The following is a 142031-nucleotide window of genomic DNA, read 5'->3' on the forward strand; positions in this document are numbered from 1 at the left end:
AAGCATTATATCCAAAAAAAAAAAACATCAGTGCTCTAGAGTTAAGTTATTTTAGTTAACATTAAATGGGAAGTATCAGGGCAGAATAATTATCGGATACTCTCCTGATACGTATCGGATAATTATTTTTTAAAAAAATAAAATTTAATCTTCGGATACTCTCCTGATACGTATTGGGAAGTATCAGACAAATATTGGTGCATGATATGCAGGGGATACGGTATATCATCCATTTTAAAGTATCGGGGCTTTACATGTGTGTATGTGTTTATCCGCTACACTCATACTCTGATTAATACTCATACTCTGTGTGTATCTCTATGTCAAATTTGAAACATTCAGTAGACTTGTACAATGTTATTCTCGTTTAGCGAGTTAACTCGCGATTCCAACAAAGTAGTCTCGGCTAAGATTTTGATATTCTAAAAAGAGCCCAAATTTGCATTGACTTAAATTTGCAACCTAAACCCGTGGAATTGTACGATTTCATGATTTAACTCCAATTTTCATAACTTTGCCATGATTTATTTGAAAATCTCAAAATTTCACGATCTTTCATAAAAAAATAGCTCTATTTAATATTTTATAACCTAGGTTAAATAAGTTTTTCGTCCGTATAAATTATCAACTTTCATTTTTCATCCTGTTTTACGTTCCTATAAAGATTTTTCAGCATGCAATTTTAGTCCCTTCTAAATTAATTTTGTTTAATCATTCTCAAACTTTTAAACTTTAAATGAATTTTTCGCATATATGTTTACCACAAATAGAAAAAAAACACAAATTTTCGTTTCTACGTCCGAATTTTTATTATTTTAATCTTGAACGTTTGACGCTTAAAAAAAATTTATATTTAGCTCATCCCATCCCATGTTAAAAAGTTTTAATTCTTTCGAGAACAATTTTCATAAGAACGAAAAAAATTTAATACTATAATCCATTAAATTGACGTTGTGGTAGTGGTCAAATAAAATGTGAAAGGATTCATGTTTTGTCTGTATCAATGATGGTTACATTCCATTATATGATTGACATCTTTTAGATGATTGTTTTTTGTGGTTGGATTGATGTTTTTTAGGTGTTTGTTCATATTTGTTTTGGCTTCGATATTAGGTTTTTATCTTGAGACATGTAATTGCATTTCATATCGTTGGTAGTTTCATCGATGTATTTCTTTGATTTATAAAAATAAAAACCTGCATGTGATCTTTGTGAAACTTTATTTAAGAGAATATAATGAGATTATAAGATAAGTTTGAGTTTTATTATTGGTGATATTTCATATTTAGGGGTATGCGTAATAAAAGACCAAGCTTCTTGAAGTGTTTAGTTGGAAGCTTAGATAATTAATTAGTAACTAGCGAAAAGAAACAGAAAGCAAGTACACCCTGATAGTAAGTACTTAGGAGGTGACATAACTAATATTGAGTAAAATATGTTGAAATCGAGAGGTAACTAGTTAGTAATTAAGGAAACACGACTTCATGACTTAAGTTAACCCAATAACTCCATTTTCTTCCCTTGGTAAGGTAGACACTCATAGAGAGAGAGAGAGAGAGAGAGAGAGAGAGAGAGAGAGAGAGAGAGAGAGAGAGAGAGAGAGAGAGAGAGAGAGAGAGAGAGAGAGAGAGAGAGAGAGAGAGAGAGAGAGAGAGAGAGAGAGAGAGAGAGAGAGAGAGAGAGAGAGAGAGAGAGAGAGAGAGAGAGAGAGAGAGAGAGAGAGAGAGAGCTATGTACTTCTAAGATTCATATATTAGAGAACCTTCAAGAACACTGGCCATCATACCTTTGAAAAATCTAGGAACTCTACCCGAAGTTTATGTTTCAATTACCCATGAGTGAGATAAACCCCACACATAAGGATCATGGTGTGATCAGTATGTACAACTCAACAAACGGAGGGATAGACCTTAATGAACCGAGATAGTATAGACCCCGCACGTAATGATCACCGTGCGATCAGCAGATGCAGCTTGACAACTGATTAGGTCATCACTTCCACGAACTCATCACTTAAATAGCTCTTACGTGAATTAAATCGAATAAGACTTGACTGTTACGTAAATTCAACAAATGAATGAAGGGGATTCAAAGAATCCTAACGGCTGCTAACATTTCTGCAACCAAAACAGGTAATTTGCTCTGTTGCAAACAGATAAAAATTGCAATATCTCAACCTTCAACTCTTTTATTTATTTTATTGTTAAAAAAATAGGTAACACAAATTGTTTGGACGAAACGACAATCGATACTCTATTTATCACTTTATTACTTGGTAAACGATTTGGTACACTTGCCTAATTTGACCATCAGATGCAAATAATGGTTAATTAAGATCAAAATTGGTTATATTGTGATAATTTTGTTCAAGACAACGAAATCACTTGAGTGCAGATTTGTCTTTGGGATTAAATAAACAAAAGAATGAAATCAAGGTTTAGCGGTGCATGGATCAGGGGATGGATAATCATTGTAGTTCATAAGTTTGGACATATAATAGGTGGAGGATTTCTTCGTTGCTACTTTTGGTTCTCTTCAACATTTTTTCTCAGATGAGTTTATGATACCATTGGTGCATTACATTGATAAAGTGGATTTGTAAGCCATGGGTGTTCAACAATATAGCAATAGACAGTCTTAATGTGATTGAATTTGAAACTAGTACATTTGCATTGGCAGATATGTTATTGGATATGAGAATACACGTGCGTAATAACCCCTTTGATGATGAGTTGGATAACCCATAATTGGTCTTTGTGGTCTTGCTACTAGGTTAGAGGTTTGCCCTTCAGCATCGTCATATGTTTGTCTGCAAAGTATTTTTGTAAGGCGAGACTTTCAACACACGAATTTGTCCAACTGCTTTAGGGGCCTTTCTTACCATATGTACTTATCCAAAATGAAGAATAGTCTAATTAAAATGGAGGTTAATCATGACAAAAGCACCACATTGAGAACTTAAAGGAATGTAAGGTACATGTTATATATGATTCGACTAAGCCTCTGAAGGTACCACCATTACAAATATCAGTTGGTTTTGTGTAACGACACCTGCTTGTCTTGGTTCCATTAAACTCCTTGAATTGTATAAGTGGAAAAAAATCACCAAAACTGGCTCGCTTGGTCGCAAACTTCATGGCACATTGTACCTTATTGCGAACCATGAGTTCAATAGTGTCACTGAGATTTTGTGAGACATGACACATAACGTCATGTATCTCCATGTTGATTTCATGTCTGACAAAAGACGTTGTCATAACCATTGATGCTTCAGGTGGATCAATCAACACATCATAAGTTAATTATGATGGATCCAGAGGGGTTGATATAAGTTCGTTAGGTTTATGTTGATCCAACCTCTTTCATGCTAATGATGATCATGGATCCATGATGACGAGACTTTATCAAAACGTAAGTGTATACATCAAATGTAGTCATGATTTAGCAAATAGAATTTTTGAGTGGGTTTGACCATAATATCTCATTGAACGTGTCAGATTTGTTGTTGAACTTGAAAATTAACCAGGCATCAACTAATAGCTCTTAATGACGATTCTCATTTCTTCTAATGATTACGCTAATGAATTTACACTATCCGAGTTACTTAACTACTCCAAGGAGTGCAAAAGTTTGATTGATTGAATGCACTTGTATAAAAAGTTTAGAAATTTAATATTCTTAGACAAACACTAGTCTTACTAGCCAAAACAACGTGACCTACAAAATTTAGCCTTCTGGACTATTTACACAGGTAATGTACGAATCCTCTTATGGTTGGGGATATGCGGCACCTTAAATTTTGCTTGATATTCTCAGCTCCGTGACATTTCTTGTTTCCCTTACCCACACAAGTGTTTAGCTTCATCATAAGGTGGCCATGTGCTCTTAGTTTCTATAATTAATGGTGCTAAATACATGCAACACGAGTAAAATGTCCATTTGTGAGGTTCCATCGAGTCTCAACTATTCTATCACCACCATGACCTTTGTGGTCTCAATAGAATTGAGAAAGAATTGAATAACTCGTATTTAACTCTATTTGCATTCATCTAGCTTTCGATCAACTTAAGATAGTTAGTCTAACCCTAAAAAACGCATGTCTGCCGATCCCAGCTAACATATTATTTATTTACTTATTTTTTGTGTAAAAATTGTAAATAATTATTTTAGATAGTAATTAAAAAAAAAGTTGGTGAAGTAAAAAAAAATGATTTTAGACAAATATGAAGCATTTTAAGTGGTAGGGTTTGATTAATGTTTCACTCTTTCTCTATCTCTCTATAAACCCTTGCCGCCGTGGGAGCTAGCTAACCAGGGTTTACTGTTCGATTTCCATTTCCATTTCCGATCATGGAAGGAATCGAAATGGAGCAACCAACATTCAACAACGAATCCAACGATGATATATGCAATTCAATCCTCTCTCGTTTCTCAAAATCCACCGCCGTTAGCCACCAACACCTCTGCACCGTCATCGGCGCAATGTCACAGGAACTCAAAGACCACAACCTCCCTTCTACCCCAGTCGCATACTTCGGCGCAACGTGCTCCTCCCTTAACCGCATCGTTCCGGAACCTAATCCACCTGACCACGTCATCGACTCGCTTGTCACGATTCTCTCGATTGTTATCGTTAAAGTGCCCATGGCTGTGTTGAAGAAGGAGAGAGAGTCTTTGTCCGAGCTTATTGTGAAAGTTATTCATTCTCAGTCGTCGAAGAATTCGGAGAGTGTCGTTGTTGATGCATTGAAGTGTGCTTCGCATCTGTTGATTCATAGGGATAGTGTTCATTGGTCTGATGTGTCGACTTTGTTCAATCTTTTGTTAGGATTTCTTACTGATTCACGACCCAAGGTAACCATTTGTGAATTTAAAACTTCGTTTTTCTATTGATTTATCTGCGTCACTTTAGAAGTAATTTAATTGTGATTAAATTCAAATGTTTGTAATAATTTGATGGTTACCATTGATTGGAGCCATATGGATGCAAAATTTGCGATAACTTTAGTGCATATACTATATTCTATATTATATGATATTGTTGTAATTGATATCATCATTTTTTAAAGACTGTCTTACTTAGTTGATACTATCCTAATACAAGTTGTACATTGCCTTTGGTTTGGTTTGGTTTGATCCTGCGTAGTGTTCAATCTTCCACTACAGTCATTTTGCTTACAGTTTTTTTCGATGAAAAGGCTCTAGTTTACAATTGTTGTTTATAAGGAAGATGATTTATAATTTGTGTCTTTTTTCCCCCTTTTCATCTCTAACATTCAAATATAGAGCAATAAACACTTTGTTCATGTAATAGTTGGGATTGGGACATGTTTCACCATTTTAATTTGCTGAGCTTGTGTGTGTATTGTGTAGAAATTTTAAATTTTAAATGTTGTGGACTTTTGGGGTAAGGGGATGTAGCATGGTTACATGAATTTTGATTTGTTTTCTAAATTCTGGTATATACTTGAGTGGTGTGTGCTGACTAGTTCTTGCAACAGGTAAGAAGGCAATCCCATCTGGGCCTCCGTGATGTCTTGATAAATTTTCAAAAGTCTTCGCTATTAGCATCTGCAAGTGAAGGTGTCAAAAACCTACTTGAAAGGTTTTTACTGCTTGCCGGTGGAGCAAATGCAAATGCTGGTGAAGGAACTAAGGGAGCCCAACAGGTTTTGTATGTTCTCGATGCCTTGAAAGAATGCCTTCCTTTGTTGTCACTAAAAGACAAGAACAGCATTCTCAAACACTTCAAAACTCTATTGAATCTGCGTCAACCCCTAGTCACTAGGCGCATAATGGATGCTTTGAATTTTATCTGTCTTAACTCAACATCAGAAGTTTCCTCTGAAGCACTACTTGAGGTGTTGAGCACATTATCGTCTCTTTCTACCTCATCAAATGAGATTTCTGGAGATGGTATGACATTTACTGCTCGCTTGCTTGATGCTGGAATGAAGAAAGTTTTTTCCCTGAACAGGCAAATGTGTGTAATTAAGCTTCCCAGTGTCTTCAGTGATCTCAAAGGTATCATGAGTTTCAATTGTGTTTGTGCATATATTTACCTGTTTTTTATTTGGCAACTATTGAAGTATATTTTTTTACTTTTGACTGTGCAGATATTTTGGCATCTGAACATGAAGAGGCCATATTCGCAGCCACAGATGCACTCAAAAGCATGATCAATTATTGCGTTGATGAGAGTTTGATTAAACAGGGAGTGGATCAGATAACTCTGGATGAATCAAGGAGATCAGGACCAACCATTATTGAGAAAATTTGTGCAACTATTGAGAGCTTACTTGATTATCACTATGCTGCTGCCTGGGACAGAGTTTTTGATGTTGTTTCCGCAATGTTTCACAAATTAGGTATTTTGATTGCTGTTAAGTCTTGTTTATGTTTCTTGCATTGGCTTATAATTTATATAGATTGTTGGTTGTTCATTCGTTAGTTTGATTTATTGTAGTAGTTTGAATAATAATGTATACAACTGTTGTTATACTTCTCCCGTTTTCTCTGTTAGATTTTTTCTTACATAATGTATACGATTGTTGTTGTACTTCTCCCGGTTTTTCTGTTAGATTTTTCCTTACAATTTCACATAATTTCATTCCTCAAATAATACAGTGTAAAATTCCTGTTACTTATTTTTGAGATTACTGCTATATTCAACGCAGGAAGTGACTCTCCTTACTTTATGAGAGGTATACTCAAAAACTTGGAAGATATGCAGAAGCTGCCTGATGAAGATTTTCCCTTTAGGAAACAGGTCTAACTATCTTTTCTATGTTGCATTTTTTTGTTGCCAAACCACACAAATACGAAACTCAATCTTATAAAATGAGCTTCGATATGTTCTTTACCAGAACAACCATATGTCCCAATTATATGAACAGTATTTAATATGTCTGACCTGTAAAAAAGTTTAATGTCTTTTGAATTATTATATTTATGATATTGATGATTTGAAAAGCAAATAGGTGTTTTGTAGCAACCCGGTTAGTTATTCTGTGACAAATCCTAGTTTATCATATCATACGTATTAAAGTGGGCATTCAATGTTGTTGATGATGATGTATGCATGTTTATTATATTATTATTATTATGTGATTTGTCTATAACAAAATATAGTATTGAATTTCTATTGATTCATGGAAATTTGAGTGGTTTCCTGGTATTTTTTTTTAGCCAGTATCATAATTAAGTTGGTTTTTGTTAGAGGATCTGGGAATTTGTCTGATCTTTAAATTTTTTTTATGTACAACAAATTACTGATGTGAAGTACTACTATATTCTATGTCGTGCAGCTTCATACATGCCTTGGATCAGCTCTTGTTGCAATGGGACCTGAAACTTTCTTATCCTTTATACCATTGAATTTGGAAGCTGAAGATTTATCTGTCTCAAATATATGGCTTTTTCCAATTCTAAAACAGTATATTGTTGGTGCACGTCTAAAATATTTTGCCGAGGAAATTTTGCCTATGATTGGACGTATTAGGGAGAAGGCTCAAAAGGTATTGGACATTGTTTTTTGAGATGCAGCGTTTTTTTCTCTCCATGGTATTCATTTCCTACTCTGTACACTTTGCAGCTTGAGAAGCAGGGACTGACGGTGTCATCAAGGAATGCAGACGCACTTGCTTACTCTTTGTGGTCTTTACTGCCTTCATTTTGTAACTATCCTTCAGACACAGCTAAAAGCTTCAAGGATCTAGAGAGACATTTACGTAGTACACTAAAAGAAGAACCTGATATTCGTGGAATAATATGCACTAGTTTGCAGCTTCTGGTTAGACAAAACAAGAACATAAAGGACTCAAATGATAAAGATGATATTGGGCAAGATATGGCCAAAGAGCAAGTCTTGGTTAATTACTCGCAACAGGTTGCAACAGAAAATTTGAGGGCACTGGAGATTTCTGCCAAGAACTTGTTGAAAGATCTGTCAGACGTGTTCCTGAAATCTACAAAAGATGACGGTGGTTGTTTGCAGGTACTATTTCTTCAATGCACTATAGTTGAGCCAAATGTATGGCATTGCATCCCTTGTACTTGAAATTGTGCATGCATGTTGGCATAACATAAAACTGGAGTTTGCAGTTCTGTTTGTCACTTTTTTTTTTTTTTTCCTGTTGTGCTTGTACGTACTATGCAATTATTTAATTATCCAGTGCCCATGTTTCAGCTTTTATTACAGTTTTTGCCACGTATCATCATCAGTTTCATTCATGGTATTTTAATTGGCTGAGGATGTGCCGATCACTGTATTTTACCAACAATGATTCAGGGTATATATGTAATATCAAAGAAATAATTCTCACCAGTTGCCAGCATTTTGTGCTTTGGAGTTTAGACAATATTTTGCATTTATATGTCATCGTCCAAGCTCACTTTGCTTCTAGTAAATAAGTTGATGTCAAGATTGAAGTAAACATATGACAAGGGTATGTAGTGATTATGTGGGCTTGTAGAGCTTATTGATCCGTATTGCTCATTAGTTGTCCATGAGTAGATGTCTAGAGCAAAAAGCTCTAGAAGTCTTCTACCATGTCCTTCAATTATGAATATAGAAATAGAAGTTATATATGGCATAACAAGACAACTACAGCTGACATATCTTCATTATTCTGATAATGATTTTTAGAAATGTTAATAAAAAGTAACCATTTTTTAATTTCATTCCTCACGCTGAAAGATTGCTGCATCGTTTTCATGAACAGATGAAGTACTCTATTTTTCTTGGTTTCTTGATATATAGGAAGCTTACAGTGATGATTTTGCTTCATTTTCAGGGCACAGTTAGTGACATTGCTTCTATAGCAGAAAAGAAAGTCGTACAAAACTTATTTAAGAAGAAGATGTCAGACCTCTTAAAATGTACTCAAAATGCCAACAGAATAGATGGTTCAGACAGCTCTATGCAGATTGATGCATCAAGTGATGTGTCTCAATCAGTTCTCAGGTGTTGATTATTTTCTATTTCTCTCAATTGTGTCTGATACTGGAATTATCTTATTTGATTTTTTGGTGTCAGTATTATTTAATAGAATTTCTTTTCATCCCAGGGCGCGGCTTCTTGATTTCGCAGTTTCATTGTTGCCTGGATTAGATACAAAAGATATTGATTTATTATTTCAAGTATTAAAGCCAGCATTGCAGGTTTGTCGGAGATATATAATGCTCCTTGCAAGGAATTTCTGAAATTTTGTTTTCAAATAGAAAAGTTAAGATGGTTATTGCGATCGTTATTTGCAGGATGTTGGTGTCATGCAGAAGAAGGCATACAAAGTTCTCTCGATCATACTCAGGGTATTTGTCTTATTTCCTACTATTTGATTTTTCTTACTAATGCAGAAGTTTCAAATTATTTTAATATTTTGGTTAAAATGTTCAATCACGGGTGTTGTCATGGTTATGCTTCTTCTATTTGTTTTTATTTATTAGTTTATTCTTCTGCGCTACTTCCATGTTAGAAAAACATTTCTGCTTACTTTTTTCTCGTTGGATTACTCTTGACAGAGCTCGGATAGTTTTGTTTCATCGAAGCTTGAGGTTCTGCTTGGGCTTATGGTTGAAATTCTTCCTTGCCATTCTTCTGCCAAACGCCATAGACTTGATTGCCTTTACTTTTTGATACTCCATGTCATGAAGTCCGAGGCAGTCAAAGTTGAGTTCCTTTACTTCTTAACAGTCCAAGACTCGAAATCCAAGGTATCCAAAATTGGGTTATTGCATCCATTTTTGTCCCCTTAATGCACACTTTTGTTGTGGTGTATTTGATATGTTCTAAATATTGTCTTGTCTCATATTATACTTGTACTATTAGCATGAATAATCTGAACTTATGTACTGCCGACAGGATGATTCGATGGCCTGGCCAGAAGTTTTCCTCACTGAGATAATACTGGCTCTTAAAGAGGTAATGCAGTGTTAATTGTGGAAACTTAGTTATGCAGTTTTATTTGTCCCTCTCCCTCATAGCATTTATTTTAATAAATGAATCAGTGTATTTCTTTTGACTCTGCTCGGTTTTTTCTGGCATCAGTATACTCGTATATTTCTTGGGTATCCAGTATCCACACATTTTTTAGGTTTGGGGGTGAGTTCTAGGTTGTGAGCCTTCATGAGCCTAACCGGGAACTTCCTGGTCTCTCCACTCCTTGTTGGAAGTAGTGGTGAGCTGTTGCACATACAATAGCACACTGGGTAATTCAAATAGGCAACCATGTTCACACATTATGAACCTGTTTTTGTTGCTGCCATGTGTAAGACACTAAGATGAATAACATAACTGTTGCGTGCTACTGGTAACATCCAAAATGATGGTATTCAAGGAGTAAATAAACTCGGGCACTTATGATTCTGTAACGACCATCAAGCGGGTGTTCTCTACATATCATGCCGACCCGTACTCTTCTGAGGTTCCAGCAAGCACATATTACTTCAATCACCAAGCACATATCCCCGAGTAAAAGTGATATATCTTTATAGTCGATAAAAATGCATTACTTTCATTCAACTTTGCTCTGTAATTGTTTTAAGTTTTTAAGTAATAGGATGGGATGGCCATTATTGTGTTTGCTCTGGCAATAAAATAAACAGTCACTGATTGTTTTCTATTTGATTTTAGTTATTATGCGGGTATAATGTTCAGAAAGGAATCAAATGATGTTTGTACCAATGTACCTGACATCACTTTTTGCCCATCTAAATTAACTTCACAAGCTTCCAGAGGTGCTGAATTTTGAAGTTATTTTTACAGGCTAATAAGAAAACCAGGAACAGGGCTTATGACATTCTGGTCGAAATCGCCCATGCATTTGGAGACGAGGAGAGAGGTGGGAACAGAAATAACCTCTTTCAATTTTTTATCAAGGTAAATTTACAGTTTAATGTCCGTGCTTTTTCATCTTTATTTTACATATGTACACTTTGCCTTAACCATACCAACAGTAATTTGATTTTGTGCTGTTTTTTGAGCTTAGGTTGCGCGCGGCCTTGTTGGAAAAACTCCACATATGATAAGTGCAACCGTCAAAGGTTTAGCTCGCTTGGCCTATGAATTCTCTGACCTTGCTTTAACTGCTTTCGATTTGCTTCCATCTACTTTTGTCCTGCTCGAAAAAAAGAATAGAGAGATAACCAAGGTTTGTTTCATTTTCTATTTTGTTGGTTAAATGCATTGCTTACTGAAGTAACATTTCCTTGAGCTATTAATTAAATATTTGTTTTCTCCCCGTAGGCCAATCTTGGTTTATTAAAGGTTTTAGTAGCCAAATCACAAGCAGAAGGATTGCAAATGCATCTGAAGAGCGTGGTTGAGTGTTTGTTTCAGTGGCAAGATGAAGCCAAAAATCATTTTAAAGCAAAGGTTTCTGTTTTTGTTATGTGATCATTTTTTAAAGGGAAATAATCATGTGATTTCATTGATTTGTTGAAGATTGTTGTTGTTTTGGAATTCAACCTATTTATTCATATTTTAAATGAGCTGAGATTCAAATTCTTTTCAGGTCAAACTTCTTTTGGGAATGCTCATCTCGAAGTGTGGATTGGAGGCTGTTAAAGCTGTCCTGCCTGAAGAACATATGAAACTTCTTACCAACATACGCAAGGTTAGTTGAACAATATTTTGATGATTCTTTTATGTGAAAGTCTTCACGTAATTTTCAATCCATTGTAAAACAGATCAAGGAGCGGAAAGAGAGGAACCGAGGTGCTAAGTCTGAAGAAACTAGGTCTCAGGTTTCAAAGGCAACTACATCCAGGTATTGATCCTGTATTTATTTGCTTTATTCAAAATGAAGAGAACTGGTTTTAATTACATAACCCTCTGCGAGATTTTGAATTTATCCACTTACATGTAGTGGCTTTCAAATTTATATGCTAATTTCTTGTATATATTGAAGTTTAGTGAACTTCTACGGTTAAAAGTTATCAATATCGATGAAAGAATGGTTTTTAAGTTTGATTCACCGCTAATCTTTTTAAGATATGCACAGCACAGCCATGTTAACATTACATGCTTGTTGTGGCCAAAAATTGACACACTTTTTCTTCTGAATTTTGCAAGTGACAGAACATATATTAGTCCTATGGTTAGGGTTAGAACATATATCATGCACTTCTAAAGCCTTAGTCATTCTGTTTTATTTAATATTGTGCTATAATGAATTTGGAAGCTGTATCTTGAGTTGCATTTGGACAATGTGATGTCTTTTCCAGGAAAAGTAGATGGAACCATACTGATATTTTTTCGGAGTTTGATGGAGACAGCAAAGGTAGTGATGCAGAATACCTGAACGGCAAGACAATTTCTAGAGGGGGTAAATCTTCCACACATCTCAAATCAGCAGCATCTTCATTCAGGTAAGCTTTTAATTTGTCTGTTCATCTCATGAATTTTGCTGTGACACTATGTTATTATTGTAATATACGCGAAGTCTTCATTCTTGGATTTACGTCTGCTTTCTATCTTTTTTTTTTTGGTATTGCATAAATTGGCAGTGGTCCTTGATTAGTAATAATCGATCCTGTGATGAGTTATCCAGAACCTACAATAGCATAAAGTGTACTGTAAATCAATTTCAAGTAACATTGTTGTTACTTGTTCCATCTAGGTCCAAGATGAGACTAAAAAACAATATTCCAGAACCTACAATAGCATAAAGTGTCCTGAAAATCAATTTCAACTAACATTGTTGTTACTTGTGCCATGTAGGTCCAAGATGAGACTAAAAAACAATATTCCTGAGCACTTGTCTGACGAATCAGATGACGAGCCACTTGATTTGCTTGATCGGCAGAAAGTAAGGTCTGCTCTTAGATCTGAGAATCTCAAAAGGAAGTCAAGGTCAGACGATGATGAGATGGAGGTAGATTCTGAAGGACGTTTGATTATCCGGGAGGAAGGGGAACAGACGGAGGAAAAACCAGCCGATTCAGAATATGATGCTAGGAGTGAGCCTGATAGTCATTTGTCTGCAAGGTCCGGAACTAAAGCCCAAAAGCGGAGAAGAACAGCAGAGCCTGGTAGGGCTGGTAGGGCTTACACTGGAAAGGAATATGCTAGCAAAAAAGCTGGAGGAGATATTAAGAGGAAGGATAAGCTTGAACCTTATGCATATTGGCCACTTGATCGGAAAATGATGAGTCGTCGACCACAACATCGGGCTGCTGCAAAAAAAGGTATGGCTACTGTGGTAAATATGACAAAAAGGCTTGAAGGCAAGAGTGCGTCTGGCGTGCTTTCTATGAAGAGTATGAAACTAAAAAGAACTCAAAAGAAAGGCAGCAAGCAATAGAAAATGTAGCAGCAGATTGATAGAGCCATGGTTTGCTGTAATTTAGTGTGTATTTATTTGATGATAAAAGAAAGCAGGTTTTTGGGTTTCAGTTTTCTTATACGGTATACACAAGAGGACTTGTGTTAAAATTTTGAATTAGATGCACCCGGCTTCAAGAGTGCTTATTGTCATAATTGTATTTTTTTTCAAAAAAACGAAATATTGTTTAAATTGTACTGTCCAAAACTTTGTATTCTATCTTTGTTTTTTGTGATAAAACTAAAGCAAATTAATATTGAACATTATTTTTGTAAAATATCTACGTGGCCGAGTTTTTCAATAGTAGTTAGCTATCCCTACTCGAGTCGATAAAAATTGATTTAGTTTGTAACTCAACTTGAGTTTGGCACTAACATATTTTTTTTTTTTTGCTTAAATTCGACTCAATACAATTTTTATTTGTTAGTTTGAAACCCGTAATTCATATGCCAAAATTTAGATACCTGACCTTTTTTTTTTTTTGTTTTTTATGGTGTGCAAGATTCGAACCTTGGACTTTGCATATATTTTGCATTGTTTATAGAATCTTATAAATTATTTAATGTAAAATTATTTTTATTTTAATTTGTAATAAATAGATCTTAATTTTAAAAAAATATGAAATTTAATTTGAAACCGGTGACTAGTCAATTTTTTTTTTTTGGTGGTGTTTGGGATTCGAACTCCGGACCTTTCTTTCTCCTTCGTTCATCGAGGAGGGGTGGTTTTAGGTCATTTTTTGACTTAGAATCATCCCTCTGCATCTTTTTCCCCTTTTCTTTCAATCTAAATGAGTGGTTTTCACATCTATCAAGTTTTTCCTTTTGTGTTTTTTGTGATTTCGTCGTTCAAGTGCGGCGTTGTGTTGCTCATCGTCTTGTGCAACGTTTGATTTCCCGTTTTATCGCGGTGTTTGTTCAGTTCCTATTGAAAGATCTACATCATTCAATTACAAATTCAACCAATGATTTGGACGTCAACGTTGCAGATTCGAAAGCATGGGTATTTCGGTGACTTAAGTTTTATCATATTATTTATAGGCATTTTGCCGCTGTATGCTATTAACTTGGGTGCTGTAAGTTTGTTCGCGATTCACCCTTTACGTTTTTAACGGTGTTTGTATTTGATGTACTCTATCGATTTGAATGGATGAATATCGTTTTGTTTTTGTCAAAAAAAAAAGAGCTAAACTCACGGGGGCCGGTGACTAGTCAATTAATTATGTTGAAGTTGACTTGAGTAAATAAAGTTTTCATTTTCAAAATAAAAATCCGGTTTGACGTTATAAAATCATCAATTTGTATCTCGACAAAAATTTAGTTTTTATTGTTGGAAAATAAATAATTTGTAAGAGCATCACACTAGTCTTATAAATAATTGCTAGAGGAGGAAATAAAACTCCATTATTTTGAAATTTGCTAATCATTATGTAAGAAAATAATTCTCAAATAATTTTTTAGAATTTGCAAGAGGTTTTTAAATAAGACAGAGGTATTGTATTACACAATAATATAGATACAATTTTTAAATCTAAAAAGAAATGGAAGTTTCCATAGATACATACAAATAACCAAATAAGAATCAACAACGACGACGATGATATCCACTCACGAGGTTACACAATCTAGTCTTCAATTACCATCGTCAAAAGTAGCCACCATCAAATTGTCATGAGTGGAAATCAATCTGATAGGTTTGTTGTACCAAAGATCTGACTCATGGCGGGAGACAGATTGTCAAATGGAGCAAGCCATCCTTAAGGGTAAAATGTAATATTGATGCATCTTTTTCATCCCTTCACAACACATTGGGGATTGTTGTTTGTATTATGAATGAATGAGGAGTTTTTGTTTTGGATAAAACAAAATGGCTTCCCCTATTTGTGATGTATATGTTGGAGAAGCTCTTGGCTTACCTTCAACTCTTGGGTGCATAAATTGAATTTGGTGTCGGTTAATTGAGTTAGATTTCAAGAGGGTGGTATGATATTACCAAATTTGGTCCTATCATATCCCATTGTAAATCTATCCGTCAGCTAGTTTTCAGATATCGGCGGATAGATCATATTGTATTGAATATATTTTAAGTAATGAAATGTTTCTTTCAACAAAAAAGTAATGAAATGTTATAATCCTTTTTGCTTAAAAGAAAAGAAAGAAAGCCGGGGCAAATAATATACGACATCACTTGATTAAAAAAATTAACACAAGTGGTCGTGTATAAATACACTAAGTTACAGCAAACCATGGCTCTATCAATCTGCTACATTTTCTTTTGCCTGCTGCCTTTCTTTTGAGTTTTTTTTTGTTTCATACTCTTCATAGAAAGCATGCCAGAGGCACTCTTGCCTTCAAGCCTTTTTGTCATATTTACCACAGTTGCCATACCTTTTTTTGCCGCAGCCCGTTGCTGTGGCCGACGACTCATCATTTTCCGATCAAGTGGCCAATAAGCATAAGGTTCAAGCTTATCCTTCCTCTTAATATCTCCACCAGCTTTTCTGCTAGCATATTCCTTCCCAGTGTAAGCCCTACCAGCCTTACCAGGCTCTGCTGTTCTTCTCCGCTTCTGGGCTTTAGTTCCAAACCTTGCAGACAAATGACTATCAGGCTCACTCCTAGCATCATATTCTGAATCGGCTGGTTTTTTCTTCGTTTGTTCCCCTTCTTCCTCACGGATAATCAAACGTCCTTCAGAATCTACCTCCATCTCATCATCGTCTGACCTTGACTTCCTTTTGAGATTCTCAGATCTAAGAGCAGACCTTACTTTCTGCCGATCAAGCAAATCAAGTGGCTCGTCATCTGATTCGTCAGACAAGTGCTCAGGAATATTGTTTTTTAGTATCATCTTGGACCTAGATGGAACAAGCAATGACATTGTTAGTTGAAATTGATTTTCTCGACACTTTATTCTATAGTAGGTTCTGGATGACTTATCAAGGACCACTGCCAATTTATGCAATACAAAAATAAAAAGATAGGAAGCAGACATAAATCCAAGAATAATGACTCCATTTATATTAACAATGATTACAGAGTGTACCAACAAAATTCATGTGATGAATAGACAGATTAAAACCTAAAGCTTTACCCAAATGAAGATGCTGCTGATTTGAGATGCGTGGAAGATTTGCCCCCTCTAAAAATTGCCTTGCCGTTCAGGTATTCTGTATCACTACCGGCACTGTCTCCATCAAAATCTGAAAAAATATCCATATGGTTCCTTCTACTTTGCCTGAAAAAGATATCACATTGTTCCAATGCATCTCAAGATACAACTTTAGAATTCAATATAGCACACATATTAACTACAAAAGAATGATGAAGGCTTTAGAAGTGCATGGTTTTAAAAATACAAGACTAACCATAGAACTAATATATGTCCTGTCACTTTCAAAATTTAGAAGAAAAAAATGACAATTTTTGGGGACAAGTACCAAGCACGTCACTCTAACATGGCTGTGCATGTCTTACAACAAAGCTTAGTGGTGAACCAAACTTAAAAACCATTTTAGCATAGCTATTTATTACTTTTAACGGTAGAAGGTCACTAAACCTAATTATACACAAGAAATTAGCATATATTTGAATTGAAAGGCCACTACATCTAAGTGCAAGAGGATAAATATTCAAAACCTCAAAGGGTTATGTGATTGAACAGTTTCTCTTCATTTTGAATAAAGCAAATAGATACAAGATCATTACCTGGATGTAGTTGCTTTTGAAACATGAGACCTACTTTCTTCAGATTTAGCACCTCGGTTCCTCTCTTTCCGTTCCTTGATCTGTTTTACAAATGGATCGACAATTACACGAAGATTTGAACATAAAACAAAATATGCATTTGGTCCTTGCTAAAAAAAAAAAAATTGATTTATACCCTTGAAAGTTTCATTTTTTTTAAAAAAGTTCTTGATGTGTTTTTTTAATCAAAAAATGCCGATGTGGTCAATTTTTGCTGACGTGGCACATGTAATGTTGCTGAGCTGACCAATTTGTGCAGATGTGGCCCTGATGACAAAAATATGACATGCTAACTTGTAATTTTTTTCATGCTCGTTAGAACTCTTCAACTCATACCAAGAATCTTAATCATTCTTTATCTCTAATCCAGAAATTAAAAAACCATCTATCTCTGAGATTGTAATAGTATGCATCTTCCTTCATTTACCTTACCATTAGACACACATCACTCCACTATTATTTTGTATGATGAGATGGCAACAAAAATTCATTGGTGAAAACTACGAATCAGAAGAGGATTTTAAAAGTTTGCAGAAAATGCATGTAACAACAAGAGAGAAGGTCCAGGCAGCACAGCACCACACTTGATGAGAGTAAAGACACCACAAACTTGAGGGTACCTTCCTGATTTCAGTAAAAACATCACCCACCCGCTTCCTCCTTGTTAATTCCTCCCCCACACGCATCACAGCCTCCATTGTGCTATCCTCATTCCTCGCTATGATACGTGTGCACTCTCTTTAACCTTCACCCCCCCCCCCAACAGAACATCACACAGCGCCATCGCCGGCCTGATCTTTGCCCTCATCACAACAACTAGTGGTCAGGAACTATGATTCCGAGGACAGAGATTCTGACATGCGATAGAGACCGCACAGCGACATTTTGGAGGTCATAGGGTTCAAACTCAGACGAAGGAGAAAAACTAATCTAACAACTAATTACTAATATTTGCCATTAAAAAAAAATCCACAAAAGGCTCTCATTTATTCATTTTTGGGGTTCTAGGAGATCAAAGAATGTATGGATGAAGAAGACTGGGTTAGGTTTTGGAAATGAACAACAAAATGTAGCAATAAATTTGGGTTATTGCAAAACCAACATAGATCTGATATAAAAAATAAGTTCACCAATGAGTTGGTTTCAGACTATACGAATGTTAGTGAGATGTTGAGGGGTGGGAGGCGAATTTAGGAGCTGTTGTTGGTGATGTGAATAGAATGTTGTGCAGGGTTCTGGGTCTAGCTGAAGAAGGTTAAGTTTTTTTTTTTTTGCTTTTTGGGCTTGAAGCTCAACAATGTTCATGAAGATTCAGATTTCTAGTTGATGAACCCCTAAATTACTTTTTTACAAATTTGTGTTGATGTTTTTATTATTTGTATTAAAGAAGCTGATTGGGAACGGAAGTGAAACATCAAACCCATAGAATTTGTTCTCTTTCAAGTGCCCATCTGGATTTTGATTAATTCGTTCTCTTTCTTCTCCCTTTCAATGTTTTGATGATGGTATGTGATAGCAAGGTGAAATTTAAATTTTAAAATATGATTTTGACTAATTCGATTGACAATGGTAGTGATTTAGATCTGGAAATTTGTGGGGGTGAATAAGGAGACACTTGGGGTTGAAGATGAAGACTGATGGACTTTTTATCTTTAATTCATATACTGATTAATTAAATATATTAAAAGAATAATTAAAGGTAATTATTATTTTAATAATAAATAATGCCCAGTCAGCAATACTTACACAGTCAGCATGTGCCGCATAAGTTTAAATTGGCCAAATCAGCTAAAATTTCACCTTAAGGACTTTCTTAATTATTTTTGAAAATTACAGGATATAAATCACATGTTTTTTGCAAGAACCAAAACTCGCAATATTTGCAAGGTCTAAATGCATATTTTAGCCTAAAAGAATTATCAAAATGATTCAACAAACCTTGTGTATGTTAGACAGAAGTTTCATATGGTCTTCAGGCAGAACAGCTTTAACGGCATCCAATCCACACTTCGTGATAAGCATTCCCAAAAGAAGTTTGACCTGAAAAGAATTTGGTTCTCACTCGTTCAAAATAAGAATGAATAGCTTGAATTCCAAAACAACAGTCATCCTCAACAAATCAATGAAATCACATTGATTCTTTTTCTTTAAGAAACGATCACATAAGAAAACAAAAACCTTTGCTTTAAAATGATTTTTGGCATCATCTTGCCACTTAAACAAACACTCAACCACGCTCCTCAGATGCTTTTGCAATCCTTCTGCTTGTGATTTGGCTACTAAAACCTTTAATAAACCAAGATTGGCCTGCAGGGAGAAGACAGATATTTAATTAAGGGCTCAAGGAAATGTTACTTCAGTAAGCAATGCATTTAACCAGCAAAATAGAAAATGAAACAAACCTTGGTAATCTCTCTATTCTTTTTTTCCAGCAGGACATATGTGGATGGAAGCAAATCAAAAGCAGTTAAAACAAGATCAGAGAACTCATAAGCCAAGCGAGCTAAACCTTTGATTGTTGCACTTATCATATGTGGAGTTTTCCCAACAAGGCCGCGAGCAACCTTAGCTCACAAAACAACACAAATTCAAATTACGGTTGGTATGGGTAATGCACAGATAGTACATTTTTCTACCAATAAGAGCACAAGATGATATCAAGTGGAACCAAATAAAATAGAAGATGTAAAAAGCATAAATTAAACTGAAAATTTACCGTGATAAAAAATTGATAGAGGTTATTTCTGTCCCCACCTCTCTCCTCGTCTCCGAGTGCATGGGCAATTTCGACCAGAATTTCATAAGCCCTGTTCCTGGTTTTCTTATTAGCCTGTAAAGATAACCTCAAAATTTAGCCCCTCTAGAAGCTTGTGAAGTTAATTTAGATGGGCAAAAGTAATGTATATGATTAACATCTCTTGATTCCTTTCTGAACATTATATCCACATAATGACTAAAATCACAAAGAAAACAATCACAGACTGCTTATTTTATTGCCAGAGCAAACACAATAGTGGCCATCCTATCCTATTAAAAACTTAATACAGAGTGAAGTTGAGTGAAAATAATGCATTTTTATTGACTATAAAGATATATTACTTTTACTCAAAAGTGATATGTGCCTGGTGATTGTCCGTCATATGTGCATGCTGGAATCTTAGAAGACTATGGGCCAGCTTGATATGTAGAGAACACCCGTCTGATGGTCACTATGAAATCATAGGTGCCCGAGTTTATTTACTCCTTAAATACCACAATTTTGGATGTTGCCAGTAGCATGCAACAGTTATGTTATGCAACAAAAATAGGTTCATAGTGTGAACATGGTTGCCTAGTTGCCTTACCCAGTGTGCTATCGTATGTGCAACAACCACTACTTAAAACAATAAATGGACATATCAGGAAATTCCCAGTTAGGATCAGGAAGGCTCGCAACATAGAACCCACCTCCACACCTAAACATGTGTGGAAATTGGATACCCAAGAAATGTACTGACGCCAGATAAAACCGAGCAGAGCCAAAAGAAATATACTGATTCAGTTATTTTAAGAAATGCGACATTGGAAAGGGCAAATAAAACTGCATAACTAAAAATTTCCATAATTAACACTGCATTACCTCCTTAAGAGCCAGTATTATCTCAGTGACGAAAACTTCTGGCCAGGCCATCGCCATTGACTCATCCTGTCGGCAGTACACAAGTTCAGATTTTTTATGATATACTATAATATGAGACAAATATGGATGCAGTATCCCAACTTTGGATACCTTTGATTTTAATAAGTAAAAGAACTCGTCTTTGAATGCCTCTGACTTCAAGACATGGACTATCAAGAAGTAAAGGCAATCAAGTCTATGGCGTTTGGCAGAAGAATGGCAAGGAAGAATTTCAACCATAAGCCCAAGCAGAACTTCAAGCTTCAATGAAACAAAACTGTCCGAGCTCTGTCAAGAATGATCCAACGAGAAAACAGTAAGCAGAAATGTTTTTCTAACATGGAAATAGCTCAGAAGGATAAACCAATAAATAAAAACCAATGCAAGATAATTTGAAACTTCTGTGTTAATCTGAAAAATCAAATAATATGAAATAGACAAATACCTTGAGCATGATCAAAAGAACTTTGTATGCCTTCTTCTGCATGACACCAACATCCTGCAAATAATAATCACAATAACCATCTTAGCATTTCTATTTGAAAAATAAGTTTCCGAAATTCCTTGCAAGGAGCGCTATATATCTTGGACAAACCTGCAATGCTGGCTTTATTACTTGAAATAATAAATCAATATCTTTCGCATCTAATCCAGGCAATAATGAAGCTGCGAAATCAAGAAGCCGCGCCCTGGGATGAAAAGAAATTCATTAAATATTACCGACACCCAACAAGCACATAATAGTAAGATGCAGACTGGACTAAAACCTATTTCCAATTTCACAAAAAATAATTGAAAAATCAATTAGACACAATTGAGAGAAATAGAAGATAACCAACACCTGAGAACTGATTGAGACACATCATTTGATGTATCAATCTGCATAGAGCTTTCTGAATCGTCTACTTTGTTGGCATTTTGAGTGCATTTTAAGAGATCCGACATTTTCTTCTTAAATAAGTTCTGTACAACTTTTTTTTCTGCTATAGAAGCAATATCACCAATTGTACCCTGTAAATGAAGCAAAGTCATCATTATAAACTTCTTGTACAAATCAAATGTAACAAATAAGGAGAAATTTAATTCTCAGCTGTCAGGTAATCAAGAAACCAAGAAAAAAATAGACTACTTCATCTGTTCATGAAAAACATTATCAGAATGATGAAGATCTGTTGGTTGTAGTTCTGTTATGCCATATATAAGTATAAATTCTATTTCTATATTGACAATTGAAGGACCTGGTTGAACACTTCTAGAGCTTTTTGCTCAAGATTTCTACTCATAGATAACTAAGGAGCAATACAAACCAATAAGCTCAACAAGCCCACATAATCACTGTTCGAGTTTTTAAACTAAAGATGGATATTTCTTTAGAGAGAGGGGGGTGTATATTGTCATATATTTACTTCAATTTTAACATTAACTTATTTACTAGGAGCGAAGTGAGCTCGGACAACGACATACAAATGCAAAATATCGTATAACTCCAAAACCCAAAATGCTGGCAACTGGTGAGAATTATTTTGTTGACATCACACATATATGAAAGCTGAAACGTGCACACTGGATGATTAAAGAATTGCATAGCACATATGAATGCAACAGAAAAAGAAAAGTGACATAAACAGAAATGCAAACTCTAGTTTTATGTTATACTAACATGCATGCACATATAGAAGACACAATTCATATATTTGGCTCAACTATGGTGCATACTGCAATGAAGAAAAAGTACCTGCAAACAACCACCGTCATCTTTTGTAGATTTCAGGAACGCGTCTGACAGATCTTTCAACAAATTATTGGCAGATATCTCCAGTGCCCTCAAATTTTTTGTTGCAACCTGTTGCGAGTAATTATACAAGACTTGTTGTTTGTCCATATCTTGCCTACTATCATCCTTATCATTTGAATCCTTAATGTTCTTGTTTTGTCTAATCAGAAGCTGCAAACTAGTGCATATTATTCCACGAATATTAGGTTCTTCTTTTAGTTTACTACGTAAATGTTTTTCTAGATCCTTGAAACTTTTAGCTGTGTCTGAAGGATAGTTACAAAATGAAGGCAGCAAAGACCACAAAGAGTAAACAAGTGTGTCTGCTTTCATCAGTTCTTGCTTCTCAAGCTGCAAAATGCACAACGTAGGAAATGAATACCATGAAGAAAAATAACACTGTATCTAAAAAAAAATATGTCCAATACCTTTTGAGCCTTCTCCCTTGCACGTTCAATCATAGGCAAAATTTCCTCTGTAAAATATTTTAGACGTGCACCAACAATATACTGTTTTAGAATTGGAAAAAGCCATTTATTTGAGACAGATAAATCTTCAGCTTCCAAATTTAATGTTATAAGGGACAAAAAAGTTTCGGGTCCCATTGCAACAAGAGCTGACCCAAGGCATGCATGAAGCTGCACGGCATAGAATATAGCAGTACTTCACGTCAGTAATTTGTAGCACATAAAAAAAAATTAAAGATCAAAAAGATTTCCAGATCCTCTAACAAAAATCAACATAATTATGATACTGGCTAAATAACAAGGTTGTTACAGAACGCCTATTGGCTTTTGAAATCATGAATACCATAATATAATACAATTCAAAAGACATTCAACTCTGTTACAGGTCAGCCCATATGAGAAACTGTTCAAAATAGGGGCATATGGTCCTGCTGGGAAAGAACATATCAAAACTCATTTTATAAGATTGAGTTTCATATTTGTGTAGTTTGGCAAAAAAAAAAAATGCAACATTGAAAAGATAGTGACCTGTTTCCTAAAGGGAAAATTTTCATCAGGCAGCTGCTGCATATCTTCCATGTTTTTGAGTATACCTCTCATAAAGTAAGGAGAGTTACTTCCTGCATTAATTATAGCAATAATCTAAAAAATAAGTAACAGGAATTGTGTAATGAAATTATAGGAATTTGTACACAAATATTTAAGAGAAAAAACAGGAGAAGTATAACAACAGTTGTACGCATTATTATTAGTCAACAACAACAACCAGCCTTATCCCACTAAGTGGGGTCGGCTACATGGATCAAATTACGCCATTATGTTATATCATAAACCATGTTTGGATTTAACTCATTAATCTCTAAATCTTTCCTAATAGTTTCTCTTATAGTTTTTGTAGGTCTTCCTCTACCTCTTGTGATATGACTATCCTCCATCTTCTCTACTCTCCTTACTATAGAATCTACAGGTCTTCTCTCTACATATCCAAACCACCTAAGCCTATTTTCCACCATCTTTTTTACTATAGGTGTTACCCAACTCACTCTCGAATGTTGTCGTTTCTAATATCTAATCTTAGCTGTCTATTCTTACCACGCATCTAACGCAACATCCTCATCTTCGCTATGCTTTGCTTTATTCTTGTGTTTGTTTTTACCCGCCCAACACTTCCATACAACAACGCTGATCTGACAATTGTCCGATAGAATTTTCCCTTCAACTTGAGTGGTCCTTTCGTATCGCATAAAAACACCCGAGGCTCGTATCCATTTCAACCACCTAGATTGAATATGATGATTTACAACTTGAGTGGTAACTTGGGGTATGATATGATCTCCAACTTTAACCTCTAAGCTAGAACATTTTTTTAATGGCCCTCTAAGGTAGAACTACTTTGCCTTTTGCTGAAATTACATTCCATATACTCTGTCTTGTTTCCACTTAAATAGAAGCCATACGCTTCCAAGACTTGTCTCCGACGTCCCATTCAATTTCTCCTTCGACTCTCCACGCATGACTACATCATCTACAAAAAACATACACCTAGGTGCTAACTCTTGGTTGTGATATGTAAGTGCATCAAACCCCTCCTATTGTTATGAGAAAATCTTCTGTAACCCCATTCTGCATCCTCAAACTAGTCAAAGCTCCCGCGTACGTATCCTTTATAGCTCTAATATAAGCAATTCTAACCCCTTTCTTCTCTATGGCTTTCCACAAAATCTCTCTAGACACTCTATCATACGCTTTTCCAAATCAATGAAAACTAAGTGCACATCTTTTTTATCAGTCTGATATCTCCATCACATGTCGAAGTAAGTAGATTGCTTCCATAGTCGACCTTCAAGGCATAAATCCAAATTGATTATTGGTAACTCGAATCTTTTTCTTAGTCTCCGCTCAATCACCTTTTCCCATAACTTCATGGTATGACTCATAAGGTTAATTTCCCTATAATTTGCACAATTTTGTATATCGCCTTGTTCTAATAGATCAGAATTAAAGTGTTTCTTCTCCACTCATCCAACATTTTCTTTGTCCTCGTAATTTCGTTAAAAAGTTTGGTTGGCCACACAATTCCCCTACCTCCAAGAGTTTTCCACCCTTCAATAGGTCTGGTCCAACTGCCTTGCCATTACTCATCCTTTTCAATGCTTCTTTTACCACATGTTCTTGAATCCGATGATAGTAGTTATAGTTTCGATCCTCCTCTCTGATGTCTAGCATGTTAGAGTATGGTAAAATCTCATATCCTTCATTAAATAAGTTATGGAAATATTTCTTCCATCTATACTTTATACTCTTTCCTGAACCAAAACATTACCTCCTTCATCTTTAATACACTTCACTTGATCCAAGTCTCTTGTTTTTCTTTCTCATCCCTTAGCAAGCTTATATATAGATTTTTCTCCCTCCTTGGTGCCTAAAGATTGGTATAATCTGTCAAAAGCTTTTGAGTTTTTGCTTCGCTCACCGGCTTCTTGCTTTCTTTCTTAGCTATCTTGTATTTTTCCCAAGTTTCGGAATTTTTACACCTAGACCAATCTTTAAAACATTCCCTTTTGATTCAAACTTAACTCTGAACACTATCATTCCTTTTTGTATAGATTATTAGTCAAATACAATAAATCAAACTAACAAATGACTCAACCAGCAAATTATATAAATTATAAGTCAATACAATAAACAGAAACAAGACTTGACAACAATCAAAATACCTAATTTGTGAAACATAGAGGAAACAACTTCAAATACTCTGTCCCAGGCAGCAGCGTAGTGATAATCAAGTAGGCTCTCAACAGTTACACATATTTTCTCGATAATGGTTGGTCCTGACATCCTTGATTCATCCAGAGTTATCTGATCCACTCCCTGTTTAATCAAACTTTCATCAATGCAACAGTTGATCATGCTCTTGAGTGCCTCTGTGGCTGCAAGTATGGCCTCTTCATGTTCAGATGCCAAAATATCTGCACATTTAAAAGTAAGTACACATATTTCCGTAGTTGCCAAAACAGGTAACTAACTATATGCGCAAACACAATTGAAATTCATGATACCTTTGAGGTCATTAAAGACACTAGGAAGCTTAACTACACACATTTGCCTGTTTAGGGAAAAAACTCTCTTCATTCCAGCATCAAGCAAGCGAGCAATAAATGTCATACCATCTCCAGAGATCTCAGTTGATGAGGCAGAAAGAGATGATAATGTGCATAACACCTCAAGTAGTGCTTCAGGGGAAACTTCCGATGTTGGGTTAAGACTGAGAAAATTTAAACCATCCATTATGCGCCTTGTGACTAGGGGTTGACCCATATTTAAAAGAGTTTTGAAGTGGTTAAGAATGTTGGTCTTGTATTTTAGAGACAAGAAAGGAAGGCATTCTTTCAAGGCATCAAGAATATACAAAACTAGTTGGGCTCCCTTAGTTCCATCACCATCATTTGCATTTGCTCCCTTAGTTCCATCATCATCATTTGCATTTGCTCCACCGGCCAGCAGTAGAAAACTTTCAAGTAGGTTTTTGACCCCTTCACTTGCAGATGCTAATAGCGAAGAATTTTGAAAATTTATCAAGACATTGCGGAGACACAAATGAGATTGCCTTCTTACCTGTTGGAAGAGAACCAGTCTATTAAACTAACCAAAAGTCATGTAACCTTGCTACAGCTGCCCCTTGCCCCCACAGTTCACAATAGTAATAATTTTTACACAATATAATAATACACGAACACACAAGCTTGGCAAATTAAAAAAGTGCAACATGTCCCACTCCCAACTATTACAACCCGTCTTGTGCTCTAACTCGGCGGAATGTTTGAAATGAAAAGGGCAAATAAGACAAATCCTAGACCATCTCGTTTTAAATAACAATTATATATGTCAGAGCTTTTTCATCAAAAAAATTGTAACCAACCGACCATGATGGTTGAAGCTGAAGATTGTATACTAGACCGGACCAAACAAAAACAAAAGCAGTGTAAAACTTGTGTTAGGATAGCATCACCTAAGTTTGATAGTCTTACAAAAATAAAGACATCAATCTAATAATATCCTATAAACTGTAGTATATGCACTAAAGTAATTATCAATATTGCATCTCTATTTCAGGATTTGGATGTTCTAAAGTGAGAAAATCAAGTTGTTATTCAAACAAGCTCATGAGTCATGATCTGTTATGATGTACCTACAATGCCCACCATTGATTTGTTGATTAACAGCTAATATTATTTATAGTACACTCTAAAGTGAGTTGCTCACTTTAGAGGAGCCTGATCCCCAGTTTCACATCTGTTTAGCTCCCGATAGTAACCATCAGATTATTAAACGTTTGACTTTAATCATAACTACTTCTAAAGTGACAAATATCATTGTGATTTGTTGACAATGCAAAGCTTTTTACAGCGAGAGTATAACAAGTTAAACTTCAAACTTAGTTTACAAGTAAAACCCTATCAGATAGAAAATTTGAAATTCACGAATTGTTACCTTCAGTCTCGAATCAGTAAGAAAACCTAACAAGAAATTGAACAATGTTGATACATCAGACCAATGAACACTATCCCTATGAATCAACAAATGTGAAACACACTTCAATCCATGAACAACAGCGCTCTCTGAACTGGACGGCAACATAACAACTTTTGTAACAAGCTCCGATAGAAACTCTCGCTTCTCCTTCAACACAGCAACGGGAACTTTAAACATAACAATCGAGAGAAATGTTAAAAGTGCGTCCATGAGGTGGATAGGTGGATTAGGTTCCGATGCAGTGCGGTCCAGGGAGGAGCATGTGGCACAGAAGTATGCGACAGGTGAAGAAGAGAGGTTGTGATCTTTGAGTTCCTGTGACATTGCGCCGATGACGGCACAGAGGTGTTGGTGGTTTACAGCGGTGGAGTTTGAGAAACGAGAGAGAATTGAATTGCATATATCATCGTTGGATTCGTTGTTGAATGTTGATTCCTCCATCTCGATTCCTTCCATGATCGGAGATAGAAATCAAACGGTAAACCCTGGCTAGCTTCCACGGCGGCAAGGGTTTAAGCTGTCGCTATGCTGAGCGAGGGAGAATTCTTTCAAAGTTAGGATTGCTAAAGAAAAATAGTAAAATACCCCTGCTATGCAAAGTTGCGTAGAATCGCAATAATAATTTTTTATATATATATTATTTTTCCTCAAAAATTATATTTATATAAAAAATTTACACCCATAATATTATGAAATCTTTTAAAATATATTGGATAAAATTTATCGATATTAACATAAAGACGAACACGTTTTTTTAAGGAGAAAAATGGGCATGTTATGAACTACGAACGATGTTTTTATGAAAAATTTGATTTTGATTAAAAAAAAGTAAAGATAATTAAATGTTTATGAATTTTAAATTATAACAAATCCAACAAATCATATTTATCCTTTTCTATTAATAAATTTTTTTATTTTTATGCAAAACACAGTATAAATATTTTCACCGCACTCGTTATGAATTTTACGCGCTTATATCTTTGGAACCAGATTTTTATCTATTGATATGAGAAAGTCGATGTAATAATATTTTTGTTATTCTATATGCAAATTAGTGAGATTAAAATAAAAATAAACAATTTTTCCTATATATATACTAGTATAAGTGATGTGAATAATTTTTTTTTAACCGATAGGTGTAACACCCTAATTTTCGACGGTAATTTTATATAATAATAATCATAGTTTTAACGAAAAAGGATGTCACACACATTTATTCATCTTTCACATGATAAAATAATAGAGAATCAGATACAACAGCAGAAGATACTTCATAAAATTTCACAATTACAAATGTCTTGTCTTTAACATTATTTAGGAAAAATAGCTTAAAACATCATAGTGCTTAAATTAACTTTATAATTTAAGGACATTCAACGCTTAACCGAACCCCAGTGTTACAGATCAGAGCACGTATATATTCGACTACTTAATATCCCAAATAATAGCTACGGTGGTATGTCCCACATCGCCACCTTCTAAGCATCTCGCAAATCTAAAGCTCCTCGTCCTGAATATATGTACCCCAAGGGTACCGACACCAAAATACACAAACAACAACAACAAAAAAGGGTGAGAATTCACATCATAACATATATTGGGATACATGAATAATAAAGTAGATAATTATATCTTCATCGGTCCTTCGTCTCATCATCATCAATCATTCATCATAATATTCACACAATTCATTTCATAAACATCATTAACACATACATCTTATGCACACCTTTAACACACATATCATATTCAGTTATTCACATCATTAGCACATACCACAGTTCACCTAAAATGACCTATATGCAACATACTTCATCCCTAGACCTACATGCATGCCGGTACCGGATCCTATCGTCATAATAATGTAAGTCAGAGGTGTGTTACTGAACTTACATCCGTCATTCGTCATTATGCAGTATGATATGATGCATGTGGACCCACTAAAACATCATTTAGAAGACACATAAACAACACATCATCTTTACGTCATAGTTACTCGTCATATTGCTTGTTATTAGAAAACAAGTACGTCATTCGTCATACATCATTCGTCTTTTATAATCATAACATCATTTTACATCATCATCTTACGTCATTAGCAACTCATCATTATTTTACACCATATATTCGTCTACTTATGTCTAACTCATAATTTTGTCATATTCACATCATATCTAAATCTTACACCCACCATTAGTTTAATTTTCATTCTCTGCATCTTTTACTCCTGGTGGCACACTTCATCCTTCATCTTATTCGTTCATTTAACCCACCTATCCTTCTCCTCGTTTATATGCACCTCATCAACTCTTCAACATTACCGCTTATATTAACTCTTATTCCCTACAACCTAACAGCCTTCCTAAGCTCATTATTATTTAAGGCTATTATGTTTAACCTCATCAATTACCCATAATCATCTACTCTATTATTCCCTCCTATCATCGTATTTTCACTTCTTTAACCCATTCATATCTTGTACCTTACTTCATACTTTGCCACGTCATTAACGTCATTTATTACCTTATTCCTTTACCATCATGTCTCTTTAATTTACCTTAGTTCTTACTCTTCATATAGTCTCATCGTTGCATCTATCCTTTACTCTAATTTACTACTATTTTCATCTTCATTAGTTCTTGAATTACCCTCTCACAACTCTCTCTACTTCACTTCTAAGTCCTTCATCGTTTCACTACCTAATCTCTTTTGATTTTTGAGATAATCAATCCTAATGACACTTAAGCATACTCTCTCATTTGGTTTAATAGTTTACGACTCTTACCTTTATATTGGGAATTCATTTGTCATTGACGACTACCACAACTATCCTTCTGTATTCTCCCGTATAATAGTCATGTCTCCCTCTCACCCAATTATGTTTAAGGCTCATCAAATATTTTCTATCACTACAATCATCGAATAACCCATATCCTTACTTTAGTTCTCCTCTAATACTTTTGATACTCGTATTGTTTTAAATTCATTATGTCTTATGAATCTACTCTCATAACCTGTATTTAAACTCCTCTCATTTAAGTTTATTGATTTGGGGCCTTACTATACATCTTAAGAACCCTTTGGAGGCATAAAAGTAGGTCAAAAATCAGTTTAAGTCCATACTGAATCGTGGCACGTTGAGTTCCAATCGTGGCACGTTTCTGACAGCTTAAAAATGTTTTTCGTTCTTGGAAAGATTGTGGCATGATTGGGCAGTTTTCAGAACCCAGAAAACAACGTTTTTGCCCTCGAATTTACTCCTAACTTGGCTAGAAATCTTTGTTTTTTACCTCGTTTGATCCTAAATTGATAGGAGACATTACCTAGGGTTACCCTATCATCTAAACATTAACTTTTACATTATCTCACCGGATTACCTACTCTTTTCGAGATCAAAATCTTCAATTTATAAACCCTAAATTAATCTCATAAATTCCATTCGTTCAACAACATCATTGCCTTTATGCAGCACCATAATTTCATCATAAATCGCATCACAATAACACCTCATACTAAATAAACTATCATAGATTAAACACCCTAAGGTGGTAGGAATCTCCCCCTTACCTCGAATCTTCGAAGTCACAGCTTTCCGGCTCTCTTCTTCGAAACTAGGATTTTCTCCTCCTCTTCTCTCTTCTTCTCTTGCTTCTACGTTTCAGCAAAAGTGGTAACCTTGATTGTTAATTCTTTATTTATATATGAGCTAACCTCATAATATTATTCCTGTCATTCTATTTTATATTATTTTTTACTTCTTCCTCCCCCACTTAATTAAAACTTCTATTCTACACCTCCCGCCTCTATATTACTTTATTTATTTTTCCCTTTCATCATAATAATCCTCATAGCACGTCATTAATCATCATATTTCTATTTCTTCATAGCTAACATAATATTCTAGCATCATAACACCATTATTATAAATAAAAAAATCAAGAATTCTTCTAATTAACTTCATTAAATCATTACATGTAATTTTTGGGGTGTTACAATAGGCATATATGTTGTTTTAGGGTTAGGTAAACTTCTCGGTTGTACACAAGGCGAGAATGGCTAGACCGAAACCCGATCCTAACTTAGGTAGCCCAATTATTTAGACTCGAACCCGATCATAAACTTGATTGAATTCGATGAGATACGAGTGCAATAAAAACAAGATGATACAAGGACACAATCGAGTTGATCCATTCCACCTTAACTAAAATCAATTTAACTTATATCGCGTTCATGTTACGACATTCCACGTTAACTAAAATCACAAACTACGATTTACATTCAAAATGAAAGCTCCAATTTTAAAGTATTAAACAATAAAACTCACTGCTCAATATATGACGTATATAACAACGTGATAATATTAATTACTGAAAAAGCTATTTTACTAGATAAAACATATAAATGAATTAAAAATACAAAAAGGTTATAATAATAATTTAATAATAATAACATAATATAAAATAATATCGTATTTCAATCAATTTGGGACAGGATGGGTAACATAGATTCATCACTTCTTCTATTGTGTCTCATCTATTGTTCGTGTTTTTTGTCTCTGTTTTTTTCTTTGATCGAATCGAATCACACCCAACCCAAATTTTATGGGTTGAGATGGGTTAAAGGTTCAGGTCTGGTTTTGTACATCACTACTTCTCTTTACTGATTGATGGTTAGACAAATGCAAATATAGTTGAATACAAGTTATTTGTATCTTTCTTATAAATTGAGTTTTGCAAAGGTTGTGGAGGTGATGGAATCAATTGAGACTTAGTGGAGCGATAATTGGGCATTATACACGTGTTCAGTATTGTTGGCATCACTAACCAAAGAAACTAAGAGCATGGAACCACTTTATGAGAGTCACACACATGGATAAGGGAACAAGAGAAACGTCAAGAAGCTCGAAAGATCAAGTTAAATGTGGGTTGCCACATATCCCCACCAACACGAGGATTCGTGCATTACCGCATAAATAGCCAAGAAGGCTGAATTCTATGGGTTGCGTTGTTTTGGTCAATAGGACTGGTGCTTGCGTATAAATACTAGACCTGTAGATTTTCTCAACTCGCAAACAACCAAACAAGCTTTTATGCATTTTATCATTTTTCTTTACTTTACACTTTTATGCATTTCTTAGTCTAGTAGCCTAAAAACATCCAAAAAAATTGAACATAACACTCTTTAGAGTAGCTAAGGAACTCGTGGTTCAGGGACAAAGTTCATTCTCAAGTATGGGTTGCTTGAAGAAAATTTAACGATTGCTAAGAGTTGTTATCTAATACATGGGCTAACTTTAAAGTTCAACGGCAAATTTGACACATCCGATGAGACTTTACAACCATACAATTTGAAAAAATCAATTTGTCGGATTACAACTACATTTGGTGAATGTACTTGCATTATAGTAAAGTCTCAGAAACATGGATATACCATTAAGATCGTACAAGTCATCATTTATCTAATAAACCTATATTAACCTCCCACATTGTATCCATCACCATTAGCTTATGGAGATATGTCAAATGATCCACCTGAAGCACCAATGACTATGATAATGTCTTTTATCAAACATAAAATTGACATTGACATACATGACATCATATATCAAATCTCATAACAACTCGTTGCTATTGTTGAAACCATTGTCACAGCGAGGTTCAACAAGTCGGGGAGTTAAGGCCAATCGAGTCAATTCTAATAAGTATTTTTACCACGATTAGCCTTCGGGGTATTAAATTTAATCACGCTAATCACACCAACAAAAGTATCATATCCTATCAAGTGATATTACTTCTTAATTTTTATCTTGTTCAAATTCTTTCTCTTCTTTGTTGTCATCATCCAAAGGAATTCGAAGGAGTTCATTTGATTATTTTTTGGTTTACACTCTCTTTCAATATTCACGATGTCTCGAAACCAAAATTGTCTATCCAAATAAAGCATCTTCCCATGTCTCAACTTCTTCTTTTGACTTTTTGGATGGATCATAACATGAAATGTGGCGAGTGAATGATATGTAGTACAAGAGTTGCTTGATATAAAGACATGTCTAGAACAACAATTAAGTGCCACAACTAAAGCGACAGTAAAATATCGCTGGCTTGAGTAAACGATAGTTAACTATTCGTCGGAGATATTTTAGTCGGTTTAAGGTTTACAAGAGCAAATGGTGGGTGCTTAAAAGCAATTTTCTATTAGTAAATAAGCTAAAGTGACCTTTTTTTTTTTTTTTTTTTGAGGGAAAGCTAAAGTGACCTTGTTGCATATAAAATTAAGATTTAGCGAATTATTAAAAGAATAATATAAAAGGGTGTTTGAATGTGTTTAGATATACCATAGACAAAAATCTCTCGGTGCGGAAGAGAGAGAGAGAGAGAGTGAGAGAAGGACAAGGAGGAGAAGAAGAAGGAAGAAGAAGATAGAATAGCGATGGAGCAGGAAGAGCACGAAGTCTACGGTGCTGACATTCCCGATGAAGAGGTTGACATGGATGCCGACATAGATGCTGAACATCAAGAAGGCGATGAAGAACTCGCATCCAATCACACCACCAAGGTTAGGGTTAGGTTTATCGAATTAGGGTTAGGGTTTCTCTATCTACGTATTCTTTTTAACATGAATCGATTTTGCAGGAATTGGAGGATATGAAGAAGAGGCTGAAAGAGATCGAGGAAGAAGCTAGCGCCCTTCGCGAAATGCAAGCTAAGGTTGAGAAAGAGATGGGCGCTGTTCAAGGTTTCATTCTTATTATGCTTTTCAATTTTCGAAGATTTGATAAATTTTCGTTGATTGATTCATTGTCTGTTTAATTCAGATCTGTTTATCCTTTGGCTCAATTATTGATTTTTTAAGCTTTTTGATTTTTTGATATTAGATCCTGCTGGGTCTTCTGTGTCTCAAGCTGAAAAGGAGGAAGTGGATGCTAGATCTATCTATGTCGGTAATGTGAGTTTCGCATACCTTTGATTTTATTTATGATTAATTCAGATTTTAGTTTATGTTGTTACTCTGTTTTATATGTTTTATATCTGAAGTATGTTATGTGCAAGTGCTCAAGTAGAACGTTTAGGCGTATGATGTTTTTGCTTATATATGATTTTTGTTACTCAATTCTGCAATCTTTTTGGCGGTTTCCGGGTTTTTGGCGCATCGTTGTTGCTTACAGTTTGAATTTTAGGCTAAGAATTTAATGTTTGGATTATTGGGATGGGATGTAAATCGAAATAATAAATGTTGATTTATTTTTTATTTTGGATGGAAGTCAGTCGCATTGCACGTGATCGACTGCACGTGAAAGCGACAAAGATCATTAACATGTTTCTGAAAAGTTGGACCCTTTTCTAGAGCATTCAACGTCGACAAGCAGTTTTAGTTTTCAAACAATAAATGTCGATTTTGTTTTTTTGGGGGACGTCAGGCGCACTGCACGTGATTGACTAATATGGGACATATGCACCTGATAGTTGAAAACAACGATCCTGAACATGTTCACAAAACGTTAGCCCCTCTATTAGAACGTTTGGCCCCAACAGACAGTTTTAGTTTTGAAGTCAAAAGAGATTGATTGAACCAAAAAACCCTGGTATGGTAGGTACCTATGGCTAGTTATATAAAGATAAGCACCTATAAAGTAGTTTGGAATCGGTCAAAACAGCCTGTTTCACTTTTCATTAATTTTATTTTTTGAGTGTGGGGAATGGTTGAGATGGGAAAGAGGTTGTATGGTCTGGTTTACAAAGTAGTCAATGAGCCTTCCATTTTTTTATTTATTTTTATCATTAAAAAGAGAGCATTTAATGTGTGTTGTACATGTAGCCAGTTGGTTTGGTTTGGAGCGGGTTTGGGTAATTTAGTAATTGAACATGGTTTTGTCGAAGGTCAAAACTCTTTGTTCAAATATTTCCTGATATCATCATGTCCTTTAAAGGTGTTTTAGTTTCCCTAGCATTAGTTTGTTTTCCTCTTGGAAGGGACATGCTATCAGGGTGATCTTCAAAGCTGCCGAATTAAGTGTTGTTAAATAGCAGTATAGTGGCACTATAGCACTATTGCATAGCGGAATATGAACTAATCACTATTGTTCTGTAATACGCAATATGATATAGAAGATTATGAAACAGCGGCTATAGCTGTGCTACAGCATTGTTGCGTTGCGGAATTTGTACAAACCGCTATATTCTGCGATCTGTAATTGACAACACATTCCATTTGTTCACATATATATATAACCCAAAATGGACTTCGGTTTCAATTTGGAAAGCCATTAAAACTAACAATAACCATTTGGTTGATTACCTGAATGTTATCCTGAAAACATGTCTGACTTAATTTCAGATCCATATAATGCAAATTTTCTAAAATACGTAAGAAACCAAATTTTTACATCTTTATAATGCTGCAAAACCGATCATTCGTAAATGTTATGGTAAACTTCTCTTAACTGGACTGCTTGTATCTTTCATCAGCCCTGTACAGCATGGTAATGCTTTTAAGCACTTAAATTTCATGGGAGTATAGTAAAATAGTTAAAGGAGGAGAGAGACCAAAGAAAACTTTAGGCCGAACCATCAAGATAGATCTAAAATTATATGGCCTATCTGTATTTATTGTCCATGGCAGAATATGGTGTTGTGTGATCCATGTAGTCGGTTTCACCTTGCGGGAAAAAGCTTTGGTAGTTGTAATCTTTGTCTTCTTGTCTCTTGCATCACTTAAAAACCACAAAAGTATTTGATGTGTGTTCATCTGGCGACTCACACACATGTCCAATGCATTTTTTTAGTCATTTTATGCGTAATTTTCCATGTCATTTAAATCTTAAAAAACTTCAACCGAGTGTTAATTCATCAAACTGGTTTCTAAATTATGAATCAGGTTGACTATGCATGCACACCTGAAGAAGTCCAACAGCATTTTCAGTCCTGTGGTACTGTGAACAGAGTCACAATATTGACAGACAAATTTGGTCAACCGAAAGGATTTGCTTATGTAGAATTTGTTGAAGCTGATGCTGTTCAGAATGCTCTCATTTTAAATGAAACTGAATTGCATGGCCGACAGCTGAAGGTAATTTTATCTGATTATATGTGTAAATTCAACTAATCACTCCATGTTTCCATTTGGTTTTAATGGTTTTTCCTTCAGGTGTCTGCAAAACGTACTAATGTTCCTGGATTGAAGCAGTACGGAAGAAGACCTGCTGGTTTCCGCGGTAGGAGGCCTTTCATGCCTGCACCATTCTTTCCACCATATGCTTACGGGTAAGCTATCATTAGAAACTGAATAAAATAAAATATTTACCCAGAATTCATTGTTGCTTTTGTTTCTCTATGACATCCAATGTGTAAATTTTGACATTTAAAGAGTAAATATGTATACTTTTTGTTTAAATGGTGGTTCACATCGCGACTGTGATATTAAAATAAAACTAGTGGATGGATTTGCTTTTGTGATAGTAATACATCTGATGATAGGTAACCACATAAGCGTGCTTGTTAATGTAGCGAACCTCATGTTCTGTATACTTTCCTTTAGACTTTTACCATGATGACCATCTAACAGCACACCAGACTGTTCAAATTGTTTTTCTCCTTATGGATATACACACTCCCTTGCACATCCACACATAAACGTAATAAGAAAATGATTAGGATTTCTTGGAAGCTTCAAGACCACAAGTCCTTGCAAGTTTACTTTTATGGGCAGGGTAATACAGATATTGAAAATTACACTTATGTTTGTATAACCAAAAACTACATAGGGATGCATGCTATGCCAATGAGTATATATACAGTTTTGGTATAATTGCCTGCAGCAACAACACTAACTGAATGGTATATAATTAAAATGGATGGATGGCAACTCTTAATTTGTATTTTGTAAATTTCATTTTTCTATAAAATCTTGTGTGCCTGCTATCACGGCAGATTGTGGTCCATGCATTTAGGGTGGTTTTGGAAGATTTTATACGTGTTTATGACATTTGTGCAAGTGTTTGAAAGAGCTTAAAAAATAACTTGTATTGTTCTCAGAACTTGTTTTTTAGCTTATTCTGATATAAGAATAGTTTATTGAAAGTTACAAACACACTCATGACAGGCTTATACATAGTTTATTCTCATTTTATATTTATTTTATATTTCGAAACAACTTGTACGGACGGTTTAAATGATAAGCTTTTATTCAATCAAGTATTTATTGTTCGTTCATTCTCTGTAAGAAAACTCTATCATCTAATTTGACATTGCCACATCATTAAATGTGGTAATAGCTAAATGAAAAAGTAATAGTTTCTTAAATGATTTTCATTTTATGATTTGGTGGTGTTAAAAATTGACTGTGACTGGATCAACAGTAGGTTTTGGTTCCTCCTAATTGTCATTCTTTCTCTATACGATAAGATGTTAATATTTCTTCACAATTTGTTTTTTTAATATTAAATTGAGATGATAAAATGTTTTTATTTATTCACAGCCTATGCTTTATGTTTAATTATTAAAAAAATAATTTTTCCATGCAGAAGGGTTCCGAGATATAGAAGACCCACCCGATACCGGCCATACTAGTTCTTATTCTCAACTTAATAGGCGGTTACATCTTTATTATAAAGGACAGATCACTATTAGTTTGTGCCATTATAATAATGTTTATTTGATGGAGCAAGAACATGAAGCTTCTTTTTACACAGGAAGTTAAATGCCCTTAACTGTTAAGGATGTACATGTACTATATCGACAAAGTAGGTTGATCGCCTCATTTTCCCCGAGTCCTTGAGGTTTACCTGTGCAATAGCGGAGGCAACTATGCAGGGAAAATTCTCAATAGTTTACTAAGTTTATCGGTTTGAACTACTAGATTAAACTATTCAGTTCAATGTTGGTTTTGTTGTCTTTTTATTTTCAGAAATTTATATGAATTTCGGTGATCGAATTGGTTATGTGCTGTCGGAATCAATTTTTAAAGTTAGTTTGAAGTAGGTTTACTGTGGCTTATATTAATGTTACTGTCTCGAAAATATAGGTCAAAGAGACAAAGAGTTGATTATGTTTCTTGATATCGTGGCGGCCCTCATCTCACACACTTGGGATGGGAATGTATTCTTTCTATTGGCAAGAAAAAAGAGGCTTTATTTTATTAGACCCATAACAATAAAAGAGGCTTTATTTTATTAGAAAGAAAAAAGATTGCAAGGTTTGAATGGTGGGGACTAGTCTAATGAAGAAATATGAGATATTTTCAATGTAGAGAATCAATCCGCGCAATACTGGAAACATACCATTATATGGTTGAACTATGCTTTTTAAAGATTTTAAAGTTAAAAAATGACCGCAAGTTTGATGAACTATGCTTTTTGAAGTTAATAAATACTTCATAGAAAAATAGTGTTGTGAGAACCACCAGAGCTATCAAGCATTTGGAGTTAATTTTTGTGAAACATTGATTTTGACTAGGAATTAGGATTGCCTTCACTGCCATTGCTCCAAAGAAATGCAATTATGAGCAACATTGAGTTACGAATTTGTTTGATAGGGGTTTGATGAACTTCAGCAATAATATGTATTTGGAAATTTCATTTACCTGTATTTTTTTTTTCCTCTTCTGTGATATGTCAGCTCGATTGGCTATATATTTGATAGCATCGATATTTTCTTTGACATTATGAATAGATCCTACCATAGGGTTGAATGACCTTATTAGGAGAAACGATACTTAAATCAAGACTCCTTGGTAGTAAAACCAAGATTCTCACTTGAATCTCTATGATTGAAGTCTAAAACAGGATTATATCACAAAGCTAAAATATGGTTTTGGTCCTTGCAAATATGTCTCGTTTTGGTTTTAGTCCCTGCAATTTTTTTTGTTGTTTTTGGTCCTTACAAATATGCCTCGTTTTGGTTTTGGACCCTGACCCCACTTTTGTGATGATTTGCACACGTGGCATGACTGAACCCATTTATTAGAAAAATAGTTCCTGTAAAATCTTTGGATTTTTAAAAAGGTCCCTGCAAAATATTTTACTTTTGAAAATATTCTCTAAGGACTATTTTCAAAAACAAAATATTTTGTAAGGACCAAAAACAAAATTTTTTTTTACAGCGACTAAAATCAAAACGAAAAATGTAGTGACCAAAACCATATTTTTATCCATATCACAATATTCGTTTATTTTATTGACACGGTGTTGTATAATGTAACATTGCCTTTCCTTTTCTCACTAGTTTGTTGCAACTTAACAAACTTTTCTTTCACTTTGAAAACTTCTCAAACATGTTGCTTGTTTGTCTTGATAAGCACTAGTAGATCAAGTCTTAGACTTTGAACATAAGTGGTCTGCTAACAATTAGCGCCTCTCTGATCCATTAAATTGTGTTTATTTGGTTCCTACCATGCCTCTTAGTTTGAACTTGAAGACAACTTCTTTTACACTATTTGATAGAGGTAACAACACTCTCTTTTCAACATTTTAATACCCACTCTTTTGTTGGGTATTAATGTGGGTCCTACAATTTAAAAATAGGATCCACATAAAGCGGTGATGTTTACATTGATTTCATTCAATAAAAGAGCGAGTGTTGGAGAGAACGTTAAAAAAATAGTGTTGCTAACACTAGCCTATTTGATATGGGTGAAATTAGGAAAAGAGAAGTTGAAGAGAAAAGGCTCTCGTTTGGTCTAGTAGAGAAATAGAAGAGTGATAACTTTTGGGTGGGTCCCACTGAAATATCAATCTTTCCGCTTATGCGAAGAAGATCGACGGAGACGGTGCAACTCATATGATGATTGAATTACGAATGGCTGACAATGTTATTAAGTTCAATGAGTTCAACGACAAGGAACTAAAAATCGTTGGACATCACATTTTGTGTGTGGAACTAATCACGGTTTCACTTTTTCATATGGACAACGTCAATAGTAGATAAATATTCTTGTAAAAAAAAAAAACTGTAATAAGTATTCGAAAAAAGTATTTGGAATCCTAAATATAATATAATATAAAATAAAACATATTGTCTGAGGCTAACAATCATACATTTATTTTTTCTTTTAAAAGAATCTTAAACGTAGCACATCTAAATGGCTTGATTAGGTTATGGCCATTGTTTTTGGGAGTTCAGTTTGGTTTAGAACCAAGCAAAACACTCAACTCCAAGTACAGGGGAAGTAAACAAAACAGAAAGTGCAAAGAAGATATTCCACTCTATCTTGACTCATACTTACAAGAGGAATGATGATAATCTAATCTAATCAAGCAATATTTGATCTAGGCAAAGTGGGCATGAAGTTTCACCATTGACAAGCATTCTAAGACCAGATTTAAGCTCTGGTATCCCTTCCTCCAAAACAGCACTCACAGCAAAGATAGGAACACCCTGGACCCTTCTCCTTAACTCTTCATACACTTCCTCAGCACCTTCCTCATCAATCTTATTTGCGACTATCAAGGATGGCCGATTGGATAAACCCTCCAGATGGTACTCAAGCTCTAGAACCAAGTCTTTCAGTTGTTCCCACGGTGAAATTCCTTTTCTTCCCGGTAAAGCAGCAGCCACGTCTACCACATAAGCCAGAACCTTTGTGCGTTCTATGTGGCGCAGAAATGCATGACCAAGTCCACGATTTTGGTGTGCGCCCTTTATAAGTCCAGGAATATCAGCCACAATTATCGACATATCATCATAGTTCAAATTCCCTAAATTCGGCCTAAGGGTAGTGAAGGCATAGTGACCAACAGCAGGCTTAGCTCTCGATATAGCTCCAAGTAACGTGCTTTTACCAGCATTAGGCATTCCCACAAAACTAACATCAGCAATGCACTTCAGTTCTAATATAAGAACAGACTCAGAACCAGGTAAACCTGTACTTAAGGAAGAGTTAACACTGTCAGTGTCCTGAAGATTGGTTACGTGTTGACCTGCCCCTGCCTTCGTAGTCGGAGGCTTCCTAGGATCTTTTTGAATAGACACATTACCGAGACCACCTTCTCCTCCACGAGCAACAATAATCTGTTGACCTTCTTCTGTTAATTCAGCAACATTACTAAGGATCTCTGGTTTCCCTTCTATATCCTCTGAACCAAGTTCGGAAGTTTCATTAGATGATGAAAGTTGAGAAAGTACATCTGCTGATGCAACACATGTAGATTTTACAGACTTCTCAACATTTGCTTCAGTAGCTTGGGATGAAGAGCAGCCAGTAGGATGTATTGCATTGACTTTTTCCTGCATTGTAACGTTGGAAGTAGAACCATCGCGAGGGTCGGAATGATCATCTACAAGTACACCAGGAACATCCCAAGGGTCTAAATCTGCCGAGGATTGAACTTTTTTGACTATAGAAGGAATATCACCACTAACAAGATGAAGTACAGTGCCAATCGGTACACGAACAACCTATTAAAGCAAGTTAGTTTGGATAAGGTCAATTTTGTTTTGAAAACACAACCAAATAGAAGAAAATAAAAATATGAAACAATTTTTAAAGGTGAAAGAACAAGTAAAGATCAATAACCTTATCGGCACCCCTGGTTCCTATCTTATTTTTTGATGATCCATGTCCTCCATTACCTGCTATCTACCATGCACCATTAGTGTCACTGACATGAAAAATCTCATAATTTTTTGACATAATTTTTTTTGGTAAAATATATAAGTGCATACTAGATGACGCTGCAGACCACTGAAATCCCAAACTCTACGAGAGCATTCCAGAATTACATCACCACCTACCCCACCACTGCCACCTACATTAAGCAAGCACATTGCTATCAGCTCTACAACACTCCATCTAAATTTCTTAACATCAACTGGATGATGGTATTCACAAATCAATAGCATGTTTCTGATTGCTGAATAATTAAATCCGTATATATAGGTTTGTATCGACTTAGTCCTCCACATTACTAACAATTCCAAATGTATCCTGAAATTGCAAAATGTTAATAAAGTTTGTTCCTATGCATAGATTGTTATCAAACATATCTCTTATACTATCCACTTAATTTTAAATTCATTCCTGATATTACCAACTTAATGTCATTGTCATTATAGCTATTGTAAATATTAACGAGGGGATGAACCTTACTGACATTTTTCAATATAACGATCATTTTGAATTATTGATAATGTGAGAGACTAAGCTAATAGAGTCCTATAATTTCAAAGACCAAATTGGTTATTTACTCAATTAAGCATATGTCAAATTATTATTTTTTGAATGACAAATGTTAATAGTTAGATTAGATTAATATTTACTCCTTTGTCCGGGTTTGAACCCAAGAACTCCAACTTCTTATCCCTTAGTTCAAACCAGCTGAGCTACCTGATCCCCCGCATATGTCAAATCTAGTAGATAAAACATAATAAAAAAAGAAGAAGAAAATGCACCATCAGCTATGCTCTTTCTATCATGTCGACTGCGGCGAGAGCTGGTGCAACCATGACCACCATCTCCTGCTTTTGCAAATATTTTAACTTTGTCAATCATTCTTCTCTCCTAGAAACAAAAACCTCAATGCAGTGAGTACTTACAAACAGAAAAGAAATAAATCACAAAATGTCATTTTTTTTTCATGGTGGTAGAAAATGAGTTGGATTGGAGATAAACCTGCAAAGGGGCCAGCTTAGATTTGCTGTGAGGAGAATTTGAATAACAAGAATAAAATACAGTAGACCATCTCGATACACAAGTTCGAGTAAAAACTTTTACTTGTCGAACATATCTTGCTTCAAACACCAACATTTTTGTCTATGTTTGTTATCAATAATCTGTCAATAAATTTGTAACTTGTTGCTTCACACCTTCAAAATGAACTGAACAAAGAAGAAAAAAGATTAATGTTAGATCAAAGCAAAGCAAAAAATAGAAAGAAAAAAAAAGAAACTTTATTTATAGGACTTCTCATTGGGGAATTTTGTCGAGCAGGTGTTATGCATAGCCAAATTTTAAGGGTTTTGCGTTTTTATGAATATTTTGAATAGTTAATTTTGGTACATTTTTTGTTTAAGAGACAGAATGGATGATAGTAAATGAATGAGTGTCACAATGAAGCTATTTTGAACAAACAAAATATAAGGAATGGAAACTAAAAAATGCGAGCAGAGAAAGAAGCAACAGAAGAAAACTCACGAATGTGTGATGGATTGGATTCGAATTGGTTAGTGCCGCTGAAACCAATTCTTAAGAGTAGATTTATGCTGTTTCCTTTCACTTTGATGCAGTGAATTGATTTGGTTTTGTTATCAACTTTTTTTTTTTTAGAAGTGTAATCAAGCCAACCTAAGCAAATATATTTAGCTTAGTTTGGTTCGGTTCAGTTGATCGATTTATCGAAAAATACAGTTAAAAAAAAAATATTTTTTGCTCAAAAGCATAAAAATTATTAAAGAAAATAAACAATGATGGATGTGTCAAAGTACAAATGAAATACAAAATATAATCTTAACAAACACGAATAATGTTGTTTGTTTGTTGTTTTGGTGCGAGGGTGTAAGTAAAATGTTGACTTTGAACCAAGTCAAAGTGAGTTTGATAAGTTAAGTTAACCTATCGATTCATCGGTTAATTGATTTAAAAATTGAAAACCAAGATTGAAAAAAATCTAAATTGAACAAGAAAAGATTAGCTAACTTTCAATTTGGTTTATTTGATTTTTCCGTTCCATCGTATTTGTCTTACAATTACACATCAAGATATAACAACATATGTTAGATTTGTTTTTGGCCATACTTGAAGAAAGTAGCATAGAGTACATTTTTGTATATATAGATAAAAAAAAAAAAAAGATTCTACATGACCATGTTGAACCAAAGTACATTTTTGTGCAAACAGATAAAAATATGTTTCTAAATGACCAAACAATCTCACAATGTAAACGATGTTGAGTCATACTGTACTTGTTGCCATGATTTTAGTTGCACCGATCGTACCTACATTATATTTGATGGAGATGGTAATGAGACATGGTTAAGAAAACTTGAAGTGTTTCCCCTAATTGATAAAACTCAATTACTTCTATCACTAAAGTTAGTCGAACTTTTTACTATACAAAGTTTTACCTACCATGAAAGGAAATTGGTCACACGAATATGCAATAGACAAAAATTGCTTACAACATACATAGGGGGAAAAATGTCTGAAAACTCGTTTCAACTAACGCAATAAATTTGTTTTTTTAAAGGAATAAATTAGTTTATTGAACACAAAAGTTAAATTAAATGAATGACATTTTTAATATACTATCATCAAATAGGATGAAAATAGTTAATTTTTGTTTGAATTTCAATCCAACTTAGATGAATCAAATTTTGTCTGTATTTTATTATGAAGAGATAATATATATTATTAGAAATACAATTAGCTCTTTTGGTAATCCATGCCTAAACAAATTTGCATTTTTCAACTTTCTTATTTTAGCATACAGTTATAATACTGTACATCCTCATTCTTCAGTGTCTGCGGCACGGTCTGACATTTCTAGCTGGAACTTGAAGCATTGTATATTAGAGAAAAGTACTTCAATTTTAATTATGGTGATTCTCGACGGAATGAAAGGAATTCAGCTGTAGCTATCAACAATCACATACACATCTCATGTTGTGAACAATCCCCATTCTGATAGGTTTATTCGTTTGGTTTTCATTGTCCTAGTTAGTTCAATTTTCAGGAACACGGGTCTTTTGTAGTCTCTAGTTTTCATATGTATCCAGATGTTTGTGGCAACAATGTTGCTTTGCTTGATCAATGAAGCCAAAATAATTTTGTTTTGTTAAAGAATAGTATTTTTTAACAAAAACCCAAAAAAATCATTTTGAAAATAACTGGACCCTGTTATTATTATTACACGAAGAAGCAGGATCCTGCAGGCAATTGCAAAATGCATCTTCATCCTTAGGAAATGATGTTGGTAGAGGATGGTCAGGAATGACACCAACCTACATGCAAATGCAAGGTTTTAAAAGGGGAAGCCGATTATTATTATTTTTTTTAAAAAAAAAAAAAACTGGAAATAGAAGAGCAGACCTTGTCAATATCTGTGTGCGCAGGTGTCTCGTAGCGAGCAACTGTAACAACTAGTCCTGAGCCATCTGAGAGCTCAAATACTGATTGGATCTTCCTGCAAGATGTGCAGCTCATATTAGGAAAATAATATAAAAATTTGTTTCTTTGAATTGAACCAAACCAAAAGTAATTTACCCTTTTCCAAATGTTGGCTCTCCGTACACTATGGCCCGCTTGTTATCTTTCAATGCACCCGCTAATATTTCGCTGGCACTTGCAGTTCCCTTGTTTACCTGATTAGGCTCAAGATATTTAATTACTCATTTTTACCATATACAATTGACAAATTGGAACTCTGAAGGACAGAATTATATTAGCAGTGAATGAACAAGATGTTTAATTACTCATTTTTACCAAATACAATTGCATACATTCAACCATGAATTAGATGAGAAAATATGTTATCTACAGTACCGCAATGGGATCACAGGAAAAGAGTCAATAGAACTCTTAAACACCCCATACCCAATAACTGCTTACTATCCCCAAATATCCACCCAATACAGAGTTTACGATTCTCTTGAAACCCGTACGAACTGCCCTAACCCAATACAGGTATCCCTCATTGCGTGCATGTCCTGCAAATCCTATTTTTGTGAAACCAACTAGGACATGAAGAAAACAATAATTTATAATAGAGAATCATTGTAACTGTATTATGCGTTTGAGCCAGGCACGATATATGACACCAATGCAATGAGAGGAGAAAGCAAAATAAGAAAATTACCAGCACAGCAAGGGGTTCAGAAGTTGCTAGAGCACCACTTCCATCTGTATCAAGTATATCTCGAACACCACGACTATCACAAATATACACAATCACACCTTTGTCCAACCTAATTGATAGTATCTGTTAGAACTTGAAGCTGGACAAAAGATGAATAATTTAAAAACAAGAAAAAAATAAGGTATGACTGGAGGAGTTCATTTTCGGCTGTTATTGTAAGAATTCTTAACAACCCAATTTGCCAATGCAATCTATTTCAAAATGGTAAAAGGTGTTTCTGATTGTATGGTTATAGAACACTTGTGATCCATAAAAGGTAAGAATACTGGTGTGGTACCATGCTGCAGAAATTAAATAATTGTAACCTGAATGGTAAGATAAAACATTTACTTGAATTTCATGCCCACAAGCCAAAATTGATATACAATGGATGTAAAAAATGTCAATAGCTGAAAGCCATATCTTACCAAAGCTTGGCAATCTCAATTCCTTCTGGGAAAAGACCACCACTGCAACAAATATAAGCTTCAGAAAGCTAGTGATTGAAAGTATATAGAGGCAAATGTTGATTGCTAAATCACCTATTATCTCTGAGGTCCAAAACAAATGCATTTACATTATTACTCCTGAACGTATTGATTGCTTCTCTGATAGCACCTGCAAGGATGACGGATTATGGTAATGTGACAAACAAGTATCAAGAATTTCAACATAATAAGTCATGCTTAATTTAAATCGTCAGTGAAGTAGATTTTTTTTTATATTTGTCAGATTCAAGTTAAAACTCCAACTAATGACTGAATTTAATACCACGAGGTTCATAAAAAAAAAGTATCACCACAACCCTAGTCATCGTCGATACATACTATTCACCCAAAAAAAGGCATGAATACATACATTTTTCGCTGAAAAGTAAAATGTAATATTGGTCAGTCCAGCGAAATAAATAAGACAGCTGCAAGAGTATCAACCCAAATGCCCATTTGCAGTAAGCAGGTTCCTAAATATAAAGAGAAACAATCCCAACAAGGCAGGGATTCATGCATAGTGCGCTCAATACTTAGTGTGGATGTATTTGGTATGTCTAACTTCAGTCTTTCAAGTAAATGGCATACAAATGTAAAAACATTCATGAATGTTTCTATAAAATTTTCATTAACTGGTCAAACTTTATATGGTCATCGGGAAAACGTGACTCTTTACTATACCAAAATGTGGATTATAGCAAGTAAGAATTATGGCTTGGAGTACTAGGTAGAGAAAAATGTATGATGCATCACATGATTAATGTATATTGGTTACAAAATCAACCCTTTTTTTAGTTAGTATAGAAGCAAGAAAAGTCATGCTTGGCCCATCAATTACTACTTACGAGATGCATTTTGGTTGAACGATGTTAATTTTATATAACCAACTGTTGGGGAATTATCTCCTGCAGCAGGTAACTTGCACAGTCTTGACTTCACTGGATTGACTGTAACTTTCTCTCGCCTGAAATGCATAGATTCATATTTTTAGTTGTTTAATTAGAATTGTTTTTTATTAGTAAAAAAAAAGAATTGAAATGATTTTCTTTGTAAAAGAAAAAGGTATCAATTAATCAGGCCTCTCAAGTAATGGTAAGTTGGTAACAATACTTATGACTAAATCAGCAGAGTTAACAATGGTATCAATAATTAGCCATGAGTGTAATGTAACTAAATATAATGAAGCATTATCAAACTGTAAGTTTTTGCATCGTCCTAGGTAACAAGGCACATTCTCTGAGGGTCAAAGCTACAAAACTAGTTCTGCATCGAAAGAATACCAACTTACGTTAGAGCTAGATGCTTTACATCAGAACCACTACGTATGGTCAATGCAACGGAGCTTCCATCAGGTCCTCTGTAATTTTCTTTAGAAGGTCAGGCAATCAAATAGATAAGCTTAAAGCAAATAATGAGAGGTACAATAAAATTTGGTCTATTAAATGGTTGCTTACATTAACTTTCAAGTAATTAAGAACCTCATAAATGGCTCATGCTAGAGTAACGGATAATCTAGAAAGTGTTCAAGCAGATTAAGTCACAATAAATACAGCAACTATCAAAGTGTTCTTCCACCAAGTGGTACTGACTACATGGATTTAATGGCGCAACAATACTTTGTCTTGGACCATATCTATATATAGACCATTTAATTCTTGGTCTCTTTTCATAATTCGGCCTATAGTTTTCTTTGACCTCCCTTTTCCTCTAACTATTTCTCCACATATGTTTGAACCAACTGAGACGAGACACAACCTTTTTATCTACAACAATGGAAGCTATATCAATTTTCATTCTAATGACTTCATTCCTAATCCTATTTTAGTATGACTACTTGTCCAAATTAAAATTCTCATCTCAGTAGCACCCAGTTGTATGCAACATTACCGTTCTTAAGGCACAACAAGTACTAGTCCAATATTTATATCAAGTTATCAACATAATAGTAGTACTACTTTGAACTTGTTGAGAAACTATTAAGTTTAAGACATAAATGCAATCTTATCTGTTGATGTTTTGCACATTATTAACAATGTGTTCTTTTTATTTTAATTTTTTCACATCTGTCTAAAAATATTGATTTTAAAGCACAAGTGGCATGTAGGATGAAGAGAAACCCACTGTAGGCGTTCAGCTGCATCATACAGCCCCAACTTTTCTGTGCTCATATCATCAATGGCCAGGATAACATCTCCAGACAAAACACCAGCTCTATATGCAGGACCTCCTGGAGAAGCTGAAATGACAACAAGTCCATCGGATGGCATGTCTGCTTTGGTAGGGTAGCCTATTGATATCCCCACACCAGTTAGAGCGCCTTTAGTTCCAGACTGCCTTCAACAAAATTTTAGTTTTTGGTGTTATCCAATATGCATTACACAGTCAGGACTATATGTGAAATAAACTAAAGGAAATCTTAAAATGATATAGATTTGTACCCTCAGACTTCTGAACTTCTCAGGCTCTAAAAATCTAGTGAAGCGGTCATCCAATGTGGCAAGCATCTTTCTTATCGCCATATCTGAGAACAAATGTAAATTTGTAAACTTTTGACTGTACTTAAAAAAATCTTTCCCGAATCATCAAATCCATCTGGATAATTTAGCCTGGTGAATAAGTTGGCAATTTCATCATTTTTGACTTTTAAAGTTGGTCATTATCCACTCCATTTTGATACTTAAAGTTTAAAAGTGTGAAATATAATTTTCTTAACAGCAAAATCATTCTTCAATCTGTCCAGGACATTCTCGCTGATTTATTTTCTGATCACGCATCACATAGATCAGATATATGTGGTGTGACTTATCCTCTCATAATTCACAATGATCAATATTGACGAAAATTTAAGCTATTATACTGCTTCCCATTATTATGGCGAGACTCCAGAGAATCACTGATGACAATCCATAGTCAAGCTTTCAACCATTCCATTTTTATTTTGTGGAGAGCTGTGTGCATTTAAACTAAAAAACATAGTGCTAGACAAGGAAAAATCTACTTAACAACTAGCTACGTTTAAATCCATTACCCATGAAGATGTTGTCTTGCATACCAAGAGTCAAGAGGACAGAAAAAGGAAAATCAAATCGACCTACTTATCTTCACAAACTTGAATCTAGAACTGAGATTATGATGACCAGACTTCTATCTGAAACCAACTAATCCAAAGCAATTTGATTGGAGATTAAATCATCAGAAAGTACCAGCATTTAACTATATCAGATAGTTCTGGTTCTAGTTAAGTATAGTCAGTTGCTCAGTTTAACATATTTTGCCATCAAACATAAATTCTCTCTACTAAAACTAAAACTTAGACCGATTTCAGTTAAACCATTTTACTCCTCATCAAGCAAGCATGAAACAATTCAGTGAAAAAGTTATATTGTAATTCCACTCCTCAATCCTTGGAAGGCAATCATAAATGATTTTCTATGTCAAAACAGAGATAATTTACCATAAAATAGTTTTTGTTCAGCAAGTTGAAAAAAAAAAGTAAAAAGTAGAAAGTGAAAGTCATACATGTCTCTTCACGGTTGTTCATGGGTTCATTGCGCAATGCATTTTCTCTATACCTAAACCAACTCTGTCCATTAAAACTCTTGTCGATATATGCTCGGTCAATTGTTCTCCATGCCTCCAGAAAGAGGAGATTCTCTTCCGTCAGGGCCCCTTCAAGGGACAAAAAAGAATCACAGACATAAATTGAGAGAATAAAGAAGAAATGAAGACGAAATAACACAACAACCAAGCCACTACTAGTATATAGTACTAGGTAAATTTGGGTCCTCTAAAGTCAACAACCTCAACCTCAATCATTAATAAGAAAATAAAGAGTTGATACATCAACACCATATTCTTTGTTATGCATATGTATGTAATATTAACTATTGAATTATTGAACCTCTTAATCTACACAATCCATGAAAGGAAAATGCAAGAGTAAGAGATAAATTTCGGTGTAGAGAACAATGTGTTCTAATCCGTTTTAGTATTGAATATTCAGAATGAATTACAAAGATAGGCACGAGACCTTATCTACAATGAGAGAAGTAGTGTTAGGGACACTCTTTTTTCAAAACTCACTCTCTCATTGAGTGAAATGAATGTAGGTCCCACTCTTACTCGTAGGAGTTCCACCTAACGAGTTAGTGAGTGCCAGGGTGAAAGTTGGAAAGAGTGTTTCTAGCTCGCCTGCACTCCTCAAAATGAGAGACATAACTGAAGAGTGATTAAGTAACTAGACAGATGGTATAACAGACTTCTAACAGTTGGAATAACTAACTAATTAATTGCAATTAGATTCAACTAACTGAAACTGAATGCAATCGTATAATATACGATTTATTCATCAATGCTTGCTATTACTTAATCAACAGTCAAAAGCAATGAAACACCGAAAGTCTGATACAAACATGAACACGGGACACAACACTGACACTAGACATGGATAATAATTTCAGAAAATTGAACTAATCGATGTCTGATACATGTTGGACACCAGACAACCTTCAATTTGAAGTGTGAGTGCCACATAATCTAATCAAAATTCTAACACAGATTCATCATGACGAATGCATTGACATACTGATAAAACTCACAAGAGGGGTTGTTGGAAGCTAAAGAAACCGACACAACCAACATAACTCCAGCAACCAACCGCACAAACAGTAAAGAAGCATGCTTGACAGAAGAATCCTTGTTCCATTTCCTCCTTTTGCGAAGGAAAGTCCAACTTTGAGGAAAACAAACGTTGCTTACTCTTGGCACCACCCCAATTGAAAATTTAGTTACTTTCTTCCTCTTATGTGTGAGTGAAAATGAAAACCTTGATTCTGTTATGGAAAAACACTTCCAGTTTGAAACCTGCAGCACAAATATTGTTACTTTACGCGGTAAATGATCAGATTGATGAAGAAGGGGAAATTGAGAAGGGGACCTGAGAAACGGAGATTGTTGGGTAACGAAGAGGGAAAGAAGGATTGACTACAGAGCTACCAATGATCTCCATGGAAGAGTACCACCTCTGCCTCAAACCACTCACTGTCTTGTTTCTTTTACATTATCGTTCTTTTTTTAAATTAAATAAAATAGGCAAATAAATGTATTAAATACTAATTTAGAATGTCTTTCTACAAAATATTATATTATATTACATAAAAAAATACGGAATTTTGAGCTGATTTTTTTTTATATTATCAAACAAGTTTTTTTTATAATAATGTTTATTGTGGTTGTCATTGAACAAAAATAAAAATTTAGTTTATATTATTGATTTTATTGAAATAAATAAACACGACTTGTTATAATTTAAAAACCACAAACATTTATATTTATAATTTTAATTAAAATCAAAATTCAATTAAAAATACGGTTCATGTTTACAAACATTAAAAGTGTAATTTACCGGTTTATAGTTTAAACATTTCAAATAAAAGCACATTTATGTGTTTATATATATATATTTTTTTGTGGTGGTCGGGGTTCGAACCCCGAACCTTATATATTTTATGCATTTTTCATATCGACTGAGTTAAGCTCACGCAGACATTTGCTCTATCAATCAAAGAATATTTAGAGTTAGACAACTTGAGACTCAAAATTACCTATCCCCTAAATATTCTAATAAAGAAACTTAAGAACTTGTTGGAAAAGGACCATCAATCAAAGAATATTTAGAGTTAGACAACTTGAGATTCAAAATTACCTATCCCCTAAATATTCTAATAAAGAAACTTAAGAACTTGTTGGAAAAGGACCATAAACTAAAGATCTTAATCCTGATAAGTGAAATAACATCTAAAATATATAACCAACATTAGTGTCCTTAACATTTAACTTAATCCTCCAGTTTTTCCTCTAATTTTTCCTTTTTTTAATAATATATATGAGCAATTGACAACAGACTACAACAATAGGTGCCAATTTAGTTGGACACTATTATTTTTGATGTCATTTTGCTCTTGACTTATAAAAAAAATTTCCTAAATAAAAAAAACATTTTAACTTAACCCACCCTAAAAGAAACATCTAAGTGTGTGTTTGGTTCCGGAATGTGGATAATTGATTTTGATTTTATAAAATTAATTTTGGTTAAAAATAATTATGATTAAAAATAGTTTATGTTTGAATATATTTATGTAAAAGTGGTTGAATAATATATAAAAATTAATTCTAAAATAAAAATTATAAAAGTATAATCAATTCTACTCGACAACATGTGAATCAATTCTAAACCTCTGAATCAATTATGAACTTCCCTAACTTAACTAGCAATTATACTTTTAAAACTATGCAATTGTGTGTGTTGACAAAATGTTTCTGATAGTTGGATTAATTTTGGAAATTTCCGTTGGTCACTTCACTTCGTCCCACACAAAAAGCACAACCTCAGAAAAGTACCAAAACCAGAAATCTGACATCAGCAGCACCCACCCACCCAAAATCATCAGCATCACAAATATTAATCATAATATTCTCATTATCTCTCTATTCTACTCTACTTCACTAGATGCCATTGCTCTCTTCCACAAAAGCTTTCCTCCTCTTCCCTCGCATCATGTCATCACACTTAACCCCCAAAACGCGCCTCCGAGGCGTCGTTTTCGACATGGACGGCACACTCACCGTTCCCGTCATCGATTTCCCTTCCATGTACAAAGCTGTACTCGGCGACGATGAGTATCTACGCGTCAAAGCCTCAAACCCTGTTGGAATCGATATCTTGAAACTCATTGATCATTGGTCTCCTCTTCAACAACGCCAAGCCTATGATACAATTGCTCATTTTGAAAAACAGGCTCTCGATCACCTCCAAATCATGCCTGGTAGTAGATACCTACTTATCTTCTTCATTTCTTCTTTTTTATATTAGTTAATTGATTAATTATGCTGCAGGTGCTGCTGACCTTTGTAATGTTCTTGATTCCAAGAAAATTAGGAGGGGTTTGATTACAAGGAATATGAAATCTGCTGTTGATTTATTCCACCAACGCTTTGGGGTCAGTTTTACTTTTCTTTCTTATATTTCATACATACTTACAACCCATGAAGCACGAACACTCATCGGATTGGATTAGGCATGTTCTGGTCGTGTTCGACAAAACACAGACACTTGTAATTACAATGAATTATGTGACTTTTTCAAATTATTAGTTGTGTCGGTGGTGTCAGTGTCCGGTGTCCATATCCGTGCTTCATAGCTTACAACTATTCAGAGTTGGGTTGGATCAGTCTTGTCAAGCACAAATTGCGAAAAATAGTGGTTTGTTCAAATTTTGCAACACAGCAGTGCTTTATTGTTGCTATAGCCGCTATTTAACAACATTGGCTTGGATTCAAAACATGCTACTTATGTTGCATTTTCATTATTGTCAACAAAGGTTTGTATGGTTTATGACCAAAAAAAACTCCCTTCTTTCATAAACATGCTTTCTGCTGTGCTTATGTTATCAAGTAACTACTATTGGCTGTAGTTTCAATATTGGGAGTTAAGTTTATAAAGTTTGGTTGTTAACTATTCCATTTTGTTAATCTTTGAGAAAACAAAATCAGTAAAAGGAATTTGAGATTGTGGCATTTGGACAACTGAGTAATTTTATATGGAAATCTACAACTTGTTTAGATTAATTATGTGCTTATAGCATTAGGGCTTATCATGTATATAATCTATTTCTATAACAAGATAGAATAAAATCAAATTGTTTTCGTACAAGTTATAAGTTGTATTCATAAGCTGGAAACAACCTTATGAACATCTTATAAGCTGTTTCCATAAGCTCTCTCAAATAGTATAAAAGGGCTTATGCCAGTATATAAACCTAAATAAGTCAATTCAAACAAACCCTTAAAAGGTTCATATGCTTTTTTACCTAATTCTATTGGAGGCATAATAAATTGAACTAACAGGTTTTTCCGGCACTTTCCCTCCTTTTATTTGTTCATATTCAATGGCTCATCGTATGGTGAAGGAAATCAGTATCTATTTTTTTCTTTCTTTCTTTTTCAAGTGTTGAACTCTTTCATTATATGTTTTGCCTCGTTGCTGCAGATTACATTTTCTCCCGCATTAAGCAGGGAATTTCGTCCTTATAAACCTGATCCAGCTCCACTTCTGCATATCTGTTCTCTTTGGGAAGTTCAACCAAATGAAGTAATAATGGTTGGGGATAGCCTTAAAGATGATGTAAGTGTTTTGTTTCTCATTAATTTGATTGAATCTTCATGATTTATACGGAAGGCATGCTTGTTCACCTTTGGGTACAAATGAACAATCTATAGAAAAAATTGTAAAATCAAAGGAAGAAATTCAGAACAGTATATATTTTCACAACAAAATCCAGAAAGGGCATAAAGTAGTAAGATATTTCAAAATTTTCATATAAAGTTGGTTATGCAATGTTGAGTTCTAACTAGTAGACTGTTTAGTCAGCACAATTTTTTTATCATCATTCTGCAAACCAATAGTGTGTTTGCTTGTAAACGACGAACCCTATGACTCGGTCCTTTCACTATGCATTTTGGTATTTACCCATAACTTTAACCGTTTCAATTTTATGCCACTTATAAAACCGGCATTTGATTCGCAATAAGGATGAGGGTTCTTCACAATCATAAATAAGTGACCTGCACAGGGTAACTTCAACCCAGCTTGAAGCAATATCTTTCCATTCTATGCACTATTTTCCTACTTAATATTTGTGGATTCAGATGTATTTGAAATTGGATGGTTAATTGATTGATTTTGCATGTTTTTACCATTTTGCAGATTGCTTGTGGAGGGCGAGCCGGAGCACATACATGTCTGCTTGATCAAACTGGAAGGTATGATTCTCCCGAATATGCTAATGTCGATTTCAAACCAGATTTCAAGGTAACTTCCCTCGCTGAAGTTTACTCAATTCTTGAGACAAATTTTGAATTGTCACCATGATCTCAAGTTTTGTTCACGTGAACCATTTATTTTGTGGTTTATGATATAAGAATCTGGAGGAGGTGACATCTACATTTGGGGGTAGTTTTATTCCTCACCTCATGTAAGGTCATGAAAAAAAGTCCTTGACATTTTTTGGTTGGAGGGTTTCATAGGTGGGATCTTTTATAATAATGTTGTAACATATCTTGAACAGTTAATGCTGAGTTTTATTGACTTCTTAGGGCATGAATGTCACAAAATAGTGGTAACTTTTGAAAATTAATGTCTATTGTATTGTAAACAATGTTACCGATCACTAGTTTCTTTGGACCCCGCGGGATTCTATTTTAGATTTTGTAACTTAATTCATCAGGCTCGTTTGACACGATATTGCGCGTGTTAAGATTTCCAAGGCAGATCATCTGGAAAGAAAAATGAACTTAAAATCATAGCGAGTTCTTAGCATCATCGTATGTGTTTGGATATACGATTACTTGCCGCTACCATAAGTTTGAACCCATTCACCGTGGAAATGGAGGAGCTACAAACTATAGCTTCTATCAAAACGTGTGTATACATTTGGCTAGCCGCTGAAACAAACACATGCATCATTGACTTGGCTTACAACTAATAATCACGACAATTTTCTTGAAAATGATATTTTTTTTTAATTAATAGAGAAATATTAGAAAAAGTATTCCCTCCATTAGAGATTGCACTTCCTTGATGATAAACTAGTTTTTTTAACCATCAATGCAATGTAAGTAGTTTCATAAAAGAGGTTAAGTTAGTAGCACTAGCACCTTAACTTCACATGACTATCAAAGTACGTTTCCTCTACAAATGTATACTTGTGAGTTGTGACTGTACGTGTTTTGCAAAAGCGACTATCATGTTCAGCATCAAAAGTAGCCTCTTCAGTTGATAAAGAAAAGGGGAAAAAGAAAAGTAGCCTATCAAGTTTCATCCAACTCCATTGTACTAGAACTTTTACCCGTGCGACAATGGAGAAGTTAATATAACATCAACAATATTTTAGGATATATAACAGGTGATCACACATTTTCGAATATCTCTTTATACACTACATTTGAAGTGGTGTAATTACAGTCCCCATTGTCATGCGTTAATAATATCTTCAGACCATCTCTTAATGTAACTCATACTTACTTAAAACTGAGTTGATACTAACACTTAATTATTTGAAATTACATGCACGACAAAAGAATATTATTCTGAACAGTTTCCATGAATTGAGCAATTAAAAAATTAGAACACAGGGAAAAACTACTATGCTATATAAATATAAGCAACAAACGATCAACAAAGATAAATTTAATCCATGCCAATGTCGTCAATTGAAGATGTATTTTGACATCTTTTGTTGGATTTATGCATAGGAGAAGTGTGAACCATAATGATTAATAAGAAAGAGAGCTGACATGTAACCCTTAAAGGATTTCGACCTAAACAAAGGAGGGATGTTGATGCCAATTGAACATGTTTGCTTGCCAATTTGCTGAGAAAAATAAATTATTATTATATATTAGATAATATTACAAATGTTACATTGGCATATTAGCCTCTTCCTGATTCACTTTGGCACACTAATATCATATCATAGTTGTTCTAAACCTTGTAGTAAGTAATGGTGCAAACTCCGATATATATGTCTCAATTTGACTTGTAAAAATACCATAAGATCAGATATCATCCCTTGATCATAAACATGATGGGTGAAAAATGCTACATAAGTTTTGTTAGATCTCTTGTCAAATTCTTCAAGTATAGAGTAAAGAGTTGGCTTTCAGAGGGTTGAGTGCCTCAATTCTAAGCTTCATGGCATAGAAAATAGAAATACATTAGTAACATAGCTATCCAAGAAAACACATAAGTTTGGAAAACATGTTACTAACCTTGTAAACACAAACCCAACTTGCAGTCTATTATAACAAAAATGAAAATGTGAACCCCCACAATAACTCAATTTCCCAAAACCTTGAACTTGGATGAACTATTAATAAACTAAAATTTGCGAATTAAACTTTCTTTCAGTTTTGCTTTGAACATTCATTAATAGTTAATACTCCTGAGTACTGGAGGAGCACCCATATGAGTCATCATAGATCAAATAACAAATTCATCCCAATGTTTCTAAAAATAAAGCTTCAAACTATTTTTGTTGGTTTAATATAAAGAGTAAGTTTGACAATCTAGATACTAATCTCAAACTTAATACTCCTCTAACTGTATGAAAGTTCCTCTTGCATACCATGTGGTTGTCCTTATTAGAGTCTCGTCATTTTCTGTTTTAATTAGAGACACATGTGGCTGTCCTTATTGCAAACCCGAACTAAACGAAAGTTCCTCTTGCATAACATGTGGATCTAATTTGACGACAGACTGAAATATGACGACAGACTGAAAACAAAAAATGCAATCCGTTAAAACCGATAGATGAAAATAAAAAAAATAAAAAATCATCATTGGAACAATCCGAACCAATAAATTATTGATAGAGAAGAGTTATGTATCTATAAAGTGTACAAATGAAAATCACACCCAACATATCCCAATTGAAGCTACGCATCAAAAAATGACTATATTAATCAGGATCAACAATTAAGTGACTCGTTATCCATGGAAACATGCCACTATTTTATTTTATAACATAATACATTCAACTGATCCTTCACACATTCCAAAAACTCAACTGTATGATCCAATCATCCTTCAAGTTTGTAAAAGTGGAGGATTTGTAAGGCATATCAAAACTATACTCAGCTCCTTCCTATACAGCCAAACAGAGGATTTTACCTACAAAGAATGATTTTTTTTTTTAATCTTAAATGCTATGATGAAATTTTAGAATAGATCCATAAATACACTATAGTAAAAAAATAACTCGGTTAGTAATAAAACTATTCCCTTAAAGACCAACCTGCAAAGTTATCAGGAAAATAACATTTACCCTTGCCAAAGCTTTTATGCTGATATAGTGCAATCAAAAATAAAATGAATATAAAAAATTGAATGGTAAAATTAGAAAATAAAGTGCATCAATAGCACAAAATCAAAATACATAAACTAAATACATTAGTGAATAAGTTAAGAGAAGAATCAAAAGTTAAACTAATGGAATAGTTTTATTAGTAAACAAAGATGATAATGTGGGAGCAGAGATGAGTATGGGACAAACAGTTGAGAAAAAAGTTGCTTAAGGACCTCTACCATAACAAAGCCTGCCAACGGCTGCAAATCAAACAAAAATGGTGTTGAATATCTAAGCTAAATCAGAAATTACAAAAATAAGTAATTAATTGCTCCTAAAATTTTCTGAAACTCATATAATAATAGAAGGATATCGTTGAAGTGCGAAGATATTCAATTGAATCTACATAGTTTTTTGATATACAAATTTGTAATTGAGTATTTGATATTCAAAGAACAAAGTTATTTTTTTACAGAGATAAACATAAAAATCAACTTTCATAGGAAAATTGAAGGGTAAATCGATTTTCATTTATGGAGGCGTGAGAATAGAGTGACGAAGATGAAAGTGTGAGCAAGAAATTAACCGTTTACAATTGCTTACCTGAAAAACGTGATTATAGGAAAGTCATTCATCGGAAATCCAATTACATTAGCCGGCGTATTCTCTTTTCTTCTCAGAAACTTTGAGATCTGATTTGAATAGTCAATTGATAGGAATTAAGATTGAAGATGATGCTGAAAAGGGAAAACCCAGAATTGGAAGACCCATTGATGAAGAGAAAAGAGAGAGAGAATATCAACGATTCTGATTTGAGCAAGAAGAAAGTGTTGGGTTGGAATCAAAGACAGCAGCGGCGGAGCTAAAAGGCTTGGTTGTGAGGAAATGGTCAGAGCTGAAAGGCTTGGGTGAGAATTTGTGGAAGAGGAAAAGAGAGGGAGGAGAGAAAGCGACGATGAAGAGGGTGGGTCGGAGAGGTTGTTGTTTTACTATATGCATTACATTGGTAACCAAAGCATTGGAATTAACAATGCAAACATTGAAACTATGCACACGTTTCACAAAGTTTGATATAAAGGGCTGGATCAATCCAAGGGCCATAATTAGTTGGCGCCTAAAACTTTAGGATTAGGGTTTTGGAGTGATAATTGGAGTGTTAACTAGGATTAGGAATAAGTTAGATTTGGATATCAATTTGAAGTCAATTCATATTTGGAAAAGCACTAATCATATATTTGTTGTTGGCAGTTAAAAGTGCAACTCAACTAAAAGTTCATAATTCTTTTACCTGACATCAAGTTATTTTATAGTGTTATACAAATAAAGTTTTTTTGAATGATAAATGTTAGTATGTTAACCATTGTTAATTTAGTATTTTAACCCCTTAACTATTTTAATCTCTAGCTCAACGAACCAAGTGAGCTGCCCATCCCCTCATACCAATGTTAGTAGTAATATAAGCACATTAACTAGCAACACCGCAGTGTTTAATCTTCCCTGTAGTTGGGAAAACCTACTGATATTTCTTCCTGCATTTATTTGAACAGAGCTATGAGTCATCTTGATAGTAATAGCAAAATATGCAAGATAGCACTCAAGCTTAGCTAAGAGCCTAAATAAAAAAAATTGAATTAATAATACAAGAACTTTATCCTACAGTGACCCTAACTATTGAATCAACATCTCCCAACACATGTAGCCAACATTATGTTACTGCTATTACATTTGAAAATGAAGATCCCTGTTATTATCAGGTTGTAATTCAGAATGTGAGCTCCATCAAAATCCATATTCTCCTATTCTTACGGGTAGCACCTGTAATGAGGCCAGATTAAAATGAATTGGTTTAAAATGATTCTGGTTCATACAGTTTCTTCTTGAGCTATCGGCACCTATAATTTACCCGTTGAGGTTTGTTTTCCCCTTCATGATGGCCAGACTATATATAAACATCCAAGCATCTCATCATCTGCATATTGATTAACTGCTCAATATTTCAGGGTGGCAAATTGCACTCACCCTGTTCAACAATGCACTCACTCTGCTCAATATCTTTCCAAACATATTTGTATTCATATTTATTTTTAGGGTCTTGTTAACTTGTGCCCTTAGGGCACATGTTAAGGTTTCCACAAAGAGTAAGTATTTATTGAGAAGCATTAAATTTTAATCCTATGAGAAATAAATTGGTACAATTTACGATGCATAATTTCCATCTTTGGAACCTTAACATGTGCCATAAGGGCACAAGTTAACATTTCCCTTACTTTTATAATTTCTTCACCAAACTCAGTACACCTATCAAACTTAAACAGCAATTTATTTTTTATATTATCAATTCTTATTACACATAAATATTAACACTAGCATTAACATTTGACTTATGTAAGCTTTATTTTGAACTTTCCAGAAAATAATTTAAAACAAACTCATGCCCGCGCAAGGGGCGGTCTAAGTCTAGTTTTAAACTAATGACCTAGCACATTTCTTTAGATAATAGTATTAGTGACATTCATTTGTTTCCTGTATTACATTTACCATTGCTAAGGTTTTTTTCCCCTTCTTCATGATGGTCAGACTCTATGTGAACATCCAAGCATCTCATCTGAACATTGATTAGCCAATCTGCATCTCAGGGCGACAAAAATTGCATTCACCGTGTTCAACAATGCAGTCACCTCATCAAGCAGTTTCACTGAAGTCAGGGCCTTTCTACTGTTTTTTCTCACTCAAATTATGATTAGTGTGTCTGACTTTGAGTTTTGAATAAAACATCAGAGAAGTAGTTCCATAGTTGGATGAGCTACATGGTTGCCCAGTTTTCTTTTCAGTGTTAACTAAACACTTTAAAAGAGAAGATTTTTACCACCAATTTCAGGAGATTTAAGTTAGAATATCAATATCAGCACAACCATCTGTCATTATTGATACAAGGTCATCAAGCATTTCATAGATTGAACTAGAAGAAGGATGCACTTTGTCGGCAACAGTGAAAAAATGATTCTTATCACTGATAGTTATCCAACTGATACCAGGAACTTTTCTTAAACCTCTCTCTTTCATCATTGACCTCACCTCAGTTATTTCATCCCATCTTCTAGAAGATGCGTAAGTATTTGAAAGCGATATATAATTTGAAGGGTTTTCAGGTTCTAGCTCTAAGAGACACCTATAAGCCAAGTCTCTAGTCATTGAATTCCCATGTATTACAGAGGCTGTTAAAAGAGATCCCCAAACACTTGGACCGGGAATTATTGGCATTTCTCTGATGAAATCCAAGGCTTGATCGAGCTGGCCCGATCGACCTAACAAATCTACAACACAACCACAAATTTCAACCGATGGTTTCATTTCATACTCAGTCGTCAGGGAGTTATATATGCTAATGCCCTCATCTACCAATCCTGACCTGCAACAAGCAGAAAGAACACCAACCACTGTTATCATATCTGGTTTGATCCCTTGCTGAAGCATTTCGTAATATGTAGTCAGAGCTTCCTGTCCTTTGCCATGTAATCCATACGCAGAGATAATCGAACTCCAAGTGATAGCATCTTTGGAGTAAGAACCATTATCAAACACTCGTCTTGCATAATCTAAACTCCCACATTTGGCATACATATCAATCAAAGCATTACGTAGAGAAATATAATCATTAAACTCCATTTTAATTGAAAACGCGTGGACTTGTTTCCCTCCCATTAATCCAACAAGCAAGCCACAAGCTGGAAGCACACTAACAAGCGATACTCTATTGGGTCGTATTCGATCCTTTCTTTGCATCTCACGGAAAAGAATCAATGCACCCTCGGGCGCTCCATTCTGTACATAACCATTAATCATTGCAGTCCATACATATATATTTCTGCTTTTCATTTGGTCAAACACTCTCCTACTAAGAACAAGTTTATTACTCCTTGAATACATATCAATCAAAGAAGAACCCATATGAACATCCGAACACATTTTCAAATCCAAGCCATTCTTCACAAGATAACAGTGAAGTTCCCTCCCATGATCAAACTTTCCATCACTATCACAACACATAGGCAAAAGACTCGCAACGGTGAAAGCATCGGCATTATAACCTTGACATTGCATCCTTCTAAAAAAATTCCACAAATCAGCATATAAACTAGAATCCAAATTTCCCAAGGCAGCACATCCAGAAATTATAACATTAAACGAACCAACATTCCTCTGAGGCATTTCATCAAACACCTTCATAGCATCACCAAACTCACGACATCTAATATACATTGACATGACAGAATTACCAACAACAATATCCGACACAAACCCAATCCTCAAACTCTTCCCATGAATCAATTTCCCCAAAACCAAGTCTTGAATCTCACCAGAAACTTTGGAAATGGTAGCAAGAGTGTAATCATCAGGCAACAAACAACGACCCATTTGGCGAAACAACACAATGGCATTGTCGAATTGATGATTTTTAACATACCCATTAATGAGGGAGTTCCAGAGATAAACATTTTTGGTATGAACAGAGTCAAAGACGAGTTTTGACATGATCGAGTCTCCAAATGTGGCGTATGCAGAGATGAGCCTGGTGGTGAGGAAAGCGTTTTGGGAAAAGCAATTTGTGAGGATTTGAGAGTGACATTGTTGGGTGAGTTTGAGAGAGTGAAGGTCGATGCTGAGCTGAAGAAGATGAAGGAGATTGTGTGGTGAAAGGGATACAATGGCGGAGGTGTGATAACGATAACGAGAGGTTGTGCGTGAAAATGTTCTCGTCAGAAACATAAGAGCTATCGATGGTTGATCTCAAATTATTAGTACACAAAATTCAAATAAATTACTACGTGAAAAAACCAAAATGATATTGCTCTTGAAGTTCCTATTTTTCTTCTGTGTAGTCAGTCACAACTTGTTTGTAGCACCCAATAAACTTTAAAAAGACGTAACTTATTTTAGTGTCTTGATGCTTGTAATAAGTTTCACTGATTCTCTTCCAACAATTATCTCATTTTTGATCAACTTCAACATTTGAATCATTTGAAATGTTGGAGCCATGATTGAGGCGAATCATAACTTAATACTCCTTTCGTTGGAATCTTGTTTTCGTATTATTTTTATTCAAATGTTCATCAAAGTAGTCTCATATGGGGACTCAAGTTATTTAAGGACAATTTCTTTAACATTTTGAAAAATCATATTATTCTTCTTCCTCTTTCTCCTCAAGTGTTATTTTGTTAGGGGAGAAGTTGAACACATAACTTCTTTTTTTTGTTGAACACAGGATTTCTTTATCACTAACTAAGAATAATAGTTATTCCCAAACCATATTATCACTTGTTTTTTCCAATTACCTTTCCAAAATTTATACATAAAAAATTAATTTGAGACTAAAATTCTCAAGGATAAATCAATTGTTTAATATTAAACATTGATTGTTTCATCATTATAGCTTCAAATTCAACAAATCAATTTAAACCATACAAATCTTAAATAACAATTTTTGTATTCTAGACAATTTTAGGCAGTATCTATCCTTCTTTAATTCTAGATTCTAAAACTGTCATACATGATGATACCATAGATACTAGCAGAATGTAATGTCCAATCGCTGGAACAAAAATACTTTTGCATACATCTTAAGGGAGGGTATAATCTAGGATCTAGATTCGCTGCTTTAATAAATGCACGCAGTTTTCAATCTCAACGGTTCATCTGAAATAAAACAATTAAGATTGAAAACTGTCTTTTTAATTAAAATGATCTCGATCGTACAATTTTAATTGGACGGCACATATGCCTTACACCATCCTACTTTAACAGAAAAAATCTGCTTCACTATCCACAAGGAAAAAGATGGTATGTGAAATAAAAAATGCAACCGCATGAGATATGCTAGATTTGAAGAATCCAATTCTATCTTAGTTTAAGTCTAATCCCAATTCCCAAATTTATTCATTTGATAGATATGATAAAAATAAAAGAGCATTTGTAGTATGTGTTGCTTAAATTAGACATAAAGAATATCAGAACATGATGACAAAGATGTCATTCAAGAATTCCACATGGAATTGTACTAGCTAGTACATTAGGTGTCTTATAATCTATGCTCAAAAAGGGATTTTCTTTTTGCAATAATGGCATGATGTGGCTTATGCACATAACTTTCCCATCCAAGTGACGCAAACAAAGGAGTCTTTAAGCTTCCACTTTCTACTTCTGCTTTGGTTTCACACAGTTGCAAGACGAAAAGTAACTGGTATAGAAATCAAACTTTGTTTGATTTGCATAAGTAAAATAACAAATGTATTTTTTATTATTGGATCAATAAGTTTTATCTGTTTCAAGAAAAACGGCATTTAAAAAGAAATAAAGAGTGTATATATGATGAAAATTAACTTGTATACAAGCCAACATTTCTCACTTCCCCACCATGACAACAGTAGCCAATAAATCAATTTTTAAAAATAAAATAAGAGATTGAATAAGTGAGACTTCCAACTCATGAATCAATTGGTTTAATCGGTTGAACCACAATTGAATAAATTTACTAATAAATAAATAAGTATCTAAAAGGAAATTCAATAAACAAAAAAAACCCGATGAAAAAAGTAGAGATTTAAAACGAATCGTGGTTGAACCCAACCGCCCGATCCGATTTGGTTCCCAAAACATTGAAAGAAGCATTGTTACTATATATATATATGCTTCTATAATAGAGAAGTGTGTAATATAATTTATAATCTATGGTGAATCAATATATATGCTTGTCTTTGGTACATCATAACGATTTACAACAACACTACCATCAATTTTGTTATATGTTGGGATTTCCTCGGAGTACTCATGCTTATTTTACAGGTATTTGGTATGCTTCTGTTTGGGTGATATGGAAAGACAGAAACAAACGTATCTTCCAAAACGAGGCATCACATTCTCTCGTTCTTATGGAGAAAATTAAACGCAACTCATTTTTTTGGATGAAAGCAAGGAACATATCTTTTAATTATTGTTTTTATGACTGGTGGACACATCCGCTCCTTTGTATGGGAGTGCATCAGTAATTTATTTTTTTGGTTACTTGAGGAAGCCTCCCTTTTTTTGGCATCCAGTAGTCTGTAAATATTTAGCAATGACTCACTTTTTGCACGTCTTGTGCAGGGTATTTCATGTGCAATTTTAATATATCTCATTTTAGCTTGTGAAAAAAAAAAATTATTTGAAAATATTTTGAAACTTTATTAATGACTAATGTTGATCTTGGTAAGTAGGCTTAACTCATAGTATTTCCCGTCTTAATGATCGAGATTGTGAGCCAATCGGTATCAGTTGGCAAAAAATAAGGAAACAAATAGTTAAGTATTAAAATTCGAATAAATAGTGATATTTGTCTTGTTTACAAGGACGTAAAAAATTAAAGCAAAAGAGTAAAGTTGAGACGGTACAAAAAAACTAGCCTTCATTATATGATATGCTACAATGAGTTATGAGTCCACAGTTTATGCATCAATTAGTCTTAACACTGAGCTTTTTAGTACTATTCTCAACATAATTAAGGGTTACACAATATTTTTAACACACATTGGCTGGCTTTGCTTGTAGCATTAGCTGCATTGAATTTCCAAGAGCATCATCCAAGTTCCAAAGTCCATCCCACAAAATTTCTTCATTTGAAGACTCATGTGCATAGACATTACCATTATTATCATTGAGCATAGAGTAAAAGCAACCCTGTTGTTCTTGCGTATCTGCATACATGGAAACCATTTCTTGTGTCTCTTGAGAAGTAGAAGGTACACTAGTACAGTAGTCATTTTCCTCAAGCAACAAGTCTATGATCCCTTTCATGTCCATGTTGTATTGCAGTTGTTGTTGCTGCATCTGAACTTGTTGCTGTTGTTTCTTCAATTGTTGTTGTTGCTGCCTCTTGAAATAACGGTTTTTCGCCTTTTCAGCAGCATCAGTGGGGTTTTTGTTCTTTTTCTTGAAATGAGTCCTCCAATAGTTCTTTATCTCATTGTCTGTTCTTCCCGGCAAGCTTCTCGCAATTGTTGACCACCTGAATTGTTTTATATTTAGTAATAATCAACTAGAAGCATTAACCCGTGTCGCAACGCAACACGGGTCTGGATAAAGTGTCACGTGTCTAATACAAGAAACATGTAAGTTCAAGGGACATGGTTCAAATTTGTACCTGTTTCCCCACCTAGCATGTAGCTCTAGGATTATGCTTTCTTCTTGTTGTGTTATCTGACCCTTCTTGAGGTCTGGTCTTAGGTAGTTCACCCATCTCAATCTACAACTTTTCCCATTTCTTCTCAGTCCTGTCAAAATAATATATGATCAATAAGAAGTTAAGAATTGTAAAAGAAAAATACCATTTTTCTTTTAAAAATTTTTTTTGGAACCAATTAATTTTACTTGTTATTTTGCTATAATAATTATGCTCCACTTCTAATGTGAATATGAATTCAATTGGTATTAATTAAACTAAGGTACAAAGTACTATGGTAGAAATTAAAATACAAAAATGTGCATAAAGTTTGGTTGTATAATGTATGTACCTGCAAGCCTAGAGACAGAGTTCCATCTGCCTTCACCATGCAGCTTGACATACTCAATGAGCAATTTGTCTTCCTCAGAAGTCCAAGGTCCTTTCCTCCATCTATCTTCTTCTATTACACTCCATCCAGTGTTTCCTTCCATCATTCCTGAATACATATTGAAAGAAATATTCTAAAGTTGGAACTTAGATAAAGTTTGTTTACTAAATTCTATTGTGTTGATTGTCACTGGTGTTTAGTGTTTGCTATATATTTATACCTGCAGATGTGACTCAGCTTGTTTCTCTATCAGTCAACCAATCGTTTAATTTCTTAATGTCCCTATCCATTTCAGTGTTTTTGAAAATGTAATTAACTTGTGTGACAATATATATATATATATATATATATATATATATATATATATATATAATTGGAATTATTGAGGTTTTGTTTCAATTGTCTTGTCTAGAAAACTTTTGACAGTATTTTGGAAGAGCTTTATTTTACAAAAATATAATTAAAAAATGGGAAATGTTAACAAGTTCTTTGAGGCACTTGTTAAAGAATTATAAAAGAAAATATCGTCTTAAAAAAATTAAGGTTTTTCTAAATTACCTTTGAAGAATGGTGGGTAATTTACCCATCAACCAATGAAAATGAGCAATTTATTTGTGGGGTCAAGATAGTTCATGAATATGTGCTTAAGTGTATTGGTTGGGGTAAATTACCCATCATTCTTTCATGGGTAGCCTAGTTGTCGCCAAAAATTAAACTTAACATGTTTGAAGAGTAGTGTTGTTTTATGTTTGGTATCACATTAAGTTTGTGAGAATCGCGATGACTCACCGTAATTTTCAAAAGATAAACTTCTGCAAAATTATAGTGACTCAATGTGATTCTAACATAGTCACTGTGATATCAGACATACAATATTAAGTGTGAGTATAAGAAGTTTCAAATTCCCAAAAAAAAAAAAAAAAAAAAAACTCAAATTCGATAAAAATTGTGTTGAGCGACATATAATTGACACCATGTATCAAATACATAAGATTTTAGGTGAAGATGTATTTTCTGAACTACTTATGTTATGTCATAGATCTTAATCCAATTTACAAAATCTCTTTAGAGCATCTCCAATGCAAATTCTTACATATAGTTCTTAAATATAATACTAACTTTTTTATTAGAGTATCACAAAAGTATGTCAAATCACGATTACTCACTGTAATTTTCAAAAGCTACACTTTATATCTCCTGCAAAAATTTACGGTGAGTTAACGTGATTCTGACATATCCATCTTGATACTAAACAAAAAAAACACAAAAAATCTCAAACTCGATAAAAATCCGTGTTGAGCAACATATAATTAAACCACCGTTTTTTAACATCAATTTTTTTAATGACAAATATTATTAATTGGTTGAATTTAACTTAATATCTCCAACTTCTAATCTCTTAACCGACGCGTTCTTAATATTTTTGTCTCTTAATCTTTTTCTTCTACAAGTATCACATTTTTGCCACAAAAATTGTTCTTTACCATCTCTCATCTCATTAGAATGAAGTCTTCTAATTCAATGAGGCAATGTGTGACACACCTACTTAGTTTATTTAGTGTTCTGAGCTTTGTTATCATAGCGTTTTAGCCTCTGCTAGCAGCCCAATAATTATTACGTCAAACTTTGTTTATCGACATCAAATTCACAAAAATATACACACCCTCCATTATTTACATCTGTCTGATGTTACCATTTGATAAGCAAAATCTAGTTCCTCACAGCCAATGAAGAGTTGGAAAAGATTACAATCAGTCAATTCATAGAACGAAATCACAAGTGGCATATTAGAAAATCAAAAAATGTGCCCAGGTGTTAGGTGACATGTTTAACTAAGGGTTAAATTGAACAAAGCAAGATTATATTTGTTTGACACCAAAACAAGACAAGAAAAATGTTAAAGGAAATCTTATGGTGCCGACACGTATGAATGAGACTTATGTATCTAGACACTAAGTTACAAATTAAGAAAGCATATATAAGGTATGATACATAAAATATTAATAGTGGTGAGCTTTTTCAAATATGAAAATTACTAGATCCCCAATGGGTATACCCCAGGTGTTAGATTGCTTACTTCTTTTGGAGGATCAAGACACATTGTGTGTGTGATATTTCATTAAAATAGATTAAGATTGGATGCCATTTTGGGTATTGGGGAAATTAAATATTAACCTTATGAACGAGTGGATCGTCATGTTAGGGACAGGTGGTGCCTCGTAAATATATTTTTGGAAATAGGGTGCTAGGTGGACTGATGAGCCATGAAAAATTCCAAAAAATATTTCTTCTTTTTTGGGTAATTATATGATTATATTAAGGACTAGGGATTTTTTTGTCTTTCTTTTGATCCCCTTTCCTTGGTTAGAATATAATCTTTCATTTTTAATGTGAAAAAAAAATGTTATGTTGTCTTTGTTGCAGCGACATAAGATCAATCGATTTTCAGGATTAAAGTATGAATTTAATTTACGTAAATCACTCTTTGTAATCTTTTGATTGAATGTTGTATAAAAAAATACAATGCATAAAATTTAATTTCATAAATCATTTTCAAGACTCGTGAATTAAAACCTATTTTAAGGTATTTTGAAGTAGAGTGGTGCTATTTATAACGACGTCTTTCTCAATGATTCTCGAAATTTTAAGTAACTAATCAAAACTCGGAAATGTTCAGAAATCATGCCGGTAATAGGTTGGATTTTTTTAACACATTTCAAAGCTAAAACTCTTACTTGTGACTTCGTCGTGAAATAGCTTTTCGTGAGGTTGAGAATTACCTTTAAAGTATTTTCTACCTTAGATTGAGACACCATTATTTTTATTTAATTTTTTACTTTTTTCATAGTAATATTTCTTTTGACATCACGAATTAAAACTTGTAAAAGTATAAAACGTCAAACAAAAAACTTATAAACGTATGTACATTCATTTTAACTTTATTTTTTTCTTCTTGACATGGTGTGTAAGATCGTATATTTGTTATTAACATTGATCCAACGTAAATTAAGTGTGGCTTGGCACGGTGGAAGGTAAGCATATAGAGTGAATTTGTCTAAATTTGCTATTGATGCTAGTGTTATTGTTTATCCTATGATGTCCATGATTTATGTCTAAGAGTTGCTTCATAGGATTCAAAGGTTTCAGAGAGACTTTATTTAGGGAGATGAAAATCACCATCATAAAATTGGGTGGTTTTGCAACTTTTTTGAAAAGTACCAAATGTGTTTAGAAAATAGTGAACCAAGTTTTCATTTTTTGTTTTGAAATAAGTGAACCATTTCCATAAGAAGAGGTAAAATACCTTTCGCTGTCTTTTAAATAGATGTTTGTATAAGATATTTTTAATATTTTTGTTTTAGCAAATAGGTCATTACCTTATTTTCATCACTCTCATCAAAATTGAGGTTCATTGGAGTATTATTAAGTCTTGGTTTCAAACGAAAACGATAAATTATGTGGTTTATAATGTTGTTGATGAATTAAAATTTTTTTTTTTGCAATCATGTATTGTGCCATAATAATCATGTATGATGTCATAAGTATGTTTAAGCATGTCACCTCAATGTTAAGCGGTCATAAGAGCATCTACAATGGAGATATTTTGAGTTCTTAAATGGGTCTCACGTTTACACATCACTAATTTATAATTTTTTAATAGTAATACCTAATAAGCATTCAATCACTCCAACTCAGATCTCACAAAAGTTCTTAAATGAGACCCACTAATAAATTATCAATAACTTTATATCATTGTATTTCATTTTTTTTAATATTAAATGAGTGTGTGTCCTATTTAAAAGTGGAGGTCTTAAATAAGACTCCATGTCTTATAAGATCCTGAAAAAGATTCTCTCCATTAGGGGTACCTAATATGTACCGGGTCTTAAATAGTTAAGACCCTCATAATGGAGATGGTCTAACCATTTTTTAGCATAATTTGTTAAAAGAAAGAATAATGATGTAAACATTTTATGACTTAAAAGATCAATTTATTACAATTTTTTTAAAAAAAAGATCAGTTTATTACACATATCAAACTTAAAAACCTCATGGAATGTTTGGCCTAAAAAGAAAAGAAATAGTGAACCATGCGTGTTTGATGAAATGTGGTTGGACCTTGCATTCCAAAAATTAATAATGTTCATTGTATTTTGCAGCCGAGGTCTTTCACGGGTTAATATTGTTCCGGGATATAATTAAAGAATTTTGCTAACTTATGTTCTAAAAACACATATTAAGGAGCATAAAATTTGAAAGTTTACATTGAAAAAAATCAAATTTTAAATATTTAAAAAATTAGAATGTACGATTTTTAAAATGAGTATATCTATATTGAGTTTCTCAATATATACCCTAAGGTTATATGTTAGCATTTGCATTAGATTTTACAAGATCTAAGTATCATCTTTTAATTTTTATCTAAATAGACTTTTAAATTCCACCACCTCACACATACACACTACTTACCTCCGATAACGTTCCCAACTCTTTTAAGTTAAATGATGAGATCCTAAGTACAAGTCAAAAGATAAAAGATTTTGAGGTTGTTTTGAAGCACAAATACGAACATACAACACTCATCATTTTCAAACTTATACTGCGTAAAAGAATCATGACATCAATCATATGACACGATTGTCAAATATTTGAATCTCTTAACCTTTTCGTTTACAACCAATGTTCAATGATCATAAGAGAATGAGATATCATATCTCACCCAAAACATTAAAATATTATATGAATCATCTATTTTATGCATTCAACATTTTATTCATTCATAGTGTAAAATTAACAATAACAGTTGAATCCAACAATATTTACATATATAAACATGTCTCTCATCAAGATTTTTTTTTTACTCAATCTCTTCTAGATGCTACTTTTAATATCCGTATCTGGTACGGATTGATCCTATTCATAATTCATACTAAAGTAATAGCTATGATATACTTGTACTAGTTAAGGCACTTTGTTTAACAGCTAAGCTTGTGTGCGCACTTGAAAGAATTTTTTAAACACAATAGGTGAAAGAATCACATGCAAGCATTATTGAGTTTAATGATTTTTTCTAAAGAATATTTTTTATTGTTGTGAATGAGTTTAGGAATTAACGTTTTACAAATAGTAGCCCACCAAATTTCTTATGTAAAGTCAGAATCTGAAGATCAAATATCATATGTTCTTTTTGGCTGTCTTTTCAACATAGATTAGGATCCATGTTTAGTGATTGTTGCGGGGATCACATAAATTTTAAAATTGAACCATTTGTCTTTAGAGTTAATTGTTTAATCTGAAATAGATAAACTTGACTCTTACACTGTGTTTGGTACGCAAGAAATAAGGGCGAGAGAGAGATTGAAGAGAGAAAGTGGGAAGAGAGATACAACTTCTCCCGTTTAGAAGATCCAAGAAATAGAGAAGAGATGTCAATTTCATGTGGATCCCATGCTTTTCTTTTTCTTCGCAGAACTGAAGAGAAAGATGAGAGAAAGCTTTACTCTATTTTTTTTTCCTTTTATGCCCTTCTGTGCTTTGTAAGTACCTACCGTATTACATTATGAAAATGAATGGGACAATAGTTAAAATTTGTCTCCGTAAGTTGCCATGTATCACAATACCGGTGAGTGAATTGAGGGAGGGTCGGTGATATTGAGTGAGTTGATTTTGTTGTGTTGTTAACTGATATGGAGGTTCTCTTAAAAAAATAAACTAATATGGAGGTTGAGTAAAAAAAAAAAAAAAGAAGCTGATATGAATATGGAGGTTGGAAGCTGAGATCAGAAAGGATAAAGAGGTGAATTTATCTAATTAATTATTTTAATGCTATAAATTATATTAAATAGACTAAAATATGTCTCGTTTTGGTTTTAGTCCCTGTAAAAAAAAATTGTTTTTGATCCCTGCAAAATTTTTTGTTTTTGAAAATAGTCCCTGAAGGGACTATTTTCAAAAACAATTTTTTTTTCAGGGACCTTTTTTAAAAACAAAATATTTTGCAGGGACCAAAAACTACAAAATTGGTTCAGTTATAATGTGTCACGTATGCAAATCATCATAAAAGTGGGGTCAGGGACTATTTTCAAAAACAAAAAATTTTGCAGGGACCAAAAACAATTTTTTTTTTTTTTTACAGGGACTAAAGCCAAAACGAGGCATATTTGCAGGGACTAAAACCATATTTTAGCCTAATAAATAATTTCATTATAAATGTTAAACGTTGTTAGTTTCAATTTATAATTGTTTTTCGATTCTGTTTTAATTTATAACTGTTAAAATTAATCTAATCATTAAACTACTAGAAATATAAATTAACTTTTTTTTGTTGGTCCAAAAAATATGAATTAATTTATTTTACTATAAATTAAGAAGGAGTCTGAAAAAACTTTAAACGAAGGATTTTTTGTTAAGGGTATTTTGGTATTTTTTAAAATAGTCAACACTTCTCTCTTCTCTATTTCTTTTATCTCTCTTTTATAACAAACAACCCACCAAATCTACTCTATTTCTTATATCTTTTTCTCTTATCTATTTCTTTCTTCACAATTTCTCTTCCAAACCAAACACACCCTTAATAAAAAACAATATATATAAACTTGACTCGTTAGAAGAAGTGAGTGCAATAAAGTAAGAAATATTTTTCCAAGGGGTAAGTAAGAAATCTTCATTTTTTTTGTAAAGAAAGTAAGACATCTTATTCTTGAGCGAAAAAAAATTAATTTTAAAACTTTAACATCTTATAACTTCTTATATATCCGCACACACAAATAATATTATATTTAAGATGCTAGCTTCTTTAAGAAAAATGTTTGCTTAGTGGTAAGAATTTAACTTTGTAACGGTAGTATATAAAGTCCAAATCTCCTCTATTGTTGTGTTCACTCAAAAATAAATAATTTGTTGGTCGAGATCGACAGACATATGATATAGGGTCGGGCGAACTCCCCTTCGTGGATTGTAAGTTAGGCGAATGTAGATACCATCGAATACAAATTAGTCAAATCTTTCTCAAGTCTACAAAGGTCTGCGAAAGTCGTGGAGGTGCTATAATTAGTCAACATTGAGCAAAACTTGACAATTGAACAATTTGTTTGTGCGAAGAGCAAGGAACCACATTTTGAGGGAGTTGAGCGCGTGCAGATAAGAGCAACGGAAAATGCCACCAAATTGGAGAATCAAGTCATACGTGGGGCAACATATATCCTAGCAATGCAAGGATTCACAAATTACCCGTCTAAATAGTCAAGCCAGGCTAATTTTTGTAGGTCACATTGTGTTGGCAAGTCGGACTAGTGTTTTCTATAAATAGTCAATCTGATAATCTTTTCTCATACACAATCAACCAAACAAGCTACTTTACAATTTTTTGTACCTTTACTTTTCTGCTTTTATCTTTTAATTTAAGCATTTCTTAGTTTAGTGTCTCAAACACTAAAAACACCATACTTAACACTCCTTTGAGTAGTTAAGGAACTCATGGCTAAGGAACAAAGTTCCTTCCTCAACATAATCACTTGAAGAAAAAGGAATAATAGTTGAGAGCTATTAGTCGTTACCTCGACTAATTTTTATGTTCAATAACAAAGTTTGCATGCCTAATGGGACACTACGACCAAAACCACTAAAAAAATCCAGTTCATTTGGCAAAGACTATGTTTGATGTATACACTTGCACTATGAGAAGAGTCTCTCCAATATGGATAAACCATCATCATCAACATCAAAGAGGCCAGATTAATGTAGACCTAACAAACCTCCACAAACATTGAAAATGTCAACATTCGTGAATTCTCCCAATCAGCAGTGAAGCTAGCTATTTAATTTAATATATATTTTACTATTTTATCTATTTCGAACATAATACGATCATTGTTTTTCGAAAAAATTGATTTTTAATATATATATATATATATATGTTTTCTCAAAAAAAAATTATATATATATATATATATATATATATATATATATATATGTTATATTTTGCATCAAACATATTACTTAAACGTGATTTTAAAATATTAGTATCGACAACATTTTTTAGGATAGTAATTTGGATAATTGAAAACCTCAATCCAATTTAAACCGCACTATTTCAGACCGAATCGTTCTTTTTTAAGAATCGTCCAAACCAAACCAAACCATAAATAATATTTTAATCAGCTAGTTTTACCAAACTACACCCCAAACCCATATATGATATATGTAGTAATAATTATACAGTAAGAGTAGTGCGGACCAGACTAATTGTCGTTGTTGTTTTGATCTTCTATCATTTGTTGGCTGTTTGGCACTACACCGTCCAAATCAAAGCCAAAGCTTTGTTTGATTTGGACAACAACAATGATAATAACACCACTTGCAAAGTATATGATGTAACATTATAGTAGTATAACAAAACAATGTTTTCTTCTAGTTTCTAACTCAACACATCCTAATCTCTGAATTGTTATGGGAATTGTGAACCAAGTTCATAAAAGTCGAGGATGCATGATTATGCAGTAGATATCCATATGGTCAACCAGTCAAAGCCTTTGATTATGTGATCTTATTCAAAACAGGATTGCCACACATTTGGGTAGGCTTACATAGCCATCATTCTCACCGTAATCCACCATCTTATATATTTATTCAGTGTTCTTTTGGGGGGCTTAATGTATTCTATTTATGATAGACATCATACTTACACGCTGAAATTTTCTATTTCGTGATGATACGTGATATTAAAATATTGATGAAGTCACTTATAACTTTTAAGAAGGATCTTTGATGAAGTCACAATTACCTATCTAGAGTATACTCGTTATCCATATGTTCATATAAAATATGTTAAATTCTTTTTTTTTTTTAACAGCATAAAGATCAATTTATTGAATGAAAAATATGATTTGTACGAGTAGTACTCTACCCGTCTAAAAATAAACAAAGGAGTAACTTAACTCGAACAATAAGGTGCATCTCGGAGTAGGTAGTGAGTGTGTTTTGGTTTGACTTTTGTTTGACATGTCATTGTGTTGTTCATTTGGAACTTCCAAAATGATGTTATCTTTGTTGGAGGCTCAACTTGAGGCGACGATATAGTGGTCAAGAGGGTGAAGAACTCCCCCACCACTTGAATTGGATATTGTCCTTGATGACAAAAAATAATATAGGCTTTGAGTCATAAGTTAGTATCATTTTAGCAATAGAATAGAAAATTTATGTTAGTTTTAACTTTTAATTTAGTTTTGTAAATGAAATCATTCAAAAAGTCATGAAAGACCACGAGATGGGAAGATGCCTTGACGCCATTGAAACCTACCTGAATCAGACAACTCTATAACTGTGATATACTTTTTACAAGTTTATTATTGATTAAGCTCGGGGCTTAGTCGTTACAGACATTCTAATAATGAAAAGAAATGGAGCAAGGAGTGAAGAAACTAAGGAGTTAACTACAGCCTACCTAGCATCCCGGGCTATGAGCCCCACATCGCGGTAATATGAGGAAAATCATGGGGATCATTACTGTATATCTCGCATCGCGGGCTATGAGCACCGCATCATGAGATACGATCTTTTCCTACCTCACATCACTAACTAAGTTCCCCGTAACTTAGGGAAACATACGCATGTAAATATTGAACCCCTAGGTCAGTAGAAAAACACATGATTTCTGAAGGACTGGAGCGATCGAAGCTATTCGAGAGCCAAAAAGTCATCAACCGGTGATCCTTTTCTCATGATTATTTTATTCATACCTAATCTTATGTATTTAGAAGCTATGGCTTATGAGTACCTAACCCTCTCTAGGTTAGGTCATGAAAGAGGAATTTTCATGCAATTAGTTGTTCATGTAACTTAAAATGATTCTATGAATTTTAAATCGATTACTTTGTTATTTAATTTGGTTAATTCGTTCCTAAGTTAGGGGCGTCTATAAAGATTGAACTCTTAGGTCAATTGTAAAACACATTTTGACGAGCAGACGATCACATAAACACGATTTCTAAAGGGTTTGGAGTGAGCCACTGGAATATGCTTCCACTAGATGCGATGGTGGTGCCTGCTCCTGTTCTACCTCCTCCCGATGCACCCTAAGTTGTGGCTCATGCACAAGCTCTAGTTACAGCAAATAAGTGGGTTTGCCTCTCTAAATTTTGCACTGCATTTGGCGCTCATGCCTAATAGTGGTTGATATCCTACTCCATTTAATGTGATCAATATGTCTGTCCATATTTAAAACATTGACAAAGGCATACATAAATTAGAATCCAAAATGCATAAGAGCACATTTCAGAATGAAAAAAAAAAAAAATGAAAATCAAATGGCAAAGATTTGAGCAAATGTGTACTAATCTCTTGTGTAGTAATTGATTTTTTTTAAAATGTAATAGATTTCAACAAGCCTACATGAAAAATGGCACAACATGATATTTAGATTTGGGGGAAATGGAGAAGTGAAGATGTTTGAGTCAATTAGGACACGGGTTTTTAATTTCAGATTATAAACTTTGAACAAAATTATTTCTGAAAAACACTAGTATGTGGAGGGATTTCACATATTGAATTAGACTTATTATTTTATACAGATGTATTGGGTCTACCTATATACGACCCACCAGTCCACTATTCATCATTATCTCTTTAGGTTCAATCAAATCAAAGTTAATTTGTTTATATATAAATTTAGAAAGCATTTTCAAATAAGGAAAATGTTAACTAGTGTCTCCAGGAGACCTTATTAACATTTTTTTTTTTTCTTTTTCAATTTGGTCCATACCTCAATTTTGGTAATCGTGGCCAACATAAAACACAAAAAAACTATCGGTTCAATTACAGTTTCACAAAACAGAACATGGTGATATAAAAATAGTGATCTTTATAGCTCTGAAAATAAACAGGGAAGAAACAATTGTAAACCATTGTGTCAATTTAGCTAATCTAGAATACTTATTACAGTGCCTTTTTCCAACATTGAATAGATTCTAGGATGATAAAGGCAGTGAATCCAATAACATTTTCTAACCCAATTGTATTGGTAAAGGTCTGATATCGTTCAACTAAGTCTTATTTTGATCATGCCATCTCTTTCTAAACAAAAAGTTGATAGAATTTATGCAGTTCCATTTCGTAATTGCCTCCCGCATAATGTGATGAATACTATGATGACATGAATAGACATATTGGTTATCGTTATTGCCAAACTTCATATATTGACTATGGGTAATATTAATCAGAGTCCTGAAAGTATCGATTACTAAAGTTTCAACTTCAAAAAATAAGACGGTTGGGAGTATTCATAATATCAAAATAAATACAGGTTATATAGCCAAATCAAATTGTCACTAATGAATAATAAACATTAGTTCTAATCATATATTCATGCTATATACATGATGAAGAAAAGTAGAGAAAAATTATGAGTTGGTGATTTACAGTTTTATACGATAGATAGATTTGTAATTAAATGGTTAAAATAATATCATAAATATTAGACATTAAAAAACTAACAGAAATCATCAATTTGATAAATAGAGATATGATTAAGAATAAATAGAGATATGATTAAGAAATCAAAACAAAACTTTTATTAATTAGGAAACCAAAACAAAATTCATAAATTATTTAAAAGACTAAAAGTACAATTTAACCTATAAATATCGATTCACTTTTTTACAAGATATAAGTATCAATTCATATATATTTTTTAAAGTATCAATTCATGTAAATTATTAATATTAATTCATATAAATCCCATTAACAAAAATAGTAATTTTATCCCCTCAAAAAGTTTTTTTTTTTATCTATATAAAGTTTAAAAAATATATTCAGTTAGTATTACGTGTCAGACTCATCCAAGTCAGATCCGACCTTTGGACCTTAAAACTGAATACACCTATTGAATGTTTGATTCGGTCTTAATCACCTTTGCCAAAACAAACTAGGACTCTATCTTTCCCTTTCCCACCAAAATCCCAACTACTTTCCGAAACCCAACAATTTTCCCACCAATAACAAAGAACCATCCTAAATGGATCCCTTTTCATTTTCATATTATTATTCAATTCACATGAAAGAACACATCATCACCAACTCAATGGATCCCAAAACCGGCTTCAATTCCATTTCCAAAACCTTCCACAGTCTCAGACCCCCACTCAACCTTCCTCCACCACACGCCAATATCTCCGCCGCAACATACACCTTCTCCCTCCACCACTCTGACTTCAACTCCGACTCAAACACTCTCCTCATCGACTCAACAACATCTCACAAACTCTCTTACTCCACCTTCATCCAACGCTACAAAACCCTCGCGAAAAACCTCACTCTCCGCGGACTCACCAAACACCACACCTCATTCATTCTTTCCCCAAACCTCGTTCAGGTTCCAATCCTCTACTTCGCATTGCTCTCCATTGGCGTCGTTGTTTCACCAACAAACCCAATCTCCACTCCCTCAGAAATTTCTCATCTCGTTAACCTCTCTAAACCGGTTATCGCTTTTACGACGTCGTTTTTATCTCACAAACTTCCGAAACAACTCGCTTTAGGAACGATTCTCATCGACTCGCCCGAGTTCGAATCCCTCACCACCGAAACAGATGTTAGTTCGACGGTGTCGCCGCCGGAGGTCAGTCAATCCGACGTGGCGGTGATTCTGTACTCGTCAGGTATTACAATTCTTGATAGACCAAAAAAATATAGAAAAGTGAAATGAATATAACTAGCTTTTATATCTCTAATATCAGGAACCACAGGGAAATCGAAAGGAGTGATGCTTACTCATCGCAACTTGACGGCGACGGTGGCGGCATACAATGCCGTTAGGATTCCGACGGCGAATCCTGCGGTGTGTTTGTTAACAGTGCCGTGTTTTCACGTGTACGGTTTTACGTACCTTTTGAAGGGTGTGGCTATGATGGAAACGGTGGTGATGATGGAGAGGTTTGAATTGGGGAAAATGTTGGGTGCCGTGGAGAGGTTTAGAGTGACTAATGTTGCGGTGGCGCCGCCCGTGGTGGTGGCGATGAGTAAAGAGGGAGTGACGGATGGGTATGATTTGTCATCGTTAAAAACTGTGGCTTGTGGAGGTGCTCCGTTGGGAAAGGATAACTTTGTTGCTTTCATGGCAAAGTTCCCTCATGCATCTATTATCCAGGTTTCTTCTCAAACTTACAACACAACATGCATTTAGTTATTTTGAGAAAATAGAAGATGCACTGACAGTGTAAAATATATAGAGACATCCAATGAGCATCTTGTATTATGCTAAATCACAGAAATATTTTAAAATTAGTTGTATGCTATGAAGCACGGACACTTCTTGGATTAGGCGTGTCCCAGTGTCAGACACGTGTCGTGTCCGACACCGACACACACCAACACTTGTAATTACATTAAATTATGTGATTTTTTCAAATTATTAGTTGTGCCGGCGTGTCACTGTCTGTATCCGTGCTTCCTAGGTTGTATGACATGACAATTTGATAGCTTCTCATCGGATGAAAGTGTAAAACTATTTTACATTTTGTTATAAATAATGTTTAGCTATGTCAAAAAAATGTTTAAAACTTTTTAGTTATAAGAAAGACGTCCTTTCCTTTATCCATGAATGGGTGGGAAGAGAAATTCCTATGTGAACTCGAAGGGATACACTTACCAAGGAAATAGAACAAGTAATTCCAAACTGCATTTGTGAGTTGCCTCAAAAGTCATTAGCATTTCTGTAATAAATTTAGGTGGGGATCTGCTGAGGGTGGTAGAAACGTTCACCGATTAAGCTAGAGCAGACCTGGAAGAGTAAAAGCAAGAAGGGGACTAGGATTTTGAGGCTTTAGTGGATTCAATAAGCCAATGGGAAAAAGTATTGAGGCTTCTAATTGGAAATAATTCCCTCATGTCAAGATACTTCCCGTGAGGTGATTTTATCATGGCCAAAGTGGGGTATCAACCTAGTTATGTCTCGAGAATTTTAATGTATGCCAATGAAATGTTTGAACTCGGTGCTAGATGGGTGATTGGTGATGGGAAACAGATTAATATTTGGGGTGATATCTGGATGCCTGAGAAACACAATTTCAAAGTCTCCACCTGAGTCACTCCTTGATCAAAGTGCTAGGATCAGTGAGCTTGTTGATGCAGGTACAAAGCAATGGAATTGAAAATTTTAGTTCTTGAAGATTTTAATAACTTTGATGCACAACAAATCACCAATATTTCCATAGCTATGAGACTTCCAGCAGATTCAAGCATATGGCTTATCACCTTTTCTAAACGAGGAAAAACAGAAGCAGACCCCAGAATGCTCGAATGTTAGAGCATAAGGTTTGTGGATGGCAATGTGGTATATCTCCATTCCAAACTGCGTAAAATTTCCTTTGGAGGTTTGTTTGGATTGTTGTTCGAGTAAATAGATATTTTAGTTCTCGTTGGTCAATTTACTCCTCAAATTTATAAAGTAGCAATATAGTCTCTTAAACTGAACCATGTCAGTCAATTTAGTCATTTTTTCAAATTTAACACCACAATTTTAAAGGTTCTATACTTGTCTTGGTGCAGCAAGAGATTACTCCCGTCAATATTTAGGTATTTCGGTCGTTTGAAGAACCAAATCGACCTTCACAATTTCAAGGATTAAACTACATATTTACTTCTTCCCACTAGACACAGTCTGAATGAAAAAAGAGTCAACTTAGAGCCCCCCTGCGCGATCGGCAACACAGGAATTGACTGGTTGGGTTCTACTCAGCCCTTGGAATTCATGTGCCAGACAGGCTAGACATTAACTACTGGATGCTACACTGTCTCACTTTCTCTGATTAGTTAGCTCAAAAAATATTCAGCACCACCCTGTGGAAATTTCTGAAGGGAACCTCACTGTGATTGGACACCTAACATAATCTAGAAGAAAGTGGGGCCATATGGGAGAGAATGAGCTGGGTAGTGAAATTCCTAGAACTCAGTTACGGGTTTGCTATATGAAGGAGTGAGGTTGTGTAGTGATACTGATAGAAGTGGTCAGACTCTAGTTTACCTTTTCTTTACTGCTATTCTACCATTGTAGAGTCTTTGAGCTCACCTTCATCATCATTCAGTAAATTACAGTTACTTTATCTTGATTTTACGGGTTCCATCACACTGTTTTTGTGAGTACAAAATTCAACCCGATTCAGGTGGCTGCCTCTGCACATCTATTTGGAGATGAATTTAACAGAGTTAAAAGTCGGCACCTAAAGTGTTCACATGGAAACCAGGGTCAAAGTGAAAGGCCCCTGCCCCTGGATTAACTAAGATAAATGTTGATGCAGACTGTTTTATAGATGGTTTCACTGGCTGGGGAATGATATCCAGATAATGCAGCAGGCATTGTGAAGGCTGCAGTCACCAAAATTGGAAGATTGCAGTCTCTCTCACCCTGGCAGAGGCATTGGGGATTAAGTTGTGTCTTCAATGCGCTATGGAGAAGCACATGGATAATTTGAGAGCTGAATGTGATTCTGAATGTGTGGTTAACAGTCTATGGTGTTGCTAAGTTAGTAGACTAGAGATAGATGTTGTTATTTTGGACTGTATTTAATTGCTTAGTTAATTAGAAAAAGATAAGAATAAGTAGCATTAGAAGAGAAAAGAAAAATGTTGTGACTCATGCTCTAGTTGGTGTAGCTAGCAAGGAATGTAGGAAGTAGATTTTGGTCTAATTCTGTTCCTGATCAAGTTTATCTCTTCTACTATAATCTACTGTTATGATCTTATTTCAATCTAATGAAACTAAATTTGCTGTTAAAACCAACCACATTTTCTGGAAACACAACAGAATACTTAAACTATTATGAATGAAATTTATACAACTTTACAAAATAAAACCAAACTGAGACAAATCCTCCTTTTGATACAAAATAACCTCTACCACGACCTAAGAGTCCAGTTCAAAGATCACATGCTGCATTATCAAATCTGTTACCCATCTAAGAGGAAAAAACGATCCCGTCGTTTCTACGTCACGCAGCGACAGAAAAGTTGTAACCAATCTATAAGATCTTTCACAAAGGAGCTATTTTCACCTCTCAAAATGCTCCTAGAACAAGTAACTCTCATTTTTATTATAAAGTGCTGCCCCAATATTATCCTTACAAACCATCACGTGGTGCCACCATTAGTTGTTAACATAATAACTCGTTTGTATATTGTCAACTGTCATTGATTTTTAACATCAAAAACTGTTGTGTAGAAATATATAATTTAGTACTATTTGTTATGTATTTAATTTTTCTAAACAAAATTGTTGATTAACATATCCATTGAAATTGTCAATTAAGTAGTTAAATACTTTAGAAATTTGTTTGGTTATGTAAAAACTTATAAGATGAATACAACCTTATTATTATAGGGATATGGTTTAACTGAATCAACAGCCGGTGTTATCCGAATAGTAGGTCCTGAGGAGGCTAGCCGGGGAGGAACTACAGGGAAGCTGGTATCAGGGATGGAAGCTAAAATAGTGAACCCAAACACAGGAGAGGCCATGTCTCCTGGTGAACAAGGGGAACTTTGGGTTAGAGGACCTCCAATTATGAAAGGCATGTACATTCATTAATGCTATTCTTTTGTGAAACTACTGAAGTGTTGGTGATTAGATTATGGTTCTAAATTGCTGTTATGGTTACAATGTGAACCTTGATATTGCGGATAAATTCTGCCTCGCGATGCCATTGCCGAGACTCCTAAAGCTTTTATATATTTTATTTGCGGTCGTAATTATAGTTGTGGACCGCAATTTAGAATTAGGAATTAGATTATTGCCAGTTCTTTAATGAATAATGGACGTTGTTATTGTACATTTGGTATTTGAGCAGGTTATGTTGGTGATCCAGTGGCAACTTCTGTTACTTTAGTGGATGGATGGTTGAGAACCGGTGATATTTGCTATTTTGACAATGAAGGTTTCGTGTATGTTGTAGACAGGTTGAAAGAATTGATCAAATATAAAGGCTACCAGGTATGCTTCTTTAGGCCTTCAATCAATGATTGCAAAAAAACCAAAATAGAGAACTGCTAGGTTAATTTGTTTATCTGCGAATTGTTTGCACGTTTTTAAAATAATTTTAATTGAAATTAATGTTTTAAAACTTTTATGATAGCTGTGAAATTTTCTTAGTCTCCAATCAAAGAATAACGATTGGATTCGTAATTCCCTTCTCTGTGGGCTCAGAATTCAACGTGTGAATTAAGAACGATTTGATCCTAGCCATGGCTTTGGAAAAAATCTATCAGGAGAGGTCAACCTCTAAAATAAATTTCAGATCTCGAAGGATTAGTCTTCGCAGTTGGGATGCATTGGTTTACAGAAAAAAAAGTCAAAAACTGAAATATGCAATTGAATTTTGATGTTAAAATTATGCAAAAATTATGAACTTCCATGTTTTATTGTTAAATCCTAATCTATATGTTAAAGTATTCTTATGTATTTGTTTTTTTTTTATACTACATTTGTAGGTGGCTCCTGCAGAGCTGGAACAATTGCTCCAATCTCACCCAGAGATAAAAGATGCTGCAGTTATCCCGTAATCTTCTTTCTTCACTTATCTCATAAGTCCAATTTTTTCAAATTTTCACATAAAATAATCTTTTATAAAATATGTTTTAGAAAAGACAAGTTAATAGGACAGAATGCATAACCTTTGAAAATTAACAACAGATACCCTGATGAGGATGCTGGCCAGATTCCCCTAGCTTTTGTGATAAGGCAGCCTCACAGCTCCATGGGTGAAGCCGAAATAATAAATTTTGTAGCCAAACAGGTGCTATTTTCTTGAACCTTTTTATTATTATTGATATTTCAGTTTTCTTTCCCAAAATCAGTACTATTCCTTCTTGTTTGCTTGTTGAAGTGTATTTTGCTCGTGGTTGTAGGTTGCACCATACAAGAAGGTAAGGCGTGTGGTATTTGTCAATTCTATACCAAAGAATGCAACAGGAAAAATACTGAGGAAGGACTTGTTGAATAAAATTCTTCTCCAACGAACTTTCCCTAGGTTATAATATCTTTCGACGATAATAATGATGAGAATAACGACGACAATTCTAAAGGGAAAATTTAGAGGTGAGACTATGGGGGAAATTGAGGTTGTTTCACTGGAACTTGCATAGAATCGTCAAAAATAGAAAAATGGTGATGTCAATGGAAATTCTAGAGAGGTATAGTGGTGTAGCTAGAATTTCTTAAAGTTAACAAAATAATGTTCTTCTATATACAGGCACAACATAATCAGATTCTAACCACATGCTTAAGAAAAATAGAAAACCAACACCATGACAGCCGGTTTTTATTAGTACTTTTTTTATAAGCATGTTCAAATGAGTTTCACATAATAGATGATTTTAATACCAATGCTCGATCCAGTCTAAAGTTCGATGCGTCTATGTGCCATGTCAATTTATAAAGAATTCAGTAATAATAATTTAAGTTATTTCATGATCAATAACGTCATCCTACGAGGCTCGATTCAGTAAGTAACAACTCGCAGCATACAAGTTCATTGTCGAAATACATAGATAGGATAGGATGGCGAATCCGACTTGCAAATGTCCAATTCTACATAATTCCATAAGTAGTCATCAGATGCCAAAGGTGGATCAATTTAGTAATAATTCCATCAGTGGTCATTAGATGTCACACCCCATTTCAAGTATATATCTCATGTTATTGGTTGGATCATTAAAGATCAAATCATATTAAATGGTTCATGATCTGAACCATAAATTTAAAAGGTTCAGTTAACCAAACTTTTCAGAAAAAACGGTCCCTTGAAATATTGGGAGTTACTAATGCTAATTTGTGTGTGACCTCATGCATCCATATAACAAGAGCTGAAATGCTCCTATTATTGTCTCGTTTTTTATAAGGTTATGTCTAAAATTGTTAATCTCTATATAATTTGGTTCTTTAAGATAAATTGTGTCTTATGTGATGATAATGATGGGGATAGTCTTCATGTGTTTTATAATGAGGAGAGTCTTCATGTGTTTTTTTAAATGTTCCAATAGCTCTAATGTTTGGTAAATTTGCTCTCTTTCAACTATTATGAATACAATCGTGAATCAAAGTCTGAATGTGTCAGGTATTATCTTTCATATTTCGTAAAATATAATTGTTGATGAAGCTACACTGCTTGCATGGACTTTATGGAAGCAAAGGAATAACATAGTATGGAATACTGTGATTGCTGCTCAATCTTATGTTGTTGAACGATAATGCTCATGATGGTCGATGGAAGACATGTTGTCAGATGGAGTAAGCCATCATCAGGAAGGGTAAACTGTAATATTATACTTCTTTTTCCTCCTTTCACAACATAATGATTTTCTCCATTTATGATGTACATGTTGGAGAAGCTCGTGGCTTACTTTCAACTCTTACTTCTTTTTCCTCCTTCATTTTTTTAAAGAAATTTCATAAGTTTTTCATTTTCTTAATTTCCATTTCAGCAAAGGTAGTGGGTTATTTTTTTTACTAGTTTTGGAATTTTTAGGTTATGCTTGTGTTAGAGGACAAACAAATAAGATAGTTTAATAGTTAAAGTTTCCTTATCTCACCATAGCATTTATATTTTTTATGATGTATCATCTCATTTGTACTCTTTACTTTTTAATGAAATGAATTGGTTTTGCTTTGTTAAAAAAAAAGTTATACTCTTGTGTTTTAATTGTGTTCTCTAGGTGTGTTTGATCTCCTAAAAAATAAAGAACATGACAATTTCAATTGTACAATATTTGATTTGTAAAACTTTTTTAGAACAAGACAAAAATTGAAATTTCTTTTTCCTCACTAAACCAACGCACAACTTTTTGTCCTACGTACAAGTTGTCTACAATATCAAAATAGTTTTTTGTTCACAAAAAATCATATAAGACAAAAAATTAGTCAATACCATAAAAAATTTCATGTTTTGTTCAGTTTTGTGTTGTGTTGTTCTGCTCAATACTTACTGTTTAACAGATCAAACACACCCTTAATTTCTTAAACACTTCAAACATGTTGTTGTGGAAATTTTTGTTAAAAAGAATGGACTAAAATCAGTTATAGAAAAATTTGTGGATCGTACTTTGAGGACATTTTTAGAGGGATTGAAATGAAAATTGGTATATTTAGAGAAATCAACAACATATTTAATCGTTGTATACCTAAAATGCTTCACCTCACCATCTTAGGGGACATCACATATTGAAACAACATGCAACAGAGTAATGGAACATTCTACGATGTCTTAGAAACCACCTCGTTCTTACCTAAAAAATAAGCAGAGCATTGACACGCTTCACCACCTTAAGCATATCCAACTTCTAGAAAGCTATCAATTCTTATTTACAAGGTTCTCATTTGAACCGGATAACCACCCAACTTATCATGGTTCAATTAACTTAAACATACTGAAATATCCTGTAACCAGCTACGCCAAATCGTAGGAGAAAAGGTGCAACAACCAAGGAGTTTATCATGTGATGCATTACTATAAATAGGGGTATCGCCCCAAGTATGATCACACATTATACACTTCACTTACTTATTTAGGCTCGAATATGTTTTGCAAGCACACCCCCTACGTTTTGGAGAAGGAGTATTCGGCCAATCACAATAAATTTAATCATCGACGAGATGTGCACATCTCTTACTCAATAAATACACCTCGTATGTTCATACAAGGACATTGATATCCATCGCCGGGCCTCGATAAAACTAATATATAGGCCTCAATTAACCTCACCATGATTCGCACTAAAATCTAAATTTCACCAACAAACTCTCGTAATAAAAAAAGTATAATATATTGTTTTTATTAGTGATTAAATCTTGTTTTTGTGTAAAAAAGTGAAAAGTAATAATTTGTTTTTTTTTTTTTATGAATCGAATATCCTCTAGTTTGATTGAATGTAACGAATGACAAAACTATTTCTCAAGATATTTAATAACTTAAGAACAATGCACACAATATTAATTAAATCATATAATTAAAAAGCATTTAATATTATATTAAAATATTGGAGGAATTAAAAGTCAAAGTTTTTTTTTTTAAGGGGATTAAAACGTAAAGTTAGAAAAATAGGGTCATGATATAATCATTTTTAACTCCCAAAAAAAAATCCACATTCGACACTCGGTGATGATTTAGTTATGAAAAATTGAATTTTTGAGGTTTCAGTTATTCAGTGAAATTGGACGATAAAATCCTTCGTCTCTATCTCTGCAACACACTCGTTCGGTTCCAGCGACTGCCGCCATTTCTGGTAAGTCAGTCTTCTTCCTAACATCACTTCAAACTCAACATTTTCTTCAAATCTTTCATCTGGTACAACAATTTACCGCTCATTTCAAAGTATGATAAGTTAGGGTTATGAAAAATTAGGTCAACATTGAATTGACTAACTCTGCAAAAAAAATCATAATTTTCATACCCTTTTGTTTTTTCTATCATTGGGTTGTAATGGGTCACTCCTTTTTGATTTCAGGAGAGAGAAAATGGAGTTTGTTCATAAAATAGTTGACATAGCCAAGAGAGCTTCAGAGAATAACACAGTGATCAATGTTGGTTTGGGTGCTGTTTTTGCAATTCTGGGAGCGAGATCTTATAATCAGCAAAAGATCATTGAAGCTTTAGAAGCTGAGAAGGATTCGTTAACCAAAACTAATAAGTCTATTAGGAACACTCTCTGGGATTGGAAACAGCAGCTTTATGCCGAAGCGGCATCTGATTCGGCTCCGGTTCCTTTGGCAAGACTCTATGAAATTTACGGCGAAGCCGCGCCTCCTCAACAATCTGCACCTGGTAATTTGTTTTTCTCTTTGCTCTTGATATAGCATTAACCAATTCAATGAAGCAATGGAAGTGTCTAAAATGATTGTAGGGATTTAAATGAAAGAGATGAATTATGCATTTCATTGAGCGGGATATTTTCATTGCTGGTTTGCTTGATCGATTTCCAAAATCAATTTTCCCATTCCATATAGTTTTCTGTGAGTTATACTTTTGCTGTTCAATCCTGTGTTTGATGAGTATGTGTATTAGTATGCTTTAAATTTGTTCTATTGTTTGAGAGGGAACCTAGTGTTGTCAATTGCAAATCGTAGAAAATAGCAGTTGTTCAAAGTCCGTTATGCTACAGTGTTCTAGTGTTTATTTGACAACACTTCGTACTGAATAGCGCATCACAGAATAATAACTATTTGTTCAAATTCTGCTATACTATAGTGCCACTATTTGACAACATTGAGGGAGCCTAGTTTTGTTGTCAATGTTATGGTAATTATTCAGGAAACTATCTTGTCTCAGTGTCACGAGGTCCAATTTGGAAAAACTGAACAGAACACTTGTAACAGCTGATAAGATGTTACTGTTGAATGATAAGGATATTACTGTAACACGAGGTAGTTCTATTTTTTCAAATTCTAGCTTACAGTTTTTTTCATCTCAAATATATCCAAGATTTCGCCAGAAAAGAAAACCTGAAAACAATGGCTTAGCCCAAAATCAGGTTAGGGAGCCCTGATGAAATTAATATTTTGGTTTTTCCATATGATATCTAAGCTCGCAGAATGTATGTTGATTGTTATAAAGGTCATTTTGATAAGGCCTTGCTTTTGTTTGTGAGCTTATTGTCTACACAACAACCGATTCATTGGAAACTTCCAGTTGAGATAAAAACGTGATGGGGGAAATGGGAAATAGAGGGAGAAAGCAGGATTGGAGGTAAACCAGTAGTTGAGGAGCGAAATGTTAAATGTAACTTTTAGAAAGAGAATGACAAGATACTTTGAGACAGGCATCTTTGCAAACTAGTAAAAAGAAAAAAGAGAAAAATGAGAAAAAACAAAACAGACAACAATTATATACAATATCTTTCAACACCGTAAGAGAAACCTCTTCTAAACTCTTGAAGTGATCAATATTACTCCCACACAGAAAAGCTAAACGATAACAATTACACACATCTTCACTCATTGCACCGGCAGTTGCAGCATTAGACACATTGAGTATTACTGCTGTTGTGGTCATGCCTTAAAACCTCATCAAAGGGAAGTTTGAAAACTTGTTTTTTGGTTAGCTATTGTCCCATCCGCAAGGCACCCAGCAGGGGCTGCAAAGCGGGGGGATGTTGGAGATTTCAGATGTTTCGCTACTGCCTCACCCACAAGGTGGGTAGGCCTGGCCGCGAGGCGGATGCATCGGATCCTGAACCTTATTCAAGCTGTTTTCTTCTCATTTGTTGTGCAATCTTGGGAGACCAAAAGAGGACACTTTTAGGGTAAAATTTGAGAACTTTGGGTGAGATTCTAGGGTTGGAAAACACATTGTAAACACCTTGGAGAGCGAAAAATCTTTGAAGCTGTTGTTCATGGGTATAAATTAGGTTTGTTCTTTGAGAACTGTTGAAGTTAATTTATTGCAACTCTTTTGTATCTCTTTGTAAGAAACTCATTGATAGTGGATTCGAGAGCTGCTCTCTCCTCCAGATGTAATTCAATTTTTGGGCCGAAACGTGTAACCAAATATTGGCTCTCTCTCATTATCTTTGTTCTTTGCTTTGATTGTGGATTTGTTATACACATAGGTTGCTGGATTAGATCTAGATCTGAATGTTCTTGCTTGCATTGTTTGTGTAGTTGCCATTGTTATTTGCTCCTCATCTTTGTCCTGGTTAGTTTTGACAAAGGGTCCAAATTTACAACAACTACCGTGTAAATTTCTTTTACATGGCCATCTTGTAAAGCAGTAGTAAAGGTTTGATGTTGGTTATCCAAGTTAGATATTTTATTATACCAATCAGGTGAATTGGTGAATCCACATTTTCGATGCACAATGGATTGTATGCCATGTCATGATTTCTTACCTTTAATTACTTCTGTTGTGGTTTTTCCAGGAGATCCTGTGAGGAAAGATGCTAATCCAGCTGGTCCAGCCAAAATAATGATCTGAGATCTGAATTGCTGTCAGGGTTTTAGAAGCTTTTAGCGTTGCAAGGCTGTTAATAAAATATTTTCTGAGAGTAGGAACATATAATTTTGTCATCATATTATTTTTTCATTGGCAAGTAGATGTAAAACTTGGAGGAAAATTGTTTATTTATATACACAGAAATAATGTAATTGTTTGCATAAGGAGGATGTTAATGTCATTTTTTTTGAGCAAATTAATGTCATTAACTAAATATAATACTTTCTTTTCTTTCACTTTCACTTTTACCAAACAACTAACAAATCATCTCACTCTTACCACATATACCTCAGTTCTATTATTTTATCTCTTTCTGGGTCATGTTTCACAGTCATGGGTGGTGCAAGACCTTCTGGGAAAAGGGCGTCGCTTCTGTTACCACCATGAAACTTCACTTTATCTCCTCCAAGTAGTGAAAAGATGAAAGGGAAAAATGAAGAGAAGTTAGGGTTTTGCTCAATCCCCGTAGCCTACTTTTTTGCAATCTATAATAAGCATATTTGGCTTTCTATGTGACAATGCAGAGAAGTAAAATGTGAAGGTTGCATTTTTGGCTTTCTCATGGATGATATGCTCTGCATTGGAAAACACAATAAGCCTTGGTAGTATGCATCATTTTTCATTTTTCCTTCTTCCCAAATTATAAGTCGCTTTGAGAAATTTTGTTGTTCTTAATTATAAGTCGTTTTACAATAACAATGAAACATTAATGTACTTTTCCTAATATACCTTTAACTATTTATTATTATTATCTCTTCTTTCAATTATTTAATTTATCTTTTCATATAATTTATTAAGGACAATTTTGTAAAATAACTCAAAATATCTCTTTCTCATACAAAATTAATTACATTTCTTTATGCGTGTGAAAAGTTTAAAACGTCGTATAATTTGAGATGGAGAAAGTACCTTTTATTTTTGGATCTTTTGCGGCACTTCAATTTTTGGAAATAGAGGAGAATAAATGCATAAAAGGTAGAGTAGGGTTTTAAATTATTTTTTAATTCTTGACGCATCGACTCCTTGAAAATATGGACAGCTCCTCCTCAATTAGATATAATTTTACTTACGGATATCTCTGGGGCGTTAAAGCAGCAAATTACCTAGTCCTTTTTCTTGTTTTTTTTTTCTTACTTTTCCCCTTGATAAAAAAATCTGCACCTTTTTTGTTTTGATTTTGGAGTATATACCATTCTTAGATTTAGGCGGGATAAGTTTGCTAATTAAGGAATAAAAATGTTATTTTGGCTTTTAGGTTCATGGAGACTCCTTATATTAAATTATGAAGGTTTAAGTGCAGTTTTGCCCCCCCTATTTTGACTAAATCGGAATTTTACCCCCTATTTTAATGTTTTTTGGAATTTTGCCCTCCACCGCATTTGAGTGCAACTTGGCTGATGTGGCAATGGTGATTTGGATTTTAAATATTATCTTATTATCCACCTAATTAATTATTTAAATTAAATAATTTTTAATTACAAAAAATAAATAACTTTTTAAAAAATATCGAAAAAAAACTTTAAAAAATACCTTAAAATCCAGAAAATTAAATTTTTAATTGCATTTTTTTTTAATTCAGAATATTTAATATAAATAATTTAAATAGGTGGATATTATTTTAATATTGTTTAAGCCACATCAGCACATCTCCTGAAAAATATTAAATTGGAGGGGTAAAATTCAGATTTTTAAAATAGGGGGCCAAAATTCCGAAAAACATTAAATTGGGGGGGTAAAATTCCGAGTTTTAAAATAGGGGGGGTAAAATTTCGATTCAGTCAAAATAGGGGGGGCAAAACTGCACTTAAGCCTAAAAAAAATTCTAACATGTTTGTGTGCTAATGAGAGAAATTTAATATGGAAAGTTATGCATTCTAATTCTCTAAGATCATCCGCAATGGTGGATGCTTCACCTGTTAAGCATCGGGCTAAATAGACACCCCCATTGTAGAATGATATTTATTGGTGTTTATAGAGAAGGGTGCTTATATAAGCACCTTCTCTCTCTTCATTTTATGTGTGAATTTCAATTAATATTTTTCATTGAAATAAATGAGTGTTTTAGAAATGTAATAATATAGAGTTATTAGTGGAACCTATTAATAAATTTTGTTTTCGTGCTGGGTTGGAGGAATTGAGTGCTTATTAGGTATTGACATTAAAAAATTATAAAATGAATGATGTGTACATGTGGGACCCACGTAAGCACTCAAATAGGAGAGCTATATTGTGGATGGTCTAATAGTTGAATATTTATTCTTTCAAGACATTTTTTTTATAGATTTTTTAATTTGCGTTTTAAAGCTTCAAGTTAACATGATTTTTATAGTATTACATACATGTTATTTAGGCAGAATAAATTTGGTAGTTAAGGGATAAAAATGTCGTTTTAGGTTACATGGTTTCACAAAGACCACCTTGCATTTATGTTAATTAAGATAAGATAAGAAGCAAAATATCTTTCTTTTTTGTCACAGAAATAGAAACAATAACAATACTCTTTTCAATACTCTTTCATTGAGTGATATTAATGTAGGTCCATCGATGTACATGTAGATCCACCGCTATATCTGAGTTTCGTTTGTGTACACTTTGATTTCTAAATCTTACAATTTGATTTCTATTTGTGGTTGTTTTACAATTCTACTCCTATTTGTGTAAAGGCATGTGAAAATCTAAAACTCTGTATGAGTAATTTGTGTACACTTTTTGTCGGGCCATTTGATTATTAACGTTTTTTCTATAAGCTTATATCCTTCCATATTTAGTATATATTTGCAATGAAACATGCTCTGTTTGTGTTAGATTTGCACTTAACAATTATATTTCTCATCTTTCCTACAAATTTATTTCTTTTTCTGGATGAAATTATGGAGACAAACAAAAATTATGTATTCCCATTTTGTTAATATTGCTGATATTTTAGATGTTGATATAATTTGGTGTGTTCGAATGAGTTAATGTGAGATCAAGGACTTGAACCACTTATCTTGTGAAATCCAGGTCTATGTGTGTTTGATAGTAAGTTAAAAATATATAACCATTATTGATTTGGACAACTTGGTGTTGCAGTCAATCTCACTGTCTTAGTAAAGGTGGTACTAGTTAATTAGGTTCACAATGTTGACTGATAATGCCTTAAACCTCATAGACCACACTCATTTATGCATAATTTCAACTTCCCATACTTGGAGAATCAAAATTTGGCATAATCGCTTGAAATTAGAGTAATTTTATTTCATGTTGTGAGAGCATTCTGGTTAAGGTCTAATTGTATGAGGTTAAGATCAATGAGATTGTGGATCTTGCATCTGAAGTGCAGATTAAGTGATGGGCGGAATTTGAGGCCACATAGAACTCTATCTAACTTGCAAATTAGGGAGCCATCTGATGACTCAGCCTTGGGGCTGCTGCATGTATACCTCTTCTTCTAAATGTCTATTCAAGAGGCATGTATATATAGATAGAGTGTTGCATATTAATTAATATATATATAGCTAGAATGGACAAGTTTGGCTGTGCATTGCAATGCAAATATTCCGAATCTGTCCTAATGACAAAAGATTAAGGCTAACTTTGGACTGTCATACGTTTATTTTTAAGACTTACTTTATATTAATATCTTTAAACCATTAATTCAACCCATCTTTAAATAGACTAACAAACTAATATCCGGATGAGATTAAACTCTATTTTGAGATTTAACATGTAATACCCTAAAATAAAACTACCATTTTTTACCTATAGTATAAATTGTCTAGAAATAGATTAAAATAGTAGTTAGAAACAAGATGAAATTAGGGTTGAGGACAAAATAGATAGCAAAACTAAGTGAGGATAAAATCGGAATAACAAAACTAGATGAAATTGCCTAGACGTTTTAGTAATCATAATGTTAGTGTTGAAAGACGATTAGATTGTGACCATAGGCTGCTTCATTAATTTAATGGAAAGTAACAATAAATATCACCCCATGAACTTCTAACAATCAGTACGTTGATTAATTAGGGTAGCCATCTAATCATAATCGTTTTAGTATCCAATTTGTTTTTGACATCCTCTTTTTTCAATCAAAATAGTAAAAAAAAATTAAAATAAGAAAAATGTTACATAGACACTACTTTAATCTTAATTACTTTATTAAATCCATCTTACAAACTGCATGCAATACCTACCTATATCCTTCTTGCTGCTTCAAGCATGGCTTTTAGCTCTTCATCTTTCATCTCTTACAAGGTCTTTCCATTAAGCTTACACTAACACAAAAAATAGTTCTATCTTTATAGCAATTAATTGAATAAATAGAAATATAGTTTCTTTTTTTTTAGATTGATACTAACACAAATTTACATCTTTGATCTTCTTGATTCAGAAAGAACACTTGGGTTACTTTGTTTTTCCTTCATCATTTCCATGCTCCTTTATCACTAATATGAAATGCAAGAAAACAATATCAAAGAATATTGTTTCTTTGGTATCACCGGTGAAGAACAAACGCAACCCTTCAGCAACTGGCTCAGTTTGGTTCAACTCTTATACACTCTCTTCTTTTTTTAGTTTAAGCCTCAAATTTTAGTTCTAGTGATGATCTTGTTTTGTTGATTCACTGTAGAGTAAAACTCCAATGACTACGACGGAGAAGATACTCGCTAGAGCTTCTGAGAAGCCTGAGGTTAAGCCGGGGGAAAATGCATGGGTTAATGTAGATGTTTTGATGATCAACGATATCACTTGTCCTGGTGTCTCAGGGATCTTCAAGAGAGAGTTTGGAAGCACTGCAAAGGTATGTAATGTATGCTCCAAATGAGACTAGAAATTGAACCGGTAAGACTTGTCTTATGGTTCAAAATATTCAATAAAGATTGATCTGAATGACAAATAAATAAATAAGTATTAAAAAATGTAAAAAAATGAAAACATATTCAACCTATTTCATATTTAGTCAGATTTCAATATAACTGAGATCAAACCAACCGACAATCTAGCCGATTCTTGGTTGAACAGATCAATTTAATACGTTTTTTAAAGCATTGTTATTATGAAATGTATACATACTAATAAAGCTTTGTGCAAGATTATTTGGATTTAGAGAAAAAATAACTAAAGATAGTAGAGATATGAACTTATGATAGGCATATTTTAATATTTACATAGGAAGAGGTTTTCTAGTTTGTTGATGTTTTGAGATTGAAGGTTTGGGACCCTGAAAAGATTATAGTTATCCCGGACCACTACATATTCACAAATGATGAACGTGCGCACCGTAATGTGGATACTGCAAGAGAATTTTGTATGGAGCAAGATATAAAGTACTTCTATGATATTCAAGATCGCAGTAACTTTAGGGTAAGTATAACTTCCGTTTAGTCTTAACTAACATTTTATTTAATGTATAAACGGGCATTTCTTTCGGTCATAATTTGAACTTTAATTCATTGCGTTGTGAATGATTAACCCCTTCAAGGACTTTGTTAAGAGATTAATTTGTATGCTTATTTTATACGGGCATCCAATTAAATTATATCAAATTGATATTTGTAGAAATATTTTAAGAATTAACCTTAAAAAATACGTTATAAAGGGGAAGTCCATTAACCACTGAAGATAAATAAGTGAAGAATTCGTAGTTTGAATTCACAATGACTGATACGTATACAATACAATGTCCTCATCAACTGAGATAAGATCTCAGAGACCCTTATAAAATGTATTAATTATATACACATGTGAACAAATTTTAGATCTTAGGTGTATATAAATTAATTATTTTTTCCCTCAAAATAAATAAATAAATTATTTTTGTTAATTAAATGGGGTCAAATGGTATTTCCATGATCATATCTCAATTGATGGGACATCGAAGTATATATGTAAAACTGGAGTTCGAATTTCAGATTTTCCCGCTTATACATTTAAAGTGAATTTATAAGGCTATGTGATAAAAAGAATGGGGTCAAATGGTGTAACTGTGATTATGAGGATGCAGAATGCATATCGATGAATGAATGGTTCAGATTATTAATTTATGAAAATTGCAAAGAAATCCCTTTGTTTTAGAATGTTTTTCAAACATCCTAAATCCCCCTCCGCAAGCACTTCATGCTGAAATTCGAATGTGTGTTGGCAGGTCAACTTCATTCGCGACATGAAAACTTACTACTTAGTTGAAAGGTTAATTAATTAATTAATAATTTGGCCATTGATTCCATTTTCAAGTTTGAACTACTAGTTATTCATTTTCATAACTTTTCATTCGTTTTTAACTGTTCTTATTTTAATTAGCAGTTATTTTATTTATGAATGATATTGAAACATTTTATATTTTATTGCATTGATGTAACTTTATTTATTGACCGTCAATAAATAAGGTTCAATTGCTTAAAAGATCTAAAAGAATGCAAAATAATTTAATACCTTGCAGGCAAATTCTGATTATAAAGGTGTTTGTCATGTTGCTCTTGCACAAGAGGGTCATTGCAGACCTGGAGAGGTGATTTCTGTTACCATTTAACTAAGCTGTTTGTATGCTCATAGTCTACTGTAAAATTATTACATGTTAGTTATGGATTGATTACCTATAGATGAACAACAAAATATTATTACTATTTAATACACAGCTAATTGGCAATAGATCATTTTTACAAACTAACACTCAATTTCGTCCCTAAACTATCAGTCTCCCACCAATTTAGTCCATAAACTATTAAAATCAACTAAAAGGTCCCTAAATTATACTTCCACCATCACTTTAGTCCCTCTATAGTTTAGGGAGCTTTTAGTTGATTTTAATAGTTTAGATACCAAACTGCGAGTGATAGTTTAGGGGCTAAATTGATTGTTTATTCTTATTTTCACAGTTCATCATGCTCCGTATATGAAGTGGTAGATATGGTCTATGTTAGGATCCGCTGTTCTAATCACTTGACATATGATAACAGGTCTTGCTCGGTACAGATTCACATACGACATCAGCTGGAGCATTTGGTCAATTTGCCACTGGAGTTGGCAACACTGATGCAGCTTTTATATTGGGGACAGGGAAGATCTTACTCAAGGCAAGTCAAAACATATCATCATTTAATAAAATGTGAAAGCATTTGAATATTTGAGGATGTTTTCATTCCAGCATTAGTATTGATAATTCCATCATTGTTTCCATGGCTTCTATGAGTGAATTAATATTAAGTGATAAGCAGTAACATGCGAGTTGACTTGTTTGCTCACTTGAGTAAACCTTAAGATCAATTTACAAAGCGATGTTTTATTTTTTCATGACCATATGCTGATCTTCTATAACATCACTGTTTTTTTGTTTTTTTTTTTTTACAAATTCTATAATATCACTGTTAATCTTTCAATTATCATCGAATTACATAGATGGGAAATATTCAATAATATTTTGTTTCTTAAAGATTTACAAGCTACATGTCCAACCGATTGCATACAGGAAAGCACAATTTTGATTTTTGAATGTGCAGAAGGGCATCCTTTTAGATGAGCAAAAATCCCCTTCAGAGTTCAGTTTCAGCACTTATAATATCCTGAATGCACTTTTACTGCAGGTGCCTCCAACAATGAGATTTGTAATTGATGGCGAAATGCCAAACTATTTGCTCGCGAAGGATCTAATTTTGAATGTAGGTGATGGGTTCCTCTCATGTTTTTTCATTAGAATCAAATGCGGCTGATCAAAATATGTGACACGAGTATATTATACATTTTAACTATTTTTTCTCTCTCACTTGGTGGTGTTGCCATGTGCAAACATTAACCACCAACATTCAGATCATTGGCGAAATATCTATGTCTGGTGCAACATACAAAACGATGGAGTTTGTTGGGACCACCATTGAAACTTTAACTGTATGTATACATAGGTTTTCTTTTTCTCTATGCTAATGTTATTTTTCTAAGTATAACATTTCTGACGCGTTGCATTGTAGATGGAAGAAAGGATGACATTATGCAATATGGTTGTAGAAGCTGGAGGAAAAAATGGTATTGTTGCTGCTGACAGGACCACATACAAATACCTTGAGGTTGTTGGAATTAATCGGTGCCCTTTATGTTCTCAATTTCATTGTTTACATCTTCTCTTGGAAAGCAACCTTGTAATATGTTTATGTATTTGTGTGCTACTGACACTTATACATACATGCAAAAAGCTGAACTGTCAATATAATGAAAGACAGTGAGACTGAGATGCGCTAGTTCAGTAATGCTTTAGATAAAGATCCTGCAAGTGTTTATTCATGTAAACTAACAAGTTTCGCCAATCATACTCTTGCTTCATTTATAGTAGTTGTACATCTTAATTCTTTTCCTATCTCTCGTTGCCACGGATTACAAATTGTTTGGTTGGTTTGCACAGGATAAGACATCTACTCCCTACGAACCAGTTTTCAGTGATGAGAAAGCAAGGCAAGTCCAGTTCCTTCCTCAATTCTCATACATATCCAATTATAATTGTTTTTTTCATCCGTAGCTATCAAGGTAGTTCTCTTATGGTTGTTATTAGCTCAACTTGTTGCTTGAATATGGAGTTATTGGAATCCAAGTGTGAATGGTTAGTCCTACTTGAATAGGTTTGGGATAAATGAAGGATATATAGAAAAGAGTCCTATAAATATTAAAAGTTTTGGTGGAGATTTGATGTTCCGGTCTCTCAATGGTCTTGGTCATTTGTCTAGTGTTGCTCCCAATATTCCAACAGTTACCATATTTGACAGGTCAGAGATAGTATTTTGAATCGAGTTTGGTCTTACAAGACTCTTTGTTCTTTGGAATGTAACTTTGAAGATATCAACATTTCTGATTCTGATTGACCAACTGAGTAAATTGTTTATGGTGGTCTTACTGAAGAGTTCATTTCCTGCAAATATAAGAACTTTAACTGTTGAAATTATGAATTTTCATGTTACATCAAAGTTCTGCTAATTACAAGTAATTGGGTGACATGAAGAGCTAATTATCTTATATTCTTATTCATTTCTCCCTATTATGCAATCTTCACTTCGCCTTAAAATTGTTATGAATCTTTAAAAATTCGTTTATTTCTGAATCCTGATATTAACACTACCAAACAGCCACATTCTCCTGATAACCGTGCTTTGGCAAGAGAATGCAACAATGTTAAAATTGACCGAGTATACATTGGATCATGCACTGGTGGAAAGACCGGAGATTTTATGGCTGCAGCCAAAGTTTCCTTAGCTGCTGTATGTTTACTATGATTTTCTTTTTCACATGAAAACTGCATATAATTTACAATCACAATGCATATTTATAAAATAGTGTGTTAAAATATGGTAAACATTATTGCTGATCTTTTCAAACTTTTTTACTATCTTTTAACATAATGAAATCGGTTCAACTGTAGGGGAAAACTGTCAAGGTTCCTACTTTTCTTGTTCCTGCTACCCAAAAGGTGTGTGGAGGTGTACTACTTCTATTTAAGAATATGGACTATGTTTCTATTTTTAGAAATGTTAATCACCGGAATCGCGGATTGAACATTTCACTCATTACAACTTTTTCAGGTTTGGATGGACATATATACGCTTGAGGTACCTGGCTCGGGTGGAAAGACATGTTCAAAGATATTTGAAGATGCTGGTTGTGATCCACCTGCAAGTCCTAGTTGTGCTGCATGTATGGGTGGCCCAAAAGACACATATGGACGCATAAATGAACCCAAGGTCAAACTTTTTCAGTAATAGAACATCAAAGGAAAACCTTATATAGCTATACATTTCACATGTTAGGGGTTCTGTTTTGATCATGTTTTTATTTTTTCTAAATAAGTACGTGAAAATAAATAATTTTTTTTTGCCTAACTGTATTTTGGAAAGGCTCCTTGCCAAACACTCTAGAGTGTTAACTATGTTGGAATTGATAGAAAGAGATCAAATAGAGTGGAACATGCTTCATTTTATAGAGATTACTTGTTTGTTTATTATATTCCATGTCAATAATTCCATTAAAACTAAATTTGATACAATGATAATTTCATTCCATTACATCTCATTCTGTATAATTTCAACCATCACTGGATATAGGTTTTGCATCAATATGAAAATTCATATGGTCCACGTGTTACCAAAAATTTCATATAGTTCCTCAACCAATCGAAAGAGATATTCTCGCAGCTTTGGGCTCTCAATGACCAAACAAATCATCGGACAGTGAAATGCTCCTTCAAATTTAAGACTTGAGTCTTGATCAATCTTAAACCTAATTTTTTTATTACCTAATTGTTCAAGTAAACTTCTTGATTATATTAGCAACTTTTGGTCTCAAGTTATCATGATCAAGAATGGGAAGGGACAGTCCATTATAAAAATGCAACACACTAACACAACTTTTTAATGTCACAAATTTGTATTTTGGTTTTCCTTTTGATGTAACTGATTAGAGGACTCTGAAAGCAGGTCTGCGTCTCAACAACAAATCGAAATTTTCCTGGCAGGATGGGGCACAAAGAAGGCCAGGTGTATCTTGCTTCCCCGTATACTGCAGCGGCGTCTGCCTTAACAGGTTTTGTAACCGATCCAAGAAATTTCTTGCAGTGATATAGCATATGCAAAAATCAATTTCTACTTTCTTTACATAACAGGAAGAAACCAAATTTATATATGAAAATAATAATGTAATTTAAGTCAATTGTTTTTCTCACAAGTTAGAGTCTGTTAGTGTAGAGCATATTGTTACAACTTGGCAGCAATCCACAGAATTGTTAGATTAGATCATTACAACAACTTATGTATACATTCATGCCTAGATATGCAAGTATTTCTGTTGAAATTCACATGCAACAACACCTGAATAATGTAATGTGGTTCTTCACATACGAACTTCCTGTATCAAGTTAAATCTCAGTGTATCAATCCCATGCTTTATGTTTTTTCTTTTGGAAGCTTAAGTAAAATTAAGGTGCGTGTGGTTGGATAAACATCTAATAACTGGATTCCAAAACAGACTAGTTGCAAAGCGAAAACAAATAAGTATCAATGTAGACTTTAAATTTTGTTTGGAGAACATGAAAAGACTGCGGCATGTCACCGAAGATGATAGAACCTATGTACTATAATACACTGTAGATTGAAGGCGTGTTTGTAGTCTAACATGAACACGACATCAACAATGTGTTTACATTCAATCATTTTCGTTTTTTTAAATTATTATTGGTGTTTACGTGTAAGTGTCATGTCTGTGTCTGTAGAGTTATTTAAAACAACAAAATGCTACCCAAAAATTCAACCAGTATATTGAGGTTCTCAATTTACAAAAAAGCTACTCATCATATACATACATGCAGTGGTAACTTAGACAGAGATTCCCATTCTACAATTATACGAAAACTGAGAGATAAATACATAAATATAAATATATAATTATATGATGTATGATGTGTATAGGTTATGTGGAATCCCTTTCAGATAATTGCAAAGCGAAAGTGTGCATTAGTTAGAATGACACAAAAGAGTTAACAAAAAGAGAATAATAAAGAAAATTACATTTTAGTCCTTCCCCATGATCCACCATGCATGCAATGCTATCTCAGGCTGTGTTGTCACAGAAGGCTGCTACTGTCTTCGGTCGAAGAAGTTCGGTGGCGATTCTTCTTCTTGGCCATGGCCTTGGCCTTGGCCTTAGAGTCACCGCCACATACAACGGAGCACTCAACACCACATATATTACTAAAGCAAGAAAATAACCCATTCCCTGACCCTCCTTCAGTGTGCCTCCGCGAGTGGCGGCTGGTCTTTGAGCTCGTCGTTGGAAAGCTCGACAACTCACCGTGGTCTATCACCGGAGGCAATTCCGTTCGCCACCTCTCTAATTTTGACTGCAACCCCTCCACACTTTCATCCAAGCTCCACCCTCCCACTGTTGAGTTCTCCTCATCGATAATCGGCTTCCTTGCCATTGCAGCCGCAACCTCAGATGGAGATGGTCCCAGCTCCGACTCCGTCATTATAACCGGCCTCATGTTAGCCAAGTTGGACCTCATCGGCGTCGCGTATTCCATTGCACCATTCATCTTCCCAAACGGATGCATTGGGGTGCCCCTGTGCGAACCGCCAAATCCCACAGCAGGGTTGAACTTTGAAACCGCAGGAGAATTCCTAAATTGTGGCAACACGGCCGGAGAGTTTCGAAACTGTGGCATTGGTGAATTCCTGAACTGCGGCATTGGAGAATTTCTAACCTGGTGCATTGGCGAGTTCTTATACTCCGGCATTGGTGAATTCCTGAACTGCGGCATTGGAGAATTTCTAACCTGGTGCATTGGTGAGTTCTTATACTCCGGCATTGGTGAGTTCTTATACTCCGGCATTGGCGAGTTTTTAAACTGTGGTTTAGGAGAGTTCTTATGTTCCGGCATAGTCGGAGATCTTATAAATTTCGGCTTAGGAGAATTCTTATACTCCGGCATCGGAGAATTCTTATACTGCAGCTTTGGAGAGTTCTTAAACTGCGGCTTTGGAGAGTTCTTAAACTGCGCTGGCGCCACCGCTGGAGATTTCGGATAATGACGTTTTGGTGTGGCCTTAACATCATATGCAATTTTCTGTTTCTGATTGATATCAGTATCGGTTGTAGCAGCTTCAGAAACTGTATTAACATATGAAATATCCTTCCGGTTATCATCATTATAATTAACATTATTATTATCAATAACATGTTGATGAGCAAACACGTTTTCATTGTTATTGTTGTGTTGTTCTTCATCATCGAACCGTGGTGGTGGTGGTGGTTCCACATGTGCATCAGAAGGAGCATAACTTGTTTTTCCATTTTTAACCTTCCACGGTACAATCTCATCGCTAAGAACAGAACCAGAAACACTGCTGATAATAGAACTAGCCTTAGACGTTTTCTTCCTTTTCTTTTTCTTCTTATTCTTCGTCACCTTATACTCGCTAATTTCAGAACCAGAGATTGCAGAATTAGCTCTTTCCTTATAAATTTCAGCACGTTGTTGTCGCAAAACCGCCTCAGAAGCAATAAGAGAGCTCGTATCACTTTTCGTTCTCCGGAGTTCAGGTTTACCACCCCCACCAGCGGCAATGACATGAGGACTAAGATGGTTATGGCTATCATAAGCATCTTTTTCTCCCATCAAATGCCGGTAACCAACGGCAGAGGCATTTAGCGTATAAAGCGGCATACTCCGCATGGAACTATCGAGAACGGTTACACCAATGTTGAGAATTCCCTGTGGTCTACCGGAAGGACGACGAACCTGAAGAGCAACGAATCGCATTCCCATAGGAGCACGGTCGTTGTGGAAAGGTCTAGTTGGTGGAGGAATTAGGTTTCCAACGAGGACACGGACAGTGCCAACGTGGATATCTTTGAACCAATGTAGAGCGTAAACTTCAACCATGATTGCCGACGTGTCGCTGTATAGAAACTCTTCATCCACACGGAAAACGAATTTGTCGTTCCATGTTGGATTCGTGTGGCCTTGTGTGTCCACACGCGTGGAAAGTTTTCTATCAGGATGAACCCATGCAACCGCGTAGGTTCTCATGTTTCTTCCAAGAGAAGCCAAATCTTGTGCAGATATAACATTTAGTTCCAATAATTGGAAGGGCGCCAATATTTGCGACATTGTTAGTTTCTTCCAATTTCTTTAACGTGATGATTGAGACTTCTGTTGGGGCAAAAATATGATAGATAACAGGATCTAATGCAAACCTTGGCGACCAGGCGAGAAAAGTAAGATAAGAGACCAAACCAATGTTTTGTGGAAAGATGCAACAAATAAACCTCTTTTCGTCACGGTCAAAAACCGTGATGGGAATGTAAAATGTATATGAATATGAATTGTTATTATTTAAGTTTGTAGGAACGGACGTATTTTTTGTAGAGTTTATCGGAAGTGTTGGAACGTTTGAGGTTTTTGAGCCAAGAGAAGGTGAAAAGGGAAGGGAAATGAAGGGTGCGATGGGTGGAAGGGGTGGTGCCGCTCGTGGTCGTCCGGGAGGTGGACGACGAAGGAGGGCGTGACATGAAGAAGGAAGGCTCTAAAGAAGAAGAAAGGTGAAAATAACAAAACATGCAAATAAGGCTTTTGCTGTCATTTTTTCGTTCCCATCACACTGTACTCTAACGACACCCAATCATTTGTTGCTTTACTTCTCTAACCTTTGTTTTCTCCGTTTTTCTCGTTACCCTTTGTCATTATAGATTTTCCAATATTTTTTATCTCTCAGTTAGGATATTGCCAAAATAAAATTTGATTTTGACAAAGGTTGTCTTTTGGACAAACAATATTCTCAACAAACAAAATCTCTGTTACGAATACAAGCCAAAATAAATTATGACAGATTGTATTACAGATCGTACCTTCTTTTTTTGGAAAAATTATTAGGTTCCAACTTGTATGTAAGTTATTGGTACGTACGTTTTCATATATAATATGACAACAAAGGTGACATGCACATCAATACCTTTTATATTAGATGTTTTTGTTGTTTACTCTTGGATTTCAGACACATGTTTGTTTTATTATTTATGCTTTTTGGATGTCACAACTAGAATATCCTTCAAATTAACATGTTTAGCGTAATTATAATTGGATCAAGTTTAAACATGAATACCGGTAGTGAACACATTTTGGTCCTCTCGATCTCATGTTATAACGAATCAAAAAAATGTTATAACGAACCAAATTTGAATAGTGAATAGGAGAAAAAGAATTGAATTGTTTGTTCCATACCAAGTACATGAAACACGTTCAATTTGAAATTTTGTTTTTTATTTTATTTTGGTTTAAATGTGTCATTAGTCCCTGCACTTTCATCAGATTTTGGCATTGGTCCCTGCAGTTTTTTTTTGTTTGGCATTGGTCCCTGCACTTTGTAAAAATATTGGTATTGGTCCCTCTGCTAACTTTCTGTTAAAAAAAAAAACACAAAACTAACGGAGTGCCACATAGCCCAATCATTTCACGCCACGTGGCACCAATATCAATATTTTTACAAAGTGCATGGACCAATACCAATATTTTTACAAACTGCAGGGACCAGTACCAATAGTTTTGTGTTTTTTTTTTAACAGAAGGTTAACAGAGGGATCAATACCAATATTTTTACAAATTGCAGGGACCAATTCCAAACAAAAATAAGTGTAGGGACCAATGCCAAAATCTGATGAAAGTGCAGGGACTAAAGGCATATTTAAACCTTTTATTTTTGGTAGATAGATGAATTGACAATAGTCATCGTAAACTCACAAACACAAGTGAAGAAGTTGGGGTTCAAAACCCCAATCACGGCGTCCAGCCTAACGTTTTCTCATTTGAGCTAGAGAGTTTGTTATTACTAAATATAGTGAATGTTGAATATTTTTTAAGAAAAATATGGAAAACTTTTTTTTTTTGACAAAAAAATATAGAATGCTATCATAATATTTATGGACTATGAAATGATATTTTTTTTATGAAATAACTTTTCTTAAAGTACAAGAGTTTACTAATATTGTTTTTACTCACAACAATAATCATTAACTAACTAGTTTAGACAGTTATATCCAAACTCTTTAATTTGTCAATGTAATGTACAAGCTTCTATATTCATATCTCAACTATGTGAGCTGAATTGAAATGGTTCATAATCAACGATTAACTAACCAGCGTTGTAAAAAAATAACAAGTTCTAATAAAGAAACAAATTGATTTGTTGTTGAGAAGCAGAGATGGAAGATCTTAATTAGGCTGCAATTTTTCATAACATGATGATTATGTCACAATATGAACAAGAAATAATACTCTGTAGTGTACTAAGACATCAAAATATGAACAAGAAATTAAAGAACTGTTTAGGAAAATGCAGTAACCAATGTTGGATCTATTGACTGAGGCACATTAACACCCAAAAAAAAACTTGATAGTGACAATTTATAGTAGTTGGCATGAACTGACTTAGATATATATTGCACATTATATGATACATGAACCATAACATTTCTCAAATAGTAAGATCTAACTCACAAGACAGTCAACCATAATGGAGTGGAGCTGCTTGGCTGGGACATGTCTATGATGGATCCACCTTTTTCGTTGTTTTGGTGTGCTCTTCATTAGTGTTGTGATTTTGAGGGTGATCTTTGATGTGGTTTAACATAGACATTTTAGCCATTTCTTCAAGCATTTTGGGGGGAATAGGAGGCATAAAATGACCATAATTCTTACATTTGGTAGGGTTGCTGCTGAATTTTCTGTCCTTGTAATCCATGATCCTCCTTCCAAAATGATTATACCTAAGCCATGGCCCCAAAACATTTTTATTTCTTGATTCTGCATTAGTTCTGGTGTCGTGCAGTTTACAATTGGCTTCGGTATGACCAATCAAGCCACAAGCGAAGCAGAATTGAGGGAGGTTCTCATATCGAAAATCAATCCAATGTGCTCCATCCTTGGCGCTACCAATGTAGATTCCTGCTTTGATTGGTGTACTAACAGCAAGATTTACCTTGATTTTGATGATCAGTTTTTTGTCGGGATATTCGTATAACTCGGATGCAAGAACAGTACCAATGCTGGATCCTATCTTGATTCCCATCTGCTTAGTTCTGCATTGAGTAGGTAATCCCCGTAGTTGAACCCATATGGGAGCATGACGAAACTCTAACGACCGCGCGTCTATGTCTCTTCTCCAAGGATGTACGATGAGCCAAGAATTCCTAAAAAACCAAGGATTTCCTCGAATTATTCTCTTCGTATCTTCTTGTTCATCCATAAAGAAATGGAATAACTTGTCTCCGATATGTTCAACCCTAAAACCCTTAGGATTACACCAGATGTTAGATAACGCGTTTTGAATTGAGTTCCTGTGAATAGCTTTTTCCGATACAATCTTTCCAAGAATGCTGTTTTGGCATTCTTCTAGTCTTTCTTGTATATCACTGTCATCGTAGTAGATGAAAGAATCTGTTTCAGCAGTGTCTTCAGTAACTGTTTCTTCTGTTGGATCATTTTCAATGGCAGGATCTTGAGAAGTGATTGCATTTTGATGATGCATCTTCATCAGGGGTAGAGAACATAGATAATTTTTCATCAACTTGTTATTGATTTGAGTAGAATTTTGTGTAGGATAAGGATTGTTTGGTGAAATTGGCAACATGGTAAAAATGCAGGGAAGACGAAACACAAGATAAGATCTCAGAGAAAGAGATACAGTGAATGACAAATCAAGAAAAAATGGACCAAGAAATCACCAAGAAGGGAGTTTGATGAAAAGATGATTTAGTGATAGTAGTGACATGTACATTACTCAATGCCTTTTATATAATGCATTAATTTGGGTTGAATATGAGATTTTATTGTTGTTGTCACTTGGATTTCTAACACATGTTTGGATTATTATTTATGCTATTGGGATATATACTTGACAACTATCTTTTATCATGAAATTGACATGTTTAACATAATTAATAATTGGATCAAGTTTAAACAAGAATACTAGTAGTGAACAAAGTTTGGTTTTCTCATATTATAACACACCAAATTTGAATAGGAAAAAAAATGAATTGAATTGTTTGATCCAAACCCATACATGATACAAAAGTGAAAAGTGATTACAAAAGTTGAACTTGCACCTTATATACAAGCTGAGATGAAGGTGTAGTTCTAACTAACTGATTAACAAATTTGACAAAAGCTTAACTAACCAAAACAGAATAACAGAATGATAAAATTGAGTATAGCAAAAATGACGATAGTCTAATACTAGGTTAACTCACTAGCTTTGTGATCCTTAAAAAATGCTTTGTAATAAACTATAACTAAGTTACCTAATATTAAGTAAACTCTCACGAGATTATGAGTCGAGTGTACATAGACTCCACGAGCTTACTTAGACTCTCGAATTTGACAATCTTGTTAGTGAGTTCCATTAGCAAGTTGAAGAGGGTGCATATTGAGCACTGCCAGTTTGGATAGTAACCTGTCGAATGTCGGGGATCGAGCATTTTAGTAAAGAAGTCAACCAATTGACTTGCTTTGTTAAGCAGAGAGGTGCAATGGAAGAGCTTTGATTACAATTTTTCCTAAGATTATGATATTATTTCTCTCATATTTTTCCTCTCATTGAAGCTTGGATTGGCTGTCATAATATAGGTCAACCAAATGATTTCACATGGTGTAGTAGATTATAGATATGCTCAATGTAGACTACTTTAATTCATGTGATGGTAGACTTTCGTCCTACGTTTCTTCAACATAATCAAGTTCATCTTGTTTCTTGTACCTTAGTTTCATACTTCAAACATAAAATAATTTCTTTATAACATGCACCAAATATTTGAAATTTTGACAAATAAAAAACCTACTCCAAAAATTCGTAATATACTATATAATATTTGAAAATTATCCAACAAAAAAAATTATATCTTAATTTTTCAGTAAAGATTTTTCACTTGTAAACCTCTTATTTGTTTTCTCAAATGATAAACGGCATAAATTTTTAGTTTATTATTTAAAACTGATTTTTTTTTTATCTAGTTTTATGCAAATATCTAATTATATTCATTATATCTTGTCAAAAAAAGTCTACATTTTTCAAATATTCTAAAAAAAATACTAATATTACAACATCACGCCACAAATCTAATAACTAGCCGCCCAAAGATAATAATATCTCATCACGTACATAGGGAAGGGAAAAAGAAAAAAAAAAAAAGATAATGAAAATGAAATATCATCATCAAACTTTGCTTTATAAGCACAAAAACTCAATATAGCTTCACAAATCTAGTAATATATATCTAAATATTTCTTTATTATCCTGTGGCTAAACACCATGGCTGAGCTTCACAGTCCCAACAAAACACCAACGGAAGATGAGTTTCAATACCCCTTACGTTCATCTCCATCATTTGAAATATACAACAACAACGATCCTGAACAAGTTTTGAAAAGAACTGTTATGAGTTTAGAATCCATTGGAACTAGTGACTTCACCTTTGAAAGAAGCAAAATGGATTTGATTCAAGAAGAAGAAGATAATGAAAATGATTGGTCAACTGAGATTCAGAATCTGGGTGTTGTTGATGATGTTCAACCATCTACTCCTCCTATGTTTCTTGCTACAGGACTTGGAGTTGATGGTGGTGATGTTGTGTCTGATAATAATTTTATTATCAGTGATGATATGTTTGTGCCAAATTTGCAAGAAAGTGAGAATCTTCAAGAGTATTATAAGATAATGGTTCATGATTATCCATCTCATCCTTTGATTCTGAAAAAATATGCACACTTTTTACAAGTGAGTTACTTTTTTTTTTTTGGGATTTTTTTTCTTATTTTCAGTTAATTGATTGACTCATATGGCACTGATGCCGTTGGTTTTAATTTTCGGGCGTGTTTAGATAAACAGCTTATAGCACAACCGCTTATGTATAAGCTTGCATAAGCTATTTTTAGATTTTAGTTTATCTTGATGTTTTTCAATTCAAGAAGGCATATTTTTTGTTGGGCATAACTCGCTCGAGCAAATGTTGTAAATTGGATCGTAGTATTTTAAACATAATTGTACTCTGTAAACACTAAGCTTTTAGTGATGATAGAAAATATTTGTAAATTGCAGTCATAGAGATATGCACAATTGGCCTAACTTCGTGATAAAAAAGAAATGTGTGTTCTTTGTTACCGTTTTTCGCATCTCTTACTTTTGGACCAGGTTGTTTTTCTAAAGATTTTGGTTTTGAACGAATAGATGCAGATCCTAGTTGTAGATATAAGTAGTAGGCATTGAACCTTTAATTAATTGAACACATCACACATGGTTGAGCCAAGGTTACAAATCACGGTAATGGTTGTGGTGGTGTAGCAGTCCTTTATATTGTGGAGAACTGCTGTCAAATGTCGTTGATGCAACCTCAATCATGACCACATTATAGTTGTGGAGACTCCAAAATGTTGAGGTCGCAACCAAGATTGTGGTAGTTGACATTTTTTTTTTAAACTCTTGCTTGCTTCTGCATGCTTAGTAGAACTGATAACAAGATATTGATTTAATAGAACAATAAATTTTTCTAAACAAAAGTAGAGAAAAAATCTCAACCACTGAGATTCTAGGAGAATCTGTTTTTCACAGCATTTTTAGTTTCATTTTGATGAGCTTGATGTTTCTTATAGTTCTTATCAGATGCTGACGTCTAATTTTCATCATCTACTGATAGGGTAAGGGGGAGCTTCAAGATGCAGAGGAGTACTTTCATCGGGCTACTCTAGCTGACCCTAATGATGGCGAAATTTTGATGCACTATGCGAAGCTGGTGTGGGAGAACCATCACGACAGAGATAGGGCATCAGTCTATTTTGAACGTGCAGCTAAAGCTTCGCCTCAAGACAGGTAGCAACACTTCCATTCTATATAAAAGAAACTGGAATGGCTCTTTTAACTTGTAAAATGTTGAGTTGTCCATGAATAAAAGATAACAGTAAACATGTAACATCCTTTTCAGCGATGTTCTTGCAGCATATGCTAGTTTTCTCTGGGAAACAGAAGATGACGAGAATGAAAGTGAAAACCATACAACTCAGGTGCTTTTTTCCCCCCCTATTTTAAGGTCGTTGTCTTCCAAATGACTCAGATTGTTTGTTTAATAATTAAAGGTTATAATTGAATACAGAATGACATGGAAAAACAAGAGACAAAACCTATCAATACCGCAAATGAAGAAAATGGTGCAGAAAAGCTTGCAACAGCTAATTACAGTGAAGACAGTAATGATGCAGATTATTTGAAGAAGATGATTAATGAGAATCCTAACAATCCTTTGTTTCTGAAGAAGTACGCTCAGTTTCTGTTTCAGGTGAGGCATTAAACTTTATTTATGTTCAGACGCATACACATCCTTTAGGAGTATAATTTTAGGACTGATTCAACACCAGAGCAAATTTTAGCCTTTTGAGCATAAAATGTACAGATGATACTAAGTCTAACTTGTGACTAAATAAAATTAACCATGTATGATGATCATTATAGTATGAGCTTCACATGGTTATAGACATGCTATTACTTGGTGTTTGAGGCTTATAAATTTGCATTCTCTTCCACCTTAAAATAATGTACAGTCAAATAGAGATCTAGAAGCAGCAGAGGATTACTACTCAAGAGCAATCTCGGCTGATCCCAGCGACGGTGAAACAATATCAGAATATGCTAAACTGCAGTGGCAACTTCATCATGATCAGGAAAAAGCTTTGTCTTTATTTGAACAAGCAGTTAAAGCTACCCCTGGAGATAGGTAAAATTCTTGTTACAACTCTTTATTATAAAAGGTTTTGTTACTTCACATTCCTATTAATGCTGCTAAAACAAAGAAGAATAAAAATCATAGGTTATTACAGAATATTAATTCTGTTAGAGATTAGTTAGTTTGCTATGATTTTAGTTTGGTTGTTAATCATCTCACAAGCTCTATAAATAGAGCTATTTGTATCTCATTTTCTACATTTTTTCAGTATGATTCCTTATGATGCTTTCTCTCAACCTTCATTTTTTCCTTCACTTCCACATCCTCTGATTTCGAACATAGGTGATCAAGTCCTTCCCCATTAAGAGTAAAATCATGTACTAAAAGAATCGTTGAATCATACATAACTTACGTGCAATATACATGAGTCTTTAAATTGTAGAATTCTGAATTATAAAAGAAGTAACTTAATAAAACAATTTTGATTCAACATAAGTGTTTAGTAATACCTTTCTTTCTTCCAGCAATGTTCTTGCAGCATATACATGCTTTCTTTGGGAAACAGAAGACGAGGAAAGCTGAATACAAAAGTAGAACCAGGTTCGATAGATCTGCTGCAAAATGTCATTGTTATAGGAGAATAAGGAAAACCAAAAACAATCAACAGAGGAAGCAGCAAGATTAGCTCATCTAGATTAAAGAAAACCATACTTTTATTCATTCTATTTTGTTCTTATTTCTAGAATAACAAAATTAGCTACAAACTCTCCTCTTATATTACTACTTTGTACGGAGAAAGTTGTAAATCTTTCACCATAAATTTACCACTCATTATAAGTGCACTTTCTACTAAGATCAGGATTCCAAAACAAAAATTTATTAGTATATGTAAGATGCAACAAATCATCAAAATGTGCATCAACACCAAAGAGTAACTAGCTGAATTAATGAGCTCCAACAAGTACACACATATCTTCTGTAGTGGGAACCTCATCAAGGACCTTAACTGCACCAGTTTTAGAGAATTCAAATGCAATAGTTGATGCAGTTTTTGTTGAATACTAGGTGGATGTGAGGAATAGGAAAAATGATTTACGGGCAAAGACTACTTAGAAGAATATATGAAGGAATAAACTAAATTTCTCATTTCATCATTATTCCCCGAGCCAGTACAAGATTATTCCCTCCGATCTCAATTATAGGGGTGAGAACATGGGTCATGCCCCCTATTTTGGCCAGCCCTGTTGTCAACCTATCTAAAACTGGGCAAGGAGGCGGACCTTCACCCGCCCCGCCCCTTAGGTTGACTGGCTGACCAGTCTATAAAAAACTTTGTTCAATTGAAACTGATACACACATAGTCCTCAGCCTTATCATCTGATGACTCTATCTACTACTACTTAAATTTCTCTACATAGACCTCTTTTGATTGTTTGTGGAAAAAATGAAATGTGAAATCCCATACTTCCATGTACATTGAATTGTTCCCTGAGATAAAGTTGAAGTTAAAGACATCCAATCTGATTCTGAACAAACGCTCGTGCTAGAAGTGAAAGCAAGCCTTTATGAACATGGAATGGAATGGATCCATACTATAATTTTCTGCCGCCGGTGTTGTTTCCTTTTTGAGTTTATACGATGAAGCTATATTTAAACCAATAGAAAATTTCATATAAAATCATAGCATATCAATCCTTTAGGCTGCATCAAGAAAGTTCATCCCGTTCAAATCCTCAATTCTATCTGAATCACCTAACTTAATACTCCCTCCGTTCCATATGAAGTGACACAATTGACTCTGTCACACAATGCATATTTTTCATCTTTAATATCTTCAATCCTCTGTTATAAAAAATTATGAAAATTTAATATTTTAAAAATATTGATTGTGACGAACCCAACATCTTTTATGATATTATTTATCTTTGTATATTAGTCGAAAAATATGGTCAAAATATGTTAGACAATAATCTACATTGTCAAACAGTTCATCTATTGTAGGACGGAGGGAGTATATAACAATTCTCTCCGACTATTGCACAAATCCTCTCTTTGATTCCATATGCTTTCGTTTTCCATCTTCTACCTCTAGTATTCAGGATTAATGGTTACAACCTTCTCTCAAATGACTGTCTTACAATTGAAGTCACACAAAAACAGAAAGACTTGAAAAAAGGATTACATAAACAAGAAAATTTTATGCAAAATAACGAGAAGAAAAGAAAAAAAAAACACTACTCACTTACAATTACAAAATCATGAAATTCTTCAAAATCATCTAATAAGACCTGCTACCCAATTCACATTGTTGTTTTACATTTGATACTGCTAGTTATTTGTGAACTTCAACTTCAAATCATAAGATTGTTAATTTGCAAAAAGAATAATTTAAAATAAAACATCTAAAGTCTCAAATCAACACTATCAAACACCGGATCAGGATTTGCTGCTGTAGCAAATTCACACAGTTTGCCGCAGTAGCAAATCTCAGCCATCAATCCATGATCTGACGGTTCCAATTCACAACACAAATTTCAATAATTTCACACAATGTCAGATCTTAACCGTTCACTTCAGATCAGACGGTGTAGAACAGCTACAGCGTGCAACTGCGTGTAAATATTACAGTAGAAAATCTCATCCGTCAAACACCCAAATGAATTAGAATAATAATTATTTTTATTTATTATTGTACAAAATATTCTTTAACCTACCCAAATGGATTAGAATAGAAATTATTTTATTCATTATTCTAAACTCATTTGGGTGTTAAATCAATTTAAAATAATACAGATTATTTTGTAGAATATTAAATTATTATTATTTCCCAACTTTATATTTAGAACCAAAGAACACTATCAAAATCCCATGTGTAATATAGCCTCTGAAACTTCCGATGATGTTCCACTGCTATGCAATATCATGCGAAGTCACAGCAACAAAGTTAAGATATGATTAATGAATAACTCGTTGCTGCTTTTATATTCCACATTTTCTGTGTTATTCGCTTGGCTTGCCGATGTGGGACTATTTAGAGCAGTGCAGTGGATATGATATGAGAGTCGTCTCTACACTTTCCACCTTTTTTCTGTCATATTCTTTCTTTTAATTCCCTCTCAGTATAATGCATTTCTTTCTTTTAAGAAACAAAAATGATATATTATAATCAACGAGACGCTTCAACAGCACAAGGTGTGTCAAAGAAGACGCTTAAAGTTTTACGACCACAACCTGCTTAACAAGAAATCAGAAGGCACATTAGCCAACGCTCAAACAAACAATCGGGCAAGTCCACCAACTCTGGTGGCCAAAAACAAAAGTAACATTAGTTGCTTTCAGCCACCATAGGGAATGAAATTTAATGCTATCTAGCAGCTAATCTATAGATTTTTCTTTTTGATTGAAGAGTCGATTATTTGTTTCACTCCACAAAACCCAAACACAAGCAAACCAAATTAGCTGCAACAACGAACGTTTTGCCTTTAAGGAGCCAGCTGAATAAGTGAGCTGAACAAAATGATCATAAAATGCAATTCGGCTCCGTTGTAGATTGAGGAAGAATACCCCGAGCCACCAAATTATCCTTAGTTGATAATCTATCATGGAGAAGTCTCCAAGCAAAGATTGAAACGTTGGTAAGAACCTTTCTGTGCCAAATTAACTCTGATGTCAGCCATGCTTGAAGGTTCTCATTAGAAGTGAGTGACTGTTAGGCTAAACTAACTGGGTAACCGCCAACAGAATCCAGCTGGCACTAATCAACAACATGCTCGTGACGGTGCTTTGAAGATCATGTATTTCTAAACACGTCAAATTGATCTATCAATTGAAATTAACTTAATATTATCTACTATAATATATATTCCATATTATATGGTAGAGTCATTTTAGCTTAAGGCCCCGTTTGATTTGAGCTTATGAAAAATAGCTTATGTAAATAAATAAACTTTTATTTTAATTTATAAGCTCTCACTAACGAAAATTGTATCCTCATAAACTGTTTTTTCATAAACTACCTTAAAAACTTATAAATAATACATAAAAACTTATTTATTTGCATAAGCTGTTTTATATAAGCTCCAAAATAAGCTAATCCAAATGGGCTCTAAGTCTTATTTTCATATCGTCCTTCATTTTAAGGGACCAACGTTTCTCCTTTTAACTTTGTAAAAGTAGATATTTGGTTTGTCGGGTTTGAACCCTAGACCTTGCATATATTATGCATTGTTCCTACCAACTGAGTTAAGCTAACGAAGACAAAGTAGAATTTATTTAACAGAAATATCGGATTGTGCCATTATCTCATTAATCACTTTGACTATTTCATTAACCACGAAATTGAAAGATGTTAGCCATTTATTTTACATAAATATATGTACTTTTGTCATTTTGTAGTTATGTAAAATAAAAGATTAAATATGTTTTTAGTCCATATAAATATATCAACTTTTTGTTTTAATTCCTCTAAAATAAGTCTTCAACTTTTCTTCATCGTGATTTTATTAATTTTAAGAATTTGAGTATCAATTTTCATGTTTTTATTGGAATATATTTTCATGGTTTTCAATAATCTAGATCTTGCGCCGGGGTATAGCACAAGAGAAGGAAATTATTTTAGATTAATTTTTAGTATTTTATTTAATATATAATTAAAATAAATATTTTTGTCTTGACAAAAAATAATATTTGGCAAAAAATAATTAAAATAATAATGATATGGAAAATATTTTAGTGGATAATCTTGAATATTAAGTTAGTGGATAAAAATGAAATTAATCTTAAATAATCTTGAATATTTAAGTTATTATTTCTTACATTTTTTACTATAAAAAGTACACATTTATTGTAGTAGGTCTCATTTTAATGTTCACGATGATTTAGTGCAGTAAGCTTTTTTCACACAGTCGCACATTCATTCCATTATTAACCGTCTAATCTTGATCAAGCGGTTCAGAAAAAAAGTATTTAATTTTTATTTACAATTCTGTTCTTAAATCATGACCATTCGATCATGATCGGACGGTCGAGAATGTATGACTACATAAATGCGGCAAATTGCCGACTGCAGTCAATCACGGTCAGTAAGTTTCACGTTATCTTAGGTTGGTCGTGATCTCTGAACAAATAAGAATGCTAAAAATGGAAGCAAGCCTTTTATGAACTAAAAATGGAATGGATTCTTTTCAAGTTGATACGATGAAGATATATATGAGTTTAGATGATGAAGAGATATGTAAACTAATAGAAGAATCCATAAAGGATAGCATATCAACATCAAAAAAGTTCAACATGTTCAAATTCTCAATTCTATATGTTCTCCGGTATTAGCACATAGTGTTGGTGGTCACAGGACAATCAAAAATAAAATGTCCATCAAAAGATTTAGTTGAGGATAATTCTCCACTACCTTGCATAAATCCTCTCTTTGATTTTATAAGCTTACACTTCCCTTCTTCTACCTCTACTATTCAAGATTAATGGTTACAACATTCTCTCAACATCATTGTCCTACAATTGAAGTCACACAAAAAGAAAAGCACTTCAAAAAAGATTACATGCACAACAAAAAATATTTAAGCAAAATAATGAAGAAGAAAAAATACTGCTTTAGAAAATCATGAAATTCTTCCAAATCATTTGATAACACTATTATGTGGTGCCAACTTGCCAAGGCAATTTAACCCTTAACCCCACGTCGAACACGACACTTTCACCGCACAATTCACATTGTTGTTTTACATCTAATGCAATGGATCCTTTAACCATTACCTTTAGGACACTAGCTAGCACAACCCTAATATAATAGTATTAAAAAGTTTAAAACCATTTTCATTGTCCTATGAACACTATGGGATCTCATTTTTGTTGCAAAGTAACAAGGATGCCACATATAATTGAACATTAAATTGCTTTAACAACAATGTAATTACAATAGCCTAAAGGCTTATACGCTTAATGAAACAACTCGTTGCCTGCTGATTTTATATTCCACACTTTCTGTGTTATTTGCTTGGCTTGCGGATGTGGGACATATATAAAGCACTGCAGTGAAAATGAGAGTCTCTGTACTTTCTTTCTTTCTTCCATTTTGAACTTCAACTTACATTCAAAATCAATATGTTCACCTAACCACTGGGATTTCGATCATTTTCATTTCTTTTTCTCTTGCATAAATATCCTGACAGGTTCATCTCTTCCTCTTAGCATCATTGGTGTATGGAAGTATACAAAATACATTTAGTCTTGGCGAAGACTTTAAGAAAGTAATGTCTCATATAACATCACAAGGAAACACAAAAACGCAAAATTGGATATGGGATTTACTTTTACTTGCTTGAACATTGTTTATCATGGCCTAACTAGTTGTTTTTTCAGGCCTTGCTTTAAATCATGTATTTGTAAGCACGTCAAATTAAATCTTTCGATTAAAAATTAACTTTATATTCTCTTTAATTACAATAACTTCGGCTAATATTACCTTTAGTCTTTTGGATATTGGGAGGTTGATGTTGGGGTGAAATTGTTTGGAGGGATGTTAGCCGAGATAGAGGTTTTATCGAGGGGTTAGCCAGGAATAGAGCTTCTAGAGTTGTTGAGTTAATGCATTTTCTTCCATAATTAAGAGATCTCTAAAATGAGTTTCTTCTACTTCGATCATGCATGGGTATCGCCAAACTTTCCTTTGACCTGAGGACATGCTAACCAATTCATGTGGAGGAGATGATTATGTTGCTTGATAAAAAGTTGTGTAGAGCGGTTGAAGACGTTGTAAAAAGTAGTCAAATATATATCTTAATGATTTTTTTCCTACACTCAAGTAAGTCTACAAGTTGTAAAAAAATGAAGCAAGTCTACAAATTTAGTCACTATCTTTAGTGTTTTCAAAAGCTTTTTTGTCTTGCTTATAATTAATCATAACTATGAAAGTCACATGAATTCAACCCTTTAATATCTTCGCCCTTAATGCCAACAAGGGAAACTAATGAAGAAAAAAAAGTAGTGCTTTCATGTATGAAAAATATATCAAAGCTTACAAATTAATAACTAATAACATAACCAACACAATTACAAAAGCATATGCACAATATAGTTAATGGAAGAAAACTAGTTCCTAAAATACAGAAATGATAGAAGAAGCTCGAATTGATATAATGCAGGATCGCTTTGGACTTTATATTGAACATTTGCTGTATTTTTCTCTCAATATACGGATGTGGGACTTAAAAACTACTATCATATTACAATGAAGTTTTACCACGAAAGACTTTTGAACCAACTTGGTAGTTAATTTCAACAAGAAAATGACCTTCAATTTCCACCTTTTTTTTTTCATGTTCGTTCCTTTAATTTCCATATTGTATCTTTACTGCTTCATTTCTTCCTCTTAGCATCATTGGAGTATGGAACGGATCAATTACAAGGGGACACTTGAGTAGAATCAGTCTTCAAAGAAAACGGCAAAATCATGTATATTTTAACTCGATTTAGATGGTTAATATAGATATAATGAATATCTTTGTATACGAAAAATCATGTTTAATGACGTTGAAAGTGGTTAATTGTTAATGAGTTGCGACAACTTGTTATATCCATTAGCCTTCACTAAATGTAACTAATTGTGTTAACAATCTAAATTGTTGTCAAAATTTGTTGTCAAATTTACATGTCATTGAAATATTAATTGATGGTCTAAGTCTCATAGGGACTACAAGCTACACATTCATGAAGCGGCACATGGTTGATCCAAGGTTTCAAATCGCGATAATTGTCTATCCATCCTTTATAGTGAACTTTGGTCAAATGTGGCAGATGCGGCTTCAATCGCGCAATCACATTAAGATTGGAGATGTCACAACCGAGATTGTGGTCGTTGAAATTTTGAAAATTAATCTTGGTTGCTTATCAGAACTAAAAAGCATTTTAAAAAAACTACAAGGTTTATTTTATCCATTTTTAGTTTCAATTTTTAAAAAACTCATCATCTTTATAGCACGAGGTTCACATGGTTATAGACATGCTATTACTTGATGTTTGAGGCTTATAAAATTGCATTCCCATCCATCTTAAAATAATGTACAGTCAAATAGAGATCTTGAAGCAACAGTGGAACGATATCAGAATATGCTAATTACAGTGGGAACTTCATCATGATTAGGAAAAAGCTGTCTTTATTTAAACAAGCAGTATATTATAATATGTTTTGTTACTTCACATTCTTTTAGAAATTAGTTAGTTTCTTATGATTTTAGCATTTGTATCTCATTTTCTACATCTTTTTCAATATGACTCTTTATGAGAGATTTTCTCTCATTCTTCAAGCTATCAAGCTTTTTTCCCCCCTTAAATAGGGACAGGGTTCCCCACTCCATAAGTAATTGTGTTTCTGGCGGGAAAACATCACCCTTTTTAACAAGAAAAAACATCACACTCTTTTGTTCTCTCATTTTTGAAAAAATATTCGTAAAATAAAGAGTTTTATTTTAGACACAAAGGACATAATTATAAAAAAATTATTATACTATAATTTATGGATTAAAGATATTTTCCAAGTTTTTTTCAAAGAGGTTCAATTTGATAAAATATGACTAGATAGAACAAATAAATAATATTTGATTCTATTAATTTATCTCTCTAAATTAACCATCTTTGAAAGAAAACTACGGAAAAGATCTCATTTCTATGTTAACAGTTGACCATAGGTTAATTGACAAGATGCTCCATTGTGGTTTTATAATACACATTTGTTTTGTTTCTCTCTTGAGGTTCCGATGTGGGACTTCAAACACATAATTTGGCTACTTTCATTCTATAGAGATGGGATATCTTCAACAAGTGATATGTGACAAGTCTACATTTTCTTTCTTTCTTTCATTTTCAAACATAAAATTGGAAGAGAATAATGTTTTAAATAAATGGGAAACATGAATCTTCAAAAATCATCTTAACACTTACTATTTGGTGCCAAGTCTCTTAATCCCACCCAACACTCTTCACTATTCATCGTCCCCTAGACTCCAGAGATACCTCCACCACAAAATCAACATGATCCAATTTTACAATACAAAACTTCTATCTTCAAAATGTATAAAAAATATATAAAAATATTTAATGCAACATCGGTTTAACATCTATCAGTTCTAGTTTTGTGTTACGATTCATCATATGTGAGAGAGTGTAGCATTATATTTGGTGAAACTATTTTATTTAATAGAAGGAGTCCATATTAACATTCTTAAAATATATAAGTTTTTTTTTTGGTACAAAAAATATATAAGATTTTAAACATACATGTAACTTCATTGTTGTTACCTATACATACATGAGAAAGTTACATATTCTTCCTTGTCTCCAACTTTCAAGGAATATGCATTGTGTCAATGTATCAAATCCTCTCGGCAAGTCAAATATTTGTTGAATTCTACATTATTAGCATTATATAATGTAAACATCAGAGAAAATCTGCATTTTCAACCATGTATATATGTCACATACTGTCAATGTATTTAACCAAAGTTTTCTTTGCATTCTTTCTATTTCATTAGTTTTTCATCTATTGTGTCTATTTTATTTTTATCAGTTTTAATTATTTATGTCTAATTTGTTTCTTTCTACATCTATTGTACAATTCACAAATCATCATTTTGATGGTGTGTTACTCAAATTTGCGAAGGATAATGTTAACCAATGCGGGGCATTAGTTAAGGAGTCAAATGTGGTAAGTACATTGGAATTTGTGCTGTCAATTTTTAAAAAATATAAAAAGTATTACTTTTATTTTAAAATTTTCTTTTTTTAGTTTTCTTAATCAGTGTCTCGGGGCACCAGTTAACATCACTCATTTGGGAAATATACGTGTAGACCGTATATAGCTCTTGAGATTTGTTCTAAATGAAACAACAATACCCTTGAATCATAAGGGCGGGCTAAGATAATATTTTTTTATGCATTTGGTATATCACTTTGTAATTCATTTTCTCTATTTTGTACGACCATTATTCTCTGATTCCACTAGCTTTAATTTTTATTTGAACTCAAATATCAAAATAGAGAATAATGCTTACATCAATTTTCATATTCCAGATAGATAATGAACTCAAATATCAAAATATCAAATTATCATTTTCTCTATTTTGACAATTTGACCATCATTTTCAAAGATAATGCTATACTTCAATTTCATATGCACAATCCAGATACCCTAAATCAAATGCTTAAAGAACTCAAATATCTACTACTTGTGCTAGATGTTATTGGATGTTTCCTTAGAATGGATAGTTTGAATAGAAAAACCCACAACAAAGAAAAATTCATACAAAACACTTACGAATTGATATATTCAAGTATGATTTAACAATCCAAGATTTTAAGCAAAGTAAATTAAAATGCCTAAAAATTCATCTATTCTTATAGAAGTACAATCAATTAAATACCTTGTGTAAATAATTCAAAGCATTCGTGTCATTCAATTCAAAGTACCAAATAATATGTAAATGTTCACTTAATGTAAGGAAGAAAAGAAAATTGCCAAAGACAACCGCTTTAATAAAAATATATTTTATAAACTTCTTTTTAAGACCTATAATGTAGAAATGCCTTGAATACTTTAAAGGAGAACTTTGGTGTTGGTCGAAAATATACATATTTGGAAGTCATACATCGCTTAGAATTGAAAAGAAATACGAAGTTCAAGTCAATTTATAATCCCTTTGGAAAATTAATAATAATATTAAGAACATAGTCTCATCGATATATATTGTTCGATTAAAAGATAAAAATGGTCTTAGTCTCCTTCAAGATATATTATCCCCTTCTAAAATAAAAATGATCTTAATATCAAATTTGACTAGTCTTAACACGACATTTAAAGATGCATTTCTAATTTAAATCCAAAAAGAGAACAAACTAGTTCACAACTCAATCTAATAATCTCTTCGATGAAAACAATATTTTCTCCAGAAAACTTATAAAAAAAGGAATCAAATTTTTAAGTACTAATGGAGAAAAAAGAAGCTATCAAAATAAAAAGTATTTGAAAGCACGAATGGTTAAAATATAGGCTCGCTTCTGACTTTATATTGGATATTTACTGTATTTTTCTCTGGATGTGCCGATGTGGGACTTAAAAACTACTACCATATTACAATGAAGTTTTACCATAAAAAATGGTCTTGCATTGTGTTAACATTACAAGATCAAGTTGGTGTGTGTTTTTGGGATCCATGTTGAGGAATGTGCATTGTGTTAACCCGTCAGATTGTTACTTCTCGAGTCCACTGTTTCTTTCATTTAGTCTGATTCACATTTTAGTTTATCTCCATAAAAAATTGATGAATAAACATTTTTTAGTCGACATTTCTTTTTTATATTTCCCAAGCTGCAAGTATTGATAATACCTTTGGGCTTGCGGAAAGCTATTACAGATGTAAAAGTTACTTATATTACATGTTAGTTAAGAATTAGATGGTATATTTTCCCATATAAGCCTCAATGAGACACACCACTTGAATAGATCAGTGTTCAACAAAATATTGGACATGGTTTACTTATACACTTGCTTGGACATTGTTCATCATTGGCTGAATGGTTTTTCTCTTTTTCTTTTTCAAGACATGTTATTATCATATAGTAACTCGTCTATTTAAATGCACATTTTGATCATTCAATTAAAATTAACTTAATATAATCTTAAAATCAACTTTCTCTCAACAAAAAAAAAAATTAATCAACTTACTCAAAAATTAAAATTTATTAAAAGGTTAAATGTCTATCAGTTTTCACCTACTATATGCTAACACTCAATTTTTTCAAGTAATCAAATTACTCATAAAAAATAAATAAATCAATTAGAAATAGAATTTTATTAAATATAAAAAATATATATTAGATTTGGGGGTACATCAGTTGGATGAAAATAAGTCTGACTGACTGACATGTATTTACGGTCTAACCTACGACATATCTAGATTAGGCCAAACCTTTTATTAAATAGGAAAAGATAAAATTATTTTAGAAATCTTTTTAGCTAAAAAGGTCATATTACTAGTCGTAAAAAATCATTTCGACGGATCAAGACGACCTACTTAAGTATATGTGAATGTCATTTTTATATTATATTATTATTATTATTATTATTATTATTATTATTATTACTATTATAATTATTTTATTATTATTATTATTATTATGAAGGAATTGTATTATTATTATTTCTAAGAACCTATTTGAAACTTGAAGCTTTAAAAAACTTAAGAGACCTATTTGAAACTTAAAAAACTTAAAGGACTAACCCAATATTTTCGTCAAAGTTAAAGGAGCAAAATAAGTATTTAACCTAAATTATAAGTTTACTAATTTTTAAGCAATTTAAATTTATTAACCTACATTAATTTTTTCGTGTAGTTAAATCTATAATTATAAACTGAAATGAAAATAAGATATTATAGATAGATGGTCTAATTTTCTAAATTGACATTTTAAATATCAAAATGGAGTTTATCTTTATTGATATATTAATTTGTTATCTTATTTTAACATAAATCGAACTACTAATTTGAATACTTTCTGATAGATATTTGGCAAGTGAACCAAAACTATCGAAGTAATAAATAAGATCGTATCCACGAGGACCATTGCATGTTAACTTCTACTCGACAATTTCTTTATCAAAAAGGATGTATAAATTTATATTGATGCGTGAGGCAGTTGTTTTCTAACATAAACGAATTAAAAACAATAAAAGTTGGTTTTAAGAATATTATAGAGAAGTGTGGTTAAGACCTTCGAATCCTCCGAAGTTCTCCTATGGTAATTTGCACTCCTAATTCAAGCAATGATTATCTAGTTTAACGACAGATTAACAAAGTAATTCTACCCAATCTCTTGACCTAGAATTCTCCCCGCAAGTGACAACCCCTTAATCTCTTAAGTGAATTCGAAACCGTTGGAGGTATTAACAGAACGTTAATCCCTATGTCATAACCTAATAATGACCTATCTCTAGCTTGATTACTTAAGTTAAACTTATTACCTAGATCAGAGTCAAAAGTCAGGGTTAGTGGTCATTCAATCTCTAAGATCGATTTGCATATTCATAAAGCTAGGGTTAGTAGTCGATGATAAACATACAAAAAACATTAAACATAAAGTAATATTTAAAACTAGACTTTCATTGATATTCAAAAAGGAGTTCAACAAACTAGGGTTCCCATAGGATTACATCAGATTCATCTCAAGCTTAATCACAAAAGAATTAGTTACTCATAGCTAAAGTACAAGATAACTAACGTAAAAACAAGGATTCATACGTGTATTGGATGATTGACTATGAGTTTTGATGGTTGCCCACCAGATCTCCAAAGCCTCCGCTCCAAAAATATGTCTTTTCTCTCTAAAATTGTGAACCCTTACTTTGAAAACGGACTTTTCTATTTATAAGCCTGTCGATATTGGCCACCGAGCCCAAAATTTGGTGGCCAAATGCATTAAAACGCGTGCCCAGTCTGATGAAATCGGTGGCAGATTTTGCATCTTCGGTGGCCGATTTTTGTCGAATCAAAAGGGAGAAAATCAGCAGCAAATTCGGAGGCCTGTTTGTAAAATCGGTGGCCGAATTCTGACTTCTTCAAACTTCAATTTCTTGTTCTTTTGTAGCTTGCAGCTCCATGAATCACAATGAATATCCTTAAAATTACATAAAAAATGTCTAATAAATTAGTAATGACAGAGTGTCATCACTTTCAAATGAAACAGGTGGCTTTTAAGTAATGCAACATGTCACATTAGACTTTTGAAAAGGTGAGGTTCAAGTCTAAAATTTTTTATGGTAGACTTAGGTCTTAAACTTTTTCTTCATACAAAATTTAAATCTTGTAAAGCCTAACTCAACATTTGCTATAGTTGTGCAATGTAAGAGCAACAAGCAAGATGAATTTAGAGAGTTATTTTAATCCATCTAACCTTTTTTTTTTTTTTTTTAAATCTATCCCAACCAGAAGGAATCAATTTTGTAGAATGATTTGGTATGAAGAACGATAGCATTTCACACGACTAGTAAAAAACTATCATTTTTGTTTCGCTAACAATGTTCATATAACATATTTTTGATTATATTTTTTTAATATTATGTAAAGATGAAAAATACAAGTTTATTTATGGATTAAAGATCATCTTCTTGAAGTTGAGCTATTTTTCCTAGTGAAAATTTAAAAAAATAAATAAATAAAGCACCTAAAGGTACATAAATTCAAAATTTGTCACTCGAACAAAAAACTCAACTCCATATTGACAATCAACCAAAAGGCAGGAACGCTTGTCTTCATCTCTCGCTCGCTACAACTATATATATATATATATATATTCTACATTTTTCCTGTTTCTTTCTTGACACCCGATGTGGGACTTAATAACTGCTAATACAAAATTTATCAGGCTCTTACAGCATGATATGTGAGAGACTCTACCTACACTTTCTTTCTGTGACCAACCCTTAACTGTGTCCTTACTGATTCATTTCTTCATATTTGCATCAATGAGGTATTGAAGGAAGTATACAAGTTACCTTTTGGCTTGGCCTCTGCTTTAAGGTAATGATGTGTTGCTTACAATCATTGAGGAAACTAAAACACTGGCTTGACATTGTTCATCATGGTTTGACTGGTTTTTTTTCCAGGCCTTGTCATTATCATATAAATCGTGTATTTGTAAGCACATTTTAGTTGAAGCCTTATTTTCAATAATTTCATATCCTTTATTACACTTGGTGAGGATTGTGCATCATTAGATTCATTACATTTGGTGAACCTTCTGTATTTTATGGTATACTTATTCTTTTTTTTCCTCCAAACTTTAGTTTGAATTTCATTAGAAGACAAATCAATGGTGTGACTGTGACTCATGATTTAGCTAGAGCAACACAATTTATACCTAGTCCTCATATTTTATCCATGCACCCTCTTGTATTGCTAACTTCATTATTAATAAAATCAAAATGCAACAAGCTCTATGACATATTGATCATAACAATGATTGGTGATCAAACAGATAAAGTGCGGAGTGTGCATGAAATTCTAGAACCAATTAAACAATCCTTTAGTAAAAATAATTTCACAAACTTAATGCTTGACACCTAAATATTCATTTTTGGTTGACCATGAAACACTGATATATAGGATAATAGACATCGCATTCGTTTTCCTAAATCAATCTTGGAAAAACGAACTCAAACATGAAGCAAAGGAATAAATAAGATATATAATGCCTCAGGCATTGCCTTGCTGCTTAATAATCTTACTTCAAACATTGAAAAATGGTGCTGAAAAATTAAGCATGTCATCATGGACTCATTGGTTACATAGAAGGGAATCTAGTCATAGATTAAGATCATGATAAATTGGAACTTCAACTTCCAGTGCCTATGTAAATTGTCAAATTTTATGCTACCTTTATGAACCTTTTTCTTTCCTACAGCTGGATAATTTATTTTTTTTAGACTTAGGCTCTGCACATTTTTTTGTTTGATAATTAAATGTTATAATCAAAAGAAGAAAATAGTGTAGAAAATCTTACAACAGTGAAGACATTATTGGAACAGATCATTTGAAGAAGATGATTGATGAGAATCCTTACAATCCTTTGTTTCTGAAAAATTATGCTCAGCTTTTGTTTAAGGTAAGACTTTTAACTTTTTCTATGTTCATAGTGTGGCATACAAATCTTTTAGGAATATATAATGTTAGCCTGATTCAACACCGAAGCAAATTTCATCCTTTAAACTTAATTAAAATGAAAAGATGATACTAAATCTAAATTGTGACTGAAGAGGGGCTTTTGCTATTACTATTCTGTTATTTTGCTATAGACATGTTATTATTGGTTTTTGAGTTTGAGTCTTATAAATTTGCATTCCTCCTCCTCCTTAAAATAAAGTACAGTCAAAGAAAGATATTCAAGCAGCGGAGGATTACTACTCGAGAAATCTTGGCTGATCCCAGCGACCGTGAAATGATCAGGAAAGAGCTTGTCTTTATTCGAACAAGCAATTCAGGCTACCCGATGTGGGACTTAAATAACTGCGGTAATACAAAATTTATCATACTCTACACTCTTCAACTTACATATGAAAATTAATACTCACTTTTCACCTTTTTCTCCCGTTTACCTTCTTTCTTTTATTTCCTCTCAATTTGTTTTTTCCTAGTGCAATATACATATTTAAACAAGGAACTTTGACAACATTTCTTTCATAAGGAACCTATGACCACCCCCTACTGCATCTTTACTCGTTCATTTCTTCCTATTGGGATCAATGGGGTATTGGCCTATGGCTTTCAAGACAATGAGGAAGCAATAACATTGGAAGGAAAAGTTCTAGGAATTGTGGTGACAGACCAGTTAATTACAAGGAGACACTTGCTTGAGCAGAATCAGTCTTCAACAAAAATGCAAAATTGAACGATATGTGGTTACTTATACCTGCTTGCAACAAGCTCATTGTGTCAACAAAGGTTTCGCCATAATTTTTATAAACTTTGTTTGATTATATTGTAAAAAGAATTGTGAAAAAACATCAAGACAACGGTCTCTCCCTACCGAAAACTGCAGATTAACCCTTAAGACATTGAGATTCATTTAAAAGGTTAATCTTTGTCAACATTTGATATTGTGAAAGAATAATTTATCTCAATGAAATACCGTTCATTGGTAATCAAACAGATAGAGTCAGGAGCTTGCATCTAAAAATTTATTTAGTTTTATATTTAGGTACGGAACTTTTTTTTGTAAAGTCTCATATAAAACAACAGAGGGGGTAATATTTATTATTTTAAATTGAAAACTACTAAGCTTAATTTGGTATAGTGCCAAATGACGCTATCAAAGAAACTGAATTTTTCAATGTGCTACGAACACTCTATGGGATTCCATTTATGTTGCAACCGTAGCAAGAGTGTCACACATATTGTGGTTCAACATTGAATTTTTGTAACCACGATATGATGCAGCACTCCCACCTGGATGCAACGCAAATGAACCCCATTCTTTTTTATAATAGCCTAAAGGCTCATACTCTTAATGCAACAACTCGCTGCTGCTTTTATATTCAACATTTTCTGTGTTATTTGCTTGGCTTGCCAATGTGTGACTATTTAGAGCACTGCAGTGGAAATGAGGGTCTCTATGCTTTCTTTCTTCCATTTTGAACTTCAACTTACATGCAAAATCAATATGTTCACCGAACCACTGGGATTTCGATCATTTTCATTTCTTTTTCTCTTACATAATCGAAGTTTTAACAAATAACAAGTAATAGAAGAGAAGATTGTTGAATCAACTACCTACTTAAATTCCACAACAAGCTTATTCAAGGTTTGTTATGTAGTTTTTCGGATAACAAATTTTCATTTTCAATAATGGATGGTACTTTCAATAATTACAAATTTTCGACTGTGATCAAGCATACATTATCTGCACAGCCACAAACAATGAATTGAATTCTCTTCTCCATCGGCTAGAAGTGAAAATTATTTTAGAATATTCCAAGTTTCTTGTGAGTTAATCAGAAGTTAGAACCATGCTTATCTTAAGACCATGTATTCTCACTTAATGCATACCATAGGTTTTGGAGCAAAACCTATTCATGTGAACAAAAAGTGATTTGGCCGAGTGATTCTTGGAATTGTGATCACAGTGCTATTTCATTTGGATCATTTTCACCTTTTTCTGTCATATTCTTTCTTTTGAATTCGTTTTCTTTATTAGTGAATTCAATAATCTGAGACCACTCCCTCCCTACTGTATCTTAACTGCTTCATTTCTTCCTCTTAGCATCATTGGAGTATGGAACGGACCAATTACTAGGAGACACCTTAGTAGAATCACTCTTCAACAAAAACCGCAAAATCATGTATATTTTCAACACAATTTTGATGGTTAATAGATATAATAGTATATTTTAATATCTGAAAAATCTTGTTTAATGACGCTGAAAAACATGTGGTTAAATGTGTTCAATTCATTGTTAATGAGCTTCGAGAACTTGTTATATTCAGTAGCCATCACTAAACATAATTAACCATATGTTTGAATTGTGTTAACCATCTAGGATTCTTCTAGGACAACTTGTTTTTTAGAAATAATAAAGATATGTTTCTAGCACTTTGTGAGTTTGGAGGGGGAAGGGGAAGTGAAGGTTTGAGAGGTGGAAAATATAAAAGGGAAAATAGAGAAATCTTTTAAATTTTTAAAAGAATAGTTTTTTAAAAAATGATAAATTAATGCATATGATTACTATTTTTTTAATTTTGAAAATAGTAGAACAACATATATTAAATTTGAAGAATTCGTATAAACCCCCCAAAACTCTTATTCAATACAATTTTTTAGTTTCTCAAAACATGAGTTTTGTATTATGAAGAAAAGTTAACCCCCTAAAGCCCTCCCCTCCCCTCCCACTTTCCTCTATTTCTTCCACTTACTCCTTCCTCTTTTTTTTCAAACCCTCTTCTCTATTCCCCTCCAAACTCACAAATAAAACCTAAGAGAACCATCACGACAGAGATAGGGCATCCGTTATTTTGAACGTGCAGCTCAAACTTCGCCTCAAGACATGTAACAACACTTTCATGGAGACAAGTTTAGTTAAATAAACTTATATGTAATCTTGTGCGTCAATTGTTTTTCTTTTTTTGTGATGCGAGTTTGTTATAATCAAAATTCATTCAAGTCTACGAGGAGGAATAATTTTCATGTTGTTAGTTGCTTCAATGGTTAAGGTAGCTAAAATTAAATAATAAAAACAACAATTTATAAAATTTTTACAAGTTGACTTGATCACTTTTTATCATTTTCCAACACAAAATTTCTATTTTTGTTCCTTTAACATTTCCCATTTTTTAGAAATGTTTATGAACTAAGACCATCTTCATGTATATGAAATAAACATATGTTTAAAAATATTTTTCATATGTTTAAGAATTAAAAATATCAAAATAATTTTTTATATGTTTAAGAATTAAAAATAACAAAAATTTTGATATATGTTTATGAATTAAAATCATCTTCATGGAGATAAGAAATACTGTTCACTTAACAGAATTTTGAATTAAATTAATTAAAAACGAATACAGAATAAAAAAAAATAAAAATAAAAAGTATTCAATTAATCCGTCTCTATATAAATTCAAAAATCTGTCAAAGGAAGAGAAATTTCATCTCCATATGACAATTGACCAAAGGGTCTGTGCCACCAACCACAAGGGGCAGCTGAATACATGTTACTTCCTGCGCTGGCTTCCGCTTTTTATATTCACACATTTGCCTTGTTTCTTTCTTTACGCCCGATGTGGGACTTAAATAACTGCGTAATACAAAGACAAAGTTCAGCAGCCTCTTATAGCAGCATATGTGAGAGAGTCTACTCTTTTATTTCTGTGTGCTTTTCTTAACCACAGTGGATCCAATTTCCATTTCTTCCTATTACCATCAATGAGGTATCGTTGAGGAAGCTATAAGATTAATCTTTGTCACCATTTGATATTGTGAAAGAATAATTTATCTCTATGAAATATTGATCTTAACAAGGATGGGTTATCAAACAGATAAAGTGAGTAGCATGCATGAAATTCTAGAACCAATTAAACAATCCTTTAGTACAATTAATTTCATAAACTTCATGCTTGAATTTATTTTTTATTTACCATGAACCTGATGTATAAGTATACGTTTAAGATACAGACATCACATTAAATTTTATAAAAGAATCTTACAAAAAAAAAAACTCAAATCTTATGCAAAAGAAAGAGGAAGATATATAATGCCTCAGGCAATGCCTTGTTGCTTAATAATCTTAGATCAACACAAGTAAACATTGAAAAATGGTGCTGAAGTATTAAGCACGTCGTCATGGTTACATCAAAACATGCACTGTATTATTCTTTCCCTTTTCCTTGAGATGGAACCTAGTCCTAGATTAAGATCATGTTACATTGGAACTAAAACTTCCAGTGCCTATGTAAGTTATCAGATTTTACGCTACCTTTATGAACCTTTTTCTTTCCTACATGATCAACTTTATCTTTAGACTTGGTCTCTGTGGATTTTCTTGTGTCCGGAGGAATATCGGTAGTGTCATGTGATTTCACTTTACATTGAGCAAGAGCATGTCTATTTGGTAAAACAGTACTATTCTTCGATACGTAAACTCTTCCATTTCCAATCTTGTTTCTGCTCCCAATCATTAAGTCATTTTCTGTATACAAAATTGAAACAAAATTTTGAGGTCATATCCAAAAAGCTACATAATAAACCTTGAATAACACAGAAAGTAGATGCAAAGTGAGGAAACTAGAATCAGCATAATTGATGGTGCTTTCAATAATTACAAATTTTCGACTATGTTAAAGCATCGCATTCTCTGCACAGCCACTAACAACGAATTGAATTTTTTTCTCCAGCAGCTAGAAGTGAAAATTATTTTAGAATATTTCAAGTTTCTTGTGAGTTAACAGAAGTAAGAACCGTGCTTATCTGCTATATAGATATCTTAAGACCCTGTATTCTCACTTAATGCATACCATAGGTTCTGGAGCAAAATGAAGTGCATTATAATTCAGGAAGCAATGACACTGCACAATGACACTAATACATTTCACATTAAGAAAACTCCAAAAGCAGTCTCCTAACAATATAATATTACTTAACAGATGTCAATGCCACAACCACAAGCTCAAAATTCAAGTTTTCCCTAAAATATTCCTTTTCTTTTCATTTCACTAATGAGCAATTTTGAATTATCAACCATATGAAGAGCTTCCGCTATGAGTTTTCAGTTTTGTTTACCTTCAAAGTACTTCAAATTTGCTCTGGTCTTAATCTGAAAACTCGTTTTATAGAGTTGCATTGCATCATTCTGGAAGTACTTTTACTAAATTATAAAAATATTTCTGTATGTTCTAAAGGATTTTTACCAACATCTATATCTCTTGGCTTCGATGGGTCATCGAAAGCAGCCTAAAACATTGTTATCTATGATATAAAGCATAACTGTTCTTATGGTCTCCGTCTCTAAGTCAGCCTTTAGTTATAGCTCAGACAATAAAATTGCAAAAAAGTAACTGGTGTATAATATAAACGAATATAGCTAAACAGAAAATTGATGGAATATGAGATTTACCAGGACTAGAAATGACAGCACGAGGGCGTGGAATTGGACTGGCTCTGATGTTTACTTTATTCTCATCATCTATATTTCCGTCCTTCTCAGGTCCGTGATCCTTCTCTAGTCTCCCAGGTCCTGACAAATCAGATGCCAAATCGCCGTCCCCAAAGTCTTCGGTAACAGGTACTCGTGGAATCAAATCGACTCTAATATATACTTTACTCTCATCAGTATCTCCATTCTTCTCTGGTTCTGCAGAACCGGAGGAATCAGATGTCAAACCGCCTTCCCCAAAGTCTTCAGTAACAGGTACTCGTGGAATCAAATCGGCTCTAATATATACTTTACTCTCATCAGTATCTCCATCCTTCCCTGGTTCTGCAGAACCAGAAGAATCAGATGTCAAACTGCAGTCGACAAAATCTTCGGTTACAGATACTCGTGGAATTGATACTTGTGGCAAGTAAAACTTTGGTACTTTGACAATAGATGGCACAGAGACAACTTTATGGTCCTTCACTGCAAAATTAGACAATAGTGACTCTATATCAGTAAATGGAATGATGAAAACAAAAATAAAAAAGGAAATTCTGCATGACTGGTTCATGATATTACGGTCCTAATTTTCGGTTCATATAATTTTCGGTTCATATAATTTTCCTGCTTTTCAAGTGAATAACATTGTTTACCAAATTGAAGAACAAGCTGAGCAACTAATGATGATTCATAAAAGTAGAAAGCCTATGCATGTTATCGACTTCATTTTAAAAAGTTTGAGTTTGAAATAAGGACCAACAGTTACCCCCTTCTCAAGATTCAAACTTATTTCAAAGCATGTGAGTGGGATGGAAGAACCATAAGGTTTTGTTCCACCAATACCCCAAAGCACTATAGATCACTACAACTTTATGGCCTGTTTGGATTAGCATATTTGAGTTTATCTACTAACATAAGCACTTGTGAGACTGTTTGGGAGAGCTTATGGAAACAGCGTATGACATGTCAATAAGTTGTTTTCAACTTATATCTATAAGCTCTCCATGATAGCTTATGAATTATAGCTTACAGCTTATACAATGTTTGACTTTATTTTATGTTCTGTTATAGAAACAGCTTATAAACGACAATCATGATTGATTCACATAAGTCAATTGTTTTTTACACTGATGGTGCATATGAATTATATCCTTATCATGTCTTTGAAACAAAACAAAACAAACCAAACCAAATCAAAACAAATATATATTATTAAAAAAATTAGGGAAAATTAGAAAAATTACCGGGAGAAGTAGGAGAGTGGAAGGATAAAGAGAGAAAAGCTTTCAAACCAAGGTTTCTTACATCACCACCCTCGTATTCATCTTGATGATGTAACTGTCTTAATTTCACCTTTGGATACACTGAAAAATAAGTTCCAAACAAAACAATCAAATCATGTTTCATCAAAAGTGGTAACAAAACAAAAAAACAAAAAAACAAAAAAAAAATAACTTACTTGTCGATTTGTTGCAAAGTAAACAGAGTCCGATGATGTTGTTCTTCTGACTTCTGAGGAAGAAGAAAAAAAACAAGGTTTGATTTGATGATAGTGATGAAAATAATAAAATGATGATGATGGTTTTGTGTTGGGTCAACGATGAAAGAAAGAATCATTTCATTGATTCCTTTCTCGCGTGCGCCTTGACACGCCATTATGTTCGTACCTTTTGACCAAAGCCACCCAACTTGAGACAACACAAACATATTGAACCTCTTTTACTTCCCCACGTTTACTTCGTTTTAATGTTCGTTATTTTGTGTAAAAGACACAAAATATATTTATTTATTTATTTTAAATCAAAGAGTTTAATTGCTAGAATTTTACCATTTCAGATAAGTATATTTCTTTATAAAAACACACAAAATATATTTTCTTTTTTAATGTATCTTTTTTTTTTTATCACAAACAAGAAAAATAATGAAATAGATGAACAATGAAAGGTTTACCTTTTCTCTCTTATTTTCTTGTGTATGGTGTGACCGTTGTTTGCACTCAAATTTTCTCCAGCATTTCAATTTCGAATTTTCTTCCCCTATTGACTCTGAGATAGTCCAATTTATAGACACAATATGGAGGAGGAAGGTGACAAAATTTCAAAGACTTTTTGATGGTGATGGCTAGACAAATATTTGCAGTGGTCCTACTCCTGCCCTGGATCACTGATGTTATGGTGAAAATAGAGCGACACAAAAGCAAGGGGAAAAGAAAGACTGAGTGCATATTGGAAGAGGAAAACCCCGTTCTCGGTGTTTGACTGTTTGCTGCCTCTGTGATACTGTTTAAATTTTGGGCTAAATTATATTTTTGGTCTCTTAACTATTTGAGGATTGCTTTTTAGGCCCCCTCAATATCTCTTTAAGTCCCCTAAAAATACAAAAATAACCTTTATACGACTTCCAGTAGATAAATATCGGTAGTTCATTTTAATTTTTCTCATTTTGCACCTCCGGTATGTACATACCAAAGGCACATTTTCAACTACATGTATGAAATTATCAGATGGTTTACCGAGGTCCAAATCTTCTATAAGTTTGCATATAGTGGAAAACGTGACAAGATCCTTAACTCCGTTCAATATGGATGGTCATTGGTCAATCTTTTATTGATACTAGGAATGAGAGCCATGAAACTGATGCTTCAGTAGTTGCAGATTCTTTCACTTCTGAGTCTCTTATCTTGACAGAAACCATCGGCGTATATCCGGCAAACGCACCTTATAAGAGGAAAGTAAGCCCTGCAAATGCTGAGGAATTCAACCATTCTAGCACCTCCAGGAAAAATTTAGTTATCATGATCTTTCTCATAGGTCATAATTTTTATTCTTTACATGTTTGCTAGTTTTACCAAATATTGCATTGCTCTATATAGGAAGAAAACAAGTACCGATGATGCCAATGGACCTAAGACACAAAAGAGGTTGCAATTGCAAAAGGTCTAAGTGTACAAAAAATACTGTGAATGTTTTCAATTTGGTAATTCCAACAGTTTGAAAATGTGCCTTCGGTATGTACATACCGGAGGTGCAAAATGAGAAAAGTTAAAATGAACTACCGGTATTTATCTACCGGAAGTCTTATAAAGGTTATTTTTGTATTTTTAGGGGGCCTAAAGAGATATTGAGGGGTTCTAAAAAGCAATCCTCTAACTATTTAGGTAGTATCGCTTTGGTCCCTTAATTAAAATTCGATTTATTTTGATTCCTTAACTTCTCTCTGTTACACATTTTGGTTATTTTTGTTAGTTTTAATTTCAAAAGAAAATGATGAAAATCTAACGTTTTTGAATTAAAACTAACGGAAATGACCAAAATGTGTAAATGAGAGAAGTTGAGGGATCAAAATAAATCAAATTTTAATTAAAACCAAAGTGATACTACCTAAATAGATAAGGGATCAAAAATGCAATTTAACCTTAAATTTTTATTTTTTTTTTGTAGTTTCTTTTGACAATTGTAAATAGACATTAATTGACCGTGAGCTCAATCTAATTGACTGTGTAAATCCAAAATCCTTCCTTCTTGCTTTTTTTTAGAGCGTTGCTACTTGGTGCGAGAAATAACAGTGCGATTGGCACACGAATCATGGGGCAGTATGCATCAGTCTTCCGGTATGCACCGTAACTACTAACTAAAGTTAATGAGCCAATTGAAAGCATCTCAACTGTAAATTAATTTAATAAGTTTTTTTTAAAGGAATTAACATGCTAAGCGTAATGCGGTTAAGAAGCAATAAATTCATAGATTTTACTTATTTACCTTAATTAAAGTGAGAAATAATAAGTAACTAATTAAAATTATTAAAAGTTGTGGACGTTGCTCTCTAAAGGATGCTATTTTTTTTAAGAGGATTTAATTACATATTTAATGATTTTGTATTTGATATTTTATTTGAATATGTTTTTTCTTTGAAATTGCTAATTTATTTTGGACTTTAAAATTTCTTATCTTCAACAAATTTTAATTAAAAAAATGAAAGAAGACAATATGCTCTGAGTTAAATTCACGGGATGAAAAAAAATGGTGCAAAAAAAATTCACGAGAAAAAAACAATAATGTTGCGAGGAAAATTCAGAAGAAGAAATTAAATAATATTATGTTTCTATTTCACAGGATATAAATTGGTCAACTCTCAAAATTATATAATAGTTGTGCCTTTAAGAGAGTATTGAATACAATTTTAATTAGTTCGTTTATTATTTCTCATATTAATTGAGATAAAATAAATGAAACTGATCAATTTAAAGACACTGAAGATATTAATATCTGATGATGATGGTAAAGACACTGATGTAATATCTAATGTAGTTTATCACGAGGTTTTTTGCAATGTATCCTAAATTGTGTACTTGGAAAGATTGACCGGATTTAACCTTTTTCATTGTTGACTATTTATCACTCACAATTTTCCCTAGGCTGTGTACTTTCTATTAGTTAACAAAATTAAAGTTCTACTATTCCTATGATTCATAGCTTGGAAATGTATCATAAACTAGTGTAACGCCCCGTGCCAAGCACGGGATACATTTTATTTAAATTTTTTTTAACAGGGTTTACACATAAATAAGTTTTTTTAGATATTATTTGACTTTTTTAGTTTGATTTCATTTAGAATTTTGATATTATGTAATACTTTATTTTCATATTTAAAATTGAGACAGAGTTGGCAGGGACATGCCAACTCTGCTTAAAATATTGAGAAAGAGTACAACTATACTTAAAATATAAAAATACTATAAATAATTAGTATATTCTTAAAAATATATCTAATTAATAAGAGGTATGATTACCCCTGCTATAATCTACCATTATGGCTCCGCCCTCTCTTTAGAAATCTTCCGCCACCTCGCCCCCTTTTTTTTGAAACCTTCATCACTTACGATGTACCAACATTCAACGATGGTGTGATGAGTGGCGTCGTCCCCCCGCACCACCCTTTTTCCGGTTCCCGCAACAATTCGTGTCGTTCGTTTTCGTTCAACCAGTACCGCATCTGCTACGGGTGGTGGTTGCTTAGTTGTTGGTATTCGTAAATTGTTGGTTGTCACCGGCAATCTTGTTTAGTTTTGTGTGTTGGCTTCTCAATAGCAGAACCCCGCATTGGTTTGGTTGAAACCTGAAAGGGTCCGTTCTTTATTCTCTATTTTGCCACCGTTTTAGACATTTTTCGCCGCCGTGTGGATTGGTTATGGTGGGTCATTCGAATCCGCCATCTCCTCCCTTTCTTTGGAGGTGGTTGAGGTTCTATATTGGGCCATAAATGACTGTTAATTTGATGTTGATCATAGCAGTAAACAGTTAGTGCGTGTGAATTTGTTAATTACCGTGTTGGCGGTTGAATCTACTTCCCACTCTCAAGAATATGTATGTGTTTCGTATCCCATTAATCCTTGATTGACATGAGACTGTGTGGACTTGAAAGAGTCGTTAATGCTTGTTGTCGTTGTTGCAGGGAGTTGATAGCACGTGATCCGATTTTGTGTTGAAGATCGATCAATTCGCCAAATTATAGACCCGATTGGCCCTCACAAACGTCTATCGTTAATGATATTCGTTTGTTAGAATTAATTAGGGTTGAATCCACTTTGTTGATCTTTTTTTTATATATTACTCGTTAGGGTGGATCCACTTGGATTGACTGGATCATATTTTTTGTCCTCCCAGATTTTATATAATTTTTTCCTTTTTTTAATAATATATATGAGCAACTGGTGATCGATTAAAGTAGGGTACCAACTTAATTGAGATTATTCTTTTTGCTCTTGTCTTATAAAAATATAATAAAAAACCTACCACTTTGAATAAAGCTATTACTTTTTTTATTTAATCACTCTCTCGGATTTCAATTATAAAAAAAATATCTAAGTTCAAAAATTTACTTATATGCAATTAGTTTTCTCGAATGTTTCTAAAAAAATATAAAATTATGAAAAGTACCATCTATTGGAACTTGTTTCATGAGAATAAAAAAATATTAAAAATAAAACTTACATGAATTAAAATGTATATTAGGATAAATAACATTAAATAGAGTCAAAGTAAGTTATATATTTTTTTTAATTTAAGATAATAAAATGTAGTTGTTTATTTGTTATATCTAAGATTGGAGAGAGTCCCTAACCTAATTAAAACAATCTAACCTAATTTCGTTATATTTTAGTGTAGTTATGATTTCCAATTCATCGTTTCCCCTTTTTTCCAAGCAAACATTTCCTCCTTCTTAATATTCCTAACCGAAATCCACAAACTAAAACCTCCACAAACATGGGGAAGAAAAAGGTAGGAGATCTATGTCAACCCACTCAATTTCATGCAAGTTCTTTAACTCCAATGGTGATCCTAAGAGTAAGAGTAAAAAATTCTTCAGGTATGCTAATGTGGGATAGATCAGGCAACTAAAAATAAAGGTAATTGTTTTACCATTTATTAGAAAATGTATTTACTAAAAGGATTGTGGAAAAAAAATCTCCTTCATCAAAATAAGCATACATTTTCTTTAGTTCTTTTTGTCTCCATAATTTAATGGTTGAATTTGATCTTAGTTGATTGAAAAGAATTTTGTAACATCATTTTCCAATCTCTAAAGAAACAAATAAAATGGTTCAACTAAATGAATAAATATGTAGTTTTTAATGGTATTAAATAATCAAGTTGATAGTTATAAATACTTACCTAGGAACAACTTAACTTTTGCAACAAAATTGTCAGATTCGCCTTTTTAAATTTACCAGAAGATAGAAAAAAGAGTACGTTCAAACTGATATCTCTTAAAAATTATTTGACAAATAATTAAATATCGTAATGTATTATATATTAAAAATGAAAATAAATCGATTTCACCCATTCGAATTCAATTCAATATTCTTCTAATGTATCTTTGTATTCTCTTTCAATATCCACCACAATTGGTTTAATTTCTTTCATTCTTCAAGGCTTACTTAAGTAAAAATTATTTTATTGAATCCTTATTATTTTTAGTGTGGAGAGAGTGCGGAAGCTATTAAAGTCAATTGGTTTAAGTGAGATAAGGTGTGTCTTGGTCGATATAGTTGTTGCTTGAGGGTTCATATAATGTAGAATTTTAACTTATCTTTGTTACATGAATAGTTTTGGAGGCTGATATGGATCAATGAGTTTGCATTTTAGAGTTTTAGCTTCTTAGAATAGGTTGGGTGAGTTCATATGAAGAGTGGGGACAATTAGGAGTGTGTGTGGTAAAATTACTTCCATGATGTTAAAATAGGGGCGGAGATGGGGATTAGAAATTGGTTTGATGACAACTTGATGATAGTGGAGAGTAATGAGAAAAAATACTCCTTTTTTTTTTTGCAATGATTCGTGGTTGTAAAGTGGTCCTTTGTGTGATATATTTAGAAGAACTTTTGAGTTATATCAGAATAACTCTATGCCATTTAAGGAGATACGTAGGTTAGGGTTGGAGACGATGTCATATAATTTTTCTTGGAATGAGGTGCAGGGGATATATTGTTGTTATTTGGTGGACAACATTATTTTTCAGGCTAGCATTTTTTTATAAGTTTCTTTAAAGTTGATCATGGTGAAAGTTACTCTGACAAAGGGGTATATCATCTAGTTGCAAGTGGAGCATGATGAACCTATGGCTCTAAAAAATCTCATTAGGAACAAAGTAGCTCCTCTAAATGCCTCTCTCTTTTCGCGGAGGCTCTTGAATATCTGAATTCTAATAAATGGCAACTTAGCTTGATGGAGTATTTAAAATATGGACTTATTTTTATGTTCTGGCAGATGTGAAAAAGAGGAAAATTATCTTTTTTATTTTTAGTGTGAATTCTTTGGTAGCATATGACATAATATTCTAAAGTGGTTGGAATTATTGTGTTCTTCCAATTAATTATTGAGGGTACTCTTCATTTCAGTGGTTCTCAATTGTTCCAAAAAAAGTTCGTTTTAGTTTTCAATTGATTTTGCTGACTTGCATTTGGATTATTTGGAAAGACAAAAATTCTTACATTTTTGTCACAAGAACCAGTTTATGGTGTTGTTAGATAAATTATATTTCTTGTTTACTGGATACAAAATGCTAAGCAATCATGTATGTATTTTGAGTTGAAATGTTGGTGAAATAATCTTTCTACTTGTCTTGGTTATTCTACCTCATGATTTGGTTCTTTTGTATCTATGCATCTTGAACTTTGTATTTTCCTTTATTGGGTACATCTTGTGCTTGAAGGGTTTTTAATATAATTGATTTGAGGTCTTCATTAAAACAAAATCCACCTCAGTCAAGACACCAACTACATTAATATATAATTTAGTTCATGTTGTTAGAAAGGGATGGGGGTTTGAAATTAGTTTGATGATAAAAATATGATTCAAATTACA

The 142031-nt window shown here is 33.5% G+C and overlaps 14 protein-coding genes and 1 long non-coding RNA gene across 22 annotated transcripts; 7 read left to right on the forward strand and 8 right to left on the reverse strand.

Moving 5' to 3' along the window:
* The first annotated feature begins 4250 nt into the window (after positions 1–4250).
* Positions 4251–13544, forward strand: LOC11430528 (RRP12-like protein). Of its 2 annotated transcripts, none has more exons than XM_024780355.2 (18): positions 4251–4854; positions 5502–6024; positions 6117–6368; positions 6678–6769; positions 7308–7517; positions 7595–7996; positions 8796–8965; positions 9069–9162; positions 9259–9312; positions 9523–9714; positions 9863–9922; positions 10766–10879; positions 10989–11150; positions 11246–11374; positions 11514–11615; positions 11689–11768; positions 12226–12369; positions 12621–12684. In XM_024780355.2, exons 1-18 carry the CDS (start codon positions 4351–4353, stop codon positions 12667–12669), a joined length of 3333 nt encoding a protein of 1110 aa, XP_024636123.1. In that variant the 5' UTR covers positions 4251–4350; the 3' UTR covers positions 12670–12684. The 2 variants fall into 2 exon arrangements, with proteins under 2 accessions (XP_024636123.1, XP_003590714.2); XM_003590666.4 differs by lacking the exon at positions 12621–12684 and adding an exon at positions 12722–13544 and having other exon boundaries at positions 4252–4854.
* Positions 13545–15374: 1830 nt separating this feature from the next.
* Positions 15375–28089, reverse strand: LOC11435091 (RRP12-like protein). The gene is made up of 18 exons (XM_003590672.4): positions 27462–28089; positions 26030–26585; positions 25688–25939; positions 23499–23590; positions 22932–23141; positions 22465–22854; positions 21571–21740; positions 21325–21418; positions 21175–21228; positions 20841–21017; positions 20691–20756; positions 19788–19901; positions 19474–19635; positions 19250–19378; positions 19010–19111; positions 17033–17112; positions 16419–16562; positions 15375–16182 (listed from the first exon to the last, which is right to left on the reverse strand). Exons 1-18 carry the CDS (start codon positions 27957–27959, stop codon positions 15588–15590), a joined length of 3885 nt encoding a protein of 1294 aa, XP_003590720.2. The 5' UTR covers positions 27960–28089; the 3' UTR covers positions 15375–15587.
* A 5724-nt stretch (positions 28090–33813) lies between these two features.
* LOC11433289 (polyadenylate-binding protein 1) lies at positions 33814–38500 on the forward strand. Of its 2 annotated transcripts, none has more exons than XM_039828360.1 (6): positions 33814–34058; positions 34136–34238; positions 34378–34448; positions 36378–36569; positions 36648–36763; positions 38026–38500. In XM_039828360.1, exons 1-6 carry the CDS (start codon positions 33933–33935, stop codon positions 38066–38068), a joined length of 651 nt encoding a protein of 216 aa, XP_039684294.1. In that variant the 5' UTR covers positions 33814–33932; the 3' UTR covers positions 38069–38500. The 2 variants fall into 2 exon arrangements, with proteins under 2 accessions (XP_039684294.1, XP_024636130.2); XM_024780362.2 differs by having other exon boundaries at positions 33816–34058; positions 38023–38500.
* Positions 38501–40510: 2010 nt separating this feature from the next.
* On the reverse strand, positions 40511–43784 carry LOC11429749 (probable GTP-binding protein OBGM, mitochondrial). Of its 2 annotated transcripts, XM_003590676.4 has the most exons (6): positions 43629–43784; positions 43107–43312; positions 42887–42995; positions 42161–42243; positions 42012–42074; positions 40511–41893 (listed from the first exon to the last, which is right to left on the reverse strand). In XM_003590676.4, the coding sequence occupies exons 2-6, from the start codon at positions 43239–43241 to the stop codon at positions 40745–40747; spliced, it is 1539 nt and encodes a 512-aa protein (XP_003590724.1). In that variant the 5' UTR covers positions 43242–43312; positions 43629–43784; the 3' UTR covers positions 40511–40744. The 2 variants fall into 2 exon arrangements, with proteins under 2 accessions (XP_003590724.1, XP_024636143.1); XM_024780375.2 differs by lacking the exon at positions 42161–42243 and having other exon boundaries at positions 42012–42067.
* A 1284-nt stretch (positions 43785–45068) lies between these two features.
* On the reverse strand, positions 45069–51905 carry LOC11432783 (carboxyl-terminal-processing peptidase 2, chloroplastic). Of its 2 annotated transcripts, XM_003590678.4 has the most exons (13): positions 51751–51905; positions 51413–51677; positions 50334–50483; positions 49253–49335; positions 48936–49144; positions 48103–48171; positions 47660–47778; positions 46869–46944; positions 46755–46796; positions 46288–46396; positions 45696–45793; positions 45522–45615; positions 45069–45433 (listed from the first exon to the last, which is right to left on the reverse strand). In XM_003590678.4, the coding sequence occupies exons 1-13, from the start codon at positions 51820–51822 to the stop codon at positions 45305–45307; spliced, it is 1515 nt and encodes a 504-aa protein (XP_003590726.3). In that variant the 5' UTR covers positions 51823–51905; the 3' UTR covers positions 45069–45304. The 2 variants fall into 2 exon arrangements, with proteins under 2 accessions (XP_003590726.3, XP_024636151.1); XM_024780383.2 differs by lacking the exon at positions 51751–51905 and having other exon boundaries at positions 51400–51536.
* A 1227-nt stretch (positions 51906–53132) lies between these two features.
* LOC11424436 (haloacid dehalogenase-like hydrolase domain-containing protein At2g33255) lies at positions 53133–56113 on the forward strand. The gene is made up of 4 exons (XM_003590679.4): positions 53133–53638; positions 53709–53812; positions 54862–54996; positions 55579–56113. Exons 1-4 carry the CDS (start codon positions 53323–53325, stop codon positions 55741–55743), a joined length of 720 nt encoding a protein of 239 aa, XP_003590727.2. The 5' UTR covers positions 53133–53322; the 3' UTR covers positions 55744–56113.
* A 1053-nt stretch (positions 56114–57166) lies between these two features.
* LOC120577205 (uncharacterized) lies at positions 57167–59909 on the reverse strand. Its single transcript, XR_005643281.1, has 5 exons — positions 59321–59909; positions 58667–58977; positions 58440–58542; positions 57998–58146; positions 57167–57560 (listed from the first exon to the last, which is right to left on the reverse strand). It is a non-coding gene; the product is annotated as an uncharacterized lncRNA (long non-coding RNA).
* Positions 59910–61092: 1183 nt separating this feature from the next.
* On the reverse strand, positions 61093–63806 carry LOC11431200 (pentatricopeptide repeat-containing protein At3g12770). The gene has a single exon (XM_003590682.4). The coding sequence runs from the start codon at positions 63482–63484 to the stop codon at positions 61601–61603; it is 1884 nt and encodes a 627-aa protein (XP_003590730.2). The 5' UTR covers positions 63485–63806; the 3' UTR covers positions 61093–61600.
* A 2323-nt stretch (positions 63807–66129) lies between these two features.
* LOC11431201 (MYB-like transcription factor EOBI) lies at positions 66130–67480 on the reverse strand. The gene is made up of 3 exons (XM_003590683.4): positions 67261–67480; positions 66891–67020; positions 66130–66755 (listed from the first exon to the last, which is right to left on the reverse strand). Exons 1-3 carry the CDS (start codon positions 67415–67417, stop codon positions 66269–66271), a joined length of 774 nt encoding a protein of 257 aa, XP_003590731.1. The 5' UTR covers positions 67418–67480; the 3' UTR covers positions 66130–66268.
* An 11722-nt stretch (positions 67481–79202) lies between these two features.
* LOC11431202 (4-coumarate--CoA ligase-like 9) lies at positions 79203–86879 on the forward strand. 4 transcript variants are annotated; one of them, XR_003010843.2, is made up of 8 exons: positions 79203–79952; positions 80031–80440; positions 83669–83858; positions 84135–84277; positions 84775–84842; positions 84977–85079; positions 85192–85476; positions 86400–86879. XR_003010843.2 is itself a non-coding variant. In XM_013613160.3 (8 exons), the coding sequence occupies exons 1-8, from the start codon at positions 79310–79312 to the stop codon at positions 86427–86429; spliced, it is 1605 nt and encodes a 534-aa protein (XP_013468614.1). In that variant the 5' UTR covers positions 79203–79309; the 3' UTR covers positions 86430–86878. The 4 variants fall into 4 exon arrangements, 2 of the variants coding, with proteins under 2 accessions (XP_013468614.1, XP_003590732.2); XR_003010844.2 differs by having other exon boundaries at positions 85192–85381; positions 86400–86878; XM_013613160.3 differs by having other exon boundaries at positions 85192–85209; positions 86400–86878.
* Positions 86880–88400: 1521 nt separating this feature from the next.
* Positions 88401–91464, forward strand: LOC11431203 (uncharacterized). Its single transcript, XM_003590685.4, has 3 exons — positions 88401–88563; positions 88786–89102; positions 91195–91464. Exons 2-3 carry the CDS (start codon positions 88796–88798, stop codon positions 91248–91250), a joined length of 363 nt encoding a protein of 120 aa, XP_003590733.2. The 5' UTR covers positions 88401–88563; positions 88786–88795; the 3' UTR covers positions 91251–91464.
* Positions 91465–95362: 3898 nt separating this feature from the next.
* LOC11432785 (3-isopropylmalate dehydratase large subunit, chloroplastic) lies at positions 95363–102134 on the forward strand. Its single transcript, XM_039830999.1, has 15 exons — positions 95363–95504; positions 95641–95787; positions 95881–96051; positions 96462–96614; positions 97690–97758; positions 98207–98323; positions 98831–98905; positions 99054–99131; positions 99212–99307; positions 99640–99749; positions 99854–100007; positions 100355–100486; positions 100648–100695; positions 100808–100966; positions 101699–102134. Exons 1-15 carry the CDS (start codon positions 95469–95471, stop codon positions 101837–101839), a joined length of 1686 nt encoding a protein of 561 aa, XP_039686933.1. The 5' UTR covers positions 95363–95468; the 3' UTR covers positions 101840–102134.
* A 706-nt stretch (positions 102135–102840) lies between these two features.
* LOC11424437 (uncharacterized) lies at positions 102841–104889 on the reverse strand. Its single transcript, XM_003590687.1, has one exon. It carries the CDS (start codon positions 104887–104889, stop codon positions 102841–102843), a length of 2049 nt encoding a protein of 682 aa, XP_003590735.1.
* A 5083-nt stretch (positions 104890–109972) lies between these two features.
* On the forward strand, positions 109973–113334 carry LOC11424438 (uncharacterized). The gene is made up of 6 exons (XM_003590689.4): positions 109973–110545; positions 111462–111634; positions 111747–111825; positions 111915–112097; positions 112360–112532; positions 113006–113334. Exons 1-6 carry the CDS (start codon positions 110081–110083, stop codon positions 113061–113063), a joined length of 1131 nt encoding a protein of 376 aa, XP_003590737.1. The 5' UTR covers positions 109973–110080; the 3' UTR covers positions 113064–113334.
* An 18859-nt stretch (positions 113335–132193) lies between these two features.
* Positions 132194–135417, reverse strand: LOC11435094 (uncharacterized). Its single transcript, XM_024780476.2, has 5 exons — positions 135336–135417; positions 135128–135180; positions 134913–135032; positions 133648–134151; positions 132194–132723 (listed from the first exon to the last, which is right to left on the reverse strand). Coding segments are annotated over exons 2-5 (882 nt in total). The 5' UTR covers positions 135129–135180; positions 135336–135417; the 3' UTR covers positions 132194–132466.
* Positions 135418–142031: the final 6614 nt, after the last annotated feature.

Source organism: Medicago truncatula, chromosome 1, assembly GCF_003473485.1.
Source record: "Medicago truncatula cultivar Jemalong A17 chromosome 1, MtrunA17r5.0-ANR, whole genome shotgun sequence".
Classification (NCBI taxonomy): domain Eukaryota; kingdom Viridiplantae; phylum Streptophyta; class Magnoliopsida; order Fabales; family Fabaceae; genus Medicago; species Medicago truncatula.

What these genes read in the sequence shown, in the direction of transcription:
- LOC11431200 (XM_003590682.4), bottom strand. Translation starts at nt 63,484, where the DNA reads ATGTTTCTGACGAGAACATTTTCACGCACAACCTCTCGTTATCGTTAT.
- LOC11424437 (XM_003590687.1), bottom strand. Translation starts at nt 104,889, where the DNA reads ATGTCGCAAATATTGGCGCCCTTCCAATTATTGGAACTAAATGTTATA.
- LOC11432785 (XM_039830999.1), top strand. Translation starts at nt 95,469, where the DNA reads ATGGCTTTTAGCTCTTCATCTTTCATCTCTTACAAG. An exon ending in CATCTTTCATCTCTTACAAG is followed by an intron (nt 95,505 to 95,640) that starts GTCTTTCCATTA and finishes TTCTTGATTCAG; the next exon opens with AAAGAACACTTGGGTTACTT. An exon ending in CGAAGGATCTAATTTTGAAT is followed by an intron (nt 98,906 to 99,053) that starts GTAGGTGATGGG and finishes ACCAACATTCAG; the next exon opens with ATCATTGGCGAAATATCTAT.
- LOC11431202 (XM_003590684.4), top strand. Translation starts at nt 79,310, where the DNA reads ATGGATCCCTTTTCATTTTCATATTATTATTCAATTCACATGAAAGAA. An exon ending in CTCATGCATCTATTATCCAG is followed by an intron (nt 80,441 to 83,668) that starts GTTTCTTCTCAA and finishes TTATTATTATAG; the next exon opens with GGATATGGTTTAACTGAATC. An exon ending in TAAATTTTGTAGCCAAACAG is followed by an intron (nt 85,080 to 85,191) that starts GTGCTATTTTCT and finishes TCGTGGTTGTAG; the next exon opens with GTTGCACCATACAAGAAGGT.
- LOC11429749 (XM_003590676.4), bottom strand. Translation starts at nt 43,241, where the DNA reads ATGTTGGTGTTTGAAGCAAGATATGTTCGACAAGTAAAAGTTTTTACT. An exon ending in TAGAAAGAGCATAGCTGATG is followed by an intron (nt 42,244 to 42,886) that starts GTGCATTTTCTT and finishes TGCTTAATGTAG; the next exon opens with GTGGCAGTGGTGGGGTAGGT. An exon ending in GAACCAGGGGTGCCGATAAG is followed by an intron (nt 41,894 to 42,011) that starts GTTATTGATCTT and finishes TTGCTTTAATAG; the next exon opens with GTTGTTCGTGTACCGATTGG.
- LOC11431203 (XM_003590685.4), top strand. Translation starts at nt 88,796, where the DNA reads ATGGAGTTTGTTCATAAAATAGTTGACATAGCCAAGAGAGCTTCAGAG. An exon ending in TCCTCAACAATCTGCACCTG is followed by an intron (nt 89,103 to 91,194) that starts GTAATTTGTTTT and finishes TGGTTTTTCCAG; the next exon opens with GAGATCCTGTGAGGAAAGAT.
- LOC11424438 (XM_003590689.4), top strand. Translation starts at nt 110,081, where the DNA reads ATGGCTGAGCTTCACAGTCCCAACAAAACACCAACGGAAGATGAGTTT. An exon ending in ACGCTCAGTTTCTGTTTCAG is followed by an intron (nt 112,098 to 112,359) that starts GTGAGGCATTAA and finishes AATAATGTACAG; the next exon opens with TCAAATAGAGATCTAGAAGC. An exon ending in AAAGCTACCCCTGGAGATAG is followed by an intron (nt 112,533 to 113,005) that starts GTAAAATTCTTG and finishes TCTTTCTTCCAG; the next exon opens with CAATGTTCTTGCAGCATATA.
- LOC11424436 (XM_003590679.4), top strand. Translation starts at nt 53,323, where the DNA reads ATGCCATTGCTCTCTTCCACAAAAGCTTTCCTCCTCTTCCCTCGCATC. An exon ending in TCACCTCCAAATCATGCCTG is followed by an intron (nt 53,639 to 53,708) that starts GTAGTAGATACC and finishes ATTATGCTGCAG; the next exon opens with GTGCTGCTGACCTTTGTAAT. An exon ending in TATTCCACCAACGCTTTGGG is followed by an intron (nt 53,813 to 54,861) that starts GTCAGTTTTACT and finishes TCGTTGCTGCAG; the next exon opens with ATTACATTTTCTCCCGCATT.
- LOC11435094 (XM_024780476.2), bottom strand. An exon ending in CCACTCTCCTACTTCTCCCG is followed by an intron (nt 134,152 to 134,912) that starts GTAATTTTTCTA and finishes CTAATTTTGCAG; the next exon opens with TGAAGGACCATAAAGTTGTC. An exon ending in TGCTGTCATTTCTAGTCCTG is followed by an intron (nt 132,724 to 133,647) that starts GTAAATCTCATA and finishes TTTTGTATACAG; the next exon opens with AAAATGACTTAATGATTGGG.
- LOC11433289 (XM_024780362.2), top strand. Translation starts at nt 33,933, where the DNA reads ATGGAGCAGGAAGAGCACGAAGTCTACGGTGCTGACATTCCCGATGAA. An exon ending in GATCTATCTATGTCGGTAAT is followed by an intron (nt 34,449 to 36,377) that starts GTGAGTTTCGCA and finishes ATTATGAATCAG; the next exon opens with GTTGACTATGCATGCACACC. An exon ending in TTTCCACCATATGCTTACGG is followed by an intron (nt 36,764 to 38,022) that starts GTAAGCTATCAT and finishes TTTTCCATGCAG; the next exon opens with AAGGGTTCCGAGATATAGAA.
- LOC11432783 (XM_003590678.4), bottom strand. Translation starts at nt 51,822, where the DNA reads ATGGAGATCATTGGTAGCTCTGTAGTCAATCCTTCTTTCCCTCTTCGT. An exon ending in AGCTTCCAACAACCCCTCTT is followed by an intron (nt 50,484 to 51,412) that starts GTGAGTTTTATC and finishes TGTCCCTTGAAG; the next exon opens with GGGCCCTGACGGAAGAGAAT. An exon ending in GAACAACCGTGAAGAGACAT is followed by an intron (nt 49,336 to 50,333) that starts GTATGACTTTCA and finishes ATTTGTTCTCAG; the next exon opens with ATATGGCGATAAGAAAGATG.
- LOC11435091 (XM_003590672.4), bottom strand. Translation starts at nt 27,959, where the DNA reads ATGGAAGGAATCGAGATGGAGGAATCAACATTCAACAACGAATCCAAC. An exon ending in TTCTTTTGATCATGCTCAAG is followed by an intron (nt 21,018 to 21,174) that starts GTATTTGTCTAT and finishes CATTCTTGACAG; the next exon opens with AGCTCGGACAGTTTTGTTTC. An exon ending in TTTACTTATTAAAATCAAAG is followed by an intron (nt 20,757 to 20,840) that starts GTATCCAAAGTT and finishes TACTGCCGACAG; the next exon opens with GATGAGTCAATGGCGATGGC.
- LOC11430528 (XM_003590666.4), top strand. Translation starts at nt 4,351, where the DNA reads ATGGAAGGAATCGAAATGGAGCAACCAACATTCAACAACGAATCCAAC. An exon ending in TATTAAAGCCAGCATTGCAG is followed by an intron (nt 9,163 to 9,258) that starts GTTTGTCGGAGA and finishes CGTTATTTGCAG; the next exon opens with GATGTTGGTGTCATGCAGAA. An exon ending in TTCTCTCGATCATACTCAGG is followed by an intron (nt 9,313 to 9,522) that starts GTATTTGTCTTA and finishes TACTCTTGACAG; the next exon opens with AGCTCGGATAGTTTTGTTTC.
- LOC11431201 (XM_003590683.4), bottom strand. Translation starts at nt 67,417, where the DNA reads ATGTATTCAGGAATGATGGAAGGAAACACTGGATGGAGTGTAATAGAA. An exon ending in CTCTGTCTCTAGGCTTGCAG is followed by an intron (nt 67,021 to 67,260) that starts GTACATACATTA and finishes TTATTTTGACAG; the next exon opens with GACTGAGAAGAAATGGGAAA. An exon ending in CATGCTAGGTGGGGAAACAG is followed by an intron (nt 66,756 to 66,890) that starts GTACAAATTTGA and finishes AAAACAATTCAG; the next exon opens with GTGGTCAACAATTGCGAGAA.